Below are 144,179 nucleotides of genomic sequence, written 5' to 3' on the forward strand. Positions count from 1 at the left end.
CAAATATATCTATAACAAGTAACAAATATATTTCTACACCAAATAACAAATATATCTATAACAAATAACAAATATATTTCTACACCAAATAACAATTATATTATGCTAGTAAATACCAACATATAACATAACAAAATATCACATAAATCATGTAAATCATACCAATCATATAAATATATTCTAAAACTAATTAAAATAATTAAATAAAAAGGAGGGCGTTACATAACTCATATTCCAAACCAAGTCCGTTGTACGACCTGACAAAAATGGCAGTGAAACAACCGAACTGTGTTAGTCAAACTGCATTCTTTTGATATCATTTGCTAATTGAATTTATAGTGAACTGTAAATATGCTTTTATGAATTGTAAATTGTAAACAGCGGCGAAGCTAGCGATAATTCTATGAGGTGGCCACATATAATTTTTTTTTAAACTAATCTAATGCAGTAGGCAAAAAAAATTCACAATAACTATTACTTATATAAAATGTTCTTAATAAAATATACACTTGATTCAACAAGAACGGATTATACCAAAAAATGCGGCAATAAACTATTTTGTACCAAAAAAGCCACATTAGAATAGCGGATTGTACCAAAAAAGCTACAACAAAAGAAATAAAGACAAATAGTAGCTATTTATGAAAATTGAACTCGACGGCCCTTCAAAGACTCAAATTCATCCATAATTGCATCTGAGATAAACTGACTTGCAATGTCCTTTTCAATGTAGATAACCAAGCTATTTGAAATAAAATCATCACTCAAATATCACAACAACAAAAAAAAAAACATAAGAACCGGAAGTAAAATTATACAGTATAACACAAATTGTTTTAACCTAATTTGTTTTTCCTAACCTAAAACTCATTTTTTTTATAAATTTGCTAAACTAAAACATAAAAAGGTATAAAAAACTAACTATAGAAACATAGTAACCATAAAAACTAACTAAATTTTAGCGGTTTGTGTTGCTATCGCTAAATTCCAAAGCAAAACATAAGAAATTGATTTCAAACTAAATGAGATTATTGTGAAATGTGAATTGAGATCATACCTGGTAACCTGGGTGAATTGAGAATCTAATTAATGTTGCTTGTTGTTAACCAGTTACTTTTAGGTCACCATGGCACCGCACGGATTGTTTGTTTGTCTCTCTCGTGTGTACTGTGTAATTGTGTTGCGTGGGGATCCCATGTTGTGTGTTGTGTTGTGATCTGAAGAGTTAAAAAGCCACTTTACCTTGTTTTTTTTTATTAATAATAATTGTGTGGTGGGCTGTGGGTACGTGGCTGTGCCCACTTTTGTATTATTTTACTATTAGATAAACTATAAAGATTATTATTATTTATCTCTTTTGGGTGTTAATCTTCCGGTTCCTATACGACACGATTAAATAATTTGAAGTTCAACCGGAAGTTAAATAAAGATAGAAAAAATTGGTTCACTTAAAATAAAACTTGGGGTAGCTAAATATATATTATTAGGGGTAGCTAAATATAAAAATATACCTACTCACTCAAAAAAATATTTTTTTTTGGGGTAGCAAGGGCCACCCCTCCCTTATACTACCATTCGCCCCTGATTGTAAATACGTATTAAAGGTAATAGAATTGACGGTTGTTGAAATTAATGTGATGGTTTTCTGTTCTTCTAATGTTTGATTTTGGCACATGTAGGAACTGAAGGAATTGAAAGATCTTGAGGAGCAAATGAAACCTAAGGTTTGAATTATTTTCATCTTTTGATTGTGGTTAAACTTTCCTTCCCGATTCTCTCAAGGCACAAAACTCCTATTGGTATACATGTTATTTAAAATATAATGAAGTGGTGGATTCAATTGTGCATGCACACGAATCTTCTATAACAAAGATGAACTAGAAATTTTAAAGAGGTTATCGTTCTCTTACTCCAAAATAAGTTAAGGAGCATTGCACGTGTCTCGTATAAAAATTAAGCTAAGCCGGCATATTAACATCCAGTCCTTGAATTTTGTAGAGAACAAAAATAATATCCGATTTGCTGATATCAGTTTCAAAGGCTGAGAGACAAGAAGCAAGACTAAAAGTACGACAGGACTCATTGAGACTCGGAAATGTTGGTGTAATCAGGTATAGGTAGAGCATTGTGACAAATACCTTTTTATAATATTTTTATTTAGGTTTTCTTATTGGTTTATTATATGAATTTTAGAGCTGGAACTGTCTTAACTGAGACCTGGGAAGATGGTCAGGCGTTAAAGGATCTGAATGCCCAACTTGTATGTCTAACATCTTTCTTTCCCTTCATATTTATTTATTGAATTTATTATGCACCAATGGTATTTTGAATTTATTATGCACCAATGGTATTTCTAAGTATGATCGTAGATGTCTTACCCTCTTTGGGACAATTTCTTCATAACATATTGGGATTCAAGATGAGATTCCTATTCAAAATGGTTAAACACTAGAGATTTGTATCAATGTACATTAGCCAATGCTTGACATATGCATTTTAATTTTATTGCTCGAATATTTGTACACTATAAAAACAAATTGATTGTTTCTGATGTAACACGTTATCGTTAAATTGAACTGTCTCTAAATATATTTACGTGTTTCATTTTGGTAACAATGGTTTATGGGCCTCTCAATTAGGACCATGGATTCTAAATATTATCAAACTAGGGCCTTTTTGCTTTTGTTGGATTGATGACTAAATACAATTTTAAGGATGGTGCCTTCGAACTTCCACTCGTTTTCCTTTTCAGTACTATTGGGCATTAGCTCTTGGTATATTTTGTGAATGGTTCTATAACTTTTGTGTGGTGGTTTTTTGTATTTGCAATTGGATCCATTGCATATATCAGTAGTTTGCATTAGTAATAAGATAATTACTTTATCTCTTGATTTTTACAGAAACAACTACTAGAAACAAAGGAGGCAATTGAGCGCCAGCGCAAGTTATTCAAGAAAAAACAATCTGGTACCACTCGGTTTCCTTTTTTCTGTTAACACTTGTCTTCCTGAACTTGGGGAAGAGGGGTTAAGTGGACTGAACGAGTGACTGTCCTTTTCCACTTTTCTTTTCCCTTCATTCGTAGTTTGTACCAATTGTCATTATAACTAACATATACCTTGGATCATAATAAACCAGAACACTATGTAATTTGTTTGCATCATACTTTTAATAGCCTCCACTATTTACTTATTTATACGATATTATTATAAATCATGAATATGCTCCTTAAGATGGCTAATCGATACAATAAATATCTGTTTCAGGCTATGAGATACTGCTGTGCTATCTTGTATCACATTATTCTGCTCACTTTCTAATGGTTTGAATTTTGTTTTTCTTGGCCCTTTTCCATGCCTGAAGATAAGGGTGATGGAATAGATGCAGAGGCTGGATTGCTGGAAGATATTCTCATTCACGAGGAAATCTATAAGTCTCGACTAGCCAGCATTAAACGGGTAAGTTGCTACTTCTCCGCTTATTCTATTTCCTCTTTATACTTCTACTGACTGAACAATTTTCAGGAAGAAGAAATTGTTTTGCGAGAGAGGGACCGCTACGAACTAGAGAAGGGAAGACTAATTCGTGAAATGAAACACATTCGAGATGAAGATGGTTCACGGTTCAACAATTTTCAGATTCTAAACCATCGTTACGCCCTTCTAAACCTTCTTGGAAAGGGAGGATTCAGCGAGGTGTACAAGGTCTAAACTTTACTGTACAATATTAATCATTTTATCGTATTTATATTAATTTAGCGAATATTATACAAGGTTGAGTTACTAAAACCAGAATCCTAGAGAGTTCCTTTGCCTTTTATTGGCAAATGTAAATAAATACCTTTTTGCAGTGATTTGAAGTAAAAAATTTCCAGCAGGCTTTTGATTTGGTGGAGCAGAGATATGTTGCATGCAAGCTTCATGGTTTAAATGCTCAATGGAGTGAAGAGAAGAAGCAAAGTTACATAAGGCATGCAATTCGGGAGTATAATATTCACAAGACCTTGGTCCATCGTCATATTGTTCGTTTATGGGACATCTTTGAGATTGATCCAAATACATTCTGCACTGTTCTAGAGTATTGCAGCGGTATATACACCTCATCTGTTTTATGAAGATAATTAATTATTTTGTTGACTTTTGTGATAGACTATGGGTCTGTTTGGATTGAGTTATTTGAGCTTGCACTTTGTGAGACTGTTTGAGAGAGCTTATGAATAGAACCTATGACATGTTAATAAGCTGTTTTCAGCTTATTTCCATAAGCTCTCCAGAATAACTTACGAAAACAACTTATAGCTTATATGAAAACTTTTTGATTTGATTTTATCTTTTATTATAGAAATAACTTTTACATAGCACTTAAATGATAAACACGTCTATAAGTGCTTGATGAAGTTGTTTATCCAAACGTGCTTATAAATATTGTATGTTTGATTTCTTGTTTTGTCTACTGCTCCTTCATTTGATCCTCCTCTGTTCTACCAGGGAAAGATCTTGATGCTGTTCTTAAAGCAACACCTATATTGCCTGAGAAGGAGGCTAGAGTCATTTTAGTTCAGATTTTCCAAGGCCTTATTTACATGAATAAAAGAGCACTGAAGATTATCCATTATGATTTAAAGCCTGGAAATGTTTTGTTTGATGAGCTCGGTATTGCCAAAGTGACTGGTTTTGGTCTTAGCAAGATTGTGGAGAATGATGTGGGATCCCAGGGTATGGAACTTACATCCCAGGGGGCTGGAACGTATTGGTAAGTGATGAAGATCAATGTTGTAGGATTTCAAATTTTGAAGTGATCCAAACTTGTTGGTTTTAAACTTCTTTCAACATTTGCTTTAATAAACCTCTTTTTGCCTTTCTTTCATTTTTGATTTGCAGGTATTTGCCTCCTGAATGCTTTGAGCTCAGCAAGACGCCTCTTATATCATCCAAAGGTCATTAATTTTTTTTTTAAGTCGTGAATGCATGGATCATTTTTTTGTGTTATGAATCTCAATTTGTCAGTCATTTTGGTCAATGGATATTTCGTTTTAACATAAGTTTCGTTATGTCGGTATTGTGCAAACAACTAAGTGTTGGATAATTATCTTACTTGATATTCACATAGCATTTGACTTGTGGAAAACAGGTTGATGTCTGGTCTGCTGGTATTTTGTTTTATCAAATGCTCTTCGGCAGACGTCCTTTCGGACATGACCAAACACGAGAGAATACTTCGTGAAGACACAATTATTAAGGCACGCAAGGTTGAATTTCCCTCAAGACCTACTGTTTCTAATGAGGCAAAGGTAGGTTGAGACCTTTTATGATAAGTACTACCCGTAGCTAATTGTTCTTTGGCCATCGTTCATTTATTTATATTATTCTATTATTCAGTGGACACAATCTTCACCTGTTTTAGTTTATATTATTGCACGAAAATCCGACTTTATTCTATGTGCAGGCGCAATTAGCCTTGACAATTTATCTGAATGTGCAAATTCTCTCCTCGGTATCACAATGGCCATTAAAATGTTAATGGTTTGATAGTTGTTGAAAGTAATTTGCAGCAATGAGAAAGTATTGGTAGTGCAAGATATTTTTTCATTTAAAAATTTATACTTCTAATTATCATCAGCACTCAACAGAACCATAATAATATTTCTTAGGCATTGTATTATTCTCTAAGTAACAAACTATAAAGTAGTTAAAAGTAGTTATAATCTCAACTGTTGAAGAAGGAAACAGACTATGAAGTAGTTAAAAGTCTCACTGTTGATTTACCAATCAAAATTATAATTCCACACCGTTTTCTCTGAATAACACTCCTCACAGTTTAGAGGAACCAAATCCAAAATACCTATACTTAATTTTTATAAATATCACTGAAACCTGACGATATCTCTATTTCATGTACAAATTTGCCAGGAATTTATACGGCGGTGTCTAACATATAACCAGGCTGAGAGACCAGATGTATTGACCATTGCCCAAGATCCATATCTCACATACGTGAAGAAGTAGTGATGTTCATTGACATGGCTTTGTTACCCTTTCCCCACCAAAAAAGCATATGGGGATCTCATCTTCTAACTTAAGTCACTAAATATCTGTCAGAATTTGTATAGGCTGTTAAGGTTTTCTTATCTCAAATGAGTGAGGGAAAGGATTTTTCCCATTCTAAAAGGAATTCTTGTTTTCTTCATGCATTTATCATTTGGTTCAAAATACCGGAGTAGCAAAAAGCTAGTTGAGTTGACTTGACCTTGAAAGGGTCAATGATGTATAGGTAGGTAAGAAGTTATTTTTTTTGATTTTTTTATTATTCTTGCCACCAAATTATTGGATTATAATGCATATTGATCCGCTGCATTTTCTTTTCATTTGTGGAGAGTTGTTTAAAGACATTTTATTGAAGAGTTTGCTTATCTTACAATTGTATAATATAGATGGTTTAGCCTAGTATGCGGTGCTTGGGGCAAAAGTAGTTTTCAACCATCATATCTGATGTATTTCAATCAAACTGGCAATGATACAGCAATGAAAAACAACTTGTTATTTGCAACTTGGCCTCCGATTCTTCTTAGTTCAACTTTGGCGAGCCAACTTTTGAAACCCAGGGTTTCGTAATTCCCTCAAGTTTAGGGCTTGCAGTGCTTCAATCATCAATAAATAATGGTGGCAACTGTCCCCAACATCAATTCTCAAAGACGAACTTGCACATGCACAGCAAGTAGAAGGAAGGTATTTGGCACGCTACCATTGTGGTGGCGTGGGTGTGGTGACTGCAATCTGCGGTAGCCCACAAGGGCCTGGACGTGAAAAGCTCTATTCTTCGCCTCCTTCTATAGGTCATCCTCACCAAGAGTGTGCTTCTTGAGCTCTCTGAGTCTTAGAACTTGGTTATCGACAATGACACAACCAAATTGCTTGAGCTTGCCTCAGAACGTCTCCAAATCTCTCTACATTTTGTTTATTTCCTGTGCAAGGTCTTCCTTAAGGCCACTGATGTCTTCATTGCCATAGTTCATCAGCCTAAACTTAGTGTTGGAATTATCAAACTCCCCACCAACCATTTTGTTCATTGCCATATTCGTAAATATTTGATATTCTTTATCGATCATATGCAACCGTCCTTCTTCAAAAGGTTTGACATATTATGAGAGGTACACCAAGTATCTGCAACAAGGAGGTAAACAAGAATAAATATACACATACACATAAGTATATTTACAGCGAGTACCTGCAGCATACTTTAGACACATAATTTCATTGGCACAGGTCACACTATTTTCGTTAACAACAAGTTTCATGTTAACAAAGAGACACCAATATATCTAATTGTTACAATTAACATTAACAAATTATTCAAGCCTCTTCCAATTTCTTCCATAGGTCCTTGCCTTGATGGCAAAAAAAGAACTGATCTGAATTATTTTCTCTAACAACCTCAATGGTTTATGCATCTTCTGTCAAACATTTATCATACTTACATCTCCAAATTGAAGTTTAGATTTAAATAAATAACCATCTCGATGATAATACTTGTGCTCAAATATATCAATAGCTAAATGAAAAACATCAATGATCTTTTTCAGTCTAGTGCACTAATAAAATATTAGATATTGGATGTACCAAAAAAAATAAATATTAGATATTGGTGATTAATATTGCACATATTGTGGTCTGATGGTATTGACTCAGAACTTGAGAGTGATTTTCACTAATATAGTTTCACTAACCAACCTATTCCACTATAAAAAAAGAACATACTCCACTATATCAAACTGCATAACATATAACTAATTGAATAAAACATAAATTATTTATAAAAGTTAGATATTTGTTATAATTAGTGGAATTCCATATTTGAAATAAATATCTCTTTTAAATTACTTTTTTTTGTCAATTTTTCTTGTGAATTCTTAAAACTAACCATTACACGGTTATTTACATATACCTTCTTTTTCTACTCAACGTATAGGTAACTAGGTACCATTTTCATAATCAGTTTTAAATATAAGTAAAAGTCAATCGTAACTAGCTCATTCGACTATTGTGTGGGCGTTGTCTTTGATTTTTGGTATTGGTTTTGGTTTTGGTGGTTAGTTTGTATTCATTTTTGTGGTAGCTTGGGTGGTGATTTTATTGTTGTTTTTGTATGTCTGAGATGTATGAGTTTTATTTTGGGTGTTCTGCCTATATAAAACATCTTTTACTAATAAATTTTACTGTTAAAAAAAACAGTCCAAATTAAGACAAAGTATTTTGATTTTTTCTTATATTTAAGATAAAAATAGTAAATGTCCAAATCAAAAGGAGTGTCAATTACTAGTATTTTGACTTACTTGAATAAATGACAACACTCATAATCATTGACAAGATAAGCTTGGCAATCAATTATTATTTTTTTTTAAATGAAAAGAGAGATCATACCGAGAAGGATTTGGAAATGGAATGTAGATGGCTCTTCTAATCTAAAGGCAAATCGGGTCCAGCTGGTATAGTTGGAGTACTTCCAAAGGACAAAGGTACAATCATGGGAAGCTTTATGACATCGATAGGTGTTCGGGATTCCAATGAGGAAGAGTTTTTAGCAATTGTGTCCGCATATCATTTAAGAAAATCTGGTTAAAAGATGATGAGATTATAGCAGAATCGGACACCAAAAATACACTTATGTGGATTCAGAACAAATAAGATTGTCCGTGGAATCTCCGCTTTTATTCTACTAAGGTAAGTAACCTAATGATGGTGCTAAAAAAGATGGAAACTAAATAGCAGATTCGTTAGCCAAAGCAGAAGCATGCATGGAGGGGAGGCTGATACATTGCAGGGACATTTTGAAGAAGGAATGCTAATAATTTTTTGAATGGCTGCCATGTCTGATTCTTTGATATCCTGGTTCAAACTCTTGGTTTTGTGGCTGCTGTTTTGAGCATGACATTGCTGAATTGCTTTCTTTATAGCAGAGTTGCTATTTTATGGTTGCGTCTCGGTGCCTGGTTTCATGTCAGATGGTGCTCTAGTGTGAAGTCTGATTGGTGTGTTATTTTTTGTGCACATAATGTATGTTTTGCAGTTTTTGGGGGTGATGTTTGATTCAGCAGTATGCAACATATACTAGATTTACCCAATTGTGGGCTACCTACCAACCAGGAGACATTGAGATAAAAAAAGAAAGTTCAAAAGTTGAAGCAATTAAGTCTTGATCATTTATTCAACAACAAAATCTTGAAAGTAACATAAAAGCAATTGATCACTATAAATTTCTTATTTGTTCAACAACTTACAATATATAACACATTGGTATTAAAAGTTCTATATAATACTACATCCCTTAAACTGAGAAATTCAGATTAATTACAAACACTTGTATCTACATATTTGAAAAGACCCTCATCCAATTAATTCATTCTTCTGCGATTTGCGATGGCACTGCTGTTTGTTCTTTTCAGTCTTATGTTAAACATATGTTCAACATGTCTTGCAAGGCATTGGGGTTTTCCAGTGAAGAAGAATACATTATATCCCAACAGCAACCCACATATTACCCCACATGCATATCCGATTGCGACAGCTTTCCAGCCAAATCCTGATACTTCTTCATCTTCAAATGTTGAATGTGGTGGCAGATCTTCCTCATTTTTGCATGATTTAGACAATGGGAATCCACATAACATTGTATTTCCTTCAAAGGAATCATTTCCAAATGTAGCAAATTGTTGACCTGTAGGTATGACTCCCTCAAGGTGGTTTTTTGAAAGGTTTAAGATAGAGAGGAAATTCAAATTTGTCAAAGCCTCGGGAATCTCACCCGTCAATTTGTTGCATGAGAGGTCCAACCACTCCAAATTTCTCAAATGACTCAAAGATTGTGGAATGCTACTTGTGATTCCATTGTTTGAAAGGTTAAGTCCTTTGAGAGAATTTAATTCTCCAATGACTTGTGGAATTTCTCCTTCAAACATGTTATTTGATAAATCAATAGTAGTGAAAGTGGTCAATATCCTTATTAGCTCCCTAAAAAAAACCTTTCACTACGAGCACCACAGAATCATTATAGTAATTGACTTTGCCCATGTATTGCAAACCAATCTGGCTATCATTCACATTCATCATTCCTTGAAAGTTCTTGATGCATGATGTTGGCAAGGGGCCACTAAAATTGTTGTTAGAGACATAAAAAATTCTCAACTTAGGAAATGAATGGTTGGTGCGAGAACAAGTGATTGCACCATGAAGATTATTTGATCGTAAACTTAGCACCTGTAACTCTTGTAAAGTTTCTAGCCAATTGGGAAACGTATCCTCTATGTTGTTGTCACCAAGGTCCAAAACTTCAAGATATGAACAGTGAGACAAAGACTGTGGTACTGGTCCTTCCAATTGGCTGCCATTCAACTTTATAGTCTCAAATGCATTTCCTTTGGAAAAGGTTCTAGGAATGCTTCCATAGAAGTTGTTCATTTGCATATCTAAAATAGAGAGATGAGGAAATGTTCCCAGGCATTGTGGAATCATACCTGTTAAATTATTGCGAGCCAAGTTGAGAATGTTAAGGGAACTTGCATTGCAGAATGTTGAAGCAATATCTCCTGTGAAGTTGTTGTTTGAGAGTAAAAAGTATTCAATGCCATCAGGTGGAATTGGAAGATCTTCTTGCAACTTGTTGAAACTAAGATCAATGTACTGAATGTCATTCCATGTGTTTAAGAGCTTATGAAACCATTTGGGAATTTTCCCATGAATGTTGTTATTGGAGAGATCTAAACTTTGCAGATTTCGTGCTTGGAATTTAGGAAAACTATTAATATTAGCAGAAGATAAATCTAATGACTCAAGGTTGGGTAAGATGGAATCAACACTGCTATCAATGTTGATAGAAAGAAAACTATTGTGTGAAAGATAGAGATACTGTAGTTTGTTTAATTTTGAAAATTGGTGAAAATCCACAACACCACTCAAGTTTGTTGATGACATATCTAAGATGGTAAGATTTTGGAGTTCAAATATTGAATTTGGAAAATGACCTTGTAGGTTGTTATTAGAGAGAAGCAAAGATTGCAAAGAATATGTTGAGAACTCACCAATGAACCCTGTGAGATGGTTGTCGTTGAGGCTCAACTCTAACAACGAAGGGAAAGAATAACACCAATGTGGAATTGTTCCATTTAACATGTTATAACCTGATAGAGCAGAGCCAATAACACAGAAGAAATCAATAGAAACTAGAGAATAGTGGTGAATATTATTAAGTAGATGGAATAAAGAAAAGGGTTACAAGTTCCAGAGCAAAGCTCCTCAGCAAAGTCTCTTGCTGCCGGCCCTAAAAGGGTACTAACAAATAATATGATTGCTTGTCTAGAACTCCCTCTACAGATTTACTTATATAGAATACTACCAAGGATATATTATCAAATAATATCTTTACTAAGATTTATTTGAATAATATCTTTATTATATATTTCTAATATAATATCTTTACTACGATTTATTTGAATAATATCTTTATTATATATTTCTAATATAATATCTTTACTACGATTTATTTGGATAATATCTTATTATATATTTCTAATATAAATCTTTACTAAAGATTTATTTAGAGAATATCTTCTTACTAACTCTATTGGCCTAAGGCCCATATCTAATTTCCTATCATCACCGACCGCTAGAAAAACAACCTTGTCCTCAAGGTTGGATATAGTTTCTATAGCCATTTTTTGCTACTGGGAGAGCCTTCAATTTGCCTGAGAAACAAATAGGAATGGAGTCGTTGAAGACAGTGATGTTGGATATCAATTGCACCCAAATGCTTGAGGACCAAAACTTCCCTCTATCATATACCAAATTAAGCCGCATCCAAATGCTTGAAGAGCAAAACTTCCCTTTGTCATATACAAGTTTCAAAAAATAGTAGATCGGGGAAAAGTTTATCCCATGTAGTCCATAAGCAACCCCTACCATAAAAAAGTTGCATTTTCCGGGATCCCATGGTGTTACCAAAACTGGTGAATACAATAACTGCATTGCAACATTGGCTAACTCAAACAACTCCTCCAAGTTACAAGCATTGAAATTCCACGTTAACATCAAGATAAATGATGGGGGTTTGTCCCCGAAGCTGGAAACGTTAATCTGAAACTTGTGCTTGTCATTGGCATGGTCAACCCTTTTCTCAAATTTAGAGATTAACGATTTTTCCCTTATGTTCTTCCTTAACCGAATCGCATGTACTTCCTGCAATGACTTTGCCAACCCCCACCCCATGGCTGTCGCGAGGTCTGGCGGCACGCAACACCTCATCTTCAGCATTGAAATTTGATTCCATGGTGATTTTGTTGTCTTCTCCGTACTTGTTGTCTCGTACCCTCTTTCTTTCTCCTTTGTTCCCTTCGATTCATCATCACAATCGAACAACAGCTTTGCATCCAAATCAAGCAGTTTGGGTAGTCGTGCTCGTCGCGGAAGGACCATAACAGGGTGGCCAGAGTCCGGCGGTTCTGGCTCAGGGGGAACCGTTTCTGATGGAGCGGCGACTAGAAGCAACAAAGATTGCAGTTTGAGCGATCTGTGTTCAACTTGACTCTCCTCCATCGTGTTGGGTTCTATCCTCTTCTTATGCGATGTCTCTGTTACATGAATTGATGCCTCCCTCGTGCGTCCCCGTTGTTCTTACACTTGCTGCACCTTGCCGAATTTTCCATGGCTATCCGTTCCCTCTTTTTTTGTGACGTCCATATGAAAAGTTTGTTGTTGTTCTTGCATCTTGTTGGACTGCTTTACACTGCCATCACCAATACCTCTGAACCTTCTGATGAGCGCATGGGAAAAAGAGTCCCAATCTGCATCAATATGCTCTTGTGTCCATGAATAAAACCATAACAGTGCTTCTTCATCCTCCATGCTCATAAAAGCCCACTGCATCTTATCACCAGAGTGAATTGCATTCTTCTCAAAGAACCTTTCTGCTCTTACGATCCACGCAGTCGGATCTGTTCCGGTGAAATCTGCAAGTTCTTTCTTCATAGCCCAAACATCCTCCATCTCTGACGGTAACACTGGTTCGAATCCGGCAGGTCGGACCAATTGATAGAGCAGAGCCAATAACACAGAAGAAATCAATAGAAACTAGAGAATAGTGGTGAATATTATTAAGTAGATGGAATAAAGAAAAGGGTTACAAGTTCCAGAGCAAAGCTCCTCAGCAAAGTCTCTTGCTGCCGGCCCTAAAAGGGTACTAACAAATAATATGATTGCTTGTCTAGAACTCCCTCTACAGATTTACTTATATAGAATACTACCAAGGATATATTATCAAATAATATCTTTACTAAGATTTATTTGAATAATATCTTTATTATATATTTCTAATATAATATCTTTACTACGATTTATTTGAATAATATCTTTATTATATATTTCTAATATAATATCTTTACTACGATTTATTTGGATAATATCTTATTATATATTTCTAATATAAATCTTTACTAAAGATTTATTTAGAGAATATCTTCTTACTAACTCTATTGGCCTAAGGCCCATATCTAATTTCCTATCATCACCGACCGCTAGAAAAACAACCTTGTCCTCAAGGTTGGATATAGTTTCTATAGCCATTTTTTGCTACTGGGAGAGCCTTCAATTTGCCTGAGAAACAAATAGGAATGGAGTCGTTGAAGACAGTGATGTTGGATATCAATTGCACCCAAATGCTTGAGGACCAAAACTTCCCTCTATCATATACCAAATTAAGCCGCATCCAAATGCTTGAAGAGCAAAACTTCCCTTTGTCATATACAAGTTTCAAAAAATAGTAGATCGGGGAAAAGTTTATCCCATGTAGTCCATAAGCAACCCCTACCATAAAATAGTTGCATTTTCCGGGATCCCATGGTGTTACCAAAACTGGTGAATACAATAACTGCATTGCAACATTGGCTAACTCAAACAACTCCTCCAAGTTACAAGCATTGAAATTCCACGTTAACATCAAGATAAATGATGGGGGTTTGTCCCCGAAGCTGGAAACGTTAATCTGAAACTTGTGCTTGTCATTGGCATGGTCAACCCTTTTCTCAAATTTAGAGATTAACGATTTTTCCCTTATGTTCTTCCTTAACCGAATCGCATGTACTTCCTGCAATGACTTTGCCAACCCCCACCCCATGGCTGTCGCGAGGTCTGGCGGCACGCAACACCTCATCTTCAGCATTGAAATTTGATTCCATGGTGATTTTGTTGTCTTCTCCGTACTTGTTGTCTCGTACCCTCTTTCTTTCTCCTTTGTTCCCTTCGATTCATCATCACACTCGAACAACAGCTTTGCATCCAAATCAAGCAGTTTGGGTAGTCGTGCTCGTCGTGGAAGGACCATAACAGGGTGGCCAGAGTCCGGCGGTTCTGGCTCAGGGGGAACCGTTTCTGATGGAGCGGCGACTAGAAGCAACAAAGATTGCAGTTTGAGCGATCTGTGTTCAACTTGACTCTCCTCCATCGTGTTGGGTTCTATCCTCTTCTTATGCGATGTCTCTGTTACATGAATTGATGCCTCCCTCGTGCGTCCCCGTTGTTCTTACACTTGCTGCACCTTGCCGAATTTTCCATGGCTATCCGTTCCCTCTTTTTTTGTGACGTCCATATGAAAAGTTTGTTGTTGTTCTTGCATCTTGTTGGACTGCTTTACACTGCCATCACCAATACCTCTGAACCTTCTGATGAGCGCATGGGAAAAAGAGTCCCAATCTGCATCAATATGCTCTTGTGTCCATGAATAAAACCATAACAGTGCTTCTTCATCCTCCATGCTCATAAAAGCCCACTGCATCTTATCACCAGAGTGAATTGCATTCTTCTCAAAGAACCTTTCTGCTCTTACGATCCACGCAGTCGGATCTGTTCCGGTGAAATCTGCAAGTTCTTTCTTCATAGCCCAAACATCCTCCATCTCTAACGGTAACACTGGTTCGAATCCGGCAGGTCGGACCAATTGATAGAGCAGAGCCAATAACACAGAAGAAATCAATAGAAACTAGAGAATAGTGGTGAATATTATTAAGTAGATGGAATAAAGAAAAGGGTTACAAGTTCCAGAGCAAAGCTCCTCAGCAAAGTCTCTTGCTGCCGGCCCTAAAAGGGTACTAACAAATAATATGATTGCTTGTCTAGAACTCCCTCTACAGATTTACTTATATAGAATACTACCAAGGATATATTATCAAATAATATCTTTACTAAGATTTATTTGAATAAATATCTTTATTATATATTTCTAATATAATATCTTTACTACGATTTATTTGAATAATATCTTTATTATATATTTCTAATATAATATCTTTACTACGATTTATTTGGATAATATCTTATTATATATTTCTAATATAAATCTTTACTAAAGATTTATTTAGAGAATATCTTCTTACTAACTCTATTGGCCTAAGGCCCATATCTAATTTCCTATCATAACCCAAACCCACATAGCTCAGTTTAATATCAAATGTGGGCCTCGGTGCCTGGTTTCATTTCAGATGGTGCTCTAGTGTGAAGTATGATGGGTGTGTTATTTTTTGTGCAAATAATGTAGGTTATACAGTTTTTGGGGGTGGTGTTTGATACCCAAATGTGGGCTACCTACCAACCAGGAGACATTGAGATAAAAAACAAAAAAAAATCTTGAAAGTAACAGAAAAGCAATTGATCACTATAAATTTCTTATTTGTTCAACTACTTACAATATATAACACATTGGTATTAAAAGATATATATAATACTACATCCCTTAAACTGGGAAATTCTGATTAATTACAATATATAACACATTGGTATCTACATATTTGAAAAGACCCTCATCCAATTAATTCATTCTTCTGCGATTTGCGCTGGCTCTGGTGTTTGTTCTTTTCAATCTTATGTTAAACACACGTTCAACATGTCTTGCAAGGCATTGGGGTTTTCCAGTGAAGAAGAATACATTATAACCCAAGAGCAACCCGAATATTGCCCCACATGCATATCCAATTGCTACAGCTTTCCAGCCAAATCCCGATTCTTCTTCATCTTCAGATGTTGAATGTGGTGGCAGATCTTCCTCATTTTTGCATGATTTAGACAATGGGAATCCACACAACATTGTATTCCCTTCGTAGGAATCATTTCCAAATGTATCAAACTGTTGACCTTTAGGTATGATTCCCTCAAGGTGGTTTTGTGAAAGGTTTAAGACACAGAGGAAGTTCAAATTTGTCAAAGCCTCAGGAATCTCACCCGTCAATTGGTTGCGTGAGAGGTCCAACCACTCCAAATTTCTCAAATGACTCAAAGATTGTGGAATGCTACCCGTGATTCCATTGTTTGAAAGGTTAAGTCCTTTGAGAGAGGTTAATTCTCCAATGACTTGTGGAATTACACCTTCAAACATGTTATTTGATAAATCAATAGTTGTGAAAGTAGTCAATATCCTTGTTAGCTCCATAGAAAAACCTTTCATTGTGACCACCACAGAATCAATATAGTAGTAATTGGACTTACCCATGTATTGCAAACCAATCTGGCTATCATTCACATTCATCATTCCTTGAAAGTTCTTGATGCATGATGTTGGCAAGGGACCACCAAAATTGTTGTTAGAGACATCGAATATTCTCAACTTGGGAAATGTATGCTTGGTGCTAGAACAGGTGATTGCACCATGAAGATTATTTGATTGTAATCTTAGCACCTGTAACTCTTGTAGAGTTTCTAGCCAATTGGGAAATGTATCCTCTATGTTGTTGCCACCAAGGTCCAAAACTTCAAGATATGAACAGTTAGCCAAAGACTGCGGTAATGGTCCTTCCAATTGGTTGCCATTCAGCTTTATAGTCTCAATTTGATTTTCTTTGGAAAAAGTTCTAGGAATGCTTCCGTAGAGGTTGTTCATTTGTAAATCCAATACAAAAAGAGAAGGAAGTGTTCCCAAACATTCTGGGATCATTCCTGTTAATTTATTGTCTGCCAAATTGAGTACAGTCAAGCCCCATGTATTGCAGAATGTTGAAGAAATGTCTCCTGTGAAGTTGTTGTGTGAGAGTAAAAAGTATTGAATGCCATAAGGTGGAATCGGAAGATCTCCTTGCAACTTGTTGAAACTCAGGTCAATGTGCCTAATGTCCTTCCATGAGTTTAAGAGCTTCTTATGAAACCATTTGGGAATTTTCCCATGAATGTTGTTATTGGAGAGATCTAATGTTTGCAGATTTTGTGCTTGGAATTTAGGAAAACTATTAATATTACTTGAAGATAAATCTAATGACTCAAGGTTGGGTAAGATGGAGTCAGCACTGCTATCAGTGATGATAGAAAGAAAACTATTGTGTGAAAGATCAAGATATTGTAGTTTGTTTAATTTTGAAAATTGGTGAAAATCCACAGCACCACTCAAGTTTGTTGATGACAAAGCTAACATAGTAAGATTTAGGAGTTGAAATATTGAATTTGGAAAATGACCATGTAGGTTGTTATTAGAGAGAGACAAATATTCCAAAGAATATGTTGAGAACTCACCAATGAACCCTGTGAGGTGGTTGTTGCTGAGATCCAACCCTAATAATGAAGGCAAAGAATAACACCAATGTGGAATTGTTCCATTTAACATGTTATTACCCAAACTCACAATGCTCAATTTTGAAGTTTTTGTGATTTCAATTGGAATTGGGCCAACTAGTTTGTTATCTGCTAAATCTAAATGAGAAAGGTGAGGTAGATGAAAAAGTGATGATGGAACTTGGCCTGCTAGGTTGTTGAAGGAAAGTATTAAATATTCCAATTTGTTTAAATTGCCATAAACATTTGGGATGCTACCACTAAAGTTATTATATGAAAGGTCCAAGTATGTTAGTTGAGTGAGGTTCCACAAAGATAGAGGAACCATCCCATCAAAATTGCACTGTGAAAGGCGTAAATGAGAAAGAGATTTCAATTGACCTATGGAATAAGGAATTTCACCTGAGAAAGTGATGTCAGAGAGGTCCAAGTACCTTAGAGGAGTGCTCCAGTTGGATTTTGGAAGTTGACCACTAAGGTCATAATTACCTGACAAATCTAGTTTTTGAATATTAGGTAAAGAGAGGATTTCACTTGACAAATTTCCTTGCAACCCAGTGTCTACTAGACTAAGAGAAACCAAAGAGGATGACAAATTCTTTAGCATAGACAAAGAGCTCTCTCTGATGGAAGACATATTCACGTCATTCAGATGAAGCTCACTTAAATTAGTAGCATTATGAATGAGTTTCTTCCATGTGAATGAATTTAGCTTCAATCCCATTCCCATGTACCAGTTTCTGCTAAGATCAAGTGATACTAATTTTGCCAAATGAGAGATTGTGGAGGGAATATTACCATTGAGGTAACAATATGATATATTTAGATGTGTGAGTTTCACTAAATCGCCAATACCAATAGGCATTGAAGACCCATAAAAATTATTAGAAGCGAGGTTGAGTTTTTGAAGGTGGTTAAGCTGAAAGATGGTGCTATTGGGATGTAATTCACCATTCAGATTGTTGCAACTGAGGTCCAGACCTATCACGTGACCTGACATGGTGTCGCATGTGACACCATCCCACTTGCAACAATCTGTACTGTTTTTCCAAGATTCTGTCTTGAAAGAAAAAGAGGAACACCAACCATAGTATTTAGATGAAGTGTTGACAGAAAAAGAGTTTTTGAATTGTAACAAAGCAGAGGTGTCATGTTGGTTGCACAGTGAGAAAGTATAGGAAGTAAAATGAGTAAGCAACAACAAGAAAAAGTGAAAGGTAAAATAAGGCAATAGAATAAAAAAGGATCCCATTTAGAGAAACTTACACTTAATACTCTCTTCTCAGTATTCTTTCCTTTTTTCCTTATGATATGATTTTGGATGTACTAATTGAAAACATAACCCCCAAACAAACTAAAGCATTGATATAAGATGGCTTGTTTTGTAGCAAGTGCCGGTGCTTATCTTCAACCGTATGAGGCACTCCAGTTAGAAGATTGATTTTTTGTGGTTGCAATTTTAGTGATGGAGTATTTTGAGTACATTATACTGATTGACGATAACGTTAATTCATTAGTATATTCCAAAAAACATTAATTCATCAGTATCCATACAAACATTTGGTGTATAATTAAGTGGTACGTAATTAAGATTGGTAGGGCTCAATCAATCATGGATTGGTCTAAGTGGTAAAGGACCTTAACCTTGTGGTTATTGATTCAATTTTCGGCTCATGTGTATGGAAAAAAATTTGTTGGAAAGGGAGAACCCGCCTTATATACCCTACAGATTCTCCGACAAAGATTAGTCAATGTTAAACAGTAGTGAAAACTTCATATCAGTATCATCGTAACCCAAACAAAAAAGATGAATAGGGATCGAAGAAAATGAAAACATGCATTTGCTAACATCTTGAAACCTTAACATGTTAATATACCAAAAATAAAAATGATGTATTGAAAATTAAGTCAATTTATTTTTAAAAAGTTAAAAATTAATTTTTCTTAATAACATTTGATATTTGTAGAAACCTTAATGTGCGTCTTTAAGGTCACATGTTTGGATGACCCTTGAGTTAAGTATCATCTTCTACAAGGGAAGATCGAGAATTTTGAACCATATGTAGCACTATTTACGACATTAATTATAAGTAATTTAGACAAAAATTGACGGATTAAATCATGAAAATAACAACATATCTTTTGTCAAAAAAAAACATAGCTATCAATTGCCTTTTTCTTGGTCAAATAGTTTAGTGGTTAGAAATTCAACTTTTAATTAAGGTGAACAAATAGGATATCCGATGTTCGAATCCCGACACTTATATATAATATGCAATGACTCTACCAACTGAGCTAAACTCTTGGGACAACAGTCGATTGTTAAAATTAGACGTTTTACAATTCTTCAAAAAGTTTGGAGTAAGATCCGAGAAAAAAATTAGACCTATTTTGCCCTTAAAATATGAAACATATTAATTTGGTCTTTAATAATGTTAATTGTCAAAGTGCTTAAAAAATATTAATTGTCAATCAAATTAGTCTCTTTTTTTTTGGTAGTAAATCAAATTAGTCTCTAATAAGACTAAAGTATACATGCAATTTATTTTCTTAAAACAATGATTTGATTTAAATTTTATACTTTTAAGGAATAAATAGTATTCTGTAAAAAAAATAAAAGAATAAATTAGTATATTTTGTACTTTTTAGAAAACAGATGAATTTGTGGACAAACCTGGTATGGGTATAGCATATAATAATTAATTAATCTCCTAAAACATAACACACTAAGGTTCAACTCATCCTTTCAAGAAAAGGTTCAACCCATACTTAGAGTGTGATTGTATCTCGAACATGATTACCATCCAAGAAGGTAAGCTATGAGCCTATGACAAGAGATTGTGACCTATTTTTGATAACCAATTTAAATATTGAATGATTGTTTAAGAATTAAACAATACGAGTTAAAATCACAACAAAAAAGGCACAATAAAAGTTTAAAAAAATCAAAAAGTGTTTTGCTTACTAATAAAAACTCAAATTCACAAATAATATTGTATTTATATTATTATATTAACATATGCGAAAATTGCACATTTTACTTGCAACAAAATAATAAAACAAACTGAAGTATCGGACAAGCATCAAACGCGTACCATATACATATACGATACGCTTACTTCACTATTTTAGAAGCACACTTCATAGGATATCAATGTTAATGAATTAGAGTTTGGTCAAAAAAAAATGTTAATGAATTAGAGATGTTGTACAAAGGGATATTTTCCACTTATTTTTAATCTTGCGTAAAAAAATTCAAAATTAAACATATTTAACTTTAAACATCAGTTTTACACTAGGTCACTTATAACTACAAAATCAATTTCAACCGTCATAAATTTACATCAGTGTTGCGTCTAAACAAATGTAAAAGGTACCTTTTATTTAAGTTTTTTCTCTATACATCCTACGTCGAAATTGGCATCAAATTGTGTAATGTCTAATTATATAAAACAACATTATTTAAATAAAATTTTATATAATAATGTATTTGACAGTTATTTGACAATAAAACCCACTTTTCATGTATTTATTTGTAGTTTCTTTCTACCAATGTCCACAAGCACATTGAGAATCAGATCATCAAAATTAATGGTAAATTTCAATTATGAACTTTCAAAAATAAAGAAATATATATATATATATATATATATATATATATATATATTTGCAGTTGATAATATCAAACATATTTACATTCTTCTTATTTTTAAAAATAAAAATATAAGCAATTCTATTGATACTTCCAACGAATTGATTCTATTGAAATGATGAATGACTATCAATTCAATTAATTGTTTAAATCTAGTTTTTAAAACATTGGTCCAAACCACTTGCCCCATAAACTAAATTTGGTTATGCAATTGTTAGAATTTATTTTGAGTAAAGTAAATTTTTTTTTTTTGAAAAAATTAGTTTAACAAATTAATTCTAAAGTTGAATGAAGAGTTACCTTTAATTTAAAAGAAATTAAGAAAATAAATTGAGCCAATGAATGAAGTTATTTTGCGTAGAAAACCGAGTAAACGTTTTAGAAATTGAGTCTTGCGATGCTCTTGTTTGGTAGTAGCTAGGGGATGTCTTCTTCAACCGTATGGAGCACTCCAGTGGAAATATTTTTTGTGGTTGCAATTTTAGTGATACGATAATTAATTCATTAGCATCCATAGAAATATTTGGTGTATATTACAAGACTTGACTTTAGCCAAATGAGCCAAGTCCATGAAGAAAAATGATATTGGAACACATATATGTGACATCAAACAAGAGATGTCTGTCCTCGTGAGTTTAACTCAGTTAGTTTAGACAATACATAATATATGCAAGGTCTGGGGTTCAAACCCTGACCACAAAAAAAAAAAAAAAAGAGATGTCTACACAAGTCCTTTTTTTTTATTTAAAAAAGAACTTTTTTAAAATGGAGGAGAATTATTGTAGCACAAAAATTAAGTTGTGATATAATCAATCTCGTAATTTTAGCTAGGGGATGTTTTCTTCGGCCGCATAGAGCACTCCCGTGGAAATATTTTTTGTGGTTGCAATTTTAGGTTATGTTTGGATTGATGGGATGGGGTGGGATGAGATGGAATAAAATGGTAAGTAATTAGATTCTATTGTTTGGATTTGCATAAAATGAATGGAATGGAACACAATGGAACACATTCCATCACATTCCATCCAATCCTTCAATTTTCTTTCCCCCTAATTTAGGGTATGCAATGGAATGAAGATTTATATCTTAAATATTACTTTTTTACCCTATCTCTATTCTGTGTTTCCTCTTCCTCTCAAGTACTTTATTTCACGTTTCTTCTTTTGCAAAATGTGTGTCTCCTTTTCTTCTGCGTGATTTTTTTTTTCTTGTTTGTGTATGACTATTTCTTGCTCTGACGCATGTGTTATTTCAATTGTTGCGCATGCGTGAGTTTCTCATATTGTAATTTGTAGTTTCCTTGTTCTCCGTGAGTGTTTCTTGGCCTATGATATTCATAGATGCAAATATAGGAAATAGTAGTATTAGTGGAAAGGAAAATGCTAGATATCAAGAATGATTTTATCAAGAAAGATTCAAGAATGAAATGGCAGAATAATCACTTTTAGATTTCAGTCCCACGACCCCATGATTTCCGTACCACCCCATGATTTCCGGTCAGACTGAGATTTTATTGACTAACATTAATTTCAGGAAAATTTCTTGATAAAATCTAAGGGTGATTATTCTGCCATGTCATTCTTGAATCTTTCTTGATAAAATCTTTCTTGATATATAGCATTGCTCTAGTGAAAATGTTTCTTCCTTTTTCCAACCTTTCCTGTTTATAGTATTAGAAAAACATTTCCATGTATGGATTTTGGCAACGATAGCTAGTACACAAGTTTTTCTGCTCATATGTTTAATTTTGAAGAAGATAAGATTTTAGTAAAACTAGATTTTACATAATGATAGTTTTTTTTGGTCACTTTGTCTAATGGCTAGAATTCACCTTAGAAGGTGAATAAGTAGGGTGTCCGGAGATCGAACCCCGACCCCTGCATATAATAATGCATTATCCTACCAACTGAGCTAGGGTAAAAATGGAATAAAAAAGTTATAATTTGTTCCATTCCATCCATTTTCCAAACAATGGAGTGCAAACATTAATTTGTCATGTCATAAAATATCTAAATAATGGAATGGAATCACTATTCCACTCTATTCCATTCCACTCCATTAAGTTCCATTCCCCTCCACTCCGTTATGTTCCATCAATCCAAATACGATAATTGATAAAAACATTAATTTATTATAATCCATAGATATGTTTCATGTTTGGTGTATATCACAATTGACTTTAACCAAATGATATTGGAACACATATATATTTTTTAGTTACAGTATTGGAACTATTGGAACATATATATGTGACATCAAAGTTCAAACAAGAGACATCTACAGAAGTCCTTTGCGGTGCTCTTGTTTGTAGTAGCTAGGGGATGTCTTCTTCAACCGTATCGAGCACTCTAGTGGAAATATTTTTTGTGGTTGCAATTTTAGTGATAAAAACATTAACTCATTAGCCTCCATAGAAATATTTGGTGTATATTACAAGACTTGACTTTAGCCAAATGAGACAAGTCCATGAAGAAAAATGATATTGGAACACATATATATGACATCAATTAAGAGACGTCTACACACGTCCTTTTTTTTTTTTTTTTTAAAAAAAAGAACTTTTTTAAAATGGAGGAGAATTATTGTAACACAAAAATTAAGTTGTGATATTAATCAATCTCGTAATTTTAGCTAGGGGATGTTTTCTTCGACCGCATGGAGCACTCCCGTGAAAATATTTTTTGTCGTTGCAATTTTAGGTTATGTTTGGATTGATGGGATGAGGTGGGATTAGATGAAATAAAATGGTAAGTAATTTTTTGAGGGAAAATGGTAAGTAATTAGATTCCATTGTTTGGATTTGCATAAAATGAATGGAATGGAATGGAACACATACCATCACATTCCATCCGATCCTTCAATTTTCTTTCCCCCTAATTTAGGGTGTATGCAATGGAATGAAGATTTATATCTTAAAGGGTGCATTTAGTTTGGACCGGTTGAAGTATTGGTCCAACTTGGACCACTTTTTTTCACCATTAGATTAAAGCAGTACACCAAGCTTATCATATTTTGTCAACACCAAATCACTCTCAATTTCTTTTCTCTCTCTCAAAGAATCACAGGCCAATGTTCACTTTTGTTGTTGTTTCATTTTCATGTTGTGGGTTTCTTCTTCCCTTTCATTCCTTTTTTTATTGCAACCACACAAACAATATAAATAAAAACAAAATTGAAGAACACTCAATATGTAAATTTGTTTATCTAACCTTACCTTTGTGTTTCGTAAATGAAAATAAAAGAAAAATCGAATAGAGAAATTCTGGATATTCTTGAGAGATTTAAAGGATAGAAAAACTCATACAAACTGGAAAACCACAAAATAGTAAAAATGAAATAAATTAGTTTTTCTTAATTAATTTAACTGTTTGAACAAAATATTAAAAATAAAATAAATCAGTTTTTCTTAATTAATTTAACTGTTTGAAATGAGAAGTGGATATTCAATCTTATTGCTAAACTACTACTTGGGCATCCAATTTCAAAATAAAAACACGATTTTGGGAAATTAAAAAAAAACTGTTCCTTTATAATATTAGATATTGGTGATTAATATTACACATATTGTGGTCAGATGGTATTGACTCAGAACCTGAGAGTGATTTTCACTAATATAGTTTCACTTACCAACCTATTCCACTATATCTTGTATAAAAAAAGAACATACTCCACTATATCAAACTGCATAACATATAACTAATTGAATAAAACATAAATCTATAACTAATATGAAAATAAATGTCCGTTGAATTTACCATTTTACCCCTAGGAGGGCATTTTGGTAAATTAATTATTAGAAGGTTTTTTTTTAGGGTTGGCATTTGAATTTCCATTTTTGCCCCTAACCAATTTTTTTAATTATTTTCTCATTTTTAAATTTTTAATAACTTTTAATTATTTTCCAATTTTTATATTTTTAACTATTTTTCAATTTTTCCTCCCAAATTCAGTTGCTTCTACATTGCCGTTGTGGGAGATTAAGGTATCGTTTGACCCGACTTTTTTCAAACTTCTCTACATTTTTAAGGAGAAGTTAGACCGAATACAATATCAATTAAGTACTTACCAAAAAAAGTACTTTTTTTGAACGCATAAAATTGAATGGAATGAGCTTTGACCAGAAGCTGTTGAATGTTACTTTAAAAAACTACTTCTCGACAATTTATTTCACAAGCACCTCTTTTCAACTCACGCTGGGAACCTTTTCTTTATTTTTTAATATTATATTTCAATATGTTTTTTTCTTCCATTTAACTTTATTTTTTTTAACCGTTCCATTAATTTTTTAAGGAGGTTCCATTTAATTTTATTACCTTTTTTTCAAAGGAATTTTATTATCTTTTTATCACTTATATATTTAATTTCAATATCGTTTAATCATCACAATCTCACAAATATTTTTATTCACGCTGTCATTTAATGATCCCAAATATTTTTATCTCCTTTCTTCAACCTCGCGAATATATACACACATTAACGTTTAGAGTAATATTTTATGTCCGTCTGTTTGTTTTTTTGTTACGCTAATGCATATAATTTTTTTAGTGTTGCTTGGTTGAGTGCTACCTCACCAATTTTTTTTTAACTATTTTCCAATTTTTATATTTTTTAAAAACTTTTAACTATTTTACAATTTTTTATTTTTAACTATTTAAAACTAAGTTGATGGTTCATGGTTTTTAAGGTTTATATTTTGACATATTACAATGATTCACAATTATCCGTCATTTTACCATCTATCCTTTCAATGTAATCTTCCAGACTGAATATTACTAAGCATATGTGAAGAGACTGAATATTACTCAGCTGATATTACTTTTTTGACGTCAAAGAGATTTTTTATTTTTTAACGGTCAAATTATTAATAACCAAGTTCCTACACAAGACGCTAAAGAGTTTAATGTGTTTCTTTCGTTCATTTTGTGTCATGTAAATATTGGTGTTAATCCCTTTTTAGTAACTCTATGACAGTAGCGCTCACTTTTATAATTTTAACTAATATGTAATTTATGATGTTTTCCTGCTCTTGATAAAGCTTTAATAAATATTTTGATAAAGATTTATAATTTTTGTGCAATATTCATTAATTTGTTCATTTTTCCTTCGGAACAATTTTTTTACAAAATACGTTACTGAACCCCATGCCTTAGACTATGCATCACAAATATTTGGATTATGCGACCTTCATTCTCAAATTTACGAAGAATGGTAATATTCCGTAATTTGAACATCTATTCTTTAAAATAAGTTTTTTAAAAGTGCCTATAATTCACATGAAAGGACTCGATACTAAATTGCAGTTAATATCTGCCTTTGCTGTAGATCATGTGAAATGATTTATATACGTTGAAACTGAAAGGCAAAATGATAAAAATCAAGTAGAGAGGCATTCAACTATCTATCTGATTCAGAAGTTTGTTCACCTGAAAGGGTTGAATACTAAATTGCAGTTAATATCTACCTTTGCTGTAGATCATGTGAAAGGAGTTATATACGTGGTACTAAATTGCAGTTAATATCTGCCTTTGCTAGGGGTGGCAAAAATACCCATGCCCATGGGTACCCGCGGGTAAAATCCGTCACTGGTATGGAGCGGGTAGCTAAACAGGTATCCACGGGTATAATAAATGGGTATTTGACTACCCATTATTATATGGACACAGACACGGATTGGATTGTATCCATACCCACGGGTACCCATACCCGATAATAAATTAAGTAAATTACTAATATATCTTTATATATCATATCTAATTACTTAAAGTTGGTACCTTATTGAAGAAAATTTTACCGCCCACCTAAAAATCCTCAATAATAACCTATTTTTATTTTAAATTTTTTTAATTCATCTTATTAAGTTCACCGTTTCAACTTCATTCACATCATAAAACATATAGATTATATAAGAATCATGAATTTTCTATGAATTATGTATGATTTATGAAATTTTGAGTGGATTATGTATGGATGTTTAAAAGTTGAAGTTTTTTGGTAATTAAAAAAAGTTATTATTTGTACCAAAAAATAAATAAATTCAAAACTCCATGGGTACCCATGGATACCTCAATACCCACGGGTACCCGTATAGTGGGTACCCACGAGGATACGGGGCGGGCACGAGTATCCTATTTATCCAACGGGGCGGGGACAAATATCATATCCGTACCCATGGGTATCAATTGACATTTGCTGTAGATCATGTGAAAAGATTTATATACGTTGAAGCTAAAACACAAAATGATATAAAGTAGGTAGAGAGGCTTTCAGCTATCTGTCTGATGCAGAAGTTTGTTCACCTGAAAGAACTGGATACTAAATTGCAGTTAATACCTGCCTTTGTTGTAGATCATGTGAAAGGATTTATATATGTTGAAGCTGAAAGTCAAAATGATATAATCAGGTAGCTTTGGTAATAGGGGTTTCATTGGTTTATAGATAGATATCAATTATTACTGGAAAAATGTTTCTACCGCTGACTAAATATGTTTTCATTTGTTACTCGTGATCAAGCCATTTTGAAGATTTAATTTTGTAATCCGTAATGCAAGAGTACTCTAAATATTATATTATGGTTTATAATTATCTGTCATTTCGCAATCTATCCTTCCAATATAATATTTTGTCAAATACGTTACTGAACCCCCGTGCGAAGCACGGGTTTGTAACTAGTTATTTATAAAAGTTTGATATTTGATATAATTAGTGGAATTCCATATTTGAAATAAATATCTCTTTTAAATTACTTTTTTTTGTCAATTTTTCTTGTGAATTCTTAAAACTAACCATTACACGGTTATTTACATATACCTTCTTTTTTTACTCAACGTATAGGTAACTAGGTACCATTTTCATAATCAGTTTTAAATATAAGTAAAAGTCAATCGTAACTAGCTCATTCGACTATTGTGTGGGGGTTGTCTTTGATTTTTGGTATTGGTTTTGGTTTTGGTGGTTAGTTTGTACTGATTTTTGTGGTAGCCCTTTGGTTGGGTGGTGATTTTATTGTTGTTTTTGTATGTCTGAGATGTATGAGTTTTATTTTGGGTGTTCTGCCTATATAAAACATCTTTTACTAATAAATTTTACTGTTAAAAAAAACAGTCCAAATTAAGACAAAGTATTTTGATTTTTTCTTATATTTAAGATAAAAATAGTAAATGTCCAAATCAAAAGGAGTGTCAATTACTAGTATTTTGACTTACTTGAATAAATGACAACACTCATAATCATTGACAAGATAAGCTTGGCAATCAATTATTATTTTTTTTTAAATGAAAAGAGAGATCATACCGAGAAGGATTTGGAAATGGAATGTAGATGGCTCTTCTAATCTAAAGGCAAATCGGGTCCAGCTGGTATAGTTGGAGTACTTCCAAAGGACAAAGGTACAATCATGGGAAGCTTTATGACATCGATAGGTGTTCGGGATTCCAATGAGGAAGAGTTTTTAGCAATTGTGTCCGCATATCATTTAAGAAAATCTGGTTAAAAGATGATGAGATTATAGCAGAATCGGACACCAAAAATACACTTATGTGGATTCAGAACAAATAAGATTGTCTGTGGAATCTCCGCTTTTATTCTACTAAGGTAAGTAACCTAATGATGGTGCTAAAAAAGATGGAAACTAAATAGCAGATTCGTTAGCCAAAGCAGAAGCATGCATGGAGGGGAGGCTGATACATTGCAGGGACATTTTGAAGAAGGAATGCTAATAATTTTTTGAATGGCTGCCATGTCTGATTCTTTGATATCCTGGTTCAAACTCTTGGTTTTGTGGCTGCTGTTTTGAGCATGACATTGCCGAATTGCTTTCTTTATAGCAGAGTTGCTATTTTATGGTTGCGTCTCGGTGCCTGGTTTCATGTCAGATGGTGCTCTAGTGTGAAGTCTGATTGGTGTGTTATTTTTTGTGCACATAATGTATGTTATGCAGTTTTTGGGGGTGATGTTTGATTCAGCAGTATGCAACATATACTAGATTTACCCAATTGTGGGCTACCTACCAACCAGGAGACATTGAGATAAAAAAAGAAAGTTCAAAAGTTGAAGCAATTAAGTCTTGATCATTTATTCAACAACAAAATCTTGATAGTAACATAAAAGCAATTGATCACTATAAATTTCTTATTTGTTCAACAACTTACAATATATAACACATTGGTATTAAAAGTTCTATATAATACTACATCCCTTAAACTGAGAAATTCAGATTAATTACAAACACTTGTATCTACATATTTGAAAAGACCCTCATCCAATTAATTCATTCTTCTGCGATTTGCGATGGCACTGCTGTTTGTTCTTTTCAGTCTTATGTTAAACATATGTTCAACATGTCTTGCAAGGCATTGGGGTTTTCCAGTGAAGAAGAATACATTATATCCCAACAGCAACCCACATATTACCCCACATGCATATCCGATTGCGACAGCTTTCCAGCCAAATCCTGATTCTTCTTCATCTTCAAATGTTGAATGTGGTGGCAGATCTTCCTCATTTTTGCATGATTTAGACAATGGGAATCCACATAACATCGTATTTCCTTCAAAGGAATCATTTCCAAATGTAGCAAATTGTTGACCTGTAGGTATGACTCCCTCAAGGTGGTTTTTTGAAAGGTTTAAGATAGAGAGGAAATTCAAATTTGTCAAAGCCTCGGGAATCTCACCCGTCAATTTGTTGCATGAGAGGTCCAACCACTCCAAATTTCTCAAATGACTCAAAGATTGTGGAATGCTACTTGTGATTCCATTGTTTGAAAGGTTAAGTCCTTTGAGAGAATTTAATTCTCCAATGACTTGTGGAATTTCTCCTTCAAACATGTTATTTGATAAATCAATAGTAGTGAAAGTGGTCAATATCCTTGTTAGCTCCCTAAAAAAACCTTTCACTACGAGCACCACAGAATCATTATAGTAATTGACTTTGCCCATGTATTGCAAACCAATCTGGCTATCATTCACATTCATCATTCCTTGAAAGTTCTTGATGCATGATGTTGGCAAGGGGCCACTAAAATTGTTGTTAGAGACATCAAAAATTCTCAACTTAGGAAATGAATGGTCGGTGCGAGAACAAGTGATTGCACCATGAAGATTATTTGATCGTAAACTTAGCACCTGTAACTCTTGTAAAGTTTCTAGCCAATTGGGAAACGTATCCTCTATGTTGTCACCATGCCAATCGTAAACTTAGGAGTTACATAGTGTTCTGTAAGCTTCCCACGCATTTTATCGATGACTTCTCTTCCATTGTCGGGCATGAGTGATTTTGTTGCCGAATTGGTAGTTTTTTTTTGGAATAATTACTAGTCAAAAATATCTTTTCATGATGAAAATACTATCATAACTAGTTTTAGTAGGTTTTTTAATCCCTACAAAAAAAAAATTACTTCTAATTTTAGTCCCTGCTAAAACAAAGTTTGTTTAATTATCCTTAAAGTCTTAAATTTTTGAACTATTTTTTTTAGACAAGTTTAGAACACTATGAAAGGTTCAATTACTAAAATTTAGAATTTTTAACATGAAACGAATTAAATATGAATTTTTGAAAACGATAAAAGTTAAAGATAAAAGTAATAAAATCTGGACATATAAATCAAATTTTGCGATAATTTTTTGCGGAGGAACTTTTAGTAATGTTCTTAACACGTCTACAAAAAATTGTTAAAAAACTTAAGAGTTTAAGCATAAATTAAACAAATTTGAATTGAGCAGGGACTAATACTGAGTGCATAGTATTTTTGTAAGGACTAAAATAACTATTAATATTAAGTAAGGACTAAACTTAAAATGCCTCAATTTTATAGGGACTAAAAACATAGTTAACCCAACAAAAAAAAGTCAGATGTGGCATCCACATGTGCTTCACCGTTTGCTCAATCAGCAACAATTAACAGCGATGACCTATATTGCTAACGGAAAAAAATGTTAGGGACCAAAAATTTAATAAAATTTAAGTAGGGACTAATGTTGGAAACACGCCTATTTATAGGGACCTAAAACATAATTAACCCAAAACTCAAATACACAAATAATATTATATTAACATATGCAAAAATTGCACATTTAACTTCTAACATCAGTTTTACACTAGGTCACTTACCTACAAAATTGATTTCAACTGTCATAAGTTTACATCAGTGTTGCGCCTAAACCAATTTAAAAAGTACCTCTTATTTAAGTTTTATCTATACATCCTACGTTTTATCTATACATCCTACGTTTTTTTGTAGTGGCCGGGGTTTGAACCCCGGACCTTGCATATTTTTATGCATTGTCCAACCAACTGAACAAAGCTCACGAGGACAATTTTTGTAATGTCTAATTATATAAAACAATACTAATTTAAATAAAATTTTATACAATAATGTATTTGACAATCTGTGTTGCATGGGTACGGGTGCGAGTACGGGATACGACATTTCTCAAAAAACAAAGGTACGGGTACGTTAGGATAAAAAAAAAATTAAAATAACATAGCATGAGGAAATTATATTGCTCAACCCACGGATTCAAACTTGTAGTTCCAGTAGGAAAAGGAACTTGTACTGGATTTACTTTTTCATTAGCAATTCTGTCAAGTTCTTTCATCTCAGCAAGATATTCATTCGTCACTTTTGGACAAATAGCTATCCCTTTTTCTTTTCTCGGAGCAAATGAAATCTTATTCTAAAATAAGAACCCTTGTATGATATATTGCAATAGTTGGAGTTCCAGGTTGCATTATTTCCATTTCCTTCACATTTAATTTTAAATGAAAAACCTCATTTTCTCAAGAAAAAAAACGATTATGCGTACCCTGAGAGTACCACTGTCGTACCGTAACCGTACCAAGGTTTAAAAACAAAACAAAAAATTGGTACATCATGGGTGCGTACAGTACCAGTACCAGTACCCGGTACGGGTACGTTTTGCAAATTGGAGTACCCATGCTTCAGAGTTGACAATAAAACCCACTTTTCATGTATCTGTTTGTAGTTTCTTTCTACCAATGTCCACAAGCACATTGAGAATCAGATCATCAAAATTAATGGTAAATTTCAGTTATGAACTTTCAAAAATGAAGAAAAATATAGTATATATTTGCAGTTGATAATATTCAACATATTTACATTCTTCTTATTTTTAAAAATAAAAAATATAAGCAATTCTATTGATACTTCCAACGAATTGATTCTATTGAACCGATGAATGACTATCAGTTCAATTAATTGGTTAAATCTAGTTTTTTCTTTTTGGTACAAATTAAATCTAGTATTTAAACTTGACCAAAAAAAAAAATCTAGTATTTAAAACATTTGTCCAAACCACTTGCCCTATAAACTAAATTTGGTTATGCAATTGTTAGAATTTATTTTGAGTAAAGTAATATTTTTTTTTTGAAACAATTACTTTACAAATTAATTCTAAAGTTGAATGAAGAGTTACCTTTAATTTAAAAGAAATTAAGAAAATAAATTAAGCCAATGAATGAAAGTTATTTTGCGTAGAAAACCGAGTAAACGTTTTAGAAATTGAGTCTTGCGGTGCTCTTGTTTGGTAGTAGCTAGGAGATGTCTTCTTCAACCGTATGGAGCACTTCAGTGGAAATATTTTTTGTGGTTGCAAGACTTGACTTTAGCCAAATGAGACAAGTCCATGAAGAAAAATGATATTGGAACATGTATATGTGACATCAAACAAGAGACATCTACACAAGTCCTTTTTTTTTTTAACGTTTTTTTTTAAAAAGAACTTTTTTTAATATGGAGGAGAATTATTGTAACACAAAAATTAAGTTGTGATTTTAATCAATCTCGTAATTTTAGCTGGGGGATGTTTTCTTCGACCGCATGGAGCACTCCCGTGAAAATATTTTTTGTGGTTGCAATTTTAGGTTATGTTTGAATTGATGGGATCGAGTGGGATGAGGAATAAAATGGTAAGTAATTAGATTTCATTGTTTGGATTTGCATAAAATGAATGGAATGGAATTGAACACATTCCATCCAATCCTTCAATTTTCTTTCCCCCTCATTTAGGGTGTATGCAATGGAATGAAGATTTATATCTTAAATATTACATTTTTACCCTATCTCTTTTCTATGTTTCCTCTTCCTCTCAAATACCTTATTTCACGTTTCTTCTTTTGCAAAATGTGTGTCTCTTTTTCTTGTGCGTGTTTTTTATTTATTTCTTGCTATGTGCATGTGTTATTTCTTGCTATGTGCATGTGTTATTTCGATTGTTGCGCATGCGTGAGTTACTCGTATTGTAATTTGTAGTTTCCTTGCTCTCCGTGAGTGTTTCTTGGCCTATGATAGATGCAAATCATACTTATCATACTTATATCTAATCCTTCTTAACATTGCTAATGACTTTGCAAACCCTAAACCTAAATGGTTTTGGCTCCAAAACGATGCTGACCGTTGGATCTCATCATTTGGCTCAGCATGCATCTCATCCTTTGATCTAATTTGACTTCAAACTTTCATTTCCCCATGCCTGATACATTAAATATTAAATGCTCTTAGTTATGGCTTTCCACCTTACATTAAATGTTGTTATTGTTTCCCAAAATCCTCCTTCTCACGTTTTCAACTTCTTATGTTTCCAAAACTGAACCCCTCCCTCCCTCAGAGAAAAAAAAAACAACGAACTCATCCATTCTCCCCCTCATTTTTAGTTTCTCTTTCAGTTTCATTCCTTCTTCATATTCGCCACAGAATAACAAAAACAATGTACGTTAAATTCAAACCAAAATCATAACATTCATCTTCTTCATTCTTTCTCTCTCCAATCGATTCAATTTTTCACAATGAACCAGAGAGTTCCTTCATCTCGAACTGTTCGAATAGGCCGAGTCAAGCCTCAAGCTCCTGGTAATCGCACCATTTTCTGTGATGATCATCAATCTAATCATCATCTTCGATTCAAGGTTCGCTCCATCCATTTCGTCTCATTGCACTTTTCCGATTTTGTTGCCAACGAAATTTTCGTAACTGTATAATCTTGATATTTTGGGCATTGCATTTTTTTTTTAGGATTTTAATTTCTGGATAGCTTTCTAAAGTAAATTGGTGATATTTCATTTGGAATTCAGTGAAATTGTAATTATTGGAGATTCGGAGTGTAAGGATTGGAGTACGATGGTTCAGATGGAATAATTTGCATCAGTTTTAGGTACTCCCTCTCTCACTATTTTTCTCTAATTTGTATCAATTTGTTAAGGTTTAGAAATCTCTACCACCACTTTATCTTTGCAAAACATTTTCTTTTTCCGTCAATTGAATCTTCAATACCTCTTCTATTAGGTCAGAATTTATCTTACTTGATGGTTCTATCAAAATGGATTCTAAGTTTGTAGAAGAAAGTTATGAACTTTTTAACTTAAAATAGTTGGTTTCTCTATTCATTTGTGACATTTTGAACTATATCGTTTGTTAGATTGGTTGTTTCTTAATTTTTGTTTTGAAAAGTTTCTAGCTTTAGTTAAAAATAGTTGAAGAACTAAATGGGGTTGTGAGTTTCTGTTTAATAGAATTTCTATTTTGAGATGACGCCTTATTTGTGTGCTTGCTCATGATGTTTTGCTTGCTTTGTATTTTACTTTGTTTTTGTTACTTATGACAATTATTTTGGATTTGTTTTAATAATGGAGACCATGAAACATGAGCTTTATAAACAAGTGTTTGATAAAAGATATCTTTATAGCGGAGATGGCGTACTTGATGCTACTGTGTTTGTCGCTATGTTACATGACTTTGGATGAAAATGGATTTTTTAGATAGTTTTCTTCTTTCTTTCTACAGCCTTTTTAATGGTTTCTGGTAAGCAAAAAAACTATAACCAACTATGAAGAGCTTATTTTATTTAGCCCATATCTAACTAAATTCCCACGAGTTCGACACAAAAATTAAATGTGCAGTTTTTAAAATTAGTCATTTAATTGACATCTGATTTATAGGAATGAATATGAAGTGTTTTTGTTTCTCTTGCAAAAATTTCATTCTATACTGATACATCTGCTAACATGGTTGTTTTGGACAAATTTTCTAATTTTTTTGCCATTCTATAACATGATATACTTGATTACAATGAGTTTTACTTCTCTATTTAATAACTTGGGCATATTCATCGTTTCTTACTTGCTTTGGTATAGATTTATCAAGACATAAATGCATGGAGAGGATTGGTTAAATTCAACTGGTCAAATTGGATTTGTGATGTCACAACTCATAGTCTGATTAGTTTTAAACTACCTATACATGCTGTGATTAGTTTTAAAGAATGCTATAATAGACATTAAGTTATAATAGTTTAATCTTTGTTTGTTTATCATCTTCTACAAGTTTCATATATGGAAATAATACAAAGTGATGAGGGTAGAACCTTGAAAGAAAAATGATTGCTATGGAAATATGATAATGTTCCTGGTATGAGTTAAAGTATTTTTTTTTTATTAAGAATGGGATAAAAGAGGCTATCACTTATACTATTGAACTGGGTATTTTAATAAGAAACTAAGACTTCATTACATATATCATATTTCACTTAAAGGAAGAATGTGGGAAATAAATAGGATTTTGAAACTTCTTATGAAGACTTTCTGTGTGCCTGATAAAAGAAGCATGCTGGAATTTAATTTGACAGTAGTACACATGAGAGTTGTGTGGATGAGTGCCTAACCTGTCATCTTTACTTAACATGTTAATTACCTAATTTTTCTTAATCTCATCTAAATGAGTGCTTTGTGTCAAGGTTTATGTTTGTTTTGAACTTTTAAAGCAATACAAGCACCTCATGTATTTCAGGATTGTGAATTTTCTCAGAGAACAGTAGATATGTACCATACAATAAGGCTCTTTTTGAGACCGTGATATAATATCTTATACTTAACAGGAAGCAAGATGCGCTCCAAATTTTTCCAGATGGTTCTAATTAGTATCAAATCAAAATTTATATGGTTCTAACTCCAAAATTTGTGTGCTCTAATTGTTGTGATACAATGTAAGTCTTATTAATTTATCTCTTAGGATTGGTTTTAACTGATTGCATTTTTTGTTTTCAGTCTGTCGGCATATTTTGCTGCTGCCAAATCTCATGATCATAAGGTGCTGCAAGGGTCAAATTAGATCCACATGTTATGCAAGACGACTTTCATTCAGTTTGGGTTGAAAGTGAAACAAGGACAGCCACATGTGTCTCTAATTAAAACAGAAAATGACGAGGCTCTAATGAGGACAACCACATGGTATGCAAGAGAAACTTTCATTCAATTAGAGGAGTATTAAGTTTGAGATTAGTATCTAGATTGTCTAACTTATTCTTTATATTAAACTAACTCAAACAATTTGAAGCTTTATTTTTAGAATACTTCCCATTGCAACTAAGGTCTTCATATAAAAAAAGTTTGGTTCCACATTGTTTTAAGTTTTGTAGTTTCCGTTTAAACATTATTTTTTTAACATGAATCTTTTTATAGTTAAGATCATTCTAACATGAATCTTTCAAATAGTAATAATACAAAGACTGGGAAATGATGAACCTGATTTTAATTTGGAATTAGTAATCCTCAATAAGAATTTTAGAGAAAATGAAGACTCTTATTTATAATGAACGAGAACATGTTTTTGTAAACACTGCATGTGGTGCATTTTCATTCAACAATCATCTATTTTTGGGTGAACATTTAACAACCATCTTTATTCTTAGTGTTATATGAATTGAATTGTTTGTTTTAGGTACATTTTTGCTCTGATGTATTTATTCTAAACATCCCTCACCCTTTGATGTTGTAACTGAGGCACTCGAGTTCAAAGTGAAACACATCAACATTGGGTTGAATGCCTTCATGTCAAGTTTAGAGACTTAAAATCAAAGGATGAATTTGTTATTTGATCTGTGATGGCTCATAATGGGTGCTCCTCCACCACTCAAGAGTATCAGCTATCTACTACTTAATGTTGAAAGCAAAACTGCAAAAAAGTTTAATTCACAAATTTTAGTTTGTTAATAGTTTTGCTTCATCCAAGTTCAAGGTTTAGGGAAATTGAGTATTTGTTTTCATTTTTGTTTTAATAGACTGCAGGTTGGGTTTGTACTTACAAGGTTAGTAATATGTTTTCCAAACTGGTGTTTTTTCTTGGATAATATTTTTGTAGTATAACCTGAAGAGGATTCTTGATACTCTTATTAATGTTGTTCTTTTTTTTATTGGCTGTTAACAAAAGAATAGATCTCTCTGTTACTATTCTTAACTTGATGCTAAACCTTGCAACTTTTGGTTCTTCTAGGGTAGGCCATTGGTTCACAACTTTGTGGCAATGGGATGGGATGAATTATGAGGTTGTGACTAGCACATTTTGGCTAATGAGTATGTTCGATTGATGTCAACCATGACACTAAAACAGAAAAGAATATACGACACAATCATGACAAGAATTAATGTGAATAAAAAAAAAAAGTGATCTTTTAGTTAAAAAATTGATTTTTTTTCAAAAAAATCCAAAACAAACGGGGTCCCATATTGCAACATATTAGCTTCTCCATTGTTTATGACCCGGGCGGTAGCACGGGTAAAAGTTCTAGTATAGGAAATAGTAGTATCAGTGGAAATGTTTCTTCCTTTTCCAACCTTTCCTGTTTATAGTATTAAAAAAACATTTTAAAGTATAGATTTTGGCAACGATCGTTAGTACACAAGTTTTTCTGCTCATATGTTTAATTTTGAAGAAGATAAGATTTCAGTAAAACTAGATTTTACATAATAATAGTTTTTTAAATTAAAGGTAAAAATGAAATAAAAAAATTATAATTTGTTCCTTTCCATCCATTTTCCAAACAATGGAGTGGAAACATTAATATGTCACGTCATAAAATAGCCAAATAATGGAATGAAATCACTATTCCATTCCATTCCGTTCCGTTCCATTCCATTGAGTTTCATTCCCTCCACTGAGTTATGTTTGAAGGTGAGAAAAACACAAGAAGGGAGGGGGGGGGGGGGGGGGGGGGGGGGGGGGGGGGGGTTGATTTGTGTTTTGGAAAATTCTTCTTTTCTCCTAAAAACTGAACACACTGGTCAGAAGCTAATTGAGACAGCTTCTGAAGTGATACTCAGAATCTAAATGCAGCGGAATAAAACAGAGAGAGAGAAGAAGAACGACACAAAGCAATTATACTGGTTCCTTCCACAATCCGGAAGTAGTCCAGTCCCCCTTGCACTTCCAAGGAGATTTCACTATGAGTAATATCTGATTACAATTGCTCAAGCACACAAGCAAGAGACTTCCTTTGCTCAAGCACACTCTGCAAGAGTCTTCCTATGCTCAAGAACACAATCAAGAGACTTCTATGCTCAAGCACAACTGCAAGAGACTTCCTTTGCTCAAGCACAACTGCAAGAGACTTCTAAACAAAATTACACAGAAAATTGTTTACGGTTGAACACTTGATATACAATTAGAGGTGCTCACAATACAAATCAGATACAGACTCAATGGACTTAAGAATTTCTAAGATATGACTTTGAGACACAGAAATTCTAAGTGAATGCAGAACAATTTCAGCAGAGGTTTGGCACTTGTAAAAATGTTGAGAGTCTGTTGTTCAGCATTACCAAAACTCTAAGTCTTCACTCCTTTATATAGAGGTGTGAAAGAGACGTTGTGAAATTGTCAGCACACCAAAGAGTCGTTGTTTGAAGCTTGATCTTTCACCAATGATCTTTTGCCTGATTTGGTTGTTGTCCTATGAAGAACCAATTTGAAACCCATTCCTTATCCAAAGGAACATTTATGCAGGCGAAGCCGTATTCTGGAGTTGTTTTCTTGTCTTGTAGCGTGGACACAAAACAGAGTAGTGGAGTGATAGGGCCAAACCGCAAGTGCACGGCCTATCGAAGTAATAGTAGTAAGTAGAGTTATCGTTCCGCTAGGGAGTTGTTCAACTTAATTAACTTTTAGTGAATGATTAGAGGAGAGAAAGTTAATAAAAGAGAGTTTGATTGCTGAAGGTAAAAACAATAATAATAAAGGGCCTTAGGATCATTGGTTCATCATAATAACTAATCCTTCACTAGACAAAACCTAAACATCTAATTTCATGATTTACACACTAATTTCTAAAGACCGGTTTCCCTTAGCCCCTCACCTTTCCGGTGAAAGTCCGGTGAGAGTTTACTTCTAGTAACCAAGCCTATTTCGCTGACATGATTACTAGAAGATGCATAGCGGATTGAAACTACTCTTTGTCTCAATAATTGCAAAGACTATTTCACTGTTTTGCAATTATTGTCTAGGTTCACTTGTTCCAACATCAAGACTCCGCTCTCGCTTTATGAATTGATGTTTGGGATGATGGATTAACGATTATAAAACCCTCCGCTTTCGCTTCCACAGTTTGATAATTGTTAATCCACGTTAAGACGGTGAATCTAGATTAGAAATTAGGGTTACATAGAAATTAGGGTTTAGACATGTTTTGTTTAGGATTGAGTCATTAGACTCCCCAACAATCCCAAGACGAAGAAGTCTACTCACTCATGTTCATCGTAGACATGGGGGAAGAAGAGAGAAAATAACAGTAAAGTAAATTGCGAAGAAAGTAAAAGGGAAAATAAAGACTTTTATTAAAATAGCAATTGAAATAAACAAAGTAAAGGATGATTGTTTATGGTGGAGAGCTACTCTATTTATAGCTTTACATCTGACTTAGAAACTAAGCAACTAAAAGGATAAAACGGTAAAGCTGCAACAGGGTAACTTGGGCTTGAAGAAAAGCAGCAAAACAGGTCCTGGAGACGGGCACGGCCGTGCCACATGTTGGCACGGGCCGTGCCAAGCTTCTGACTTTGGGGGAACATATTTTTGTCCCGTATCTTCGTATTCTTGCGCTGTATTTGTTCCAGTCCTCTTTCTTTTGCTCCAAGGCACCTTCCACCATATATTTATTCCTAAAATAAAATAAAACACAATTTGAAGTAAAATATTCTAAACTAAAATAAAATGTAATAAAATAAAATCAAATCTAAAATAAAACTAAACTAAATAAGGCAATAAATAAGACTATCTATGACTCATCAAACTCCCCCACACTTGAATCTTTGCTTGTCCTCAAGCAAAAGGCAGCAAACATAGCAGCAACAAAAGATTTGATTATGGCAATATTAAGAACAAATGTCTCAAAAGAAAGGCTTTGCTTCAAGTACACTAATTACAATTCCAAATACTTCTCATGAACCTATTCTACCCAACATCAAGTCTCAAGTGAGTGTTGTTTTATCTTGGTTTTTGGGTGTCAAACATTGATTACGTTCGAGCCTTTTAAACCGGTGATATCTTATTTTTTCTTGGGAAGGGAAAAAGTAAGCAAAACCCTTGAGAATCGAGGTCCGGGAGTTGTTTTCGCTACGGGAAGGTGTTAGGCACCCATAACGACTATAGTATCCTATAGGAACCGTCTTTAATTTCTACGCGCGCGCTTTATTTTTAAATGCTATTTTGAAAGATGATATTAAACCTAAGAATTTTCTAAGTGAAGAATTGGAGGGAGAAGAATGTTTTTGGATTTTTATTTTAGTTGAATTGAAGGAATTTTGATTCCTTGCCTACTTACCCGTTTAAGGGATCAAATCCACCGTAGTTCTCTCTCAAAAAGTGTTTTTTGTTTTTGTTGGTTGATTTTAGGTTTGAAAATGGGATTTTGAAGAATAGAAAGAGGCCTCAAGGGCATAAGGTTGTGAAATTGTGAGGTTGAATTAGTCATTTGCAAAAGAAAGTCAAAGTATGATTAAAGTTCATTGAAATTTGATTAAGAAAATAAAAGGGAAAAATTACAATGGGATTTTGATCCCAAGGTTTATTTAGAAAATGGTTTGAGTGATGTTGTTCACATTTTTTTTGGAAAATGATTTTTTCTAAGTATAAATCCTAGGCATTCATCTAAACATACAATCCTAAACATACATCTAAACATGCATATTCTAGCTATATACCTAAAGTGAAGTGTGTGCATGTGTCGGTGTTTGTGTCGGTGTACATCATTAGAGTCCATTGTCCTTATTACATCATTGGCCTAGATACATTCTATGGTCTTGCAAGAATTTAAATGACATGAAAGTAAAATATTACAAGGACTCCTAATTATTACATTCTAATTTTTGCATGAAATTGAAACTTAAAGTGCAAGAGATAAGATGGAGAGGAAGATGAAGCGTGGAATGCTTATGAATGAATGAAACATGAGATGAAAGTGTTAGTGAAGGTGAGGCATAATAGGGTAATAACTATAAGTAAGCAAGATAGCACTTAACAAAATGACACAAAAACTTAACAAAACAAGTATCTAAATATGCTTAAAAGTTCATCACAATAACAAGGCAAACATATGACCCATAACCTTCCTATTTTGACACTCCACAAAGTATTTCAATTCAGTCCTAACACAAGAATTATGAAACAATGCCATGCCAAGCCTCATAGTACACTTTAAGCACATTTTATACTTTATTTTCACAAGAAAACCCCCCATTACTTGCAAGACAAGAAATTGACAAATTCTACTCACGAACAGTAAATGCAAAGATGCAAATTGGTTACCAACACATCACAAGATCACACAATAAGCATATGCATCAATTGGACAGAGAAATCACACCAAAACATAGTAAAAACTTGCAAGGATTGAATAAGAGGACAAACTATCTACAAGACACATCACATATAATTTTTTACCAATTTTAACATGTAAAACACTCATAAAAGTATCAAGAAACACATTAAAATACTCAAGAAATTTTTAGATGTTTTTACAAAAGATTTTGAGTTGAAAGGGGTGCAAGAAGCAAGAACCACGCATGAAATAGCAAAAAAAACAAACCAGAGAACAATCTGCGCAGAAGTCAAGCCCAGGCCCAAGGGAATATGGATCCTGGACTATCCAAACGTGCCAGGGACGTTAGATTGATCCAGGATCCACAAACCCTAGATCCAACGCTCGTAAACACGCAGCACACCGTAATAACACGCAGGCGCACATCAACAAGACATCATAGCCGTACACGTCCTCACCAGACAAAACGAATGGTCCAGATTGAAAGGAAGAACTGAACCAAGTGAACCAGCAAGGTTTGGGTGAACCGGCCGGTTCAAATACGTTTATAAAGGGAGATTGAGGCCGGTTCACCTCATTCCTTCCTTTTCACTCTCTCTCTAACTTAAACGCTCTCTTCTCTCTCTCTAAAACCTCTGCAACCTAACCCTGGCCGGAAACTGGGAAGGACGGCGGAGGAACGGCGGAGGAAGATGAATATTCATCTTCTCCGATGATCTGAAAGAGTTTTTTTACATGGAAACGTCCGTCTTCCTTCCCTCTTTATGAATCCAAGGTTATTTTTGTGAAATCATGGAGAAAACGAAGTAGATCGGACTTTTTTATTCTTCGTTTTTAGGGTTTCAAACTTTTTCAAAATTTCTTGAAACTAAACCCTGATCTAGCTTGTTTTCTTCGCTGATTACGAATTTGGACTTTGTTTCGTGAAACAAACGGTGAATCCCTGAGATTTTATGCTCTAGGGTTTCGTTTCAAAATTTTTGGAATCTTTTCGAAACCTTTTCTTTGATTCACCGTTTACTTTCACATTCAAACCTTCGATGATGATTATATGAAAAAACGAGAAGGCTTTGTGGACTTACTTGAGCTTGATTGGAGATTTGAACTGGATTCTTCGGAAAACTTGGATTCTGAATCTTCTTTTGATGTTTGTGGTAAGTTTTACGCAGAAACTGAAAATAAATCAGTTCTTCATCTTCTTCTTCTTCGCTGGTTCAGATTCCCTTTGATCTTTCTTCTCCTCTTCTTCGAACTCTCTGTGATCACGTTGTTTCGTCCTTTGGACGATTCGGCGTTGGAATTGCAGAGCCTTCTTCGTTCGATGATGAAGATTCGTTGCGAATCTCTGAGAACTCTTCGAAACAAACACTTCAATTCGAATTGTTCTTGTTGTCAAATTTTGGATTTTAATTTTCTGTGATGAAGCTCTTATGAATTTGTGATGAATTGGTTCGAATTTGCGAAAAATTGTTGTGATTTGGTGTTTGTTACGGTGGTTCAATTCGGTTACGGTGGTTTTTTGTGGTGGTGATTGATTCTGTTGCGGTGGTTAGGGTTTAGAAGAGAGAGAATCTGTTAGAGTTTGATGATGATGTGGCTTCTTTGGAATGGTGATTCTTTTTTGTGTAATGATGAGTTGGCCCTCATTTATAGGTGCCAAGTGTAATGACTGGACCAATATCTCACTGACAGCTGTTCTGGACCTTGTTTGGCTCGACCTTGGGCCAGTTTGGGCCTGAGGACCTTTTTGCAAATTTGAAGACCTTGGGGACCAATCTGCAATAAAAAGGACTGGACTAATATGCAAATTTAAGACTTAAGTGGACTGTAATTTGACCAAAAAGACTCAAGAAGTTTTGACCTTAAAAAACGAATCATAAAAAGGACCTAAAAGAAAATAAAATGACTCAAGGGACTAAAGTGCAATTTTTGGAACCTTAGGACTAAAATAAAAATAAAAAAAAGTTAATAAAATTGAATAAAAAACGTAATTTGGAATAAACGTAAAGTGAAACCAATAAAAAACACAAAACGGACTAAAACGAACCAATGGCTTAAATGAGGTACTTTAAAGTAACCTCTCTCTGCCGAAATTTCGTGTGAAATGACCAAAATGCCCCTGAGGCTAAAACGACTAAAAACGACTCAGATGCAAATTTTAAAATGGATTTTTAACAGGGATTTGAAACAAAAGTTTATTTAAACCAATTTGAAGGACTCAGAGACAATTTTTAAGATTTAAACAGGGCTTTAACACATGAAAAGACTAAAATGCCCCTAGGGGCAAAACTGACTCAAAATGACTTCAAATGCAACTTTTGAACTGGATTCTGACATAGAATTGAAATAAGGACTTATACAAACCAATTGAAAAGACTCAAACAATTTTCAAAGACTAAAATGAGTTGAATGCAGGAAATGACTAAAATACCCTTCTGTGTGAATTTTGCAAATAACATTGAAATAAAATGCAGAGAAAGATGCAATTGATCAGAGACAGTTCAAATGACCTATAATGCAAGAAAAGAAAAATTGAATAAGTATTTTTAGGTCCAAAATTAGGGTATAACAAGTGTGTGTGTGCAGTCCAACCCTTTTCTTGCTCCTGTATAAGACAGATATTATGAGGAATAGGTTCTATCCTTAGTGCTAAAGTAACCGAGAAAAGTCCTTTCTTCATTTCATATAAGAGTGATGGGAATTTAAGTTAAGATTGAATTAAATTTAAGAATTAAGCACAAGGGGCTGCAGATGCTTAGGGGCTATCTATCCTCGTAGGAAGTCTTCTCGGATGTAATTGTCCTTTCCCCCTAGATTCAAAATCACCCTAAGCAGTGCTGCAAAATTATTATTTGTTTCATCTCCACGTAGGAAGTCTTTTTGGATGTAATTGTCCTTTCCCCCTAGCATTGATGAATTTGTTTCACTTTAAGTTCAAATTAGGGAGTCACCACCACAATTAGGAAGTTAGGGATTGTCCTTTCCCCCACATGTTGGTGCCATTCTCCCGCCCCATTTAACATTAACAAATTAAAAAGAATATAACAATTAAGAACAATTTGATTAATTTTCCCACACAAACTTATACTACTTTTACTCTTAAGACTTTAAAGGGTCTAAGTTAACACTAAAGATAGAACGTGTTCCTTAAAATACCTATTCATACATTTGCTCAAGGATTGCAACCGGGTGCTTTTCTCATTGGAGATTTTCACAATAAAACAAGACATGAGTATAGCAAGAACATAAGAAACACAAGAAACTACTTTCATGTACAAGAAGCAACCTAAAGAAGAGACAAAACAAAAAAAATTTCATGCCATATTTACATTAAAAACAAGCTACTAGTCATGCCTTTCACTATAAAAACAAAACAAAAGAATAAAGTTCAAGGGAGTTTGGGAACACTACGACTCTAGACACTTTATTAGGCCCCCCCCCCCCCCCACACTTAGGGGAAACATTGTCCTCAATGATTCAAAAGAAAAAGAAGTTAAAAGAAAGGAAGAAGAAGTAGAAGAAGAAGAAGGAGTGAAAAAGAAGAATTAAGGAGAGAAGAAGAAGAAGAAGGGAAGAGAGGAAGAGGAAAGCTCACATGTTCTCATTGAGGTCCATAAGGAGGACCTTGGAGATTGAATTGGTGCATCATCCTTCGGAGCATTGCATTGTTTTCTTCCGACAAGCGGTTGCCCCTTTGGACATCATTTCTCAGCCCCAAAAGTTCGACACCTTGCCTTTGTTGCTCGGTGCTTATCCTTTCGACCTCGGTTCGCATCCATGCCCATCTTTCATCATTATTGAGTTCTCCGGCATTATGGTCATGGTGCTCCTCCTCATGGTGCAAGTTAGCACCTTCTCCTTCATCATGTTGCTCATGTACCTGTTCATTATCAACATACAACCAATTTTCCTCCACCTCGGTGTTAGTCCGAGATGGGTTAGGAAGCAAAAACAGAATAGGCACATTGAGTTTAAGGGCATATTGCATGGGTGGATGATGTGTAATGAATTTAATAGAGATTAGAGTCTCTATGTTAAGCCTATTGTTGCCATGAATTTCATGTATCCCTTCCTCCTCGCTCACTCCAAACTTACTAGCAATGAATGTGATAACACCCCCCACTACTATGTCGGCTACAAGATTAGGCTTAGTTCCTATTGAGGCAAGGTAGTCAAGCATGTAAAAACAAGTATTCACGGGGTAATTATGAAGCATAGCCCAAAGCATAAAGATTTCATCCGTCCTACATGTTCCTACTTCCTTCCTACCCCAAATGGTACAAGCCATTGCCCTTTGAATGTACCTAAGAACTGGGTTGTGGATGTTACTAGCCTTGTTTGAACGTGAAACGTATTGATCTAGACCAGTTATGCGTGTCCAAAAGCTAGCAGGGTTATAGTCTTCCGGCTTTAAAGCTTGATTCCAAGAGTCATGGATGAACCCCGCATTTGCGAAGCCCATTTCAGTGCAAAAGTTTTCAAGGGACATCTCGTAATCAATATTCAAAAGCCGGAAGGAGACTCTATGATCGGGGTCATCTAAATTCAACTTATCTTTCTTGAATTGGATAGAACTTAAAAACTCATAAGTAAAATTTTCATACCCCCTCATAGGACTAAGCATCTCACCCCATCCTAATCTATTCAGCAATTCAAAAGCATTGTCCCTAATCCCTAAGGTATTCATAGTATGAAAATGAGGGTACCTACAAGGATGCAAAGGTTTAGTGATAAGGACTTTATACCTTTCTTTTTGGTTGTTATCCTTGAAGGTGATGCCATGATTCTTTGCCGGTGCCCTTTTCTTTGATGGAGGTCCTCCGGAAGATGTTGTCGGTTCCTTGCCACTTCTTCTTGAAGCCATTAGACCTTTGACCTTGGGTTGATTATGGAATTTTGGTGAAGGTTAGGGTTTATGAAGAATTTTGTAGAAAAGGGTGGTTGAGGGTTGGGGTTGATGTTCTAGTGAGGTTTATGTGTTTAGATGTGGAGATTGGTTAAGATTTTGTGGTTTTTGGGTTAGGGTTTATGGTGATAAGGGTTTGGTGAATTATGGGTTTGAGTGGATGAAAGATGTTTTTGATGGGTGGTTTGTGTTTGGAATGAAGTTTGTGATTGATTGGTGAAAGAAATGAGTGAATTGGTGAAGTTTTAAGGGAGATATGAAGGTTTGAAGGTTTGAAGGTTATGGAGGTTTAGAGAGAAGTTTGAAAGATGAAAGAGGGTTGTGGTTTGTGAATGAGGAAGAAGGAAGAAAAATTTATGTTATATGGTGTGTAGAGGTCGGGCACGGCCGTGCCACCCTTGGCACGGGCCGTGCTAACTTACTGACTTCATGCTCCAAATTTGCCTTAAAAACCTGGCACGGCCGTGCCAGCCTTAGCACGGGCCGTGCCAACCTTCTGGTCCTGGGGGCTTCAAAAATTTTCACTTTTCTTGAATCATACTTGGACAATTACCTACAAAACACTTAAAACAACCAAAAACAAACAAAACAAAAGCAATTAAATGCATGGGTTGCCTCCCACGGAGCGCTTGTTTAGAGTCACTAGCTTGACGGTTAGAAAGTGGTTTTAACTATCCTATACCCAATCTCTCACTAAGGGATAATGGCAACAAACTAACATTCTCTCCCAAATCACACATGGCTTTCTCAAATGTTTTATATCCTATGACACAAGGTATGGAAAATCTCTCTGGATCCTTAAGTTTAGGTGGCAATTTGTTTGGAAGTATTTCAATAAAATTTCTAAACTGCTCATCTAACTTGGATTTAGCAAACTCTTGTGTTAAAGGAATTTTAGGCTCATGAGATGGTGAAACAAATGGCTTGTCATTCTCTCTTATAGCTTTCTCACTTTGAGGCTTATCACTTCCTATGTCTCCTTCATTGTTCTGAATTTTCACAACGGGGTCCTCTAATTGGTTACCATCCCTAAAAATAATAGCACGTATATTGATAGACGTTTGGCAAGTGTACCAATAACTATCGAAGTAGTAAAAATATCGTTCCCACGAGGACTGTTTTTAACTTCAATAATTCAATTGCGTTATATAATTAGGATGTATAAAAGTTTATTTTGTTTTGCCACTAGGCAGTAGATTTGGTTTGATTTTAAGAAATCAAATAAAAAAGTAGAGATTTGATTAAGAAAATATGGGAGAGATGAGATCAGATCCGTCGAATCCTCTAAGTTCCCCTAATTGGTCTACTGCACCTATTTGTTATGAACCCTCTTCTAGTTTACGATGATTAACAAAATAGCTGATAGAGCCAAACCGCAAGCGCACGGCCTATCGAAGTAATAGTAGTAAGTAGAGTATCGTTCCGCTAGGGAGTTGTGAATTCAATTAGCTTTTAGAGAATGATTAGAAGAGAAGAAGGATTATGAAATAGGGGGTTAATTGCTGAAGATAAATAACAATAATAATAAAAGAGCCTTGGGATTATTGGTTTTTCATAATAACAAACCCTTCACTAGACAAGACTCAAACATCTAATTTCATGGTTTACACCTTAATTTCTAAAGACCGGTTTCCCTTAGCCCCTCACCTTTCCGATGAAAGTCCGGTGAGAGTTTACTTCTAGTAACCAAGCCTATTTCGCTGACTTGATTACTAGAAGATGCATAGAGGATTGAAACTACTCTTTGTCTCAATAATTGCAAAGACTATTTCACTGTTTTGCAATTATTGTCTAGATTCACTTGTTCCAACATCAAAGCTCCGCTCTCGCTTTATGAATTGATGTTTGGGATGATGGATTAACGATTATCAAACCCTCCGCTTTCGCTTCCACAGTTTGATAATTGTTAATCCACGTTAAGACGGTGAATCTAGATTAGAAATTAGGGTTACATAGAAATTAGGGTTTAAGCTTGGTTTGTTTAGGATTATGTCATTAGACTTACCAACAATCCCAAGACAAAGAAGTGTCTACTCACTAACGTTCATTGTAGACATGGGGGAAGAAGAGAAAAAGCAATAAAGTAAAAGAACAATAATATAAAAGTGAACTTTTATTCCAAGAACAAAAGATGAATGTTTATGATGGAGTGCTACTCTATTTATAGCTTTACAATTGACTTAGAAACTAAGCTACTATAAGGGCAAAACAGTAAAGCTGCAACGGAGTAACTTGGGCTTGAAGAAAAGCAGCAAAAGTGGTCCTGGAGGGTGGCACGGCCGTGCCACATGTTGGCACGGGCCGTGCCAAGCTTCTGACTTGGTAGAGACATATTTTTGTCTCGTATCTTCGTATTCTTGTACTGTATTTGCTCCAGTCCTCTTTCTTTTGCTCCAAGACACCTTCCACCATATATTCGTTCCTAAAATATAATAAAAGACAATTTAAAGTAAAATATTCTAAAAGGAAATAAAATGCAATAAAATCAAATCAAATCTTAAATAAAACTAAACTAAATAAAGCAATAAAATAGACTATCTATGACTCATCAAACTCCCCCACACTTGAATCTTTGCTTGTCCTCAAGCAAAAGGCAACAGACATAGCAGCAACAAAAGATTTGATTATGGCAATATTAAGTACAAATGTCTCAAAAGAAAGGCTTTGCTTCAAGTACACTAATTACAACTTCAAACACTTATCATGAACCTATTCTACCCAACATCAAGTCTCAAGTGAGTGTGTGTGTGCAGTCCAACCCTTTTCTTGCTCCTGTATAAGACAGATATTATGAGGAATAGGTTCTATCCTTAGTGCTAAAGTAACCGAGAAAAGTCCTTTCTTCATTTCATAAAAGAGTGATGGGAATTTGAGTTAAAAATTAAATTAGATATAACAATTAAGCACAAGGGGCTGCAGATGCTTAGGGGCTATCTATCCTCATAGGAAGTCTTCTCGGATGTAATTGTCCTTTCCCCCTAGATTCAAAATCACCCTAAGCAGTGCTGCAAAATTGTTTGTTTCATCTCCGCGTAGGAAGTCTTTTTGGATGTAATTGTCCTTTCCCCCTAGCATTGATGAATTAGTTTCACTTTAGGTTCAAATTAAGGAGTCACCACCGCAATTAGGAAGTTAGGATGTAATTGTCCTTTCCCCCACATGTTGGTGCCATTCTCCCGCCCCATTTAACATTAACAAATTAAGAAGAATATAACGATTAAGAACAATTTGATTAATTTTCCCACACAAACTTATACTACTTTTACTCTGAAGACTTTAAAGGGTCTAAGTTAACACTAAAGATAGAACATGCTCCTTAAAATACCTATTCATACACTTGCTCAAAGATTGCAACTGGGTGCTTTTCTCATTGGAGATTTTCACAATAAAACAAGATGTGGGTATAGCAAGAACATAAGAAACACAAGAAACTACTTTCATGTACAAGAAACAACCTTTAAAGAAGAGACAAAACAAAAAATTTTATGCCATATTTTACATTAAAAACAAGCTACTAATCATGCCTCTTGCTAAAAAAACAAAACAAAAGAATAAAGTTCAAGGGAGTTTGGGAACACTACGACTCTAGACACTTTATTAGGCCCCCCCACACTTAGGAGAAGCATTGTCCTCAATGATTCAAAAAGAAAAAATAAAAGAAGAAGAAGAAGAGGAAGGAGAAGAAGAAGAAGAAGAAGGAGTAGAAGTAGAAGAAGAGGAGGAAGAAGAAAGAGTAAAGGAAGAGGAAAGCTCACAATTTTATTGAAGTTCATAAAGTAGACCTTTGGAGGTGAAGGTGTTGTATCATGTTTCAGAGCATTTGATTGTTTTCTTCATTTATTCGATTGCTCCTTTGGACATTGGTTCTTTTAACACCTTGTCTTTGTTGCTCGGTGCTTTATTCTTTGAACTTTGGTTTGCATCCATGCCCGCCGTTCATCATTATAGCTTCCACCGGCTTCTTGTTCATGGTGCAAGTTTGCACCTACCTCTTCTTCATTACCATCATCATCACGATCATTATGTACCTGTGGGTTAGTACCAACATAAAGCAAATTTTCCGCCACCTCCGGTTTAGTTATATCCGGATTAGGTAGAATAATCAAACAATAAGCTCTAATAATTCTCCATTCATATTGGTAATTGTGAGTAGGTTCATGGGTTCTGAGGACAAAGTAGTGATAGTATATAAGTCTAGACAAAAGTTTCCCTCTATCCTCTTGATCCCTTGATTCACACTCACCCCAAACTTCCTAGCAAGAAAAGTGATGATTCCACCTACCATTATATCACTCTTATCATCCAGTTTCTTTTTAACAATTGAAACAAGTTAATCAAGCAAATAATAGCAAATGTTATATGATGGTTATAAAGCATAGCCCACAACAGCTCATTAATCATCATCATTCCTACCTCTTTATTATGCATCCATGCCCATCTTTTGTTTTCATTAAACTCACCGGCTTCATGGCCATGATATTCTTCCTTTTGGTGCAAGTTAGCACCTTCTCCCACATCATAGTGCAAGTTAGCATCGTCTCCTTCATCATCATTTTGCTCACTAAGAACCTGCACATCATCAACATACAACAAATTTGCTTCCACCTCGGTGGTAGTCCGAGATGGGTTAGGAAGTAAAAACATAATAGGCACATTAAGCTTTGAGTTGGTGATGGAGTGGTGGATGAGGTTTGATGAAATTTATAGCAATGAGGGTGTCCATGTGAAGTCTATTGTTTCCCTCAATTTGTTTTGATCCCCTCATCCTCACCAATGCAAAAATGCCTAGCTATGTATGGAATGATGCCACCCACTATTATATCTCCTTTACCGGTCGGTCTAGTACCGACAAAGTCTAGGTTATTAATCAGATAAAAGCAAGTGTTGACCGGGTGGTTGTAGAGCATTGCCCATAACATGAACTTCTCATCGGTTCTAGTGTTCCCAAAAGGCAGCTGGTTGGTAGTTATCCGGTTTTAGGCTAGGGTCCCAAGAATCATGAATATACCCCTCGTTTGCAAAACCTAAGGTATCACAAAAGTGCTGTAGAGACATATCATAATTAACATTTATTAACCAGAAAGAAACTCTATGCTTAGGGTTATCAAAATCCAACTTATTTTTAGTAGAAATAATTGAGTTGAGAAATTCATAAGTGAAATTTTCATAAACCCGCATAGGTTTCAACAAAATCAGTCCAACCTAGCCTTCCTATAAGCCTATAAACATCAGCACTAAGCTCTAGCATATTCAAAGTATGAGAATCGGGATATCGAGAAGGATGCAAGGGTTTAGAGATTAGAATTTGATACCTGTCCCGTTGCTTGTTATCTCGAAATTGGATTCCATGATTCTTTGCTTGTGCTTGCTTCTTTGAGGGAGGACCTCCGAAAGAGCTTGCTGGTTTCTTACCACTTCTTCTGGAAGCCATATGACCTTTGGTGTGGATTGGTTTTGAAGGTTTAGGGTTTGGGAAGATATTTGGTGGAAAGGATTGGTTTAGGGTTGGAGTTTATGTTTTAGTAAGGTTGATGGGTTTGGTTATGGAAATTAGGTTTAATGGAGAATAAGGTTTTGGTGAATTATAGGTTTAGGTGGATGAAAGTTGTTCTTGATGGGAGGGTTTGGTTTAGGATGAAGTTTTGGTGAAATAATTGAGTGGATTGGTGAAGATTTGATGGAGATATGAAGGTTTGAGGTTTGAAGGTTATGGAGGTTTAGAGAGAGATTTAAGAGATGAAAGAGGTTTGTGTTAGAGGATGAATGGAGAAGAAGAAAAATTGGGTTTATAGAAGGCTAGAGGTCGGGCACGGCCGTGCCACCCTTGGCACGGGCCGTGCCAACTTTCTGTGGGTCTTGGCCAATTTTTCTTCAAAAACACTGGCACGGCCGTGCCAACCTTAGCACGGGCCGTGCCAACCTTCTGGTCAGGGGGCTTCAAAATTTTCAGTTTTTCTTGAATCATACTTGGACAATTACCTACAAAACAACTTAAAACAAAGAAAAACAAACAAAACAAAAGCAATTAAATGCGTGGGTTGCCTCCCACGAAGCGCTCGTTTAAAGTCATTAGCTTGACGATCAAAAGGTTTCTCTATCCGATACCTAATCTCTCACTAAGGGACAATGGCATCAAACTAATATTCTCCCCCAAATCACATGTTGTTCTTTCTCTAGTCTTGGATCCTATGTCACATGGTATGGAAAAACTCTCGGGATCCTTAAGTTTAGATGACAATTTGCTTTGAATGATTGCAATAGATTTCCTAAACTGCTCATCTAACTTGGACTCATCAAACCCTTGTGGGAAATGAATTTTTAGCTCATATGGTGGTGATATGTGAGGCTTTCCACTTTCTACTACAACTTTCTCACTTTGTGGCTTTTCACTCTCTACCTCAACCTCAATTTTCCTGGTTTCCACAATGGGGTCTTCTAATTGCTTACCATCCCTAGGTGTAATAGCATTTATTGGGCTTTTGGGGTTGGTTTCAGTTTGACTCGGGAAGACTTCGGAGGGTTGTGGGGAAGAGGTTACTTGTTGGGCTACTTGAGGGATTTGAGCCTCAAGCATTTTGTTGTGAGTAAAAAGAGAATCCACTCTATTGAGAGAGTCATTCAAAATTCCAGCTTTGACTTTAAACTCTTGGTTATGCCTGATGTTATCTAATTCAAAATTTTCTATCAAAAGTTCCAAGTCGGATTTTTGAGAGACTCTTTGGTTGTTTGCAAAACCGGGTGGTGATATTTGTTGTCCAAAAAGATTTTGAGGGGTTTGAGAAAAAATTTGATCATTCCTAAACCCATAGTTTACCTGCTCGGGACTTCTAACAACACTACCTAGTTGACATTCAACACCAGTGTGACCAAAAATTTCATAAGCTTTACAAGGTGGTGAAAGGGGAGAAAAGGTCCATTGATAAAGGTTTTGAGCCATGCCTGAAATCAAAACAGTTAGAGATAGAATAGAAAAAGAGAAAGAGAGAGAGAGATATTATTTTTTTTTTTTTTTTTTATAAATATATATATATATTTGAAACAAATATAAAACGAAAATAGAATAAAATAGAATAAAGTAAAGATTTTATTTTTTTTTTTCTTGAAAGAAATATAAAAACAATAAAATAAAACAACGAAAAAGATTTTTTTTTTTTTTTTGTCTAATCACTATTAAAAAGTTAATCAAATTACAACAACTCCCCGGCAACGGCGCCAAAAACTTGATAGAGCCAAACCGCAAGCGCACGGCCTATCGAAGTAATAGTAGTAAGTAGAGTATCGTTCCGCTAGGGAGTTGTGAATTCAATTAGCTTTTAGAGAATGATTAGAAGAGAAGAAGGATTATGAAATAGGGGGTTAATTGCTGAAGATAAATAACAATAATAATAAAAGAGCCTTGGGATTATTGGTTTATCACAATAACAAACCCTTCACTAGACAAGACTCAAACATCTAATTTCATGGTTTACACCTTAATTTCTAAAGACCGGTTTCCCTTAGCCCCTCACCTTTCCGATGAAAGTCCGGTGAGAGTTTACTTCTAGTAACCAAGCCTATTTCGCTGACTTGATTACTAGAAGATGCATAGAGGATTGAAACTACTCTTTGTCTCAATAATTGCAAAGACTATTTCACTGTTTTGCAATTATTGTCTAGATTCACTTGTTCCAACATCAAAGCTCCGCTCTCGCTTTATGAATTGATGTTTGGGATGATGGATTAACGATTATCAAACCCTCCGCTTTCGCTTCCACAGTTTGATAATTGTTAATCCACGTTAAGACGGTGAATCTAGATTAGAAATTAGGGTTACATAGAAATTAGGGTTTAAGCTTGGTTTGTTTAGGATTATGTCATTAGACTTACCAACAATCCCAAGACAAAGAAGTGTCTACTCACTAACGTTCATTGTAGACATGGGGGAAGAAGAGAAAAAGCAATAAAGTAAAAGAACGATAATATAAAAGTGAACTTTTATTCCAAGAACAAAAGATGAATGTTTATGATGGAGTGCTACTCTATTTATAGCTTTACAATTGACTTAGAAACTAAGCTACTATAAGGGCAAAACAGTAAAGCTGCAACGGAGTAACTTGGGCTTGAAGAAAAACAGCAAAAGTGGTCCTGGAGGGTGGCACGGCCGTGCCACATGTTGGCACGGGCCGTGCCAAGCTTCTGACTTGGTAGAGACATATTTTTGTCTCGTATCTTCATATTCTTGTACTGTATTTGCTCCAGTCCTCTTTCTTTTGCTCCAAGACACCTTCCACCATATATTCGTTCCTAAAATATAATAAAAGACAATTTAAAGTAAAATATTCTAAAAGGAAATAAAATGCAATAAAATCAAATCAAATCTTAAATAAAACTAAACTAAATAAAGCAATAAAATAGACTATCTATGACTCATCAATAGCCCTAATCAATCCCTTGAGTTAGGACCCTCTTTTTAAACTACAGCCCCTAATTCCTTAGGTGGTCTAATAATTCTTGAAGGTTTTACCGAACGTTAACCTATTATCACTAACAAACGATTCTCTATTCCTAGACTAACCCTGTTTATTAGAACAATTCAATTAGGTCTAAGTCGAAAGCCATGGTCAGTGGTCATTCGTTCTCACGAAATCAAGTTATATGTGATCAAGATATAAAAAGCATTAAGAACAATTGAATTGAATAAACTAGAATTGAATTCATAAACAAAATAGAGTTTCACAGCAACATGTGTCAATTAGGGTTACAAAGATTCATCTCGGATCTAATCTCTAAGAGATTTAGCTACTCATAATCGAGTTTACAAATAGCATAATCAATGAAATAATTAAAACATACATGAATTGGTAAAAGGTTGAAGAAATCGCCCTTCTAGCCGTCTCCGATGTCTCAAAATCGCACTTTGCTCTCCAAAATCGTCCCCTTGTTCTTCAGATTGAGTGCAGTATTTATAGAAGTCATGGGCCTGACCCGTCAAAATCGCGCCGCGCCATGTATATTGGCGTGCCGCGATTTCCCTCAAACAGGGAGTATGTAATTTTGCTTCAAAAATCGCAGCACGGCTTGAAATTGGCGTGGCGCGATTTCCTTCGAACAGACTTCAACATTTAAGCTTTTTGCACTCCAGAACAGTAGAAATTGCATAAGAACTCTATCAAAATGTCACAATAAGTCCCTAATATTACGTAATGACAGAATGTCATCACAACCCCAAACTTAAACCATTCCTTGTCCTCAAGGAATTTGCTTGCAACAGTGACAAACGACAGTAAAATAACAGTTACCTGACAAAATGATAGTACCCAAAAGTTCATTCTCCTTCTAGCTAAAGATGAGCTAGTTTGACTTGTTCGCATCCACCAATTCACAACTCCACGCAACAATATGAAATAGGGTTCTACCAGTCGACATGCAGGTCTACATATTACCATACGCTTGAAAAGTTTCTAAACATCAATCAAAGTCAATATCATTACACACTTTTGAGGTCTTAGGGTTGTAACGGGGCTTAGGTGAAAGGTGGGATATTTTTGGATAAGTAGGCTACACAAAATTTGAGTTAGGCATTCCTACGGAAATTATAGCACAAAATTCAATCCTTCGATCATTCACCTTGTGGAAATACAATCAATGCAAAGGTACTAGAGAATATTTTTAACATTTAGGGACAATCGAGTTTGAAGTTACTCGGATTTTCAATGTTTTGTCCCTTTTTCATCATTCAATTTCTTTTTTTTTTTTTGATACACCATTTTTATGTGTATATTTTGCATGACAATCTCATATTTCTTTCATTTTTGTTCTCTTATTCTCTAGTACCCCCACCCCAAACTTAGTTGGTTGCAAATTCCAATAGCAACCCCAAACTTAATCTTTAGCAACATTCTACAATGCCTTAACTCAGAAATTCATTAAGGGACAAGTCCTAAAAGTCTCTAGGCTTGTAATGTAGTTTGTCACCGAACAAAAAGTTCTAATCCTACCGGCTCACAATTGGTTAAGAAAGGATAAATTCAACAAATTAAAACAGGGTAGGCTTCAAAAAGGCTCACAGGACCAAGCACTTTTGCCTCAGTGTGTAATTGACAAAGACCAATCAATAATAGAGAAACAATGCAAGTTCTAGAAATGTAGTTGCATGGAAAACTAATCTAAATATAAGTAAATTGAAAAACAAGATTTGGCAATGAACCTTATGGCTGAGATTTCTGGGAGTATGTGACTACCTAGCAACGCCGTACACTTCGCCTTTGAATCAAGTCACCCCTCCTTTAGAACTTTTGGAATACCGTTTCATCAAACAAATGTTACTAAACTGGAATAGGTCACATGAAACAAAACAAATTAATTAATAAAACAAGTGCAGGAGCAATTACAATAGGGAAATAAGTTCAATGGACTTCGACATTAAAAGGAAAATAAAGAAAATACATCAAAAGAAAAATAACTGAAAATAAAATACAAAGCAGAAAATGCTAATCCATCAGTAGATCAGCCCATGTTAATATCATCATCCGAGTGTCCAGCCCCAGGTGTCCTCAATCCTTCGAAGATGCCATCCCCTTGATCTTGCTCGGTGGTATTGAAATCGTCAGTGATTTCCCTCCTCAGTTTCTCAACCCAACACGGCGGTTGAACATTCAGCAATGCATTAAGGGCTTCAGGGCTGAAATCAATGATCTTGCCCCAAACAAAAGATTGAAAGGGTGTATCGGAAACCCGTGCATTTGCAAAGAATTTGACGATCACGGTTTTGTTGTTCGCTTCATCGATCATCTCATTCAACTTCGTCCACCCTCTCCTTCGTAACTCAGCCTCAAAGAACGGATAATTCACAAGCTTTGTGAATTCAAACTTCCTCTCCCCCACAACTTCAAAACTTTTCATGGCTTTGTGGAACTCTTGGGCTTGGTCATTGATAAAATGAATGGCGTTTTCGGGTGGTTCGGATGCGGTACGAGGGCGTTTGGCTTTGCTTGTGGATGGCTTGGGGTTGGTGGCTTTCTTTGAGTGGGTGTTTCGTGGATTGGAGGCCATTTGTGGTTAAGGAAGATGGTGAAAAGGAAGTTTTGTGAAGTTTGGGAAAATTATGATGGGTTGTGATGGATTGTTAATGATAATGGTTTGGATTGATGAATTTGTGATTGGATTGTGGTTTGATGATGTTTAGGAAGTGATAAGGTAGATTAAGATGGGAAAAATTCGTGAATGGGAAGTCTAGGGAAATTTTTGGTAGAGAAAAGTAGGAAGAATGGAATGGGAAAAATGGTGGAAAAGCTGGGTTTTTATAGACTGGTAGGCAAAATCGCGGCACGCCATATAACAAGGCGCGGCGCAATTTTGATCAAACAGGGAGCATGCTTTGCTTCCTCAGGCCAAAAATTTTGTTTTCTTGAAAAATTTCTGAGTTCCTTGAATTTTTGAAAAACTTTTGAGGAAAGAATCATGCAAGACATCAGTACCTTGCATGATTTTCTTTGCAGGAGGTATACTTGAACAAATTTTTTTAAAACTTTCCTGCCTCGTATTAAAAAGAAAAGAAAAATATTTTTGTATTTTTGTATTTGAAAGCAATAAAATCATACCTGAAAAATAAATAGTGGGTTGCCTCCCACTCAGCGCTTCTTTACCATCACTAGCTTGACTGATGACTATCCCTAAGGATCAGTTGATGTGGCTCCCTCTTCATTGTTTGGGAGTCCTCCTTCACGGTACCGTTTCAGCTTTTGTTCCTTACCCTTGAATGTTCCTTGTGCACCAGACTTCTTTAGGTCCACAGCTTCATCAACAGGCTTGTTTCTTGCCAACCCTTCGTCACAGTACCTCCTAATTCTTTCTAAAGTATCAGAGAGAGTTGAAAGCATACACCATTGAAAAGCAGCCGGCCCATTACGCATCCCACAGGGAATCCTTCTATAAGCCAATTTACCACCTGGACCAGTGGTAGTAGTCTTTATTTCATTGTTACCAGTTGTCAATCCCCCATACTTATTGTCACGGATGTCTCCTGATGATTGTTGTTGCATCTGTCCTTTGCTTACTTCCAGTTGCTTAACACCCTCTATCTTTCCAAGATCTTCAATCACTTCTTGTCTAACTATAGATTCCACACTTTCCATCTCCGTAGATTGAATAGATTGAGATTCAAGGGATTTATCTTCGACTGTTTTTTCCACAACGTCAATCCGGTAACACTTGGGATTCTCATCTTGGTGCTTCATTGCCTCAAAGATATTGAAGACTACCTGCTCCTTATGAAAACTCAACATTAGCTCTCCACGTTCAACATCAATCAAAGCACGACCAGTTGCAAGGAAAGGTCTTCCTAGAATGAGTGGCATGTCTTCATCTTCAGCCATGTCTAGGACCACAAAATCTGCTGGGAACACCAAGTCATTAACCTTGACTAGCACATCTTCAAGTATACCGAAAGGATAAGAGATTGACCGATCAGCTAAAGTAATGGTCATTCTTGTTGGTTTTGGTTCCCCACACTTAAGCTTCTTCATCATTGAAAGAGGCATCAGATTTATACTTGCTCCCAAGTCACATAAAGCTCTTCCAATGTCTACCGGTCCAATTGAACAAGGGATAGTAAAAGCACCAGGATCCTTCAGCTTAGGTGGCAGCTTCTTTTGAAGAATAGCACTACAATTCTCAGAAAGTGCTATGTTCTCATCATCCTTAGGCTTCCTTCGTTTAGTCAACAAGTCTTTCATGAACTTAGCATACAACGGCATTTGATCGAGAGCTTCGCCGAAAGGAATATTCACCTGAAGTTGTGAGAAAAGTTGCATGAATTTCTTGAATTGGCCTTCATCCTTTTCTTTCTTCTTTGAAAGGTGAGGGTATGGAAGCTTCACATATGATGGAATAACCTGTGGTTTGTCTCCATCTTTCAAAATTTGACTCTTCGACTTCCTCAAGATTGAATCTTCATCAATTAACTTCTCACTTTTTTCTCCCTCTATTTTTTTCTTCCTTTCGTTTTCAACTACTCCATGATCATTTTCTTTTTCAACTACACCCTCATCATTTTTTTCAACTACATCATCCTCCTCTACCTCAACTACATCATCAACCTTCTTTGGAGCTTTTGGAACTAAAGGTGTCAAAACCTTTTTGCTCCTCAATTCAATAGCATTACAAGACTCATTCTTAGGGTTATCTTTAGTGTTACCTGAGAATCCGCCTTTACTTTGTTCAGCCAATTGCTTAGCTAATTGCCCCAGTTGAGTTTGAAGCATCTTCCTAGAAGCTTCATTGTTCTTTCTTTCAGCTTCTTGACTCTTCTTCATCTCTTCAAAGTTGCCTTGAGTCATCTTCATGAAGTTCATCATAGTTTCCTCAAGAGCTGATGGCTTCCTTTGCTGTTGTTGAGGAGGAGTGAGCATCTGAGAGTTCAAAGCATTGTTATTTGAGTAGCTTAGATTGGGATGCTTGTTGATGCCTGAATTGTAGTATTGATTCTGCCTTTGATAACCTCCCATGAAGTTAGCTTCTTCATTTGACCCTTCTGGAACACATTCACCGTTGGGATGTTCTTCACCACATAAGTCACACTTGATTGCAGCTACTTGTTGTTGCTTATGAGCCAAAGTGAAGCCTTGAAACTCCTTAGTTAGAGCTTCGATCTGTTTGTTCATCGCTGCTTGGTTAGCAAGGATAGCAGTTTGTTCACTCACCCCAAACACTCCTCTTTCCTTCTTCTTAGCTTCAGCACGATACTCGTTTCCAGCCATGTTTTCTATCAAAGCTTGGACTTCATGATCAGTTTTGCTCTTGAGACTACCTCCCGCGGAAGCATCTAAGAACATTCGAGTGTTTGGTGTTACCCCCTCAGTGAAGATTTGGAGGTATTGCTTCTCGGTGAACTCATGATTAGGGCATCTCTTGAGAAGCAAATTGAATCGCTCCCAAGCATCATACAATGATTCACCTTCTCCTTGCTTGAAGTTAGAGATCTCCATCTTCTTGTCCCAATACTTAGACATAGGGAAGTATTTCTCCAAGAACTTCAGCTCTAACTCTTCCCATGTTTGGACAGTCCCGTTTGGAATTGTTAGCAACCAATCTTTTGCTCTTCCCGTCAAGGTGAAAGGAAATAGCCTTAGCTTCTTTTGTGCTTCAGTCACGGTGGCTGGTTGCACACAAAACTCGCAGGTTTCAGCAAAACGGCTCAAGTGTTCATGAGGACTCATAGCTTCAGTCCCATCGAATTGCTTGTCCCTTAAACCGTTGAGGACAGTTGTCTTGATGTCGAATGCTACGGGTTTAGCTGGTTGAAAAGTGTGGGTCAGTTGACCGCGATGAGTGGCTAACCCGTAGTCTCCAAGCTTAGGTCTTGGTGGTACAACTCCTTCTCCTTCCATAGTTGCAGATTTAGGAGAAGAGATTGTTTCAGATTCACTTGAGAGTTGCTCCGGTACTTGTTCTCGAACACCCGGTGGAACGGATTGAGCTAACCTTTGCGATCGGACAGCTTTCCGAAGTGCTCTAGCAGTTCTTTCAATTTCCGGATCGTACTCTAAGTCGTCCGAGCTCTGTTTACCTCGCATAAACAGCAAAATACCTTAGTAGCACTGCACAACGCAAAGTAATCAAGTGAATATGAAAACGGAAAAATAAAAAATTAAAAACAGAAAAATTAAATTGCAAAAACCCTAAATTATAACGTAATTGCCTTGTTGAAATAATTCAACAGTCCCCGACAACGGCGCCAAAAACTTGATAGACGTTTGGCAAGTGTACCAATAACTATCGAAGTAGTAAAAATATCGTTCCCACGAGGACTGTTTTTAACTTCAATAATTCAATTGCGTTATATAATTAGGATGTATAAAAGTTTATTTTGTTTTGCCACTAGGCAGTAGATTTGGTTTGATTTTAAGAAATCAAATAAAAAAGTAGAGATTTGATTAAGAAAATATGGGAGAGATGAGATCAGATCCGTCGAATCCTCTAAGTTCCCCTAATTGGTCTACTGCACCTATTTGTTATGAACCCTCTTCTAGTTTACGATGATTAACAAAATAGCCCTAATCAATCCCTTGAGTTAGGACCCTCTTTTTAAACTACAGCCCCTAATTCCTTAGGTGGTCTAATAATTCTTGAAGGTTTTACCGAACGTTAACCTATTATCACTAACAAACGATTCTCTATTCCTAGACTAACCCTGTTTATTAGAACAATTCAATTAGGTCTAAGTCGAAAGCCATGGTCAGTGGTCATTCGTTCTCACGAAATCAAGTTATATGTGATCAAGATATAAAAAGCATTAAGAACAATTGAATTGAATAAACTAGAATTGAATTCATAAACAAAATAGAGTTTCACAGCAACATGTGTCAATTAGGGTTACAAAGATTCATCTCGGATCTAATCTCTAAGAGATTTAGCTACTCATAATCGAGTTTACAAATAGCATAATCAATGAAATAATTAAAACATACATGAATTGGTAAAAGGTTGAAGAAATCGCCCTTCTAGCCGTCTCCGATGTCTCAAAATCGCACTTTGCTCTCCAAAATCGTCCCCTTGTTCTTCAGATTGAGTGCAGTATTTATAGAAGTCATGGGCCTGACCCGTCAAAATCGCGCCGCGCCATGTATATAGGCGTGCCGCGATTTCCCTCAAACAAGGAGTATGTAATTTTGCTTCAAAAATCGCAGCACGGCTTGAAATTGGCGTGGCGCGATTTCCTTCGAACAGACTTCAACATTTAAGCTTTTTGCACTCCAGAACAGTAGAAATTGCATAAGAACTCTATCAAAATGTCACAATAAGTCCCTAATATTACGTAATGACAGAATGTCATCATATATGGTCTTTGGGGTTGGTTTTGGTTTGGCCTAGAAGGACTTCGGAGGTTTGAGAGGGAGTAGCCACCTGTTGGGGTACTTGAGAAGTCAGAGTCTCTATCACCTTACTGTGAGTAACTATGGAGTCTACGTTCGATGTATGTTTGGCAAGAGAGTCCTTCAAAAATTCAGTTTGATTTTTAAGCTCTTAGAGCTGCTTCGATTGATCAATAACACATTTTTCTAGTAAAATTTCCAAGCTGGATTTTTGAGGAACTCCTTGGTTGTTTGCATAACCGGGTGGTGTTGTTTGTTGTCCGAAAAGATTTTGAGGGGTTTGAAAAAAAAATTGATTGTTTTTAAACCCTTGATTATATTGAGCATAGTTTACTTGCTCAGGACTTCTAACAACACTACCTAGTTGGCAATCAATGCCAATATGGCCAAATACACCACAAACTTCACAAAGAGGTGATACAGGGGCAGGTGTGACAGCACTAGTATTTATTTTATCAAATTTTTGTGTGAGTGTGTCAACCTTAGCAGCTAGATGATCAAGGGAAGAATTTTCATACATACCTACCTCTCTCTGAGAGGGTGAAGGAGCAACATTAGTGGTGTCCCTTCCGTAGGTCCACTGGAAGTGGTTTTGTGCCATGTCCTCGATCAAAGCATATGCTTCTTGTTTTATCTTGGTTTTCGGGTGTCAAACATTGATTACGTTTGAACCTTTTTAACCGGTGATATCTTATTTTTTCTTGGGAAGGGAAAAAGTAAGCAAAACCCTTGAGAATCGAGGTCCGGGAGTTGTTTTCGCTACGGGAAGGTGTTAGGCACCCATAACGACTATAGTATCCTATAGGAAACGTCTTTAATTTCTACGCGCGCGCTTTATTTTTAAATGCTATTTGAAATGATATTTACACCTAAAGTTTGCTAAGTGAAGAATTGGAGGGAGAAGAATGTTTTTGGATTTTTATTTTAGTTGAATTGAAGGAATTTTGTTCCCTGCCTACGTACCCGTTTAAAGGATCAAATCCACCGTAGTTCTCTTCCAAAAAGGTTTTTGTTTTTGTTGGTTGATTTTAAGTTTGAAAATGGGAATTTTGAAGAATGAGAGAAAGAGGCCTCAAGGGCATGAGATTTATGAATTTGTGAGGTTGGATTAGTGATTTGCAAAATATGGTCAAAGTGTGATTATTTTTCATTGAAATTTGATTAAGAAAATAAAAGGGAAAATGCAATGGGATTTTGATCCCAAGGTTTATTTTGAAAGTGGTTTGAGTGAAGTTTGTTCATGCTTTTTGGAAAATTGATTTTTTCTAAGTATGAATCCTAAACATTCATTTAAACATACAATCCTAAGCATACATCTAAACATGCATATTCTAGCTATATTATAGTGATGTGTGTGCATGTGTCGGTGCTTGTGTCGGTGTACATTATTAGAGTCCATTGTCCTTTACATCATACCCTAGATACATTCTATGGCCTCTTTGCCAAGAAATTAAGATTGCATAAAAGCAAAGTACAAAAAGTCCTAAGTGTTACATTCTAATTTTGGTGAAGCTTAAAGTGCAAGAAGTCAAATGAATATGGGATGAAGTGGTAATGCTTATGAAAAAAATATGAGGCATGAAATAGGATGGTTAGTTAAAACAAGGCATAATAGAGTAGTAATTATAAGCAAGAAGATAGCACTAACTAAATGACAAAAACTTAGCCAAAACAAGTATCAAAACATGCCTAAAAGTTCACCACAATAGCAAAGCAAACACATGACCTATAATCCTAACATTTTGACACTTTACAAAGTATTTAGTTCAGCTCTAACACAAGAATTAAGAGGAAATGCCATGCCAAACTTTATAGCACACTTTTAAGCATATTTTACACTTTATTTTTACAAGAGATTTCTCATTACTTGCAAGACAAGAAACTCATACTTGGACACACAAAACAAGCACATGTTCAGAGATAAACACATCACAAAGTCACATATCTTGTATCAATACTACATAACAAAATATCATGGTCAAATCATAGCAATATTCCACAAAAAAATGCCAAGAAAAGGCAAACAAGTAACAAGAATTAATACACCTATTTTTTGTCCACTTCTATCATACAAAACTATCATAAAAAACACTAAAGAAAACACCAAAGACTCTTGGAAATTTATTTGGAATTTTGTAAAAAAAATAAGGCAAGGCAGGGGTCCCAGTAGCAAGAAAAATGGTGTATATAGCAAAAAGCAGCACAAAAACGAAAGGGAGGAATCCAGGCCCAAGGGAATATGGATCCTGGACTATCCAAACGTACCAGGGACGTTGGATTGATCCAGGATCTGCCAACCCTAGATCAAACGGTTACGAACAAGCAGCGCACCATAAGGCATATCAAGCATACAGGAACAACAGATCTACACCATACACGTTTTTGAGGGACAGATCAAACGGTCAGGGTGAAGGTTCAGGGATGAACCAGACTGGTTCAGGTGAACCGGTCTGGTTCAATCCCTCTATATATTCTAAGAGGCCGGTCCAAGCCTCATTCGTCCCTTCTACTTCTCTCTCTAACCTTCAGACTCTCTCTTCTCTCTCTAACTCTCCACCGTCTTCTCCGGCGGAAATAGCCACCGCCGGTGACGATGAAACCCTAAACTCAACAAAACTTAACGATCTAAAACTTTTTACCGTTCATTTTTTAGCCTAAACACGAATCAAGCATCACAAATGGCAAATAAGACCTGAATCTATGTAGATCGAAACTCAAACTTTACGGTTTTCAGATTTTTCAAAACTCTTCACACTTTTTGAAACGAGGCTTTAATCTATGTTGTTTTCTCTGCTGATGATGAATTTGGACTTGATTTTGTAAAAAACGAACGGTGAATTTTGCAGATCTGTATTTTAGGGTTTCATTTCGAATCTTTTGAAAGTTTTTTGAATATGATGAGACGAAACCCTAAACTGAAGTATTTTATTTACTTATGATGATTTCAAGCCTCGTTTCAAGGAATAAACGGTGAATCTTTGAAGGTTCACATCTTTTAGGGTTTTACTTCAAAATCCTTCGAATTTTTCGAAGCTTTTCTTCAATTCACCGTTTATTTGTGTTCGTTGAGCTTCGTTGAGCTTCTTGCAATGAAAAACGAAGGAGTTTGGGTGATTACCTGAGTTTGATTCGGAGATTCGAACAAAAAAGATCCACGCAATCGTTGATGCTTCTGGTAAGCTTCGAAACCGAAAATAAATCGGTGTTTTGATCTCCTTCTTCTTCGAACTGTGATCTTGCTTCAATTCTTCTTCTTCTTGCTCCTCTCAAACCCTCTGTGATCGTACCAAATGATTTGGTGCTGGAATTGCAGGGGTCGTAGTTCAGTGATGAAGATTCGTCCTTGAATCCCTGAGAACTACGAAGCAATTGCTTCAATTTTGACTTGATTCTGATTCTGGAAAACTAGGGTTTCGTTGAGTTCTTCATTGTTCTTGGTAGTTTCTGAATTTTGATCTAACTGCCAAGAGAGAGAAAATTTTGATTCTGTTTCTGTGGTTTGATGAGTTGGCGCGTGATCATTGATTCTGGCACTGCATTGGGTGATGTGGCCTATTTATAGGCTGCCAAGTGTGATGTTGGACCAATGAACTGCTGACATGTGGATTTAGGCTTAGTTGGCTTCGGCCTTGCTGTATTTTGGACTCAAGGACCATCCTGCAATTTTGAGAATTAAAGGGACTGACCTGCAAAAAATAAAAACTAAAAAAGATGACCTGGACAAAAAAAGACTATCTTGCAATATTTGGAACTTTGGGGACTAAAGTGTAATTGATCAAAAAGGACTTAAACGAAATTTGACCTAAAAATAAAAAAAATCTTAAAACAAAATAACATAAAGGGCCAAAATGCAATTTTAGAAACTTTAGGATTTAGAATGAAATTTAAAATAAAATTGGATTAAAATTGGTAAAATGGAAAATAACGTAAAGTGAGACGATTAAAATTGACAAAACGGAATAAAACGAACCAATGGCTTAAATGAGGTACTTTAAAGTAACCTCTCTCTGCCGAAATTTCGTGTGAAATGACCAAAATGCCCCTGGGGCCAAAACGACTAAAAAAGACTCAGATGCAATTTTAAGATGGATTTTTAACAGGGAATTGAAACAAAAATTCATTTAAACCAATTTGAAGGACTCAGAGACAATTTTTAAGATTTAACCAGGGCTTTAACACATGAAAAGACTAAAATGCCCCTAGGGGCAAAACTGACTCAAAATGACTTCAAATGCAATTTTTGAACTGGATTTTGACATAGAATTGAAATAAGGACTTATACAAACCAATTGAAAAGACTCAAACAATTTTCAAAGACTAAAATGAGTTGAATGCAGGAAATGACTAAAATACCCTTCTATGTGAATTTTGCAAATAACATTGGAATAAAATGCAGAGGAAGATGCAACTGATCAAAGACATATCAAATGACTTGAAATGCAAGAAAGGAAGAATTGAGCAAGTATTTTTAGGTCCAAAATTAGGGTATAACAGCTGCCCCTATTTAAGTTTCTTTGTCCGGAGAGTCAAGAGGCGAAGTCTTAGAGTTGACGGGACGAAGATACTTAAATATTAACATTTACACTGCTTTTGGACATAAAAATACGCTTTCAGAGTTTCAAAGATATGAATGCCATGCAATACTTTGATTATGAATGCAAGACAAACAAATGGAGTCCATGGAACATGTCATGTCACTGGGGGTTCAGATGGACATTGACAGGGTGGACAAACCAGGGGATAGGAAAAGGGTACAAGTTGTTCTTTGGATCGAACTAGTCACTTGACCAAGGAACACAAGACAAGAGATAGGTACAAGCTGTTCTTGGGATCGAACTTGGCACCTGACCGGAAACATAGACATATAGGCAGATACAAGCTGTTCTTTGGATCGAACTCGACACTTGATTGAAGATACAAACAGATAGACAGACACAAACCGTTCTTTGGATCGAACTGGCTGTTTGGCTGGAGGTATAGACAAAAGGGTTGATACAAGTTGTTCTTTGGATCGAACTTGCTTGTTGGATTATCACCACGTCATGTGGGAGGGTGCAAACTGTTCTTTTAGATTGAACTTGCCGTTTGACCGATAACAAAGCATAAGCTGGGTACAAACTGTTCTTTGGGTTGAACTTGTCGTTTGTCCGGAAGCATAGGCATATAAGCAGGTACAAGTGGTTCTTCTTTGGATCGAACCTGGCACTTGACCAGTAACGAGATACAAATTGAAAGTCTGGTTTAACAAGATACCAATTGAGGGTAAATTGTCATTGACTTGATTTGAAGGTAGGCATGACCATTTTGGTTGGCCCAAGAGTAAATTGAGAGTGAATTGACATTGATTTGGATTGAATTGAAAGTTGAAATTGAAAGAGAGATTGAGAGTTGAGATTGAGCAGAGACATAGGCATAGACATTGGATTGAGAGTTGAAATTGAAAGAGACATTGGAAATTGGAATTGAATTGAGACATAGACATTGACATTGGATTGGAGAGTTGCATTTGACATTGAGATTGGATTGGAATTGAATTGAAAGTTGAAATTGACATTGACATTGGATATTGACATTGACATTGACATTGAGATTGGATATTGACATTGACATTGAGATTGGGTTGAAATTGGAGATTGACATTGAAATTGAAATTGAGATTGGAAATTGCTTCGAATTGACACTGAATTGAAATTGAGATTGCTTCGAATTTGTCATTGAATTGAAATTGAGATTGCTTCGAATTTGACAGTTGACATGATTTGAAATTGAGATTGGAGAGCTGGGATTGCATCGAATTTGACAGTTGACATGATTTGAAATTGAGATTGGAGAGTTGAGATTGCATCGAATTTGGCAGTTGAAATTGAATTGAATTTGACAGTTGGAATTGAAATTGAAATTGACATTGAATTTGACAGTTGGAATTGAAATTGAAATTGACATTGAATTTGACAGTTGAAAGTTGGATATGCAACATGTATGTATGGTATAGCAAGATTATTGGATGTATGAGCACATAAAATGCATGATTATGCATGTATGAATGCTTGAAATGCATGATTGGTTGGCAGTTTGACAAAGAAGTTTCACAAAGGCAGACAAGACATTGGAAGATTGGGCACGTAGTGGCTCGTGCTGCTACATATTCACAGGGGAAAAACCTCTTAGGAGAGACCGTCGTGGAGAGACGTATCAAAACCATGGCTGAGGGCAATAAAACTTGTAAAGGAGGGACCCTTGGAAAGTTCTTGGATACAGATCGCCGTTGCTAGGCGTGTCAGTGCTGGGTAAACATTCATTGGATGTTCGCATCTGTGGTCAATGCTTTTTCAACATTTCATTCTTTTTATTTTTCATTTTCAAGCCCCATTTTTGCCTGAACCGCCCTTTCGGGTTTTCGATTCACCGGGGAATAGATTCTTTCCATTGCCCCATTTTTGCCTGAATTGCCTTCACAGGTTGTCAATCAGCGGGGTGCTCATTTTTGCCTAAGCCGCCCTTTCGGGTTTTCAGCTTAGCGAGCTCTTTATTTGCATTTTTCACTTTTCATTCTGTTTTTTCATTCTTGCCATTGACCACAGATCATCCTAGGGAGTAACCTGCTTGTAACATGTATTGAAATAGATATTGACACTCATTTATTCATGCATGTTTCATTGAAATGTACCCTGTTGCTCAGGCTTGCTTTCAAAATAGACAGAAAAAGATTTTCTTTAATTTTCAAAGATGTTTGTTTCAGACATTGACATTATCAAATAGAAAGAAAATATTTTGTATATGGTATTGAAAATGGAAAGAAAAATAGAGTTTCAAACAATAGCACATGCTCAGATTGATGTAGAAGAGTGAGAGTCAACCAAAGGCATGACTTCACGGATTTACAAAGCTTGGAAAATGGTAATCTTATTGGTTGGTGAAACATTGAACACGATGACCGCTACATTTCATAGAAATTTTGAATTCACAAGTACAGAGGCCTCTGATGAAGACGACTGTTGACAGTTGCAGATGCCCCAAGGGGTGATGGTGATTTGCCAGATATATTTACTTGTCTTTACTTGACCAAATTTTTGCATGAACCGCCCTTTCGGGTTTTCGGCTCATCGAGGCGCTCATTCTTGCCTGAGTTGCGTACAATCTCAGCGAGCTTTTTCATATTCATTTTTTTTCCCTAACTTTTGCCTGGATCGCCCTTTCGGGTTTTCGATCCACCGGGAAGCGCATTTTTGCCTAAGCCGCCCTTTCGGGTTTTCGACCTACCACGCTGTTCTTTTCTTTTTAGACAAAGTATTTCTTGACTATATCGGCATTAACAGGATTTGGGAGTTCAACACCATCCATGTGTGTAAGAATCAAAGCACCACCAGAGAAAGCCTTCTTGACAACATAAGGACCTTCGTAGTTAGGTGTCCACTTGCCCCTTGGGTCGGGTTGCTGACTTATCCTTCTTTTCAATACAAGTTCGCCTTCCTTGAATTCTCGAGGTCGGACTTTCTTGTCAAAAGCATTCTTCATCCGCACTTGATACAACTGTCCATGAGCCATAGCATCCATACGTTTCTCTTCAATCAGATTCAATTGATCGTACCGACTTTGACACCATTCAGCCTCAGTTAGTTTTGCTTCCATGATCACTCGAAGAGATGGAATCTCCACTTCCAGTGGGAGAACTGCTTCCATATGGAATCTCCCTTCATTGATCAGTGGTTCTTCACAGTCTTTTGCTTTCAGATACATGATCTCTTCATCAGGGAAATCAAACTTAATCGGCTGGTAATCATCAAGAGGTTGACAAGCAAGATGCTCAGCAAGGATGCTTCCTTTGATTGCTTTCTGAGCTTTGTACACAATATCATATTCAGACAACAACATTTGCCAACGTGCAATCCTTCCAGTAACAGCAGGCTTTTCAAAGATGTACTTGATTGGATCCATTCGGGATATCAACCAAGTCGTATGATTCACCATATAATGACGCAGGCGTTTGGCAGCCCAAGCTAAAGCACAACAGGTCTTTTCAAGCATCGTATACCGAGTCTCACAGTCGGTGAACTTCTTGCTCAGATAGTAGATAGCATGCTCTTTCTTACCAGTCTCATCTTGTTGACCGAGAACACAACCCACTGAATCATCTAACACTGACAAATACATGATCAAAGGCCTTCCTTCCACTGGTGGGACAAGGATAGGTGGCTCCAACAGGTATTCTTTAATGCTATCAAAAGCTTCCTGACATTCATCGTTCCATACAACAGGCTGATTCTTTCTGAGCAATTTGAAAATTGGTCCACAAGTAGTAGTCATGTGAGATATGAATCTTGAAATGTAATTCAGACGTCCGAGGAAACCTCTGACTTGCTTCTCAGTTTGAGGGGCCGACATCTCTCTGATGGCTCGGACTTTGTCAGGATCAACTTCAATGCCTCTCTGGCTGACAATGAAGCCTAGAAATTTTCCAGATCTTACACCAAATGTGCACTTGTTAGGATTCAACCGCAGCTTGTACTTTCTCAATCTTTCAAACATCTTTTTCAAATACACAACATGCTGCTCTTCATCACTTGACTTCACAATCATATCATCAACATATACTTCAATCTCTTTGTGAATCATATCATGAAACAGAGTGGTCATACCTCTTTGATAGGTAGCACCAGCATTTATCAAGCCAAACGGCATCACTTTATAACAGAACGTTCCCCACGGAGTGATAAAAGATGTCTTTTCTCTATCTTCAGGAGACATTCGTATCTGGTTATACCCAGAGAAACCATCCATAAAGGAGAACACTTTGGATTGAGCAGTACTGTCAACAAGCACATCAATATGAGGCAATGGGAAGTTGTCTTTCGGACTAGCTTTATTCAAATCTCTGTAATCAACGCACATTCGAACTTTCCCATCTTTCTTTAGCACTGGTACAATGTTGGCAATCCACTCAGGGTGTTCAGCTGTCATGAGGAAACCCGCATCAATTTGCTTTTGTACTTCAGCCTTGATCTTAAGAGCCATGTCTGGACGAGACCTTCTCAATTTCTGTTTGACGGGAGGACATTCAGGTCTTGTCGGTATCCGATGTTCCACAATCTTGGGGTCTAGACCCGGCATATCTTCATAGGACCATGCAAAGACATCTGGATAATCATGGAGAAGCTGAGTAATCTTCCTTTTCACTTCCGGCTCAAGTGCGGCACCAATCTTGATCTCTCGCTTGTTTTCTTCAGTACCCAGGTTGATGAGTTCAATCTCTTCCTGGTGAGGCTGAATGGCTCTTCTTTCTTGCTCAAGCAGTCGAGTGATCTCATGCGGTATCTCTTCATCATCATCCTCATCTTCGGCTTCATATACAGGGAATTCAAAATTTGGAGGAACCATAGGGTCACTGTGTTCAACGGGTTTATTGTGGTTCAATCTGCATAATATGATTGGGATGATTTTAGAAAAATGTTTTCTATGCAGATTTTTGAAATTAATAAGAAAACACAGATGTTTTGGTTTTTTCTGGCATTACCATTATTTCCAAGAAAAAGGCACTAAAAAGTATAAAACAAAGAGTCGTGAGAAAGACGACAACTTTTATTGATAACGACAATGCCGAAACAAACACGCCCTTACAATGATATCACTTTCTCCTTGGGCAGAGCGAAAGGATTGTTATTTTGAAAACAAAAAACATGAGCAACAAGACACATTACATGGAAGCATGCATGACTAAGGGAACATCAATGGCCTCCCAATTTCTCACAGTGCCTCCTGGTATAACAAATGTAGGCACATGACTACTTCCAGCAGCATCTTCAGCAATAGCATTGATGAACCCAGCACTATAGAAAGTTCCTGTTGAGACACCAGATGTTGGGGAGAATCCAAGGCCCTCTTTACGCTTGTTTTCCAAGATCTGAATCACTTTGCCCCAGCCAGCAGCTTGTCCTTCCTGAACAGCCTTCTGGGCATCTTTCAACGAAGCCATAGCAGTACCAGCCCTCCGGGGTTCTGCACCCTCAACAGCCAAGCCTTGAAACGGCGTCCCTTCAGCGGACCCTGCTTCAACACAAGAGAAAGATGACACTTGTCTAACCAGATATGCTTCCTCACCATGCACAGTGACAATTTTACCGTTCCTCACGAACTTGAGCTTCTGATGCAAAGTAGAAGTTACCGCTCCAGCGTCGTGGATCCACGGTCTTCCGAGGAGACAACTGTAAGAAGCATTGATGTCCATGACTTGGAAAGTAATCTGAAATGTCTCGGGACCAATGGTAATTGGCAAGTCTACCTCCCCGAGAACATCCTTGCGGGATCCGTCGAAAGCTTTAACCAGATAGCTGCTACCCCTCAGAGAAATTCCATGATGACTCAATTGCCTTAGTGTGGACTCAGGCATTACATTCAACGATGATCCAGTGTCCACCAACATGTTGGATATCATATCAGACTTGCAGTGCACCGAGATATGTAGAGCCAAGTTATGGTGTTTCCCTGCTTCGGGGAGCTCGTCGTCACCGAATCCCAAGCTATTGCAAGCGGTAATATTACCCACTATTCCATTGAATTGCTCCACAGAGACTTCATGATCAACATAGGCCTGCTCCAGTATCTTCATCAACACCTTCCTGTGAGCTTCCGAGCTCATGAGCAGAGACAAGACGGATATCTTTGATGGGGTTTGTAGCAGCTGGTCAACAATCTTATAGTCACTTTTCTTGATAAGCCTCAGAATTTCATCCAGATTAGACTCTTCGATAGATTGGCCTGATGGGCCGGTGTTCTTATCAACAGGAGGAACAACTGGCGGAGTTATTGTGGCAATAGGTGTCACCACCTTCTTTTGAAACAAGGGTGGACGGACTTTCCCACTTCTCAGAGTTGTAATTTCACCGGCAACATTGTCAACTGTAGCTGGGGATATCAGAGGCACCTCCACTCCATTCTCAATCATGGTTGCACTGTATTTGTAAGGAATTGCTTTGGTAGAGGTATAAGATACCGGACCAGGTAACCTGATCACCAATGGCTCAACATTCTTTGTCTGAGATACACTTTCAACAGGAGAATCATGGAACACTGGCACAATCACACATACATCACTGGCAATCAAGTGCTTGTCATCCATCAGACTCTGGATATCACTTTGCACCACACAACAGCCCATAGGATTCTGAAGACATCCTAAACAGGAAGCATGATCATGATTGAACAAAGAAGCCTGGCAGAGCTTGACATGTAGCGGTACCAAGGGAGTAACAACATTGCGGACATCCAACATGGGATCCTCTTGAGGAACGGGAACTTTTTCGAAAGCCTCAACCATATTAACAGCAGCATGGTTTGGGAGCGGATTGTCAAGAACATGAGGAACACTATTCTCAAAAGTCAACCGTCCTTTTTCTATCAGGTCTTTCACAATATATTTCAGAGCAAAGCAACCTTCAACATCATGGCCTTGAGCACCCTGATGGAATTCACATGTTAGGTCCTGTCGGAACCTGGGAGGCAATGGATTAGGTGGAGGCTTGCCTGGTCTGGTGACACAGTGTCCCTTGGCCAGTAGAGTTGGGAGCAGCTCACCATACCGCATTGGTATTGGTGGAAAAGAAGGCTTGGGTCGGGGACCCTGTTGTTGCTGCCGTTGCTGTTGGGCAGGAGGTTGTTGTTGTACTTGCTGAGCGATGGCATTGACGGGCACTGGTGGTTGACCCGGTGGCAGAGGATATTGCTGGTAGAACGGTGGGAAGAAAGGATGCTGAGAGTACTGCATGTAGTGATAGGGCAGAGGTAATTGTGTAGCAGCTGCAGACGGGTTACCAGATACCATCCCTACGTCAGATTCTTTCCTCTTATGGTGGCCATTACCATACTTCTTTGGTGCACTGGCTGAAGGTTCACCTTTCTCAAGGACAATAATACCCTCTCGGACAGCCTCCTCTAGTCGAGTTCCCATAGTAACCATATCAGAGAAGTTGTTTGGAGCAGAGACAATCATTCTCTCCTTATATTCCTTCTTCAGAGTCTTCAGGAATGTCTGTGTCAATTCTTCCTCATCAAGTCGAGGAGAAACACGGGCAGCTGCCCCTCTCCACCTCTGAGCATATTCATGGAAGGTTTCATCTGATTTCTGAGACAAGGATTTAAGAGAGTCCCTGTTTGGCTTCAGACGGGTATTGAATTCATATTGACCTTCAAAAGCAGCAGCGAGTTCCTCAAAAGTATGAATGTTGTCTTTGCTCAAGCTAGTGTACCAATCTGCTGCATCATCTGTCAAGCTACTCTGGAAGCAGTGGATCATCAGTGCATCATTATCTGCGTAGTTAGCCATCTTTCGGACATACCGGATAACATGGTTGTGTGGACAAGAAGTTCCGTTGTATTTGTCAAATTCTGGCTCTTTGAATTTCTTAGGAACCTCAAATCGGGATACCAAGCATAGATCACGAGCTTTAGCAGGAGCACCATTATTTCCTCGGCTAGCCTTGACCTCACGGAGTTCTCCAGCCAACTCCCTTAATTGTCTCTTCATAGCTTCCATTGCGGGGTCTTGCCCACGCGGAGTGTCAACATCAATCACCTGTTGCACAGTGTGTACAATAGGGTCGGTAACAACAGTAGTCACCTGAGGCATAGCAGTGGACACAGGAATCTCAGCAGTAACTGGAACAGAAGTGGCTGGTTGTTCTTGTGCAGCCATCATAGTGGACATAGCGTCATGAGCCTTAGCCAGATCTTCTTTCATAGCAGCCAATTCAGCACGGAGCTGAGCATTTTCTTCTTCAAAGTTAGTCATCATCCTTCTCTTGTGAAATCTTGTTTGATGAACTCTATCTGGTTGGTATACTTTGCGAGTACGAGCCACTTTTCAGACTGCGGCGGACAAAACCAGGAGGCAATGAGCACGAGAGAAGTTTTTTGTGACCAATGAATGCATATGATGCATGAAATGTGTTAATGCATATGCCAAAAAGACTCTTTTTTGTGTTATCGAAGGGTTTTAGACAAATTAGAAACTTGTAAACATTACTAAACAACAATTTACATGAACGGGAAACAAACAACCAACATATAGTTTTACAAGACAATTTCAACATAGACAAATGGAAATAACAACAGGAAATGGAAATCCTCAAGCATAGGAAGTGGAAGCGTCATCCTCAGACTCAGACTCATCGCTGCAGTATCGTGCATAGAAGTTACGGGCACCTCTGGCCCTCTTGGAGTCCCTCATAAGCAACATATCCTTCTCTTCAATCTCTCTCTTAGCCTTAGCTAACTCTTTCTTCAGTGTCAAGACCTCATGGGTTTGCTGCTCATCCTTTCCATCCAAAGTCATGATCAAGTTCTCAGCCTCATAGTATCTAGCTCTCCACTGACGCTTCTCCCGACTCTCCATAGCTAGATGCTCCTGATACATCTCCTGGGTAGGTGGGAGTAGAGGCAAAGGCATGGTAGGAGCAGATGCAGACACATATCTCATAGAGGGGTAAGGCATACCAATCTCCTCAGCTTGGTTTATCACCCACTATGTATAGGCCTCATGAGCAACACCAGACCTTACACCCATATGCTTCACCTCTTTCTTTCGAAGCTTAGACCAATCTTCCATGAAATCCTCTCTTATGCCGGTGGGAGCATTAGAGTAGTGAAAGAAGTAAGGAGCCGTAGCAAGATTGATGGGCTTATCTTTCATTGGGAAACCAAATTGTCGCAAGGCGAGCTCCGGGTTATAGTTGATTCCACCCCGGGTACCAAGAAGAGGTACATTAAGAAACTTTCCACCACCAAAGATGATTTCCTTAACCCCAGAAGCGGGAGTGAGCCAAACCACTTCATTAGGTGTGAGGGCCATGATCCTCTGTGAAATAGACCAATTCTCCGGATTGTCGTGGAAAGACTTCGGAAGGTGCGAAATAAACCACCTATAGAGGAGAGGCACACAACAAAGAACGTATCCACGACCCTTGCCGGAACGATCGTGAATAGCATGGTATGTGTCGGCTAGCAAGGTAGGAACCGGATTCTTGGAGTGGAAGATCATAATAGCATTCATGTCCACGAAGTCATCAAGATTCGGAAAGAGAATAAGCCCATAGATGAGGAGTGCAAGAATAGCCTCAAGAGTGTCTTGACAAGTGGTATTGAGGTGAGCTTTCCCAAGAAGATACTCTGAAGTGAACCCTCGGATGCGAGCCTTAGTGACAAGATTCTTGGAGACATCGGAGGTTGTAAGATGGAGATCCTTAGCAATAACCAGAGAAGTAGGAGGATTCTCAAGTCCCACAAAGGGTACCCCCTTAGCAATAGATAGACCCATCAAGTGAGAATAAGCCTCTAGAGTAGGCACCAACTGAAAGTTTGGAAAAGTAAAGCACCGATTCTTCGGATCATAGAATTGCACTAGAGTGTGCACAAGCTTCTCATCCACATTAGTATAAAGAATAGGAAGTAAAGCCCCGTAACGATGTCGGAAACCAGTCGGATCCTCAATCTTGAGTGCCAAATCTCTCAAACTAGCCAAATCCACTTCCTTGAACTTGTAGGACTTAGTTTTCTTCATTCCTACAATGTTTACAAATTCAATTTGTCTAAGCCCTTCGATAACAATGCATGGAAAATGGTTTATGCATGTATGCATGTATGCATGAATGCATGATTATGTTCAAGTTCGGAGAAAACATGGTGGGTTGAAGTTCAAAGTCGAGGAGTCATGGGTGGACACGGTGTCCGGTGAAACTAGGGCTTTAGGAAATAGTAACCGGGTTCTAAAAAGGTTCCCAAGTTGCAACCTCTCCGACGTATATCACGGTGTCACGAGACAACACTCGCTCCATGATTATCCGTGGAAGGTCTAACTTGAGTGTAGTATCGCGTGACGACTAAAACTCGAGACAACACTCGGTTTAGCCTCCGCACTACATCCTAGAAAATGGCCATGGATGGGTTTGGTTATCTACGGTTCATAGCGTCATAGAACAATTGGAAATAAAGTGCCTAAACGCGACAACACGCGCCGACAACATCACCCCCAAAATGCCTCAGCTATGTGGGATTGATCGCATAATCCAAAACACGAGGCAACCCCCGGAATGAATTGTCGATTATATCCCTCCTAAATCCTAAGTTCACTCAGCCCGGGTGCAGGACTTTTGATATTCTCACCCCACACGTTTGCAAGAAATTAAACATTTATTCACATAGGAAAGCAAGTAAAAGAAACAAGTAAAAAGAGCGCAAGCGTGGAAATAAAGACTAGGCGTAACTCTCGAATGTCCCCAGTGAAGTCGCCAGCTGTTTTATCTTGGTTTTCGGGTGTCAAACATTGATTACGTTTGAACCTTTTTAACCGGTGATATCTTATTTTTTCTTGGGAAGGGAAAAAGTAAGCAAAACCCTTGAGAATCGAGGTCCGGGAGTTGTTTTCGCTACGGGAAGGTGTTAGGCACCCATAACGACTATAGTATCCTATAGGAACCGTCTTTAATTTCTACACGCGCGCTTTATTTTTAAATGCTATTTGAAATGATATTTACACCTAAAGTTTGCTAAGTGAAGAATTGGAGGGAGAAGAATGTTTTTGGATTTTTATTTTAGTTGAATTGAAGGAATTTTGTTCCCTGCCTACGTACCCGTTTAAGGGATCAAATCCACCGTAGTTCTCTTCCAAAAAGGTTTTTGTTTTTGTTGGTTGATTTTAAGTTTGAAAATGGGAATTTTGAAGAATGAGAGAAAGAGGCCTCAAGGGCATGAGATTTATGAATTTGTGAGGTTGGATTAGTGATTTGCAAAATATGGTCAAAGTGTGATTATTTTTCATTGAAATTTGATTAAGAAAATAAAAGGGAAAATGCAATGGGATTTTGATCCCAAGGTTTATTTTGAAAGTGGTTTGAGTGAAGTTTGTTCATGCTTTTTGGAAAATTGATTTTTTCTAAGTATGAATCCTAAACATTCATCTAAACATACAATCCTAAGCATACATCTAAACATGCATATTCTAGCTATATTATAGTGATGTGTGTGCATGTGTCGGTGCTTGTGTCGGTGTACATTATTAGAGTCCATTGTCCTTTACATCATACCCTAGATACATTCTATGGCCTCTTTGCCAAGAAATTAAGATTGCATAAAAGCAAAGTACAAAAAGTCCTAAGTGTTACATTCTAATTTTGGTGAAGCTTAAAGTGCAAGAAGTCAAATGAATATGGGATGAAGTGGTAATGCTTATGAAAAAATATGAGGCATGAAATAGGATGGTTAGTGAAAACAAGGCATAATAGAGTAGTAATTATAAGCAAGAAGATAGCACTAACTAAATGACAAAAACTTAGCCAAATCAAGTATCAAAACATGCCTAAAAGTTCACCACAATAGCAAAGCAAACACATGACCTATAATCCTCACATTTTGACACTTTACAAAGTATTTAGTTCAGCTCTAACACAAGAATTAAGAGGAAATGCCATGCCAAACTTTATAGCACACTTTTAAGCATATTTTACACTTTATTTTTACAAGAGATTTCTCATTACTTGCAAGACAAGAAACTCATACTTGGACACACAAAACAAGCACATGTTCAGAGATAAACACATCACAAAGTCACATATCTTGTATCAATACTACATAACAAAATATCATGGTCAAATCATAGCAATATTCCACAAAAAAATGCCAAGAAAAGGCAAACAAGTAACAAGAATTAATACACCTATTTTTTGTCCACTTCTATCATACAAAACTATCATAAAAAACACTAAAGAAAACACCAAAGACTCTTGGAAATTTATTTGGAATTTTGTAAAAAAAATAAGGCAAGGCAGGGGTCCCAGTAGCAAGAAAAATGGTGTATATAGCAAAAAGCAGCACAAAAACGAAAGGGAGGAATCCAGGCCCAAGGGAATATGGATCCTGGACTATCCAAACGTACCAGGGACGTTGGATTGATCCAGGATCTGCCAACCCTAGATCAAACGGTTACGAACAAGCAGCGCACCATAAGGCATATCAAGCATACAGGAACAACAGATCTACACCATACACGTTTTTGAGGGACAGATCAAACGGTCAGGGTGAAGGTTCAGGGATGAACCAGACTGGTTCAGGTGAACCGGTCTGGTTCAATCCCTCTATATATTCTAAGAGGCCGGTCCAAGCCTCATTCGTCCCTTCTACTTCTCTCTCTAACCTTCAGACTCTCTCTTCTCTCTCTAACTCTCCACCGTCTTCTCCGGCGGAAATAGCCACCGCCGGTGACGATGAAACCCTAAACTCAACAAAACTTAACGATCTAAAACTTTTTACCGTTCATTTTTTAGCCTAAACACAAATCAAGCATCACAAATGGCAAATAAGACCTGAATCTATGTAGATCGAAACTCAAACTTTACGGTTTTCAGATTTTTCAAAACTCTTCACACTTTTTGAAACGAGGCTTTAATCTATGTTGTTTTCTCTGCTGATGATGAATTTGGACTTGATTTTGTAAAAAACGAACGGTGAATTTTGCAGATCTGTATTTTAGGGTTTCATTTCGAATCTTTTGAAAGTTTTTTGAATATGATGAGACGAAACCCTAAACTGAAGTATTTTATTTACTTATGATGATTTCAAGCCTCGTTTCAAGGAATAAACGGTGAATCTTTGAAGGTTCACATCTTTTAGGGTTTTACTTCAAAATCCTTCGAATTTTTCGAAGCTTTTCTTCAATTCACCGTTTATTTGTGTTCGTTGAGCTTCGTTGAGCTTCTTGCAATGAAAAACGAAGGAGTTTGGGTGATTACCTGAGTTTGATTCGGAGATTCGAACAAAAAAGATCCACGCAATCGTTGATGCTTCTGGTAAGCTTCGAAACCGAAAATAAATCGGTGTTTTGATCTCCTTCTTCTTCGAACTGTGATCTTGCTTCAATTCTTCTTCTTCTTGCTCCTCTCAAACCCTCTGTGATCGTACCAAATGATTTGGTGCTGGAATTGCAGGGGTCGTAGTTCAGTGATGAAGATTCGTCCTCGAATCCCTGAGAACTACGAAGCAATTGCTTCAATTTTGACTTGATTCTGATTCTGGAAAACTAGGGTTTCGTTGAGTTCTTCATTGTTCTTGGTAGTTTCTGAATTTTGATCTAACTGCCAAGAGAGAGAAAATTTTGATTCTGTTTCTGTGGTTTGATGAGTTGGTGCGTGATCATTGATTCTGGCACTGCATTGGGTGATGTGGCCTATTTATAGGCTGCCAAGTGTGATGTTGGACCAATGAACTGCTGGCATGTGGATTTAGGCTTAGTTGGCTTCGGCCTTGCTGTATTTTGGACTCAAGGACCATCCTGCAATTTTGAGAATTAAAGGGACTGACCTGCAAAAAATAAAAACTAAAAAAGATGATCTGGACAAAAAAAGACTATCTTGCAATATTTGGAACTTTGGGGACTAAAGTGTAATTGATCAAAAAGGACTTAAACGAAATTTGACCTAAAAATAAAAAAAATCTTAAAACAAAATAACATAAAGGGCCAAAATGCAATTTTAGAAACTTTAGGATTTAGAATGAAATTTAAAATAAAATTGGATTAAAATTGGTAAAATGGAAAATAACGTAAAGTGAGACGATTAAAATTGACAAAACGGAATAAAACGAACCAATGGCTTAAATGAGGTACTTTAAAGTAACCTCTCTCTGCCGAAATTTCGTGTGAAATGACCAAAATGCCCCTGGGGCCAAAACGACTAAAAAAGACTCAGATGCAATTTTAAGATGGATTTTTAACAGGGAATTGAAACAAAAATTCATTTAAACCAATTTGAAGGACTCAGAGACAATTTTTAAGATTTAACCAGGGCTTTAACACATGAAAAGACTAAAATGCCCCTAGGGGCAAAACTGACTCAAAATGACTTCAAATGCAATTTTTGAACTGGATTTTGACATAGAATTGAAATAAGGACTTATACAAACCAATTGAAAAGACTCAAACAATTTTCAAAGACTAAAATGAGTTGAATGCAGGAAATGACTAAAATACCCTTCTATGTGAATTTTGCAAATAACATTGGAATAAAATGCAGAGGAAGATGTAACTGATCAAAGACATATCAAATGACTTGAAATGCAAGAAAGGAAGAATTGAGCAAGTATTTTTAGGTCCAAAATTAGGGTATAACACTTCTGTGTATGTTTTGTTCATCAGAGCTCCACCTGCAGCTGCATCAACATGAATTTTTGTGGGATACAAAAGACCATTATAAAAAGTGTGAATAATAAGCCAGTTCTTTAAACCATGATGGGGACAAAGTCTAAGCATTTCTTTGAAACGCTCCCACACATCGTAAAGAGATTCTCCATCTTTTTGAGTGAATTGTGTGATTTGATTCCTTAATTGAATTGTTTTAGAATAGGGGAAGAATCAAGCGAGAAAAGTTTGCTTCATTTGATGCCATGAAGTGATAGAACCATTTTCCAATGAATTAAACCAAGTACTAGCTCTACCCCCCAGGGAAAAAGGAAAGTAGTGCAGCCTTACGACCTCTTGGTTTGCATTCACGGTTCCACTGAGTCTTAAAAAAAGTTGAAATATGAAAATTCGGATCCTCAGTGGGTGATCCAAAAAATTGATTTTGCTGCACTAACTCGATAAGTGCGGGTTCTATTTCAAAATTGTCGTCAACCGTTGGGTACACAATAGCATCGTATGACTCATTTGAAGATGGGATTGCACACTCTATGAGAGTGCATTCCTTAGTCATATCGTTATTATCTTCCCAAGAAGTTAAAGGCAAAAGAAGAAATAGAAAAAGAAAGAAATAAAACAAGATAAAATAGAGGAAAAGATTTTTTTTTTTGGAAAGAAATATAAATATAAAATAAAATATAATAAAACAAAAGATTTTTTTTTAAGAAATATAAAAAGAAATAAAATAAGGAAAAATATTTTTTTCTCTAATCACTATTAAAAAGTTAATCAAATTACAACAACTCCCCGGCAACGGCGCCAAAAACTTGATAGGGCCAAACCGCAAGTGCACGGCCTATCGAAGTAATAGTAGTAAGTAGAGTTATCGTTCCGCTAGGGAGTTGTTCAACTTAATTAACTTTTAGTGAATGATTAGAGGAGAGAAAGTTAATAAAAGAGAGTTTGATTGCTGAAGGTAAAAACAATAATAATAAAGGGCCTTAGGATCATTGGTTCATCATAATAACTAATCCTTCACTAGACAAAACCTAAACATCTAATTTCATGATTTACACACTAATTTCTAAAGACCGGTTTCCCTTAGCCCCTCAACTTTTCGGTGAAAGTCCGGTGAGAGTTTACTAGAAGATGCATAGCGGATTGAAACTACTCTTTGTCTCAATAATTGCAAAGACTATTTCACTGTTTTGCAATTATTGTCTAGGTTCACTTGTTCCAACATCAAGACTCCGCTCTCGCTTTATGAATTGATGTTTGGGATGATGGATTAACGATTATCAAACCCTCCGCTTTCGCTTCCACAGTTTGATAATTGTTAATCCACGTTAAGACGGTGAATCTAGATTAGAAATTAGGGTTACATAGAAATTAGGGTTTAGACATGTTTTGTTTAGGATTGAGTCATTAGACTCCCCAACAATCCCAAGACGAAGAAGTCTACTCACTCATGTTCATCGTAGACATGGGGGAAGAAAAGAGAAAATAACAGTAAAGTAAATTGCAAAGAAAGTAAAAGGGAAAATAAAGACTTTTATTAAAATAGCAATTGAAATAAACAAAGTAAAGGATGATTGTTTATGGTGGAGAGCTACTCTATTTATAGCTTTACATCTGACTTAAAAACTAAGCAGCTAAAAGGATAAAACGGTAAAGCTGCAACAGGGTAACTTGGGCTTGAAGAAAAGCAGCAAAACAGGTCCTGGAGACGGGCACGGCCATGCCACATGTTGGCACGGGCCGTGCCAAGCTTCTGACTTTGGGGGAACATATTTTTGTCCCGTATCTTCGTATTCTTGCGCTGTATTTGTTTCAGTCCTCTTTCTTTTGCTCCAAGGCACCTTCCACCATATATTTATTTCTAAAATAAAATAAAACACAATTTGAAGTAAAATATTCTAAACTAAAATAAAATGTAATAAAATAAAATCAAATCTAAATTAAAACTAAACTAAATAAGGCAATAAATAAGACTATCTATGACTCATCATGGAGAAGGTGGTTGTACAGTTCGTACAATAGTACAATGTCAACGCTTTCGTCCAAATTGCAAGCACATGTCTTCAAACACCTTTGAAATGACCGTTGCAATGTTCCACTAATTTTCTGCTATGTTTTCGAATCCAATAGACAGCTTTTGCAGTGTAGATTCTTCAATCTTTGAATCTTTTGCAAATCCAGTTGATCTTCAGCTTCTGGTGAAATGACTTCTGATGAGGCAGCTTCTGATGATGCATCTTCTGCAGCTTCTGATGGTGTAGCTTCTTCAGCTTCTGATGATGTAGCTTCTTCGGCTTCTGATGATGCAGCTTCTGATGATGTGGCTTCTGGACCTCTTGTCTTCAGGAGCACTATTCTTCAGGAGCACTTTTACTATCTTCAGGAGCATCTTGACTTCAGGAGCGCTTTCCACTTTCAGGAGCGTATTGCCTTCAGAATCGTCTAAGCTTCATTTTCTTTTGCTCTTTATTTGCTCATTCAGAACCAATTAATGATGTAACTTTTTTAACTGTGGTCCTGTACACTTGAACAAATATTAGCTAGTCCAATTTACAATTTTTAATACCTTGTTATCATCAAAACTCTTTGAGGTTCACTGTTAAACACATTTTGTTCCAACAATCTCCCCCTTTTTGATGATGACAAACAATAGTATTTAAAATTGATCAATTGTTGTTAATCTAATTAACTAGTTGACTTTGGGGTTTCTGAGGTTTGTAAGCTCAGAGTCTGAGGTTTGTAAGCTCTAACTCCCCCGAGTTTGATAGTCTTTAAGGTGAGGTTTGTAAGCCCCCCCTATGTTCTATCCAGGTTAATTAAATTCATTTTTCGCACAATAATATCAGAGCTTAAAAAAATTGAAAGAATTGACTTATAGATAAGAAGAATGGTTTAATTAATTTTTATTTGAAATTTGATACTCCCCCTTTTTGATACACCGTTTTAAGGTAAAAACAAAAAGGATAGAAATTTTCGAAATTTTCAAATATTAATTAATGGGGCTCAGAGCCTTTAAATACTATCACATATACTCCCCCTTTTGTCATTAGCAAAAAGACATAAACAAAAAGAAGAGATGAGAAAAACGTAAGATTAAAGGTTCGGAGCATAATTCAAATAAGTTTAAAGCATTTTAACCATCTTCAAAAATTAAATAAACAAAGCATAGCAAGCAGTATAATCAGAGCAAATACTAACACACATGATATCAACAGTTAATGATATTCAGAAGCAAGAAGAATTCAGAAGCATATAATATCAGAAGCGAAAGACTAAATCAGAAGCAGAAATGAACATAGAATATCAAAAGCCTAAAAAGACAGAAAAATAAGCTAAAAGTGTGCAATTATGGGTTTGGCTTATTTCTCTAAAATCTTCTTCAGAAGCTCTTGAACATCGGCATACTTCTGATCCATCTCTTTCCTGTAGTTGTCTTCTCTGATTTTGGCTTCTTGCATGTCAGCTTCCAACTTTGATATCTTCAGCTTCTGCTCTAATAGCTCTGTTTCAAGTCTTTCATTTTCTTCTTTGAGCACCTTGTTCTCCTGAGCTAGAGCCAGGTTGGGTGCATCATTCTTCTCCAGGATCTCAGAAGGAATAATCAGATGCAGCTCCTTAGGCAGGAATTCATCAGGTTTTCTGCCTCTGATACTGAGTGGATTCTTCACCCAAGTACCAAGAACTTCAACATCTCCAGTATTCTCTTCTATTCCATTCAACCAGTCTTCCAGCTTCTGCTTGGCTTGCTCTTGAGCCTCGATGCAGGAATCATGCAAAGCTGAAATCAGGTTGACGACCCTTTCTTTTATCCTCTTCCATTGCTTCTGATAGCTTATTGTATGACCCAAGTCATTTCTTCCTGCTATCAGTCTGAGAGCTTCAGAAGCAATATCTTCCCACACATCTTTTAGTACTTGAGAATCCAGGAAAATGGTGGGAGGGGAAGGTTGTTTAGAGGGTTTTGGAGGGGCTAAGTGTACAATGGGTAGGTTTGATGATGATTGGTCATTTGTAGTTAAGGATTGGCTAGTTGATGGTTGGTCAGGAGTGGGCTCAACTACCATATCAGAGGCATGATCATCTTGATCATCCTCAGAGTCTGTGTCCATATCACATACACCAGCATGGTGAGTGATCTTGATGACTTGCACTGGTGAAGAGGATATGGAAGCATGAGTTGGCTCAGGAACAATGTGTTCAGGAGCAGCAGTTTCAGATGCAGGTTCTGGTATGGATTCAGGTTCAGGAGTGGGTTTAGAAACTGGTTGTTCAGGAACAGTTGGGGGTGATGAAGTTGTAGGGGGTGAAAAGGCTTTTTCTAGTGAAAGTTTTTGTTGTGGGGGGTCTTCTGAAACAACTTTATCAGAAGCAGCTGCTTCTGGAGTTGTCTCAGAGGCTTTTTCTAAGGTTGAGTCAACATATTTTGTTACAATCATGTTGAGAGGTTGAATGTTAAGAGGTTGAGGGTTAAGGCGAAATATATTATTAATGACTCTATCTCTCTGCTCAGCCAATTCAGTCAACTTTTCATTTATTATATGACCAACTGGTTCATATGTGCTTGACTGAGATGGCTTTGTGTTGGTATTGGTTAATGTTGACTGGCGATTTACTGGTTTTTGAAACAGTTGAGCTATGGGTATATCATCATCAGAATCTGAAGATGATGATGAGGATTTTGAAGAAGGTGAAGGAGAGTCACTGGATATCTCATGTACTACTGGTTCTGAGTGTGTGAAAATATTAATAGTTGTAGAAGGTTTTGAACAATCAGCTGACTTCATTTGATCATCTTCAGCAATGCCAGAAATTGTAAGAAGTTGTGATGCTTCTGTCATTACCCTCTCTTGAAGTTCAGAAGCAATCTCCATAGCTTTTCCAATAGCTTCTGACACATTAGTAGTAGCTTCACCCTTCTCAGAAACATGAGGAAAGTTCTTGGTCCTCCTTACTGCTGGCTTTCTCTTCTTTTTTGGTACTACAGGTTGATCACCTGCAATGCCAACATCCATGATCAACCTAGAATCCATGTCTTCAAAAGCTTCTTCAATTAATGGTACTGATGAACCACCAATCTTGAGCTTGTCAGAAGCAACTCTTGCCTTCTTAACAGTCTTTTCAACCTCCAGATATTCTTCTGCAGTCATTTTTCTCTTTGATTTTCTACCTCTGGCACGTGGTAGTATGCCACCAAACATCTCCTCAGGTACATCTTCCAACCTGATTATTTCATTTGTTGTCTCAAAGTGATCCTTGATGTACCTCATCTGCACTTCAATAGGATCCTGTTTGCAGATGGGTGGAAAATCTCTCATAAGATCAGATACAACCTGAGATTCACTTAGATCAGTTCTAAGTTTGGTGACCTTGGTGATCAGCTTCATATTCTTGAGAGTTTGAGCATTTATGAATGCTCCAGTCTTTGTATCCAGCAGCTGATCTGTGTAGCCTTGAGCTCTGCTTAAACAGTCCAAGACACCTCCTTGATAGAAAATCTCTGATAAGAGTCTTCCATAAGGAACCCAGGGTTTATCCAGTAGCTGACTCTGTTTCAGACACTCTATGAGGTACTTGAACATATATTTGGGCACGTTCACCTTTTCCTTCTTGATGAAGTGTTGGAGAAGGACCTTCTGAGCTAAATTTGGTTTCACACTGTCACCACATGGAAACAGGTTCTCATTCTGAATCTTCAGAAGCATCTTAGTTTCCATGCTCAATTCAGCATATTTCTTCTCCTTCTCAGAATTGTATATCACCAAGTTAGCTGGCTTTTTCCAAATGCGTTTTTCAGCAGCACTTGAAAGATCAATTCCAGAGTAGTATCCAGAAGCTTCAACCTTAAGAACAGACTTTATGTGCCATTGTGCAATTCTCACTGGAATACCACAGATGCTAGACCTGATTTCATCTTCAACAAATGGAGCAAGACCCATTTCTTCTCTTGATTTCCCTTCCAGTTCTGGATAGAGCAGAACCATATGACTTTCTTCAGCTATGGATGCAGCTCTGTTATAAACTTTTGCTCTAACCCAGAAGTGCCTGACCAATGCTTCGTATGTTGGTCCATTCAACATTTTGAAATATTGCATGAGTCCTTGCTCTTCATAGTAACTTCTGATCCAACAACGGTGAAAAGCCAGAGAATCAAAATCCACTGGATTCTCTATCTGAACTTGTAAATCCCATTCTTCCAATTTCATGCTTCTTCCTTTGTAGTCATATTCAGGGACCATCCGTGAAGTAGATACTGAAACTTCTTGTTGCGAGCTTGATGATGCCATTTGATGATGATTGAAGAAGATTTAGAGAATTTAGGGTTCTAAGGTTTTTGCGCTTACTTCGCAAGAGGTTTGAGAGAAAATGTGTTTGTTGTGAGTGAGTAGTGTGTGAATTGACAAAGTGTTAAAAGTAAAAATGATTGCAATTCAAAGAAGACAAACAAACATAACATTAATGACAAATTGGGGGCGCGTGAAAAGTACTTTCAAAGCTATTAAATCATCATTGCCCTTTTTAGTTATACATCAATACATACAGGCCACGTCAGAAGTTTATAGAGTAACTACCAAGTTAGTGGGCCAGGAGTTACTTTAAAAAGTAACTCCCAACGTTTCCACTAATTCAACTATTCAGAAGCAAACAATCCAGCTTCTGGACTTCAGATGCTGACGTCATCATCAGAAGCGAGTTTTCCTCAGAACCTCAATAAAGAGCTTCTGATGGATTACTGCTTCTGAACTAACTTCAGAACCTAAAATCCTATCAGGAGCAAGCAAACATCTAATCAGACACGTAGTGCATGTTCAAATTTTTCTTTATAAAATCAAATCTTTCAACAGTTAAAGGCTTAGTAAATATATCAGCCCATTGATTTTCAGTATCAATGAATTGTATATCTAAAATTCCTTTTTGAACATAATCTCTGATAAAATGGTGTTTGATCTCAATGTGCTTAGCTCTTGAATGCAAAATTGGATTTTTAGACAAACAAATAGCAGCAGTATTATCACAATAAATGGGAATACTGTTAGCAGTTATCTGATAATCTTCCAACTGATGTTTCATCCAAAGTAGTTGTGTACAACAACTTGCAGCTGAAATGTATTCTGCTTCTGCTGTAGACATAGCAATAGTTGTTTGTCTTTTGCTAGCCCAGGATATAAGATTATCACCCAGAAATTGACAATTGCCACTGGTTGACTTTCTTTCAATCCTATCACCAGCATAATCAGCATCACAGAATCCAATTAGCTTATAATCTAAAGATTTCCTATAAAGGAGTCCAAGATTAGTTGTTCCTTTCAAATACCTGAAGATTCTCTTGACAGCAGTCATATGAGATTCTCTAGGATCTGATTGGAATCTTGCACACAAGCATACACTGAATAAAATATATGGCCTAGATGCAGTAAGGTATAACAAAGAACCAATCATACCTCTATACAGCTTCTGCTCTACTTTAGCTCCTTCATCTTCTTTGCTTAAAGTGCACGTAGGGTGCATTGGAGTGTTCATCACTTTACAATCTTCAAGTTTGAACTTCTTCAGAAGCTCCTTTGTGTACTTTGATTGATGAACATAGACTCCATCTTTGCATTGATTGATTTGAATGCCAAGGAAGAACTTCAGCTCTCCCATCATGCTCATTTCAAATTCATCCTGCATCAACTTAGAGAATTCCTTGCAAAGAGATGCATTAGTAGAACCAAATATTATATCATCAACATATATTTGCACAACAAGAATATCTTTTCCAAGGGTCCTTCTGAAGAGTGTAGTATCAACCTGTCCTCTTTTAAAATCATTCTTGATTAAGAAATTACTTAGTCTATCATACCAAGCTCTGGGAGCTTGTTTCATGCCATATAGTGATTTCTTCAGTTTAAAAACATGGTCAGGATATTGAATATCCTCAAATCCAGGAGGTTGCTTGACATACACTTCTTCTTCTATGACACCATTGAGAAATGCACTCTTGACATCCATCTGATATAATATTATGCCATGATTAACTGCATAGGAAAGAAGTAACCTGATTGCTTCCAATCTTGCAACTGGAGCAAACGTTTCAGTGTAATCAATGCCTTCTTGTTGACTATACCCTTGTGCAACAAGTCTGGCTTTGTTTCTTGTTACTTCTCCTTGCTCATTTAACTTGTTTCTGAATACCCATTTTGTTCCAATAATGTTCTTGTGCTGAGGTTTGGGTACCAGATCCCACACATCATTTCTTTGAAATTGATTCAACTCATCTTGCATAGCTAAGATCCATCCATCATCTGAAAGTGCTTCATCAACTGTTGTAGGTTCAATCATTGAGATTAGTCCAATCATTGACTCTTCTTGTCTGAAATGTGATCTTGTTCTTCTTGGACTATCTTTGTTTCCAATGATTAGCTCCTCAGGATGTGAAGACTTGTGCTTGAATGTGTTTCTGGGAGGATCTGCTTGATGTGAGCCATCTTGTGCTTCATCAGAAGCAGCTTCATCTTGCGCTTCTGATGTGGGTTCAGCTTCTGGACTATCTTCAGATTCAGCTATCTGATCAGGTTCTGGAGTAACTTCAGGAACCTGTATCTCTGCAAAACTTTCACCTTGCTTTGAAGTTTTATCTTCAAGCTCTTTGTCATCAAATCTAACGTGCATAGATTCTTCAACACAGAGTGTTTCTGAATTATACACTCTGTATGCCTTTGACCTTTCAGAGTAACCTAAGAAGATTCCTCTTTGTTGTTCAGAATGTAACATGTACATCCAAATTGATGAAAGTAAGAGATATTGGGTTTTCTTCCTTTAAAGAGTTCATATGCTGTTTTCTCCAAAATAGGTCTGATATAGATCCTGTTTTGAACATAGCATGCTGTATTCACTGCTTCTGCCCAAAAATGTTTAGCCAAATTGTTTTCATGAATCATGGTTCTGGCCATTTCTTGTAAAGTTCTATTCTTTCTCTCTACAACCCCATTTTGTTGTGGAGTTCTAGGAGAAGAGAATTCATGGACAATTCCATGTTTTTCACAAAAAGCTTCAAATGACTCATTTTCAAATTCTCCACCATGATCACTTCTGACTTTCAAAATTTTTGATTCTTTTTCAGATTGAATTTGAGTGCAGAAGCTACTGAATACATCACACGCAACATCTTTACTCTTTATGAATTTCACCCAAGTCCATCTGCTGTAATCATCAACAATGACTAATCCATATTTACTTCCATATAAGGATGCAGTACTCACTGGTCCAAATAAATCAATATGGAGTAATTCTAAGGGTCTGGAGGTTGAAACAATGTCTTTGGTTTTAAAAGATGATTTCACAATTTTTCCTCTCTGACATGCACCACAGAGTGCATCTGAATGATAGTCAATGTCTGGTAGGCCTTTGACAAGTTGTAACTTACTAAGCTTAGAGATTAATCTCCAGTTAGCATGCCCCAACCTTCTGTGCCACATCCATTTCTTATCATTCACTGATAGGAGGCAAATCACATTCTGATCAGCCAGTTCAGAAAAATTGATTTTATAGACATTGTCAACTCTCTTTCCCTTGAACACAATGGATTTGTCTTCCTTGTTGATTACTGTACAGTTGGTTTTCTCAAAAAGCACATCATAACCATTATCACAAAATTGACTAATGCTCAAAAGGTTATGTTCAAGACCATCTACCAACCATACATTATTAATTGAGGTAGAGGAATTACCAATAGTTCCTGTACCTATGATCTTGCCTGACTGGTTGCCTCCAAACTTCACATTTCCTCCCTCTTTCATTGTTAGGCTGAGGAACATGGACTTCTCTCCTGTCATGTGCCTTGAGCAACCGCTGTTTAGGTACCAAGATCTTTGTTTTGGAACTGCTCTTAGACATACCTGCATTATTGACATTTTTAGATTTAGGTACCCATTGTCCTATGGGTCCTGGAAGGTTAGTGCTTAAGGCTTTACTCTTCACTTCTTGTACCTTGTGCTGTGAGTTGGGTTGCTTCTGATTTACCATCACCTTAGGTTTTGGTACTTCAGAAGCAGTAACTGTCTTCTTCTGAAGCTTAGACTTCAGAACCTCAGGTTTTGGTTTCACCAGACTCTGAGGAATAGGTTCTGATCTTTTTAGGATCCTAACCTTTGAAGTCTTGGAATCAAATTTGATCATAGCCTTTGACTTATAGTTCTTTGGCCTTGAAGTAATCTTAGCCTTAGAACCAGAAGCTTCAGGTTCTGATTGAACAACAGTTTCCAACTCAGCACCTTCTGGTACGAAGAAGGTTTTCAGACCTTCCTTGATGCATTCACAACAAGATTTTAGATTGGTTTTCTCAAGTTTCACTTCTGGAAAACCAATTCCTCTGCCATTGTTCTTGTAAATGCTATAAATCATAGAAGCCACTCTGCTTCTGTCAATGCCAGATATAATAAAATCTTCAAGAGCAATTTCATGGTTACTTAAAGGTTTTTCATTACACTTTTCTTGTAGCTTCTGACATAAGAACCTGAGCTGATCTTCATATGTTTTACACATGAAGTCAAAGCCCCTAAGTCCTTGTTCAGAAGCTTTCAGATCCAATAGAGTTGATTTTTGCTGTTGTACTAAATCAGCATATTTTTCTTTTAAATCCTTCAACTCATTGGTTCTTACTTCAAAATGTGTAAGAAGTTCTTTAAGTGACTCAACAAGTTCATTTCTGGGAATTTTGGAATATACCTCGTTTTCATCTTTTGAGTCTGAATCTGATCCAGCTTCTGAAGTTGCTGTTGCTACCAACCCAACGGCTGCCTTTGCATCTTCATCAGCTTTCTCTTTATCGGATCCAGATTCACTTTCCAAATCATCCCATGTTGCCATTAAACTCTGCTTAATCTGCTTCTTGTATTTGCTTGGTTTGAACGTTGATTTCTTTGACTTGTCCTTTGATTTCTCTTTCTGAAGATCAGGGCATTCAACAATGAAGTGTCCAGGCTTCTTACAGTTGAAGCATCCCTTCTGATCTTCTTTCCTAGAGCTTCTGGAGTTTCCCCTTATGGCTTGAAACTTTCTGTTCTTCTTGGCCAGATACTGAAGTCTGCTTGAGAGCATAGCCATCTCAGCAGGATCTGGTTCAGAATCTGAACTTGATTGTTCTTCTTCTTCAGATTCAACCACTTTGAGAGCTTTTGATGACTTGCCTTTGGATGGAAGAGCTATTGATTTACTCTTCTTAGTAGACTCATGTTCATTAAGACTTAACTCATGAACTTTGAGAGAACTAACAAGATCTTCGACACTTAAAGTGTTTAAATCTTTAGCTTCCTCAATGGCAGTCACCTTTGGTCTCCATCTTGCAGGCAAGCTTTTGAGTATCTTGCTCACATGGTCAGAAGCAACATAGCTCTTCTTCAGAATTTGTAGCCCAGAGACTAAGGTTTGAAACCTTGAGTACATCTCCTCAATAGTTTCATCATCCTTCATCTTGAATAACTCGTACTGATGTACAAGCATGAGAGCTTTAGCTTCTTTGACCTTCTTGCTGCCTTCGTAGTTTGAACAGAGAGAAGCAAACATAGCTTTAGCAGTGGATTTGTCACTCATCTTCATGTACTCTGCTTTAGGAATAGCAGTGACAAGAGCTCCTCTGATAATATGATGCTTCTTGTAAAGTTTCTTCAGCTCAGGAGTATGTTTCTTTCTATCCACAGCAGCTCCTTCTTCATCAAGGACTAAGTCACCAACACCATCTTCTAGTATATCCCATAGTTCTTCATCTAAGCTCATGATATAACTATAGAAGTTGGTTTTCCACCAAGAAAATTCTTCAGCATCTCCATTGAACTTTGGAACTTTTCCAACACTGGATCTTTTACTATCACTATAATCATGAGAGACATTTTTATAGCTAGTATCACCAATAGGAGGAGGAGTAGCCATGTTTTTCTCAGATCTTTGACTGTTGCACGGTTAAGTGTTACACAACAGACCAAGTCTCTAGATACCAATTGAAGGTGAGAAAAACACAAGAAGGGGGGGTTGAATTGTGTTTTGGAAAATTCTTCTTTTCTCCTAAAAACTGAACACACTGGTCAGAAGCTAATTGAGACAGCTTCTGAAGTGATACTCAAAATCTAAATGCAGCGGAATAAAACAGAGAGAGAGAAGAAGAACGACACAAAGCAATTATACTGGTTCCTTCCACAATCCGGAAGTAGTCCAGTCCCCCTTGCACTTCCAAGGAGATTTCACTATGAGTAATATCTGATTACAATTGCTCAAGCACACAAGCAAGAGACTTCCTTTGCTCAAGCACACTCTGCAAGAGTCTTCCTATGCTCAAGAACACAATCAAGAGACTTCTATGCTCAAGCACAACTGCAAGAGACTTCCTTTGCTCAAGCACAACTGCAAGAGACTTCTAAACAAAATTACACAGAAAATTGTTTACGGTTGAACACTTGATATACAATCAGAGGTGCTCACAATACAAATCAGATACAGACTCAATGGACTTAAGAATTTCTAAGATATGACTTTGAGACACAGAAATTCTAAGTGAATGCAGAACAATTTCAGCAGAGGTTTGACACTTGTAAAAATGTTGAGAGTCTGTTGTTCAGCATTACCAAAACTCTAAGTCTTCACTCCTTTATATAGAGGTGTGAAAGAGACGTTGTGAAATTTCCAGCACACCAAAGAGTCGTTGTTTGAAGCTTGATCTTTCACCAATGATCTTTTGCCTGATTTGGTTGTTGTCCTATGAAGAACCAATTTGAAATCCATTCCTTATCCAAAGGAACATCTATGCAGGCGAAGCCGTATTCTGGAGCTGTTTTCTTGTCTTGTAGCGTGGACACAAAACAGAGTAGTGGAGAAGGTGGTTGTACAGTTCGTACAATAGTACAATGTCAACGCTTTCGTCCAAATTGCAAGCACATGTCTTCAAACACCTTTGAAATGACCGTTGCAATGTTCCACTAATTTTCTGCTATGTTTTCGAATCCAATAGACAGCTTTTGCAGTGTAGATTCTTCAATCTTTGAATCTTTTGCAAATCCAGTTGATCTTCAGCTTCTGGTGAAATGACTTCTGATGAGGCAGCTTCTGATGATGCAGCTTCTGCAGCTTCTGATGGTGTAGCTTCTTCAGCTTCTGATGATGTAGCTTCTTCAACTTCTGATGATGCAGCTTCTGATGATGTGGCTTCTGGACCTCTTGTCTTCAGGAGCACTATTCTTCAGGAGCACTTTTACTATCTTCAGGAGCAGCTTGACTTCAGGAGCGCTTTCCACTTTCAGGAGCGTATTGCCTTCAGAATCGTCTAAGCTTCATTTTCTTTTGCTCTTTATTTGCTCATTCAGAACCAATTAATGATGTAACTTTTTTAACTGTGGTCTTGTACACTTGAACAAATATTAGCTAGTCCAATTTACAATTTTTAATACCTTGTTATCATCAAAACTCTTTGAGGTTCATTGTTAAACACATTTTGTTTCAACAATGTTCCATCAATCTAAATACGATAATTGATAAAAACATTAATTTATTATCATCCATAGAAATGTCTCATGTTACAAGACTTGATTTTAACCAACTGATATTGGAACACATATATATTTTTTGGTGACAGTATTGGAACATATATATGTGACATCAAACAAGAGACATCTACAGAAGTCCTTTTTTTTTTACTAAATAACTTTTTTTAATATGGTGGAGAATTATTGTAACACAAAAATTAAGTTGTGATATTAATCAATTTAATTTGCAACTTCGTTAACCACAAAAATGTATGTTATTAACCATTTTTAACATGCATTTCATTAACACTTTAATTACTTTATTAAACACAAAAATGCAAGTCATTAATTACTTATTTAACATAGTTTCAAAACAATGATAGTACATTCCCTAAAAAAACAATGATAGTACATAGATTTATGTAAAATAAGTGTTTAATGTCTTTCACTTTTGTGCTTAATGAGGTAGTTAAAATTGTCAATGAAATATATATTAAAAAAATGGTTAAGAACATTGAGATATAAGCCATCATATTTTTCCAAAAAATGACCAAACCTTTTTTATTTCCCTTGAAATATTGTGTAACCCGTTTTCACTATTTTGAAGCATCAAATATATAATCATATATATACAATAAATGAGAATATCTAAGAATAAGATAGTAGTTTAGGAAAAATATTAAGGTGTTACATTTAAAGAAAGAGATACTATATCATGTTTATGAATACCCGTTTTCTCTATTGTATGGTTTGGATTAGGTTGAAGGAATTTCAAATTATTGAAACTGCAACCCAACCCGAGGGACGTGGGTTAACTAAAATAAATACCAAGTTTATATGACTATCCAACCAAACCCGCTATTTATGGACCGGGTTGGTTGGGTCGAGCAGTTTAACAATTTCACCTAAACCATATGCACCCTTAAACGAGTCTTCCAGATGTTGCGTGGTTAGTTCAACGGGAAGGAAAAGTCACAATGAAAACATGGATGGTAAAAGGAAATTTCATTAATGTTCATAAGAAGATAGCCACAAGGCCGACTATCTGGCCGATTTTTTACAACAAAAGGAAAAAAATGGAGATCGGCTAAATATCTTTCTCAAAAAAACCCACAAAGATGAATATCTTCTGATGGCACCATCCTTCCAAAGAAGGTCGAATGGGATGAGAGGTTAGAGTTAGAGGTTGGTGTTTTCTCACAAGAGGTATCTCAACAAGATTTTCCCAAGTCCAGATCGTGTCATTCTTCTACAAACACTGTATACTCTACATGAGAGGGCTCTCGTTCTTAACCTAGAATAGGAAAGCAAAATATTTTAGATAAGAAGGATAAACTTACTGGAATAACAATTTTAGCTTGACTTTGGTAAAATGAAACAACATTCTTGCTTCACAATGAAGTGACTGAAAGAACACACGACCTAATGGAAAATAACTTCTAATAGTAGGAGGTTTGTCAATCTTGATACAGAGCTTAAAGTGAGAAATAGTAGCAAGACATAAGTTCAAACCAGAGGAAATAAAGGTACCAATCACGCGCGTGGAGTCAACGACTGATTTATGTACGATGGTCAAGCTTATAATTCTTTAAGGAAGAAAGGCAAATGAAAGATGTGGTTGGGAAGATAAATCAACAAATTTAAAGATCAAATAATGATGAGAGTTTTTTGAATGATGCATGGTTACGGAAGACGGTTCATTTCATATTTTACAGCATAATGATGACACTTTTCACGCACGACTTCAATATTTACATCACATCATCTCACCTCTCAATGATCAAATGATAATAAAACGTATGAGACCTTTGTTTATACCTAAAAATAATTATCAAGTTGGCTAATATTGGAAAATATGCGAATAATTATTAAGAGAGGAAGCCTCCAAACCAATGGAAGGTTAGGGGATGTTGAAGTAGCAGATCGAGGGGAGTTGATTCTTTCTCAAGGTCACTAACTCAATATGTGGATCGTAGGAAGGACCGTGTCAACATATCATGTTGTTAAAAGGGAGTCTAGAGACAAATGTGGGATGATATGATCTCATGAGCAAGGACGTTTTCACGTACAACCCGACATTTTTTCCAAGAAAGGGTCGTCACCGTAGACCACATTGTGTGGCTAATAGACATAATTTTCGCTAAATACTTAGTTTATACCTTGTAGTTAACACATCCAATCAATCAAAGAAGCTTATTTTACATTTTATCACTTTATATTTATTTATTATGCATTTCTTAATTAGTGTAGCTAAAACATCCTAAATACAATCGTACCTAACGCTCTACTCTAGAGGTTAGGGAACCCACAGTCGAGGTATATTGTTTCTCCCTCACTATCAAATGCTTGAATTAAAGGGAGTCACATTTAATGACATTCAGCCAAATCTCGGCTAAATTCTTGCTCCATCAACCATTTCTAAAGAGGATACTAAGAAACAAAAATTGAAGCACTACTATTCTCGTTCACACCCTCAAATCACACCACCATCATCTAAGATCTAACCACTATCATCGCCATCTCTTGTTGTCCTCTCGAAGAGGGATAAATCATGCTAAGGAGAGAGAAGGAGTATAGAGATAAAAGAGAGTAGAGAGAACAGAGATAAGGTTTGAGGGGAGGGATAGATCGAGTTGAGGGGTTAAAAAAAGGCACGTGAAATCTCAATTTTACCCCTTGCTTTTTAACAAAATTAAAGAACTGTCATCCACACGGGCCCGTATATAATGAGGGTCTGTTGAAAAAATGGGTTCAAGAATAATTTCCCATTTTTTAAATTGATTGTACTTTCTTATATTAATTTATAAAATAAATTGAATTTTTTGTTGAATATTGTATTTTTTATCCAACATAATAAATATTTTTTAGAAAACTGACAATAAAAATAATTAAAAATAATCACTCTTTAAATAATGTATACTATAGATAAAGAAAATAGAATATTTTGGGTTGACTTTTTTATTATTCCAATTATACCTTCAAATAATTTTTTATAATCATGTTATATTGATGTTATTAAAAAAGATAAAAAATTATATTGTATTTGTTATATTTTGGCATCATTGAAAAAGATAAAATGATTTGTTGGATTTGTTACAATTTAAAAATCATAAAATATCTATACTTAAAATTTTAATCAAAATTTCACATAAAGTTTCGTTTATAAGTTACCCACGTTAGCGCAATTAAAAGCGAAAACAAACACGTCATGTTAATAAATAAATTAAAATAAAGTAAAACGGTTTCGCATTCGATATTAAATCGTGAAGGAATGCAAATTGTTGTGTAACCATCTTCAAAACCCTAAATCCTTTAAAAAAAAAAATCTTCAAAACCCTAAATCGATTTTTGATAAACTTGAATTTATTGTTTGGCTACCCGTAACTTTGATTGTCTTCACAGCTGAAAAATAATCATGGAAGCAAGGATGGATGACATTGAACGCAGACTCAAAGCTATGGAAGCTAACAACTTTGAAAATTTCAAGAAATTGTTCGCGTTGCTGTCCGCAAAAGTCTCCCAGTCGGAGAACAAGATAACTTCCGACTCCGGTGAGGGAGGATCCAACTTTTGCTTGTCTGTGGGCAAGTTCTCCAGTGAAGACCAAGTCGGTTGGATAACTAGAGCGGAAGTGTATTTCTGTGTTCATCATACTCTACCCGAACTCAAAGTCGACTTGGCTAAACTATGTATAGATGGCGACATTTTCAAGGCGTTGATTGAAGAGGAAGGCGAAGTTATAACTTGGGAGGGGCTGAAGAATTGGTTGTTTAAACGCTACGGCGGGAGAAGTGAGTGATAGGAATGTCTTAACTAATTATTAGGGTGTTGTGGCTAAGTTAAGTAGATTATTATTAGGATTTAGGGGTTGAAAGGCCCATTAGGATTGATACTCTCTGTGCTTTGGGAGTTGTTAGAGAAACCCTTTACTACTGTTATCCTTTTTTCTATTAATAATAATACACCCTGTTTCCTAATTGCATCCGTTTGTTGCATTTCTCCTTGTTGATTATTTTCAGCTTTTTACTGCATAGTAATTGTCGTTAAACTTTCTTTCTTGATTCTATAAATACACGACCCTCTATATTATTTAGAATATAATGAAGTAGTGGATTCACTCGTACACACGATACACTAAATCTGCTTACATGAAACTTCCACAACAAAAATAAACTAGAAATTTTGAATTCGGCCTGTTCTCGTACTCCAAAATAAGTTAAGGAGCATTCCATGTGTCATGCATAAAAATATTCACATTTCATCCGGTCCTTGTATTTTGCAGAGAATATAAGTAATATATGATTTGCTGATATCAGTTTCAAAGACTGAGACAAAAAGAAAGGCTAAAAGTACGACATGATTCGTTGAGACTTGGAAATGTTGGTTTAGTCAGGTATAGGTGGAGCACTGTGACGGATGCTTTTTCATAATAATTTTATTTTGGTTTTCTTAGTGGGTTGATTATTAATTTTAGAGCTGGAACTGTCTTAACTGAGACCTGGGAAGATGACTTGGTGTTAAAGGATCTTCATATGAATGTCTAGCTTGTATGTCTAACCTCTTTCTTCCTCTTGTAATTATTTTGCCCCAATGGTACTTGCAAGTATGATCATATAGATCGTGAATCAGAAATTGATTTACCTCCTTAATTATATTTATTAGTTTGTTCCTAGAAAAGGCGACTCTGATTTTTGTTCTCAATATATATGACACACACACACACACACACAAGGAATAACAATGAGAAAAGCATTAAGCCAGAATTTGTGACATGGTACGAGCAAGTTCGATCAAATCTGTGAGATCCTAGTTCATCTGGGCTTTATTCGGCGACACCCCATTGGGTCACTCTTGTCCCCGATGATATCAAACCCATGGCTACAAATGAGTGTATTATGTGAAATGAATTCGGATGGGTCCCTTAGCCGTTACAAGGCTTGATTGGTTGCCTTAGGAAACAAGCTGGAATATGGAGCTTATTATGATTAGACATTTACACTGGTTGCCAAAATGACAATTGTTCGCATGGTGCTACTTCTAATGGGTGGTCTATCAAATGGATTTGAAGAATGTTTTTCTTCGTGGTGACTTGACGTGTTCTTACATCCCAAGGTGCTGGAACATATTGGTAAGTGGTGAAGATTATTGTTGTAGGATTTCAAATTTCAAACTGTTCCGAACTTGTTGGTTTTAAGCTTTAGTCTCTTTCATTATACTTTAACTTTGATGCTCCTTTCAAAATTTGCTTTAATAAAACCTCCTTTTGCCTTTTCTTTATCGATTTCCAGGTAATTGCCTCCTGAATGCTTTGAGCGCAGCAAGCACCTCTCATATCATCCAAGGTCAATAACTTTTTAAGTCGTGAATACACATATAGCTGCAATATAAGTGTCATAATTGTAACCATCTTACATGATAATCAATAATAATTTTACATTTCCGACTTGTGGAAAACAGGTTGATGTCTGGTCTGCTAGTATTTTGATAGAAGATTTGTTAGCCAAAGCAGAAGCATGCATAGAGGGGAGGCTGATACATTGCAGGGACATTTTGAAGAAGGAATGCTATTACTTTTTTGAATGGCTACTAGGTCTGATTCTTTGATAGCCTGCTTCAAACTCTTGGTTTTGTGGCTGCTGTTTTGAGCTTGACATTGCTGAATTGCTTTTTTTATAGCAGAGTTGCTATTTTATGGTTGCGTCTCGGTGCTTGGTTTCATGTCAGATGATGCTCTAGTGTGAAGTCAGATGGGTGTGTTATTTTTTTGCAAATAATGTATGTTATGCAGTTTTTGAGGGTGGTGTTTGATTTTGCAGTATGCCACATATACTAGATTTACCCAAATGTGGGCTACCTACCAACCAGGAGACATTGAGATAAAAAAAAAAATCTTGAAAGTAACAAAAAAGCAATTGATCACTATAAATTTCTTATTTGTTCAACAACTTACAATATATAACACATTGGTATTAAAAGATATATATATATATAATAGTACATCCCTTAGACTGGGAAATTCAGATTAATTACAAACAGTTGTATCTACATATTTGAAAATAACCTCATCCAATTAATTAATTCTTCTGCAATTTGCGCTAGCTTTGTTTGTTCTTTTCAATCTTATGTTAAATGTATGCTCAACAAGTCTAAGAAGCCATTCGGGTTTACCAGTGAAGAAGAATACATTATATCCAAAGAGCAACCCAAATATTGCCCCACATGCATATCCGATTGCTACAGCTTTCCAGCCAAATCCTGATTCTTCTTCATCTTCAGATGTTGAATGTGGTGGCAGATCTTCCTCATTTTTGCATGATTTAGACAATGGGAATCCACACAACATTGTATTCCCTTTGTAAGAATCATTTCCAAATGTATCAAACTGTTGACCTGTAGGTATGATTCCCTCAAGATGGTTTTGTGAAAGATTTAAGAATGAGAGGAAATTCAAATTTGTCAAAGCCTCGGGAATCTCTCCCTTCAACTGGTTACTTGAGAGGTCCAACCACTCCAAATTTCTCAAATGACTCAAAGATTGTGGAATGGTACCCGTGATTCCATTATTTGAAAGGTTAAGGCCTTTGAGAGAATTTAATTCTCCAATGACTTGTGGAATATCTCCATCAAACATGTTATTTGATAAATCAACAGTTGTGAAAGTAGTCAATATCCTCGTTAGCTCTATGGAAAAACCTTTCATTATGACCACCAAAGAATCATTGTAGTAATCGGCTTTACCCATGTATTGCAAACCAATCAGGCTGTCATTCACATTCATCATTCCTTGAAAGTTCTTGAAGCATGATGTTGGCATGGGCCCACTAAAATTGTTGCCAGAGACATCATAAATTCTTAACTTAGGAAATGAATTCTTGGTGTGCTAGAATAAGTGATTGTACCATGAAGATGATTTGATCGTAAACTTAGCACCCGTAACTCTGGTAGAGTTTCTAGCCAATTGGGAAATGTATCCTCTATGTTGTTGTCACCAAGGTCCAAAACTTCAAGATTTGAATAGTGAGCCAATGACTGTGGTAGTGGTCCTTCCAATTGGTTGCCATTCAACTTTATGGTCGCAAATGCATTTCCTTTGGAAAAGGTTCTAGGCATGCTTCCATATAGGTTGTTCATTTGCATATCCAAAATAGAGAGATGAGGAAATGTTCCTAGGCATTGTGGAATCATACCTGTCAAATTGTTGTGAGCCAAATTGAGAATTAAAAGGGAACTTGCATTGCAGAATGTTGAAGAAATATCTCCTGTGAAGTTGTTGTTTGAGAGTAAAAAGTATTGAATGCCATCAGGTGGAATTGGAAGATCTCCTTGCAACTTGTTGAAACTAAGATCAATGTATCCAATGTTTTCCCATGAGTTTAAAAGTTTCTTATGAAACCAATTGGGAATTTTCCGATGAATGTTGTTATTGGAGAGATCTAACCAATGCAGATTTGGCAGTTGTGCCAGGAATTTAGGAAAGCTATTAATATTTGCAGAAGATAAATCTAAGTCAACAAGGTTGGGTAAGATGGAGTCAGCACTGCTATCAACGTTGATAGAAAGAAAACTATTGTGTGAAAGAACGAGGGAATTTAGTTTGTTTAATTTAGAAAATTGGTGAAAATCCACAACACCACTTAAGTTTGTTGATGACAAATCTAAGTCGGTAAGATTTTGCAGTTCAAATATTGAATTTGGAAAATGACCTTGTAGGTTGTTATTAGAGAGATCCAAAGATTGCAAAGAATATGTTGAGAACTCACCAATGAACCCTGTGAGATGGTTATTGTTGAGTTGCAACTCTAACAATGACGGCAAAGAATAACACCAATGTGGAATTGTTCCATTTAACATATTATTCAATTCCACATAGCTCAATTTTGAACGTTTTGTGATTTCAATTGGAATTGGGCCAACTAGTTTGTTAAATGATAAATATAAAATAGAAAGTTGAGGTAGATGAAAAAGTGATGATGGAACTTGGCAGTTAGGTTGTTAGAGTAAAGTGATAAAAAATTAAATTTGGTTAAATTTCCAAAAACATTTGGGATGTTACCGCTAAGTTCATTAGATGACAAATCTAGTATTTGAAGATTAGGTAAAGAGAGGATGTCACTTGACAAATTTCCATGCACTCTAGTGAATGGTAGACTAAGAGAAACCAAAGAAGATGACAAATTCGTTAACAACGACAAAGAGGTCTCTCTGATTGAAGACATGTTCACTCCATTCAGATAAAGCTCCCTTAAATTAGTAGCATTATGAATGAGTTTCTTCCATGTGAATGAATCAAGTTCCACAATGTTAAAGCTAAGATTAAGTGATACTAATTTTTCCAAATGAGAGATTGTGGAGGGAATATCACCATTGAGGTCACAATATGATAGATTTAGATGCGTTAGATTCACTAAATCTCCAATACCAATAGGCATTGAAGACCCAGAAAAATTATTAAAAGCCAGGTTGAGTTGTTGAAGGTGTCTAAGTTGAAAGACAGTGCTATTGGGATGTAATTCACCTTTCAGATTGTTGCAACTGAGGTCCAGATCAATCACGTGACCTGACACAGTATCGCACGTGACACCATCCCACTCGCAACAATCTGTATTGTTTTTCCAAGATTCTGTCTTGAAAGAAAAAGAAGAACACGAAAAATAGAGTTGAGATGAAGTGTTGACAGAAAATGAGTTTTTGAATTTTAACAATGCAGAGCTGTCATGATGGTTGCACAGTGAGGAAGAATAGGAAATAAAATGAGTAAGCAACAAGAACAAGAAAAAGTGAAAGGTAAAAGAAGAGAATAGAATAAAAAAGGACCCCATTTAGAGAAACTTACACTATACTCTCTTCTCAGTATTCTTTCCTTTTTCCTTTATGATATGATTTAATTTTGAATGTACTAATTGATTTCCCTCTATTTAGTTATTTATATTAAAAACATAACCCCGAAACTAAAGCATTGATGTAAGATGGGCTTGTTTTGTAGTAAGTGCCGGTGCTTATCTTCAACCGTATGAGACACTCCGGTTAGTAGATTGATTTTTTGTGGTTGCAATTTTAGTAATAGAGTATTTTGAGTCCATTATACTAATTGACGATAACATTAATTCATTATTTGTCAAAAAAAAAACATTAATTCATTAGTATCTTCCAAAAAACATTAATTCATCAGTATCCATACAAATATTTGGTGTATAATTAAGATCGGTAGGGTCAACCAATCATGGATTGGTCTAAGTGGTAAATGACATGTGGTTAGAGATTTGATTTCTGGCTCATGTGTATGGAAAAAAATTTGGTTAAAAGGGGAGAACCCGCCTTATATATCCCACGGGTTCTCCAACAAAGATTAGCCATTGCTAAGCAGTGGTGGAAACTTAATATCAGTATCATCGTAACTCAAACAAAAAAGATGATTAGGGATCGAAGAAAATGAAAACATGCATTTTGCTAACATGTTAATATACCAAAAATAAAAATGATGTATTGAAAATTTTGTCAATTTATTTTTTAAAATAGTTGAAAGTTAATTTTTCTTAACAATATTTGATATTTGTAGAAACCTTAACGTGCGTCTTTACGGTTACATGTTTGGATGACCCTTGAGTTAATTAAGTATCATCTTGTACAAGGGATGACCGAGAATTTTGAACCATATGTAGCACTATTTACGACATTAATTATAATTAATTTATGGGCTTTTGCCCTCTTTTGTACCAAAAAAAAATTAATTTATACAAAAATTGACGGATTAAATCATGAAAGTAACAACATAGCGAGATTTTTTTTTTGTCAAGTAGTTTATTGGTTAGAAATTCAACTTTTTAATTAAGGTGAACAAATGGGGTGTCCGGTGTTCGAACCCCGACCCCGTATATAATATGCAATGTCACTACCAACTAAGCTAAATTCTTGGGACAACAATCAATAGTTAAAATTAGACATTTTACAATTTGGAGTAAATATTGAACCAAGTCTTCGAGGAAGAAAAAATTAGAGCTATTTTGCCATTAAAATATGAAACATATTAATTTGGTCTTTAATAATATTAATTGTCAAAGTCCTTAAAAAAATATTAATTGTCAATCAAATTAGTCATTTTTTTTTTGGAATAAAATTAGTCTCTAATAAGATTAAACTTTAAGGAATAAAATTATGTCAAATTAGTTTCAAAAAGTACACGTACAATTTATTTTCTTAAAACAATGATTTGATTTAAATTTTAGACTTTTAAGGAATAAATAGTATTCTGTAAAAAAATAAAAGAATGAATTTGTGGACAAACCAGGTTTGGGTATAGCAGATGATAATCAATCTCCTAAAACATAACATACTAAGGTTCACCTCATCCCTTCAAAAGAAGGTTCAACTATGACAAGAGATTATGAACTATTTGTGATAACCAATTTCAATATGGAATGATCGTTGAAGAATTATGGGTGTCCAACTATATATAACGCTAGTAAACAACATGAGTTAAATTCACAACAAAAAAGGTGCAATAAAAGTTTAAAAATTCAAAAAGTGTTTTGCTTACTAAAAATACTCAAATACACAAATAATATGATATTATTATATTAAAATGATATTATTATATTAAAATATGCGAAAATTACACATTTTACTTGCAATAAAATAATGAGACAAATTGGAGTATCGAACAAGTATCATACGCGTACCATACTCCCTCCGTTCCTTTTTAAGTGTCTTTTTAGAAAATTAACACCAAAATAGCGATGTGTATTTTTGTACATGTTCTTCCTATTATACCTGTTGAGACAAAATCCCTAATTAATTTTAAAGATAATAAACTTTAATGATTAAGGATTAAATGAACTTTGATTAATTCCTTGGTATTTAACTTGTGCTCTTGTGTGTTTTACTAAGACAAGAACAATGTTTAAATCATACCAAGATACAAGAAATCAAAGGACATTGAATTCATGAACTAACTCTGAAGTTCAGAAAGTTAGTTCAGAATGTTGATCAGTGAGTTGATGAGAACGTTCTGATGGAAGTTCAGAAGGGTGTTCATAAGCAAACCCAGATTCATCAAGAACGTGAAGAACATGCAAGTACACATGACATGAATAAAAGGTCCACACAAATTGCAAAGATAACTTTCTTCTTTCCCCTCGTCAGTTTGATTCTCAAACATTCAAACTCCACACAAATTGCAAAGCATACAAGAAAAACAACTTAAGGTTGTTTTGAAGCTCTAGCATATGAATTGATCATCACTGAAGATTCTTTATATCTTCTTGTAGTGTAAATCAATTCTTTCTGTTATCTCTTTAAAGATAACTTTTCCTTCCTTTCTTCTCTTGATTTCAATCATTCAAGCTCCAAACATCTTGTAAAGTCTCATCTAGCTTTAGGGGTACTAAAGTGTTAGTTTGAGTTAAAGGTGCAAAAGTCTAAGTGGGTAACTTAGCAAGAAGTAAAGAAAGTCTCATCTAACTTTAGGGATACTAAAGTGTTAGTTTGAGTAGAAGGAGTAAAAGTCTAAGTGGGTAACTTAGCAAGAAGGTGCAAGCCTGCTGAGGCTTAGAGAATACAGTTGATGTAATTGTTCAGGTGAACAAGATTGTAAAGTGCAAGATTTGAGAGGTTATCTCAAACATCATAGTGGAAACTCTCACAAGATTGTGAGGAGTGGACTAACCCACATTGGGTGAACCACTATAAATTTCTGTGTGTTCTTTCTTTTCCCTTTACTCTTTTAAATTTAGTATACACTATACACACACAACACAGTTACTTGATTAAATCAGTTTCTGCATAATCTGCACAAGAATGTCAGAACGTTCTGAAGCAAGTTCACTAACTTAACTTTTCCAAGTAAACCACTTGAGAATTAATTTTAAGTTGCAGGTTAATTTTTAAAGGGTCACAATTCAAACCCCCTTCCTTGTGACTATTTTATCTACTTCAATACCCTCATTTTAATCCACAAATAAATTCCTATTTCTTTGCACACACTTTATCTTTCCAATAAATTTAATATGTTATCTTTCTCTCATAACAACCAATTGTCTGGTATTATCTTTTCCTCGAACAAATTCTTATTTTTTTGCGCACTCTCTCTCATAACAAACAATTGTCAATTTTTTAAATATTGTGCACATTTTTTTAATTATTTTAAGTCAATATAAAAATTATTCCAACTTCACATTAATCTTCCTTTTAAGGAACCAACTTCACATTAATCAAAAATTAAGAAAAAATTAACTTTCTTCTATCTCCTTTAATTAAAGTTAAGGCTTCAACTATGACTTCAACCAATGCCTAGAGTCACACTTAAAATTTTTAACAATTGCTACTCATCTTATTTATGAATTTTAACTCTTATTGGAACCATTGTTTGCTAAAAAAATTTGTTTAAATTTGAAGATAACAAGAAACAAACTTTGTTTTAAAAAAACAAACAAAATTTGTTTAAAAAAACAAACTTTGATTTTTTAAATAGATAGCATTAATTAGTTTTATTGAAAAAGATAAAAGTAATTGACAAAGGGTATAATTGACAAATCGTATCCTTAAAATACCAAAATGACGGTTAAATAGGAACGAATAATTCACCCTAAAAAGACACCTAAAAAGGAATATTTACTGTTTTACAAGCATCAATACTTCATAGATACCAATGTTAATGCATTAGAGATGTCGTACAGAGGAATATTTTCCACCTATTTTTAATCATGTGTAAAAAATCCAAAATTAAACAGATTTCACTTCTAACATCAGTTTTACACTAGGTCACTTATCTACAAAATCAATTTCAACCGTCATAAATTTACATCAGTGTTGCGCCTACCTTTTAGTTAAGTTTTCTACGTCCTATGTCGAAAATTGGTACCAAATTGTGTAATGTCTAATTATATAAAACAATATTATTTAAACAAAATTTTATATAATAATGTATTTGATAATAAAACCCACTATTCATGTATTTATTTGTAGTTTCTTTCTACCAATGCCCACAAGCACATTGAGAATCAGATCATCAAAATTAATGGTAAATTTCAATTATGAACTTTCAAAAATAAAGAAAAATATAATATATTTGCAGTTGATAATATCAAACATATTTACATTCTTCTTATTTTTAAAAATAAAAAAAATAAGCAATTCTATTGATACTTCCAACGAATTGATTCTATTGAACTGATGAATGACTATCAATTCAATTAATTGGTTAACTCTAGTTTTTAAAATATTGGTCCAAATCACTTGTCCCATAAACTATGCAATTGTCAGAATTGATTTTGAGTTAAGTACTATTATTTTTTTGAAAAAGTAAAATACTTTGACAAATTAATTCTAAAGTTGAATGAAGAGTCACCTTTAATTTAAAAGAAATTAAGAAAATAAATTGAGCTGAAAGTTATTTTGCGTAGAAAACCGAGTAAACGTTTTAGAAATTGAGTCTTGCGGTGCTCTTGTTTTGTAGTAGCTAGGGGATGTTTTCTTTAAACGTAACTCCAGTGGAAATATTTTTTGTGGTTGCAATTTTAGTGATACGATAATTAATTCATTAGCATCCATAGAAATATTTGGTGTATATTACAAGACTTGACTTTAGCCAAATGAGACAAGTCCATGAAGAAAAATGATATTGGAACACATATGTGACATCAAACAAGGGACGTCCAAACATCATGCTATTAACATGGATGTTGTGAGCCTGTTCACAGATTCATCCTTTTTGTTTTTAGCGAATTTGCATTATATCAATGTACTCTTTCAATTTGAATGAATGAATATCTTCTATTTTGTCAAAAAAAAAAAAAAAGAAATGAAAACACACTCTATCATAATATTCTCAATACAAACTCTTATTTTTTTTTTATCTTTTTTATGTGAGATGGAGAGAGGGGGAAGTGAGGAAAGAGAGAGAGAGAGCAGAGAGGAGAGAGAGAGAGTAAAATTTTAAAAGAAAACCAATCTCAAGAAATCTCATGTCTTCATGAAAGACCTTTTATTGCTAAAATTTCACTAGAAAATCCTACAAAATCCTTCAAAATACAATTTATTAAACAATCCTTCGAAATTTGAATGATTTTGAATACCACAAGACTTTTTTTAAGTGATGAGAAATCTTGATTGAATACCTCAAGACTTTTTTAAAATGACAAAAAGTTTTGATTGAATACCAAAGACTTTTTTTAAGTTGCAAAGAGTCTTGATTGAATACCACAAGACTTTTTCATAATTAAAAAGTCTTTTAAAATCTCTTAGAATCCTAATCCAATACATCCCCCGAAGTTGTGATATTAACTTTTTTCACGCGCAACCCGTAAAATTTTCCGAGGAAAGGCTCGTCACCCTAGACCACATTGCGTGGCTAATAGACATCTCATACATGGAACCATGATGATCTTGAGATTTTTGAGTAAATGATGTGCACCCACGCCGGAGGTTGACAGACAAGTCTGTTGTACCATAAACTCGACCACGGGTACGACCCCCTGCAGACTCGGTCCACAACCTAAGTTTTATTCCTCCATCAACCTCTTGCACACCATCTACATTTGTGTCATCAATCTGGGCTTGTACTCTACTCAAAACGAACGAACTATGAAGTAGTTAAATTATAGTCTTAACCATTGATTTCAATTCAATAGTTATAATTCTGCATCATATTCTCTGAGGAGCACTCATCGTTTTAGAGGAGCCATATCCAAAAATAGTACATATGATCAGGTGGAGGACCTGATGTATTAACAATTTGCTCAAGATTTGTATCTCACTTTCTCAAAGGAATAGTGATCTCATCTTCTAACTTCTTCACTCACTAAATATCTGTCAGAATTTTTAATGCATATTAATGGCTACTTTTTCTTTTAATTTGTGGAGTATTATTTAAAGACATTTGATTGAAGAGTTTATGTTACATTGGTAAAATAGGTGGTACAAAAGTACTAGTTTTCATTGCCATATTCGTAAGGATGTGGCATTCTTTATCGATCTACACCAAATATGAGAGATACACCAAGTATATGCAACAAGCAAGTATAGCCGAATAATTTTTGAAATGTTTTTCTTTCTTTTAAAATGGGATGGGGAGGGATTTATATAAACAGGGGAGGGATAAAGAAACCAGCAAAGTAGAGTGTTGATTTTGAGTAGATAGGATATCTTGGTTGTACAATAACTTGTTATCTAACTTAGTTATTTTGGGAATGTAGTTAAGCTTATTTTCATATAGTACTAATTTGTTTCATTAGCCGTCATTGGAAGCTAGTAGAAATAAGCTATAAATAGCTTATGGGCATCATGACAAGTTATAAATCCTCCTTAATACTTAAATGATCACTTATGTCATAGGGTAAACCTAAATAAACTGTAAACTATATATGGTTTTCACAGTGTAGTTCCTAGTTTCATCATTATTGGTGTATTGGATTACAGTTGGATGTGGTCAATTTGGTTCTGTATGGACTTAATGCTATCTAAAGTAAATTAGCCTAATCTAGTAATTTATTTGTTAAATAAGTGCACTCTGATATGTTGTGTTGTCATGATATGCTATGCCTATTTCATAGGGGCAGGAACGTATTGGTAAGTGATGAAGATCATTGTTGTAGGATTTCAAATTTTGAAGTGTTCCGAACTTGTTGGTTTTAAACTTCTTTCAACATTTGCTTTAATAAACCTCTTTTTGCCTTTCTTTCATTTTTGATTTGCAGGTATTTGCCTCCTGAATGCTTTGAGCTCAGCAAGACGCCTCTTATATCATCCAAGGTCATTAATTTTTTTTTTTAAGTCGTGAATACATGGATCATTTTTTGTGTTATGAATCTCAATTTGTCAGTCATTTTTGGTCAATGGATATTTCGTTTTAACATAAGTTTCGTGATGTCGGTATTGTGCAAACAACTAAGTGTTGGATAATTATCTTACTTGATATTCACATAACATTTCTGACTTGTGTAAAACAGGTTGATGTCTGGTCTGCTGGTATTTTGTTTTATCAAATGCTCTTCGGCAGACGTCCTTTCGGACATGACCAAACACAAGAGAGAATACTTCGTGAAGACACAATTATTAAGGCACGCAAGGTTGAATTTCCCGCAAGACCTACTGTTTCTAATGAGGCAGAGGTAGGTTGAGACCTTTTATGTTAAGTACTACCCGTAGCTAATTGTTCTTTGGCCATCGTTCATTTATTTATATTATTCTATTATTCAGTGGACACAATCTTCACCTGTTTTAGGTTATATGATTGCACGAAAATCCGACTTTATTCTATGTGCAGGCGCAATTAGCGTTGACAATTTATCTGAATGTGCAAATTCTCTCCTCGGTATCACAATGCCCATTAAAATGTTAATGGTTTGATAGCTGTTGAAAGTAATTTGCAGCCATGAGAAAGTATTGGTAGTGCAAGATATTTTTTCATTTAAAAATTTATACTTCTAATTATCATCAGCACTCAGCAGAACCATAATAATATTTCTTAGGCATTGTATTATTCTCTAAGTAACAAACTATAAAGTAGTTAAAAGTAGTTATAATCTCAACTGTTGAAGAAGGAAACAGACTATGAAGTAGTTAAAAGTCTCACTGCTGATTTACCAATCAATAATTATAATTCTGCACCGTTTTCTCTGAATAACACTCCTCACAGTTTAGAGGAACCAAATCCAAAATACCTATACTTACTTTTTATATATATCACTGAAACCTGACAATATCTCTATTTAATGTACAAATTTGCCAGGAATTTATACGGCGGTGTCTAACATATAACCAGGCTGAGAGACCAGATGTATTGACCATTGCCCAAGATCCATATCTCACATACGTGAAGAAGTAGTGATGTTCATTGACATGGCTTTGTTACCCTTTCCCCACCAAAAAAGCATATGGGGATCTCATCTTCTAACTTAAGTCACTAAATATCTGTCAGAATTTGTATAGGCTGTTAAGGTTTTCTTATCTCAAATGAGTGAGGGAAAGGATTTTTCCCATTCTAAAAGGAATTCTTGTTTTCTTCATGCATTTATCATTTGGTTCAAAATACCGGAGTAGCAAAAAGCTAGTTGAGTTGACTTGACCTTCAAAGGGTCAATGATGTATAGGTAGGCAAGAAGTTATTTTTTTGATTTTTTTATTATTCTTCCTGCCACCAAATTATTGGATTATAATGCATATTGATCCGCTGCATTTTCTTTTCATTTGTGGAGAGTTGTTTAAAGACATTTTATTGATGAATTTGCTTATCTTACAATTGTATAATATAGATGGTTTAGCCTAGTATGCGGTGCTTGGGGCAAAAGTAGTTTTCAACCATCATATGTGATGTATTTCAATCAAACTGGCAATGATACAGCAATGAAAAACAACTTGTTATTTGCAACTTGGCCTCCGATTCTTCTTAGTTCAACTTTGGCGAGCCAACTTTTGAAACCCAGGGTTTCGTAATTCCCTTAAGTTTAGGGCTGGTAGTGCTTCAATCATCAATAAATAATGGTGGCAACTGTCCCCAACATCAATTCTCAAAGACGAACTTGCACATGCACAACAAGTAGAAGGAAGGCATTTGGCACGCTACCATTGTGGTGGCATGGGTGTGGTGACTGCAATCTGCGTTAGCCCACAAGGGCCTGGACGTGAAAAGTGAAAAGCTCTATTCTTCGCCTCCTTCTATACGCCATCCTCACCAAGAGTGTGTGCATCTTGAGCTCTCAGAGTCTTAGAACTTGGTTATCGACAATGACACAACCAAATTATTGCAATTGCTTGAGCTTGCCTCAGAACGTCTCTTCAAATCTCTCTACATTTTGTTTATTTCCTGTGCAAGGTCTTCCTTAAGGCCACTGATGTCTTCATTGCCATAGTTCATCAGCCTAAACTTAGTGTTGGAATTATCAAACTCCCCACCAACCAACCAATCTGTTCATTGCCATATTCGTAAATATTTGATATTCTTTATCGATCATATGCAACCGTCCTTCTTCAAAAAGGTTTGACATATTATGAGAGGTACACCAAGTATCTGCAACAAGCAGGTAAACAAGAATAAAATATACACATACACATAAGTATATTTACAGCGAGTACAGTTCTACACACCTGCAGCATACTTTAGACACATAAGTTCATCGGCACAGGTCACACTATTTTCGTTAACAACAAGTTTCATGTTAACAAAGAGACACCAATATATCTAATTGTTACAATTAACATTAACAAATTATTCAAGCCTCTTCCAATTTCTTCCATAGGTCCTTGCCTTGATCGCAAAAAAAGAACTGATCTGAATTATTTTCTGTAACAACCTCAATGGTTTATGCATCTTCTGTCAAACATTTATCATACTTACATCTCCAAATTGAAGTTTAGATTTAAATAAATAACCATCTCGATGATAATACTTGTGCTCAAATAGATCAATAGCTAAATGAAAAACATCAATGATCTTTTTCAGTCTAGTGCACTAATAAAATATTAGATATTGGTGATTAATATTACACATATTGTGGTCAGATGGTATTGACTCAGAACCTGAGAGTGATTTTCACTAATATAGTTTCACTAACCAACCTATTCCACTATATCTTGTATAAAAAAAGAACCTACTCCACTATATCAAACTGCATAACATATAACTAATTGAATAAAACATAAATTACGTGTTTTAGGAAAAGAGAGGAGCATCTCATCACTTACAAGAGTGGGGCCTCATGTTCTCAGATCAATTTCTTTCTCATTAGGAAAACAGATAGGAAGATCTGTTTAGACTGTAAAGTCATACCTGGAGAGGGCTTAACTACCCAACACAGAGTAATGGTGATGGATGTAAGGGTTAAGAGGAGGGCAAAGAGAAGAGATCGTAGCGGGGCTCCGTGAATCAAGTGGTGGCATTTAAAGGGTGACAAACAAAGGATATTCTAACACAAGATATTAGAGGGAGGTTTCAGGCAACCACATGGAAGCGCTAATGATATGTGGGAGAGGATGGCTCATGAGATTAAGAAGGTGGCAAAAGCGACGTTGGGAGAATTTAGAGGTTTTGGACCTAGGGGTAAAGAATTTTGGTGGTGGAATGACAGTGTTCAGAGTAAAGTTCGGATCAAGAGAGTTTGTTTTAAAGATTGGTCTAAGTGTAAAAATGCCGAAACTTGGGATAAATATAAAATAGCTAGGAAAGAGGCTAAGAAGGCAGGGAGCGAAGCGAGAACTCAAGCATTTGAAGGATTATACCAATCTTTAGGTACGAAGGAGGGGGAGAAATCTATATACAAGCTTGCGAAGGGACGAGAACGAAAGACAAGAGACCTGGACCAAGTGAAATGTATTAAGGATGAAGATGGTAGAGTTTTGGTGCAAGAAAGAGATATTAAGGATAGATGGAAGAAGTATTTCCACAACTTATTTAATGAAGGATATGAGATCTTACTAGACTCTAACAGGTTAAACATCAGGGAGGAGGACCGGAACTATAACTATTATCATCGGATTCAGGAGCACGAGGTGAAAGAAGCGTTGAAAAGGATGAGTAATGGCAAGGCAGTTGGGCCGGACAACATACCTATCGAAGTGTGGAAAAGTCTTGGCGATTGAGGAATTGTGTGGCTCACAAAACTTTTCAACGAGATTATGAGGACGAAGAAAATGCCAGACGAGTGGAGAAGAAGCACCTTAATTCCAATCTATAAGAACAAGGGGGATATACAACATTGCGCGACTAAGAAATTATGGGAAAGGGTAATTGAGCGCAGACTAAGAAAAGAGACTCACGTTACGGATAACCAATTTGGTTTTATGCCTGGGAGGTCGACTATGGAAGCGATCTACTTACTTTGACGCGTGATGGAGCGATACTGGACGGATAAAAAAGACTTACACTTAGTTTTCATTGATTTGGAGAAGGCGTATGATAGAGTACCTAGAGAGATTTTGTGGAAATCCCTGGAGAAGAAAGGGGTGAGGATTGCCTATATTAGAGCTATCCAGGATATGTATGAGGGGGCTTCGACTAGTGTGAGGAAGCAGGATGGGGATACCGTAGATTTTCCCATAACAATAGGACTGCACCAAGGGTCAACCCTAAGTCCTTATCTTTTTACTTTAGTTTTGGATGTGCTGACGGAACACATCCAAGAGTTAGCACCGAGATGTATGCTTTTTGCAGATGATGTAGTCTTGCTTGGTGAGTCGAGGGAGGAGTTAAACGGGAAGCTAGAGACTTGGAGGCAAGCCTTAGAAGCGTATGGCTTCCGCCTGAGTAGAAGCAAGACGGAGTACATGGAATGTAACTTCTGTTATACCCTAATTTTGGACCTAAAAATACCAACTCAATTCTTCTTTTCTTGCATTTTAAGTCATTTGATATGTCTCTGATCAATGGCATCTTTCTCTGCATTTTATTTCAAGGTTATTTGCAAAATTTACATGCAAGGGTATTTTAGTCATTTCCTATGTCAAGTGTCTCTCAGTCTTTCAAAATTTTGTTTGAAGTCCTTTTAAATAGTTTGAATAAGTCTTCATTTCATTCTATGGCAAAATCCATTTTAAAAATTGCCTTTGAAGTCATTTTGAGTCAGTTTTGCCCCTAGGGGCATTTTAGTCTTTTCAAGTGTCAAAGCTCTGTTTAAACTCTTAAAATTGTCTCTGAGTCTTTCAAGTTGGTTTAAATAAACTGTTGTTTCATTTCTCTGTTGAAAATCCATTTCAAATTCGTATCTGAGTCATTTACAGTCGTTTTAGCCCCAGGGGCATTTTGGTCATTTCACACGAAATTTCGGCAGAGAGAGGTTACTTTAAAGTACCTCATTTAAGCCATTGGTTCGTTTTAGTCCATTTTGTCAAATTTTAATCGTTTCGCTTTACGTTTAGTCAAATTACCATTTTTATTCCAATTTTATTTTTAGTTTTTTTTCTAAGTCCAAGGTGTCCGAAATTACATTCAAGTCCTTTTTAATTTTCTTTTTAGGCCTTTTAATTTTTTTATTTTGCAATTTAGTCCTCTTTTGTCCAAATCATCTATTCTGTACACGTGTCAGAGTCTTAGTGGTCCACAGAAGTTTGTTACAAGGGTATGCCACATGTCAAAATCCCATTGGTCCAGTCCATACATGTGTCAGCTATAAAAGCCAACTCACCAGTCAAAGTCAGCAACCACCATTCATTTCTGTACACATCATCAAAAACAGAAATTCCATTTCTCTCTCCACCACAGAAAGATCAAAACGCAGAAAAACTCAAGAACATGATGAACAAACTCATCATCTTCAAACCCTAACCGTTTCTCAACAACACAATCCACACAAATTCGCATAGAATTCCTCATCAATTACACCATTCAACAACAAATTTCACCAAAAACGAATCAAACAGTCTCAAATTCACAATCAATTGCAACAAGATTCAACAAATTCAACAAAATTCGAAGAGGTTCTCAGAGATTCGTCGGAATCATCATCATTGAACCATAACCTCTGCAATTCTAGCACAAGTTCACCGTTTGAAACGATGAATCACGCGATCACAGAGAAGAAGTGAGAAGAAGAGGGATCGAAGTGAATCAGTACCAGTTCGAGCAAATTCACAGAGACGAAGCGAGAGAAGAAGAATACGAAGCTTTTCACCGATTTATTTTCGGTGAAAATACGAAGATCCTGAAACTCACCGATTCAAAGAAGATTTCAAGATCTCCGACGTGTTTCTTGTTCCAAATCTCCGATTAAAACTGAGGTATCATTGTTCTCCTCTCTCCCTTTCTTTTGAAAAAGTTTTCACCGATTTTAAAAAGTGTAGATCTAGGTTTTATTCGAGAGTTCTTGAGAAAAAGAGTTACATATTCTAAGAGAGGAGGGAGAGACGAAGAGAACGATGTAAAAAAATGCAAGATCGGTTAAGTTTTGAAACTCCGGTGACGGAAACCGTCGCCCGCAACCGTACCGGAGAAATCTTTCTCGTCGGAGAAGAAGAGAAGAATTGCAGAGCTTCTCTCTCTAAGAGAGGTTTAGTGAGAGAAAGAGTGGTGAGTTGTGATGTTTGGACCGGTCTCTAGTATATATAAGAGGTGAACCGGACCGGTTCACATAAACCAGTCTGGTTCACCCTTGGTTCAACCTTTCCTTTGATCTTAACCGTTTGATTTGCTAGATGATGACGTGTGTGGCCTAGATTCGTCCTTGTTGTGTGCCTGATCTGTGTTACTATGCGCCTTGCAATTTCAGCCTTCAGATCTAGGGTTTTGATAGACTTGGATCAATCCAACGCCTCTGAGGCAGTTGGATAGTCCAAGATCCATCTGTAGCCTTGGGCCTGGGTTGAATTTTTGTGCAGATTCTTTTCTTTCATGATTTCTTGCTATTTCTGTACTGCCTTTTGCTATTTGAACCTTTTACGTGTCCAAAACTCTCCATAAAAATCCCAAATAATTTTCCATAGGTTTTTGATGATTTTCTTGATGTTTTTATGACTTTTTTACATAATAAATTTTGATAAAAAATATATATAGCTTTTTTCTTGTTTTTGTTAGAATTAGTAATTTTCTTGCACTTTTAGTCCAAAAACTCTTCAAAAATTCCAAAAAAATTCATATAGGTTTCTTGATAGTTTGGTAGCATTTTGTGATAATTTTTACATATTAAAATTGGTTAAAAAATAAGGTGTTAATTTTCCTACTATTTTGTGATATTTTGTGCCAAAAATGAATGAAACTTTGCTTGATTTTAATCCAAATTGCTTGATGAATATTGGTGACCTATACCACTTGATTTCATAGGGTTTTAGCTACTGTTTGTGTTTAATATTGTTGCATAATTGTGAATCTTAGTAGGTTGCTTAGCTTACAAGTTAGTTGTGTAGTTAAATAATGTAAATGTGCTTAAAGTTTGTTTTAAAATGCTAAGTAAATCATGTTGCCTTAATTCCCATTCCAAAATTTGATTCCAAAACCTTTAAAAATGTATTGGGATGTGAGAATTATAGGTCATATGTTTCTTGCATTCTATGAACAAATTTTAATCATATTTGCACTCATTTTGCCTTTATCTTGGTTTGTCTTCCATCCTTTATGTTATAGTGTCTTTCTTGCTTTATTTCTTTTGATATTGCCTTATACTACTAACCTTTTCATTTCATGTTTCATATTCATCATAAGCATCTCCATTTCATCCCATGTTCATCTCTATTTTTCTTGCAATTTAATTTGTACTAAAATTAGAATGTAACCCTTAGGAGTTTTGTAATATTCCTATGCTTTTGATTTCTTGGCAAAGAGGCCATAGAATGTATCTAGGCCAATGATGTAAAGGACAATGGACTCTAATAATGTACACCGACACAAGCACCGACACACGCACACACACCACTTTAGGTATATAGCTAGAATATGCATGTTTAGATGTATGTTTAGGATTGTATGTTTAGATGAATGTTTAGGGTTTATACTTAGAAAAATCAATTTTCCAAAAAAAATGTGAACAAACATCATTCAAACCATTTTCTAAATAAACCTTGGGATCAAAATCCCATTGTATTTTCCTTTTTTCATTTTCTTAATCAAATTTCAATGAAAATAATCATGTTTAGACCATATTTTGCAAATGACTAATTCAACCTCACAATTTCTTAATGCTCATGCCTTTAAGGCCTCTCAATCTCCATTCTTCAAAATCCATTTTCAAACTTAAAATCAACCAACAAAAACAAAAAACATTTTTGGAAGAGAACTACGGTGGATTTGATCCCTTAAACGGGTACGTAGGCAAGGAATCAAAATTCCTTCAATTCAACTAAAATAAAAATCCAAAAAACATTCTTCTCCCGCCAATTCTTCATTTAGTAACTCTTAGGTGTAAATAACATTTCCAAATAGCATTTAAAAATAAAGCGCGCGCGTAGAAATTAAAGACGGTTCCTATAGGATACTATAGTCGTTATGGGTGCCTAACACCTTCCCGTAGCGAAAACAACTCCCGGACCTCGATTCTCAAGGGTTTTGCTTACTTTTTCCCTTCCCAAGAAAAAATAAGATATCACCGGTTAGAAAGGTTCAAACGTAATCAATGTTTGACACCCGAAAACCAAGATAAAACAGCTGGCGACTTCACTGGGGAGATTCGAGAGTTACGCCTAGTCTTTATTTCCACGCTTGCGCTTGTATTTTTACTTGTTTCTTTTACTTGCTTTCCTATGTGAATAAATGTTTAATTTCTTGCAAACGTGTGGGGTGAGAATATCAAAAGTCCTGCACCCGGGCTGAGTGAACTTAGGATTTAGGGGGGATATAATCGACAATTCATTCCAGGGGTTACCTCGTGTTTTGGATTATGCGATCAATCCCACATAGCTGAGGCATTTTGGGGGTGATGTTGTCGGCGCGTGTTGTCGCGTTTAGGCACTTTACTTCTAATTGTTCTATGACGCTATGAACCGTAGATAACCAAACCCATCCTTGGCCATTTTCTAGGATGTAGTGCGGAGGCTAAACCGAGTGTTGTCTCGAGTTTTAGTCGTCACGCGATACTACACTCAAGTTAGACCTTCCACGGATAATCATGGAGCGAGTGTTGTCTCGTGACACCATGATATACGTCGGAGAGGTTGCAACTTGGGAACCTTTTTAGAACCCGGTTACTATTTCCTAAAGCCCTAGTTTCACCGGACGCCGTGTCCACCCATGACTCCTCGACTTTGAACTTCAACCCACCATGTTTTCTCCGAACTTGAACATAATCATGCATACATGCATAAAACTTTTTCCCATGCATTTATCAGAGGACTTAGACAAGTCATCTTTTGAACATCACGGATGTGAACACCAAGTGATACCATCTCAACTAAACTTCTAGTTTTGCTCAAGATCTTCAAATAAAACCGTGTTTCTCCGTGATGTTCACAACCACTTTGACAAGTCTTCTGACAAAAAAAGAGTCTTTTCGCATTTGCATATCATGCATCATATGCATCATTCATCGGTCACAAATGGCTTCCCGTGCTCATTGTCTACCTGGTTTTTCCGCCGCAGTCTGAAAGGTGGCTCGTGCTCGCAAGATTCACCAACCAGATAGAGTTTATCAGACAAGATTGTACAAGAGAAGAAACATGGCTAACCTTGAGGAAGAGAATGCCAGCCCCTCGGGCCAGCCCATCGAAGAGTCTAATCTGGACGAGATTTTGAGGCTCATCAAGAAGAGCGATTATAAAATTGTTGACCAGCTGCTGCAGACTCCATCAAAGATATCCATCTGGTCTCTGCTCCTGAGCTTAGAAACTCACAGGAAAGTGCTGATGAAAGTACTGGAACAGGCCTATGTTGATCATGAAGTCTCTGTGGATCAGTTTGATGGGATAGTGGGTAACATCACTGCTCGCAACAACTTGGGGTTTGGTGATGATGAGCTCCCCGAAGCAGGGAAACACCACAACTTGGCTCTGCATATCTCCGTGCATTGCAGATCTGACATGATATCCAACGTGCTGGTGGACACTGGATCATCGTTGAATGTAATGCCTGAGTCCACACTAAGGCAATTGAGTCATCATGGAATTTCCCTGAGGGGTAGTAGCTATCTGGTTAAAGCTTTTGATGGATCCCGCAAAGATGTTCTCGGGGAAGTAGACTTGCCAATTACCATTGGTCCCGAGACATTCCAGATTACTTTCCAAGTCATGGACATCAATGCTTCTTACAGTTGTCTCCTCGGAAGACCATGGATCCACGCCGCTGGAGCAGTAACTTCTACCTTGCATCAGAAGCTCAAGTTCATGAGGAATGGTAAGATTGTCACTGTGCATGGTGAGGAAGCATATCTAGTTAGCCAAGTGTCATCTTTCTCTTGTGTTGAAGCAGGGTCCGCTGAAGGGACGTCGTTTCAAGGCTTGACTGTTGAGGGTGCAGAGCCCCGGAGGGCTGGTACTAGCATGGCTTCATTGAAGGATGCCCAGAAGGCTGTTCGGGAAGGACAAGCTGCTGGCTGGGGCAAGGTGATTCAGATCTTGGAAAACAAGCGTAAAGAGGGCCTTGGATTCTCCCCGACATCTGCTGTTTCAAAGGGAACTTTCTATAGTGCTGGGTACATCAATGCTATTACTGAAGATGCTGCTGGGAGTAGTTATGTGCCCACATTTGTTATACCAGGAGGCACTGTGAGAAATTGGGAGACCATTGAGGTTCCTTTAGTCATGCATGCTTCCATGTAATGTGTTTTGTTGCTCATGTCTTTTGTTTTCAAAATAACAATCCTTTCGCTCTGCCCAAGGCGAAAGTGATATCATTGTAAGGGCGTGTTTGTTTCGGCATTGCCGTTAATCAATAAAAAGTTGTCGTCTTTCTCATGACTCTTTGTTTTTTACTTTTTAGTGCCTTTTTCTTGGAAATAATGGTAATGCCAGAAAAAACCAAAACATCTATATTTTCTTATTAATTTCAAAAATCTGCATAAAAACGTTTTTTCTAAAATCATCCCAATCATATTATGCAGATTGAACCATAATAAACCCGTTGAACACAGTGACCCTATGGTTCCTCCAAATTTTGAATTCCCTGTATATGAAGCTGAAGATGAGGATGATGATGTTGAAGAGATACCATATGAGATCACTCGACTGCTTGAGCAAGAAAGAAGAGCCATTCAGCCTCACCAGGAAGAGATTGAGCTTATCAACCTGGGTACTGAAGAGAACAAGCGAGAGATCAAGATTGGTGCTGCACTTGAGCCAGAAGTAAAAAAGAAGATCATTCAGCTTCTTCACGATTATCCGGATGTCTTTGCATGGTCCTATGAAGATATGCCGGGTTTAGATCCAAGATTGTGGAACATCGGATACCGACAAGACCTGAATGTCCTCCTGTCAAGCAGAAATTGAGAAGGTCTCGTCCAGACATGGCTCTTAAGATCAAGGCTGAAGTGCAAAAGCAAATTGATGCGGGTTTCCTCATGACAGCTGAATATCCTGAGTGGATTGCCAACATTGTACCAGTACCAAAGAAAGATGGGAAAGTCCGAATGTGTGTTGATTACAGAGATCTGAACAAAGCCAGTCCGAAAGATAACTTCCCATTGCCTCATATTGATGTGCTTGTTGACAGTACTGCTCAATCCAAAGTGTTCTCCTTCATGGATGGTTTCTCTGGTTATAATCAGATACGGATGTCTCCTGAAGATAGAGAAAAGACATCTTTCATTACTCCATGGGGAACGTTCTGTTATAAAGTGATGCCGTTTGGCTTGATAAATGCCGGTGCTACCTATCAAAGAGGTATGACCACTCTGTTTCATGATATGATTCACAAAGAAATTGAAGTATATGTTGATGATATGATTGTGAAGTCAAGTGATGAAGAGCAGCATGTTGTGTATTTGAAAAAGATGTTTGAAAGATTGAGGAAGTACAAGCTGCGGTTGAATCCTAACAAGTGCACATTTGGTGTAAGATCTGGAAAGTTGCTAGGCTTCATTGTCAGCCAGAGAGGCATTGAGGTTGATCCTGACAAAGTCCGAGCCATCAGAGAGATGCCGGCCCCTCGAACTGAAAAGCAAGTCAGAGGTTTCCTCGGACGTCTGAACTATATTTCAAGTTTCATATCTCACATGACCACTACTTGTGGACCAATTTTCAAATTGCTCAGAAAGAATCAGCCTGTTGTATGGAATGATGAATGTCAGGAAGCTTTTGATAACATTAAAGAATACCTGTTGGAACCACCTATCCTTGTCCCGCCAGTGGAGGGAAGGCCTTTGATTATGTATCTGTCAGTGTTAGATGATTCAGTGGGTTGTGTTCTCGGTCAACAAGACGAGACTGGTAAGAAAGAGCATGCTATCTACTATCTGAGCAAGAAGTTCACCGACTGTGAGACTCGGTATACGATGCTTGAAAAGACTTGCTGTGCTTTAGCTTGGGTTGATATCCCGAATGGATCCAATCAAGTACATCTTTGAAAAGCCTGCTGTTACTGGAAAGACTGCACGTTGGCAAATGTTGTTGTCTGAATATGATATTGTGTACAAAGCTCAGAAAGCAATCAAAGGAAGTGTCCTTGCTGAGCATCTTGCTTGTCAACCTCTTGATGATTACCAGCCAATCAAGTTTGATTTCCCTGACGAAGAGATTATGTATCTGAAAGCAAAAGACTGTGAAGAGCCACTGATCAATGAAGGGCCAGACCCCAATAGCAAATGGGGATTGGTGTTTGATGGTGCTGTTAATGCTTATGGTAAAGGAATGGGGGCCATCATTGTAACTCCGCAGGGGCACCACATTCCTTTCACTGCTCGAATAACTTTTGAATGTACAAACAACATAGCTGAATATGAAGCATGCATCTTGGGCATTGAAGAAGCCCTTGACCTGAGAATCAAACACCTTGACATCTATGGAGATTCTGCACTTGTTATTAATCAGATAAAGGGTGAATGGGAGACTCATCATGAGAAGCTAATCCCTTACCGTGACTATGCAAGACGTCTGTTGACATACTCTACCAAGGTTAAGCTACACCACATCCCTCGGGATGAAAATCAGATGGCTGACGCTCTTGCTACTTTGTCTTCCATGTTTCGTGTCAATCATTGGAATGATGTGCCCGTAATCAAAGTGCAGCGTCTTGATAGGCCCGCTCATGTGTTTACTATTGAAAATATGCCAGATCAAGCTGACGAAGATGTGAATGATAAAAAGCCTTGGTATTACAACATCAAGCAATTCTTGCAGAATCATGAATATCCACCTGGTGCTTCTAACAGGGATAAAAAGACTTTGAGACGATGGGCTAGTAAATTCCTTCTGGACGGAGAAATCCTATACAAGAGGAACTACGACATGGTCTTGTTGAGATGTGTTGACAAACAAGAAGCTGAGAAATTGATGCATGATGTACATGACGGTACCTTTGGTACCCATTCTTCGGGTCACACCATGTCAAGAAAACTGTTAAGAGCCGGCTATTACTGGATAACCATGGAGCGTGACTGCCACAAACATGCTAAGAGATGCCACAAGTGTCAAATTTACGCTGACAAGATTCATGTGCCTCCGCACGCTCTCAATGTTATATCTTCCCCATGGCCTTTCTCTATGTGGGGCATCGACATGATCGGAAGAATTGAACCGAAAGCCTCCAATGGACATCGTTTCATTCTAGTGGCAATTGACTACTTCACCAAGTGGGTTGAGGCTGCTTCCTATGCAAATGTGACCAAGCAAGTGGTTGTCAAGTTTATCAAGAATAATATCATCTGTCGATATGGTGTTCCCAACAAGATCATCACTGACAATGGTTCCAATCTGAACAATAACATGGTGCAAGCTTGATGTGAAGAATTCAAAATCGAACATCACAACTCTTCTCCTTACAGGCCTCAGATGAATGGTGCAGTTGAGGCCGCTAACAAGAACATCAAGAAGATTGTTCAGAAGATGGTCACTACCTACAAAGACTGGCATGAAATGCTGCCGTTTGCCTTGCATGGTTACCGTACTACGGTGCGCAGTTCAACCGGGGCAACTCCTTTCTCTTTGGTGTATGGTATGGAAGCAGTTCTCCCTCTGGAAGTGGAGATTCCATCTCTTCGAGTAATCATGGAAGCAAAGTTAACCGAGGCTGAATGGTGTCAAAGTCGGTATGACCAATTGAATCTGATTGAAGAGAAACGTATGAATGCTATGACTCATGGACAGTTGTATCAAGTGCGAATGAAGAATGCTTTTGACAAGAAAGTCCGACCTCGAGAATTCAAGGAAGGCGAACTTGTATTGAAAAGAAGGATAAGTCAGCAACCCGACCCAAGGGGCAAGTGGACACCTAACTATGAAGGTCCTTATGTTGTCAAGAAGGCTTTCTCTGGTGGTGCTTTGATTCTTACACACATGGATGGTGTTGAACTCCCAAATCCTGTTAATGCCGATATAGTCAAGAAATACTTTGTCTAGAAAGAAAAGAACAGCGTGGTAGGTCGAAAACCCGAAAGGGCGGCCTAGGCAAAAATGCGCTTCCCGGTGGATCGAAAACCCGAAAGGGCGATCCAGGCAAAAGTTAGGGACAAAAAAAATGAATATGAAAGAGCTCGCTGAGATTGTACGCAACTCAGGCAAGAATGAGCGCCTCAATGAGCCGAAAACCCGAAAGGGCGGTTCATGCAAAAATGAGGTTGACAATAAAAGACAAGTAACTATATCTGGCAAATCACCATCACCCCTTGGGGCATCTGCAACTGTCAATGGTCGTCTTCATCAGAGGCTCCTGTACCTGTGAATTCAAAATTTCTATGAAATGTAGCGGTCATCGTGTTCAATGTATCACCAACCAATAAAATTACCATTTTCCAAGCTTTGCAAATCCGTGAAGTCACGCCTTTGGCTAACTTTCACTCTTCTACATCAATTTGAGCCTGTTCTACTGTTTGAAACTCTATTTTTCTTTCTACTTTCAATGCTTTATACAAAACAATTTCTTTCTATTTGTTAATATCAATGTCTGAAACAAACATTTTTGAAAATTGAAAAATCTTTTTCTGTCTATTTTGAAAGCAAACCTGAGCAACAGGGTACATTTCAATGAAACATGCATGAATGAATGAGTGTCAATGTCTCTTTCAATACATGTTACAAGCAGGTTACTCCCCAGGATGATCTGTGGTCAATGGCAAGAATGAAAAAACAGAATGAAAAAATGAAAATGAAAAGCTCGCTAAGTTGAAAACCCGAAAGGGCGGCTTAGGCAAAAATGAGCACCCCGCTGATTGACAACCTATGAAGGTAATTCAGGCAAGAATGGGGCAATGAAAAGAATCGTTATTCCCCGGTGAATCGAAAACCCGAAAGGGCGGTTCAGGCAAAAATGGGGTTTGAAAGATGAAAAATGAAAGAATGAAATATTGAAAAAAGCATTGACCACAGATGCGAACATCCAATGTTTACCCAGCACTGACACGCCTAGCAGCGGCGACCTGTATCCAAGGACTTTCCAAGGGTCCTCCTTTACAAGTTTTATTACCCTCAGCCATGGTTTCGATACGTCTCAACGAAGGTCTCTCCAAAGAGGTTTTTCCCCTGTGAATATGTTGCAGCACGAGCCACTACGTGCCCAATCTTCCAATGTTTCGTCTGCCTTTGTGAAACTCCTTTGTCAAATTACAAACCAATCATGCATTTCCAGCATTCATACATGCATAATCATGCATTTTATGTGCTCATACATCCAATAACCTTGTTATGCCATACATACATGTTGCATATCCAACTCTCAACTGTCAAATTCAATCTAAAATTCAACTGTCAAGCTCAATTTCAATCTCAATGTCAATTCCAACTGTCAAATTCGAAGCAATTTCCAATCTCAATTTCAATTTCAACTGTCAAATTCGAAGCAATCTCAATTTCAATTTCAACTGTCAAATTCGAAGCAATCTCAATTTCAATTTCAATGTCAATGTCAATGTCAATATCCAATGACAATGTCAATGTCAATCTCCAATTTCAATTCCAATTTCAATTCCAATGTCAATGTCAATGTCAATGTCAATGTCAAATTCCAATTTCATTCCAATTTCAATTCCAATGTCAATGTCAATGTCAATGTCAATCTCCAATTTCAATCCAATCTCAATGTCAATTGCAACTCTCCAATTCAATGTCTATGTCTCAATCCAATTCCAATTTCCAATGTCTCTTTCAATTTCAACTCTCAATTCAATGTCCATGTATATGCCCAATCTCAACCTTCAATCCCTCTGCCAATGTCAACTTTCAATCCAATCCAAATCAATGTCAATTTACTCTTGGGCCAACAAAAATGGTCATGTCTATCCTCAAATCAAGTCAATGACAATTTACCCTCAATTGGTATCTTGTTAAGCCAGACTTTCAATTTGTATCTTGTTACTGGTCAAGTGCCAGGTTCGATCCAAAAAAGAACCACTTGTACCTGCTATATATACCCATGCTTCCGGACAAACAGCAAGTTCGATTTGAAGAACAGTTTGTACCCAGCTTATGCTTTGTTATCGGTCAAACGACAAGTTCGATTTGAAGAACAGTTTGTACCCAGCTTATGCTTTGTTATCGGTCAAACGACAAGTTCGATTTGAAGAACAGTTTGTACCCAGCTTATGCTTTGTTATCGGTCAAACGACAAGTTCGATTTGAAGAACAGTTTGTACCCAGCTTATGCTTTGTTATTGGTCAAACGGCAAGTTCGATCTAAAAAGAACAGTTTGCACCTTCCCACATGACGTGGTGATAATCCAACAAGCAAGTTCGATCCAAAGAACAGCTTGTATCAACCCTTTTGTCTATGTCTCCAGCCAAACGGCCAGTTCAATCCCAAAAGAACAGTTTGTGCCTGCCTATCTGTTTGTATCTTCAATCAAGTGTCAAGTTCGATCCAAAGAACCGCTTGCATCTGCCTATATGTCTATGTTTCCGGTCAAGTGCCAAGTTCAATCCCAAGAACAGCTTGCACCTATCTCTTGTTTTGTATTCCTCGGTCAAGTGGCTAGTTCGACCCAAAGAACAACTTGCACCTTATTTTTTACTCCCTGGTTTGTCTACCCTGTCAATGTCCACCTGAATCCCCAGTGACATGACAGGTTCCATAGACTCCAGTCGTTTGTCTTGCATTCATAATCAAATATTGCATAGCATTCATAATTTGGAAAATCTGAAAGCGCATTTTTACGTCCAAAAACAGTGCAAATGTTAATATTTAAGTATCTTCGTCCCGTCAACTCTAAGACTTCGTCTCTTGACTCTCCGGACAAAGAAACTTAAATAGGGGCAGCTGTTATACCCTAATTTTGGACCTAAAAATACTAACTCAATTCCTCTTTTCTTGCATTATAAGTCATTTGAACTGTCTCTGATCAATTGCATCTCTCTCTGCATTTTATTTCAATGTTATTTGCAAAATTTACATAAAAGGGTATTTTAGTCATTTCCTATGTCAAATTTCTCTCAGTCCTTCAAAATTTTGTTTGAGTCCTTTCAAGTAGTGTGAATAAGTCTCTGTTTCATTCTATGTCAAAATCCATTTCAAAAATTGCATTTGACGTCATTTTGAGTCAGTCTTGCCCCTAGGGGCATTTTAGTCTTTTCATGTGTCAAAGTCCTGTTTAAGTTCTAAAAATTGTCTCTGAGTCTTTTAATTCACTTGTATAAGTTCTTGCCTTAATTTCCTGTTAAAAATCCATTTTAAAACTTCATCTGAGTCATTTTCAGTCGTTTTAGCCCCAGGGGCATTTTGGTCATTTCACACGAAATTTCGGCAGAGAGAGGTTACTTTAAAGTACCTCATTTAGGCCATTGGTTCGTTTTAGTCCGTTTTGTCAATTTTAATCGTTTCACTTTACGTTATTTTCCGGTTACCAATTTTAATTCAATTTTAATTTTCATTTTAGTCCTAAAGTTTCTAATAATTGCAGTTTGGTCCTTTAAGTATAGTTAATTACATATTAGTCCTTTTTGTCCAAGTCTTAAGTCCAGGCACAGGTGGCGCTCTCTTATTGGTCAGGGTCCACATGGCAGTTTGTTACAGGTCTAGCAGTCACATGTGTCAGCTATAAATAGCCAACTCATCAGTCAAAGTCAAGGATCACCAATCATTTTCTGCACAATCAGCAAAAACGTTTTCATTTTTTCTCTCTCCAACTTTTCAGATCAAACTCCACAAAAATTCCAGAAACTGAGATGAATGCTCAAGAACATTCATCCCCTTTCTGAACCCTAACCACCTCAAACCACCATAACCGAATCTGTAACAGCACAAAACCACCACAACAGAATTATACCACCACCGCAACAGTCACAAAGCCATCACAACAACACAAATTCGAAGCAAAAGTTTCGCCAGAATTCGCGAACAACACACAGCTATCACAACCGAACCAAAAAATTCACAAATCCATCGTCACAACCGAATCAAGAGTGTGGATTACGAACTCCAGCGAATCAAATCCACTGAAGCCGAATCCAGCACAACGAACAACAACACCGAATCACAAATTGACAACCGAATTCAGTAGCAACAGAAAGCAAGGATCCAAAACCGAATTCGAAAGAAAGAAAGAAAAAGGAGTTCGTCGAAGATAAAGTGTCCAGATCTAAACGATCCAGAGAGGTAACCTCTCTCTTTTCTTTCTCAGTGATTGTTCGTCCTTCATAGTCGAAACTTTTTCGAAAACTTTGATGCTAGATCTAGTCCAAACTAGGTTCGTTTTCAAAATTTTAACGGTGGATTCGAGAAGAAGAAGGAAATGGATATTCAAAACTGTAAAAAAATTTTAAATCGGAGCATTTTTTATAACTCCGGCGGCGGCGCCGCCACCCTAGGGTGGCCGGCCACCGCGCCGGAGCTCCTTTCCTCCTTCTTCTCCGTTCGGCCTGGTTTTAGTGAGGGAAGAGAGCTTTCATGTTAAGAGAGAGAAGTATGTATGGGAAATGAGGGTTTGAACCGGTTCTTAGGGTTTTATACCACCTTTGAACCGGTTCGACCCATACCATTTCATACCCGACCCATTCCATTTGGTTTTGAGCCCAATAACTGTTGTATGCCATGCCTATATGCTGATTGCTGCTTGCACCCCCTATTTCTTGCATGTTCTACTGATTTCCTTGCTATGTACACCCCTGGACTTTGCTTCCTGCACCTCCTGTGTGTCAAAATCTTTTTTGCAAAAAATTCCAAACCATTTTTCCATGTTTCTTGATATTTTCTTGGTGTTTCTCTAATACTTTTGCACTGGAATTTTTGATAAAAAATATATAGGCAATTTTAGTGTTATTTCTTGAAGTTTATGTTAAAAATTGATGAAAATTGGTTCAACTTTGTTTCTTGTCTTTGGTGCACACTTGTGATACATGATATGTGTTCCTCTAACTTCTTAATCACTGTTTGAACATGATTTTGATACTTGTGTGTGAAATTTAGTTAGTTGCTTAGCTTACAAGTTAGTTGTGTAGTTGAATAATGCAAATATGCTTAAAGTTTGTTTTAAAATGCCAAGTAAATCATGTGGTCTTAATTCCCATTCCAAGACTTTATTCTAAACCTTTGAAAATGTATTGGAATGTGAGAATTATAGGTCATATGGTCCTTGCATTCTATGAACAAATTTTAGCCATGTTTGCATTCATTTTGCCTTTATTTTCTATCTTTTATGTCCTAATGTTTCTCTTGCTTTATTTCCTTTGGTATTGCCTTATGCTACTAATCTTTTCATTTCATGTTTCATATTCTCCATAAGCATTCCCATTTCATTCCATATTTCATCTCTTTCTCCACTTTTATTTCTTGCATTTTAAGTTTCAATTTCATGCAAAAAATTAGAATGTAAAGACTTAGGAATTTTGTAATATTTTACTTCATGTCATTTTAATTTCTTGGCAAAGAGGCCATAGAATGTATCTAGGGTGTGATGTAATAAGGACAATGGACTCTAATGATGTACACCGACACAAGCACCGACACATGCACACACTCCACTTTAGATAAATAGCTAGAATATGCATGTTTAGATGTATGTTTAGGATTGTATGTTTAGATGAATGCCTAGGATTTATACTTAGAAAAACCAATTTTCCAAACAAATATGAACAACATCACTCAAACTATTTTCTAAATAAACCTTGGGATCAAAATCCCATTGTATTTTCCTTTTTCATTTTCTTAATCAAATTTCAATGAAAATAATCATATTTGACTTCTTTTGCAAATCACTAATCCAACCTCACAATTTCTTAACTCTCATGCCTTTAAGGCCTCTCAATCTCCATTCTTCAAAATTCATTTTCAAACATTAAAATCAACCAACAAAAACAAAAACCTTTTTTGAGAGAGAACTACGGTGGATTTGATCCCTTAATCGGGTACGTAGGCAAGGAATCAAAATTCCTTCAATTCAACTAAAATAAAAATCCAAAAACATTCTTCTCCCTCCAAATTCTTCACTTAGAACATTCTTAGGTTTAAACAAACACTTTCAAATAGCATTTAAAAATAGAGCGCGCACGTAGAAATTAAAGACGGTTCCTATAGGATACTATAGTCGTTATGGGTGCCTAACACCTTCCCGTAGCGAAAACAACTCCCGGACCTCGATTCTCAAGGGTTTTGCTTACTTTTTTCCCTTCCCAAGAAAAAATAAGATATCACCGGTTTAAAAGGTTCAAACGTAATCAATGTTTGACACCCGAAAACCAAGATAAAACAACTTCAGCAAAAGGAGAGGTGGGTTGATGAGTCAATATTTAGTCTATTTTTATGCATTATTTAGTTTCGTTTTAATTAGATTTAGTTTTATTTTATTTAAATATTGTTTCCTTTTTGAGCTTGTTTACTATAATTGCATATTTTATATTTCAGGAACGAATATATGGTGGAAGGAGCCTTGGAGCACAAGAAAGGAGTCTGGAGCTGATTTGGAGCGAAAATACGAAGATTCGGAGACAAAAATAAGTCTCCCCCAAGTCAGAAGCTTGGCACGGCCCGTGCTAAGGTTGGCACAGCCGTGCCACCTCCCAGGATTGCTTTTGCTGCTTTTGCTTCAAGGCCAAGTTACTCTGTTTTAGTTTTACCGAAAAGCCCTTGTAATAGCTTAGATTTTAAGTCGATTGTAAAGCTATAAATAGAGTAGCTGTCCACCACAAATATTCATCTTTATTCTTGGAATCAATAGTGACAATTGTTTTCTAAATAAAGTTCATCTTTTATTTCTTTATTATTTTATGCCTTCTCTCTTCTCCCCCATGTCTACGATAAACGTTAGTGAGTAGATGTTATACCCTAATTTTGGACCTAAAAATACTTGCTCAATTCTTCCTTTCTTGCATTTCAAGTCATTTGATATGTCTTTGATCAGTTACATCTTCCTCTGCATTTTATTCCAATGTTATTTGCAAAATTCACATAGAAGGGTATTTTAGTCATTTCCTGCATTCAACTCGTTTTAGTCTTTGAAAATTGTTTGAGTCTTTTCAATTGGTTTGTATAAGTCCTTATTTCAATTCTATGTCAAAATCCAGTTCAAAAATTGCATTTGAAGTCATTTTGAGTCAGTTTTGCCCCTAAGGGCATTTTAGTCTTTTCATGTGTTAAAGCCCTGGTTAAATCTTAAAAATTGTCTCTGAGTCCTTCAAATTGGTTTAAATGAATTTTTGTTTCAATTCCCTGTTAAAAATCCATCTTAAAATTGCATCTGAGTCTTTTTTAGTCGTTTTGGCCCCAGGGGCATTTTGGTCATTTCACACGAAATTTCGGCAGAGAGAGGTTACTTTAAAGTACCTCATTTAAGCCATTGGTTCGTTTTAGTCCGTTTTGTCAATTTTAATCGTCTCACTTTACGTTATTTTCCATTTTACCAATTTTAATCCAATTTTATTTTAAATTTCATTCTAAATCCTAAAGTTTCTAAAATTGCATTTTGGCCCTTTATGTTATTTTGTTTTAAGATTTTTTTTATTTTTAGGTCAAATTTCGTTTAAGTCCTTTTTGATCAATTACACTTTAGTCCCCAAAGTTCCAAATATTGCAAGATAGTCTTTTTTTTGTCCAGGTCATCTTTTTTAGTTTTTTTATTTTTTGCAGGTCAGTCCCTTTAATTCTCAAAATTGCAGGATGGTCCCTGAGTCCAAAATACAGCAAGGCCGAAGCCAACTAAGCCTAAATCCACATGTCAGCAGTTCATTGATCCAACATCACACTTGGCAGACTATAAATAGGCCACATCACCCAATGCAGTGCCAGAATCAATGATCACGCGCCAACTCATCAAACCACAGAAACAGAATCAAAATTTTCTCTCTCTTGGCAGTTAGATCAAAATTCAGAAACTACCAAGAACAATGAAGAACTCAGCGAAACCCTAGTTTTCCAGAATCAGAATCAAGTCAAAATTGAAGCAATTGCTTCGTAGTTCTCAGGGATTCGAGGACGAATCTTCATCACTGAACTACGACCCCTGCAATTCCAGCACCAAATCATTTGGTACGATCACAGAGGGTTTGAGAGGAGCAAGAAGAAGAAGAATTGAAGCAAGATCACAGTTCGAAGAAGAAGGAGATCAAAACACCGATTTATTTTCGGTTTCGAAGCTTACCAGAAGCATCAACGATTGCGTGGATCTTTTTTGTTCGAATCTCCGAATCAAACTCAGGTAATCACCCAAACTCCTTCGTTTTTCATTGCAAGAAGCTCAACGAAGCTCAACGAACACAAATAAACGGTGAATTGAAGAAAAGCTTCGAAAAATTTGAAGGATTTTGAAGTAAAACCCTAAAAGATGTGAACCTTCAAAGATTCACCGTTTATTCCTTGAAACGAGGCTTGAAATCATCATAAGTAAATAAAATACTTCAGTTTAGGGTTTCGTCTCATCATATTCAAAAAACTTTCAAAAGATTCGAAATGAAACCCTAAAATACAGATCTGCAAAATTCACCGTTCGTTTTTTACAAAATCAAGTCCAAATTCATCATCAGCAGAGAAAACAACATAGATTAAAGCCTCGTTTCAAAAAGTGTGAAGAGTTTTGAAAAATCTGAAAACCGTAAAGTTTGAGTTTCGATCTACATAGATCCAGGTCTTATTTGCCATTTGTGATGCTTGATTCGTGTTTAGGCTAAAAAATGAACGGTAAAAAGTTTTAGATCGTTAAGTTTTGTTGAGTTTAGGGTTTCATCGTCACCGGCGGTGGCTATTTCCGCCGGAGAAGACGGTGGAGAGTTAGAGAGAGAAGAGAGAGTCTGAAGGTTAGAGAGAGAAGTAGAAGGGACGAATGAGGCTTGGACCGGCCTCTTAGAATATATAGAGGGATTGAACCAGACCGGTTCACCTGAACCAGTCTGGTTCATCCCTGAACCTTCACCCTGACCGTTTGATCTGTCCCTCAAAAACGTGTATGGTGTAGATCTGTTGTTCCTGTATGCTTGATATGCCTTATGGTGCGCTGCTTGTTCGTAACCGTTTGATCTAGGGTTGGCAGATCCTGGATCAATCCAACGTCCCTGGTACGTTTGGATAGTCCAGGATCCATATTCCCTTGGGCCTGGATTCCTCCCTTTCGTTTTTGTGCTGCTTTTTGCTATATACACCATTTTTCTTGCTACTGGGACCCCTGCCTTGCCTTATTTTTTTTACAAAATTCCAAATAAATTTCCAAGAGTCTTTGGTGTTTTCTTTAGTGTTTTTTATGATAGTTTTGTATGATAGAAGTGGACAAAAAATAGGTGTATTAATTCTTGTTACTTGTTTGCCTTTTCTTGGCATTTTTTTGTGGAATATTGCTATGATTTGACCATGATATTTTGTTATGTAGTATTGATACAAGATATGTGACTTTGTGATGTGTTTATCTCTGAACATGTGCTTGTTTTGTGTGTCCAAGTATGAGTTTCTTGTCTTGCAAGTAATGAGAAATCTCTTGTAAAAATAAAATGTAAAATATGCTTAAAAGTGTGCTATAAAGTTTGGCATGGCATTTCCTCTTAATTCTTGTGTTAGAGCTGAACTAAATACTTTGCAAAGTGTCAAAATGTGAGGATTATAGGTCATGTGTTTGCTTTGCTATTGTGGTGAACTTTTAGGCATGTTTTGATACTTGTTTTGGCTAAGTTTTTGTCATTTAGTTAGTGCTATCTTCTTGCTTATAATTACTACTCTATTATGCCTTGTTTTCACTAACCATCCTATTTCATGCCTCATATTTTTTCATAAGCATTACCACTTCATCCCATATTCATTTGACTTCTTGCACTTTAAGCTTCACCAAAATTAGAATGTAACACTTAGGACTTTTTGTACTTTGCTTTTATGCAATCTTAATTTCTTGGCAAAGAGGCCATAGAATGTATCTAGGGTATGATGTAAAGGACAATGGACTCTAATAATGTACACCGACACAAGCACCGACACATGCACACACATCACTATAATATAGCTAGAATATGCATGTTTAGATGTATGCTTAGGATTGTATGTTTAGATGAATGTTTAGGATTCATACTTAGAAAAAATCAATTTTCCAAAAAGCATGAACAAACTTCACTCAAACCACTTTCAAAATAAACCTTGGGATCAAAATCCCATTGCATTTTCCCTTTTATTTTCTTAATCAAATTTCAATGAAAAATAATCACACTTTGACCATATTTTGCAAATCACTAATCCAACCTCACAAATTCATAAATCTCATGCCCTTGAGGCCTCTTTCTCTCATTCTTCAAAATTCCCATTTTCAAACTTAAAATCAACCAACAAAAACAAAAACCTTTTTGGAAGAGAACTACGGTGGATTTGATCCCTTAAACGGGGGCAAGGAACAAAATTCCTTCAATTCAATTAATACAAAAAATCCAAACACATTCTTCTCCCTCCAATTCTTCACTTAGAATACCTTTAGGCCTAATAATTACTTTCAAAATAGCATTTAAAAATAAAGCGCGCGCGTAGAAATTAGAGACGGTTCCTATAGGATACTATAGTCGTTATGGGTGCCTAACACCTTCCCGTAGCGAAAACAACTCCCGGACCTCGATTCTCAAGGGTTTTGCTTACTTTTTCCCTTCCCAAGAAAAAATAAGATATCACCGGTTTAAAAGGTTCAAACGTAATCAATGTTTGACACCCGAAAACCAAGATAAAACAGCTGGCGACTTCACTGGGGAGATTCGAGAGTTACGCCTAGTCTTTATTTCCACGCTTGCGCTTGTATTTTTACTTGTCTCTTTTACTTGCTTTCCAATGTGAATAAATGTTTAATTTCTTGCAAACGTGTGGGGTGAGAATATCAAAAGTCCTGCACCCGGGCTGAGTGAACTTAGGATTTAGGAGGGATATAATCGACAATTCATTCCGGGGGTTGCCTCGTGTTTTGGATTATGCGATCAATCCCACATAGCTGAGGCATTTTGGGGGTGATGTTGTCGGCGCGTGTTGTCGCGTTTAGGCACTTTATTTCCAATTGTTCTATGACGCTATGAACCGTAGATAACCAAACCCATCCATGGCCATTTTCTAGGATGTAGTGCGGAGGCTAAACCGAGTGTTGTCTCGAGTTTTAGTCGTCACGCGATACTACACTCAAGTTAGACCTTCCACGGATAATCATGGAGCGAGTGTTGTCTCGTGACACCGTGATATACATCGGAGAGGTTGCAACTTGGGAACCTTTTTAGAACCCGGTTACTATTTCCTAAAGCCCTAGTTTCACCGGACACCGTGTCCACCCATGACTCCTCGACTTTGAACTTCAACCCACCATGTTTTCTCCGAACTTGAACATAATCATGCATTCATGCATACATGCATACATGCATAAACCATTTTCCATGCATTGTTATCGAAGGGCTTAGACAAATTGAATTTGTAAACATTGTAGGAATGAAGAAAACTAAGTCCTACAAGTTCAAGGAAGTGAATTTGGCTAGTTTGAGAGATTTGGCACTCAAGATTGAGGATCCGACTGGTTTCCGACATCGTTACGGGGCTTTACTTCCTATTCTTTATACTAATGTGGATGAGAAGCTTGTGCACACTCTAGTGCAATTCTATGATCCGAAGAATCGGTGCTTTACTTTTCCAGACTTTCAGTTGGTGCCTACTCTAGAGGCTTATTCTCACTTGATGGGTCTATCTATTGCTAAGGGGGTACCCTTTGCGGGACTTGAGAATCCTCCTACTTCTCTGGTTATTGCTAAGGATCTCCATCTTACAACCTCCGATGTCTCCAAGAATCTTGTCACTAAGGCTCGCATCCGAGGGTTCACTTCAGAGTATCTTCTTGGGAAAGCTCACCTCAATACCACTTGTCAAGACACTCTTGAGGCTATTCTTGCACTCCTCATCTATGGGCTTATTCTCTTTCCGAATCTTGATGACTTCGTGGACATGAATGCTATTATGATCTTCCACTCCAAGAATCTGGTTCCTACCTTGCTAGCCGACACATACCATGCTATTCACGATCGTTCCGGCAAGGGTCGTGGATACGTTCTTTGTTGTGTGCCTCTCCTCTATAGGTGGTTTATTTCGCACCTTCTGAAGTCTTTCCACGACAATCCGGAGAATTGGTCTATTTCACAGAGGATCATGGCCCTCACACCTAATGAAGTGGTTTGGCTCACTCCCGCTTCTGGGGTTAAGGAAATCATCTTTGGTGGTGGAAAGTTTCTTAATGTACCTCTTCTTGGTACCCGGGGTGGAATCAATTATAACCCGGAGCTCGCCTTGCGACAATTTGGTTTCCCAATGAAAGATAAGCCCATCAATCTTGCTACGGCTCCTTACTTCTTTCACTACTCTAATGCTCCCACCGGCATAAGAGAGGATTTCATGGAAGATTGGTCTAAGCTTCGAAAGAAAGAGGTGAAGCATATGGGTGTAAGGTCTGGTGTTGCTCATGAGGCCTATACACAGTGGGTGATAAACCAAGCTGAGGAGATTGGTATGCCTTACCCCTCTATGAGATATGTGTCTGCATCTGCTCCTACCATGCCTTTGCCTCTACTCCCACCTACCCAGGAGATGTATCAGGAGCATCTAGCTATGGAGAGTCGGGAGAAGCGTCAGTGGAGAGCTAGATACTATGAGGCTGAGAACTTGATCATGACTTTGGATGGAAAGGATGAGCAGCAAACCCATGAGGTCTTGACACTGAAGAAAGAGTTAGCTAAGGCTAAGAGAGAGATTGAAGAGAAGGATATGTTGCTTATGAGGGACTCCAAGAGGGCCAGAGGTGCCCGTAACTTCTATGCACGATACTGCAGCTATGAGTCTGAGTCTGAGGATGACGCTTCCACTTCCTATGCTTGAGGATTTCCATTTCCTGTTGTTATTTCCATTTGTCTATGTTGAAATTGTCTTGTAAAACTATATGTTGGTTGTTTGTTTCCCGTTCATGTAAATTGTTGTTTAGTAATGTTTACAAGTTTCTAATTTGTCTAAAACCCTTCGATAACACAAAAAAGAGTCTTTTTGGCATATGCATTAACACATTTCATGCATCATATGCATTCATTGGTCACAAAAAACTTCTCTCGTGCTCATTGCCTCCTGGTTTTGTCCGCCGCAGTCTGAAAAGTGGCTCGTACTCGCAAAGTCTACCAACCAGATAGAGTTCATCAAACAAGATTTCACAAGAGAAGGATGATGACTAACTTTGAAGAAGAAAATGCTCAGCTCCGTGCTGAATTGGCTGCTATGAAAGAAGATCTGGCTAAGGCTCATGACGCTATGTCCACTATGATGGCTGCACAAGAACAACCAGTCACTTCTGTTCCAGTTACTGCTGAGGTGATTCCCTCTATCCCACTGTCTACTATGGCTACTGATGCTCGGTTTGTTATGCCCAATGGGCGTCCCTATGGACTCCCACCTTTCTATTCTCCTAATACTGCTGCTGGTATCTCTGGTTTTGCTGGTCAAGGAAAGATTCCTGTGTCCACTGCTATGCCTCAGGTGACTACTGTTGTTACCGACCCTATTGTACACACTGTGCAACAGGTGATTGATGTTGACACTCCGCGTGGGCAAGACCCCGCAATGGAAGCTATGAAGAGACAATTAAGGGAGTTGGCTGGAGAACTCCGTGAGGTCAAGGCTAGCCGAGGAAATAATGGTGCTCCTGCTAAAGCTCGTGATCTATGCTTGGTATCCCGATTTGAGGTTCCTAAGAAATTCAAAGAGCCAGAATTTGACAAATACAACGGAACTTCTTGTCCACACAACCATGTTATCCGGTATGTCCGAAAGATGGCTAACTACGCAGATAATGATGCACTGATGATCCACTGCTTCCAGAGTAGCTTGACAGATGATGCAGCAGATTGGTACACTAGCTTGAGCAAGGACAACATCCATACTTTTGAGGAACTCGCTGCTGCCTTTGAAGGTCATTATGAATTCAATACCCGTCTGAAGCCGAATAGGGACTCTCTTAAGGCTCTGTCTCAGAAATCAGATGAAACCTTCCGTGAATATGCTCAGAGGTGGAGAGGGGCAGCTGCCCGTGTTTCTCCTCGACTCGACGAGGAAGAATTAACACAGACATTCCTGAAGACTCTGAAGAAGGAATATAAGGAGAGAATGATAGTCTCTGCTCCAAACAACTTCTCTGATATGGTTACAATGGGAACTCGTCTAGAGGAGGCTGTCCGAGAGGGTATTATTGTTCTCGAGAAAGGTGAATCTTCAACCAGTGCACCAAAGAAGTACGGTAATGGCCACCATAAGAGGAAAGAATCTGACGTAGGGATGGTATCTGGTAACCCATCTGCAGCTGCTGCACAATTACCTTTGCCCTATCACTACATGCAGTACTCTCAACACCCTTTCTTCCCGCCATTCTACCAGCAATACCCTCTGCCACCGGGTCAACCACCAGTGCCCGTCAACGCCATTGCTCAACAAGTACAACAACAGCCCCCTGCTCAACAGCAACGGCAGCAACAACAGGGTCCCCGACCCAAGCCTTCTTTTCCACCAATACCAATGCGGTATGGTGAGCTGCTCCCAACTCTACTGGTTAAGGGACACTGCGTCACTAGACCAGGCAAGCCTCCGCCTAATCCATTGCCTACCAGGTTCCGACAGGACCTAACATGTGAATTCCATCAGGGTGCTCAAGGCCACGATGTTGAAGGTTGCTTTGCTCTGAAGTATATTGTGAAAGACCTGATAGAAAAAGGACGGTTGACTTTTGAGAATAGTGTTCCGCATGTTCTTGACAATCCACTTCCGAACCATGCTACTGTTAACATGATTGAGGCTTTTGAAAGAATCCCCTTGGCTCAAGAGGAACCCATGTTGGATGTCCGCAATGTTGTTACTCCCTTGGTACCGTTACATGTCAAACTTTGCCAGGCTTCTTTGTTCAATCATGATCATGCTTCCTGTTTAGGATGTCTTCAGAACCCTATGGGCTGTTGTATGGTGCAAGGTGATATCCAGAGTCTGATGGATGACAAGCACTTGATTGCCAGTGACGTATGTGTGATTGTGCCAGTGTTTCATGACTCTCCTGTTGGAAGTGTATCTCAGACAAGGAATGTTGAGCCCTTGGTGATCAGGTTACCTGGCCCGATATCTTATGCCTCTACCAAAGCAATTCCCTACAAGTACAATGCAACCATGATTGAGAACGGAGTGGAGGTGCCTCTGGTATCCCCAGCTACAGTTGACAATGTTGCCAGTGAAATTACAACTCTGAGAAGTGGAAAAGTCCGTCCACCCTTGTTTCAAAAGAAGGTGGTGACACCTATTGCCACAATAATTCCACCCGTTGCTCCTCCTATTGACAAGAACACCGGCCCATCAAGCCAATCTATTGACGAGTCTAACCTGGATGAAATTCTGAGACTTATTAAGAAGAGCGACAATAAGATTGTTGACCAGCTGCTGCAAACTCCGTCAAAGATATCCATCTTGTCTCTGCTCATGAGCTCAGAAGCTCACAGGAAGGTGTTGATGAAGATATTGGAGCAGGCCTATGTTGATCATGAAGTCTCTGTGGAGCAATTCAATGGAATAGTGGGTAATATTACCGCTTGCAATAGCTTGGGATTCGGTGACGACGAACTCCCCGAAGCAGGGAAACATCACAACTTGGCTCTGCATATCTCAGTACACTGCAAGTCTGACATGATATCCAATGTGTTGGTGGACACTGGATCATCGTTGAATGTAATGCCTGAGTCCACACTAAGGCAATTGAGTCATCATGGAATTTCTCTGAGGGGTAGCAGCTATCTGGTTAAAGCTTTCGACGGATCCCGCAAGGATGTTCTCGGGGAGGTAGACTTGCCAATTACCATTGGTCCCGAGACATTTCAAATTACTTTCCAAGTCATGGACATCAATGCTTCTTACAGTTGTCTCCTCGGAAGACCGTGGATCCACGACGCTGGAGCGGTAACTTCTACTTTGCATCAGAAGCTCAAGTTTATGAGGAATGGTAAGATTGTCACTGTACATGGTGAAGAAGCATATCAGGTTAGCCAAGTGTCATCTTTCTCTTGTGTTGAAGCAGGGTCTGCTGAAGGGACGTCATTTCAAGGCTTGACTGTTGAGGGAGCAGAACCCCGGAGGGCTGGTACTAGCATGGCTTCATTGAAAGATGTCCAGAAGGCTGTTCAAGAAGGGCAGGCTGCTGGCTGGGGCAAAGTGATTCAGATCTTGGAAAACAAGCGTAAAGAGGGCCTTGGATTTTCCCCAACCTCTGGTGTTTCAACAGGAACTTTCTACAGTGCTGGGTTCATTAATGCTATTACTGAAGATGCTGCTGGAAGTAGTTATGTGCCCACATTTGTTATACCAGGAGGCACTGTGAGAAATTGGGAGGCCATTGATGTTCCCTTAGTCATGCATGCTTCCATGTAATGTGTTTTGTTGCTCATGTCTTTTGTTTTCAAAATAACAATCCTTTCGCTCTGCCCAAGGCGAAAGTGATATCATTGTAAGGGCGTGTTTGTTTCGGCATTGCCGTTATCAATAAAAGTTGTCGTCTTTCTCACGACTTTTTGTTTTATACTTTTTAGTGCCTTTTTCTTGGAAATAATGGTAATGCCAGAAAAAACCAAAACATCTGTGTTTTCTTATTAATTTCAAAAATCTGCATAGAAAACATTTTTCTAAAATCATCCCAATCATATTATGCAGATTGAACCACAATAAACCCGTTGAACACAGTGACCCTATGGTTCCTCCAAATTTTGAATTCCCTGTATATGAAGCCGAAGATGAGGATGATGATGAAGAGATACCGTATGAGATCACTCGACTGCTTGAGCAAGAAAGAAGAGCCATTCAGCCTCACCAGGAAGAGATTGAACTCATCAACCTGGGTACTGAAGAAAACAAGCGAGAGATCAAGATTGGTGCCGCACTTGAGCCGGAAGTGAAAAGGAAGATTACTCAGCTTCTCCATGATTATCCAGATGTCTTTGCATGGTCCTATGAAGATATGCCGGGTCTAGACCCCAAGATTGTGGAACATCGGATACCGACAAGACCTGAATCTCCTCCCGTCAAACAGAAATTGAGAAGGTCTCGTCCAGACATGGCTCTTAAGATCAAGGCTGAAGTACAAAAGCAAATTGATGCGGGTTTCCTCATGACAGCTGAATACCCTGAGTGGATTGCCAACATTGTACCAGTGCCAAAGAAAGATGGGAAAGTTCGAATGTGCGTTGATTACAGAGATTTGAATAAAGCTAGTCCGAAAGACAACTTCCCATTGCCTCATATTGATGTGCTTGTTGACAGTACTGCTCAATCCAAAGTGTTCTCCTTTATGGATGGTTTCTCTGGGTATAACCAGATACGAATGTCTCCTGAAGATAGAGAAAAGACATCTTTTATCACTCCGTGGGGAACGTTCTGTTATAAAGTGATGCCGTTTGGCTTGATAAATGCTGGTGCTACCTATCAAAGAGGTATGACCACTCTGTTTCATGATATGATTCACAAAGAGATTGAAGTATATGTTGATGATATGATTGTGAAGTCAAGTGATGAAGAGCAGCATGTTGTGTATTTGAAAAAGATGTTTGAAAGATTGAGAAAGTACAAGCTGCGGTTGAATCCTAACAAGTGCACATTTGGTGTAAGATCTGGAAAATTGCTAGGCTTCATTGTCAGCCAGAGAGGCATTGAAGTTGATCCTGACAAAGTCCAAGCCATCAGAGAGATGCCGGCCCCTCAAACTGAGAAGCAAGTCAGAGGTTTCCTCGGACGTCTGAATTACATTTCAAGATTCATATCTCACATGACTACTACTTGTGGACCAATTTTCAAATTGCTCAGAAAGAATCAGCCTATTGTATGGAACGATGAATGTCAGGAAGCTTTTGATAGCATTAAAGAATACCTGTTGGAGCCACCTATCCTTGTCCCACCAGTGGAAGGAAGGCCTTTGATCATGTATTTGTCAGTGTTAGATGATTCAGTGGGTTGTGTTCTCGGTCAACAAGATGAGACTGGTAAGAAAGAGCATGCTATCTACTATCTGAGCAAGAAGTTCACCGACTGTGAGAACTCGGTATACGATGCTTGAAAAGACCTGTTGTGCTTTAGCTTGGGCTGCCAAACGCCTGCGTCATTATATGGTGAATCATACAACTTGGTTGATATCCCGAATGGATCCAATCAAGTACATCTTTGAAAAGCCTGCTGTTACTGGAAGGATTGCACGTTGGCAAATGTTGTTGTCTGAATATGATATTGTGTACAAAGCTCAGAAAGCAATCAAAGGAAGCATCCTTGCTGAGCATCTTGCTTGTCAACCTCTTGATGATTACCAGCCGATTAAGTTTGATTTCCCTGATGAAGAGATCATGTATCTGAAAGCAAAAGACTGTGAAGAACCACTGATCAATGAAGGGCCGGACCCCAATAGCAAATGGGGATTGGTGTTTGATGGTGCTGTTAATGCTTATGGTAAAGGAATTGGAGCCATCATTGTCACTCCACAGGGGCACCACATTCCTTTCACTGCTCGAATAACTTTTGAATGCACAAACAACATAGCTGAATATGAAGCATGCATCTTGGGCATTGAAGAAGCCCTCGATCTGAGAATTAAGCACCTGGACATCTATGGAGATTCTGCACTTGTTATTAATCAGATAAAGGGTGAATGGGAGACTCATCATGAGAAGCTGATCCCATACCGTGACTATGCAAGACGTCTGTTGACATACTTTACCAAGGTTGAGCTGCACCACATCCCTCGGGATGAAAACCAAATGGCTGATGCTCTTGCTACTTTGTCTTCCATGTTTCGTGTCAATCACTGGAATGATGTGCCTGTAATCAAAGTGCAGCGTCTTGATAGACCCGCTCATGTGTTTACTATTGAAAATATGCCAGATCAAGCTGACGAAGACGCGAATGATAAAAAGCCTTGGTATTACAACATCAAGCAATTCTTGCAGAGTCAGGAATATCCACCTGGTGCTTCCAACAGGGATAAAAAGACCTTGAGACGATGGGCT

At 36.7% G+C, this 144,179-nt stretch overlaps 4 protein-coding genes, 3 long non-coding RNA genes, 2 other non-coding genes and 2 pseudogenes across 9 annotated transcripts; 6 read left to right on the plus strand and 5 right to left on the minus strand.

Annotated features, from left to right (window-relative positions):
* Nucleotides 1-556: 556 nt before the first annotated feature.
* Nucleotides 557-1,151, minus strand: LOC146924472 (uncharacterized). Its single transcript, XR_015010185.1, has 2 exons — nucleotides 1,058-1,151; nucleotides 557-742 (listed from the first exon to the last, which is right to left on the minus strand). It is a non-coding gene; the product is annotated as an uncharacterized LOC146924472 (long non-coding RNA).
* A 462-nt stretch (nucleotides 1,152-1,613) lies between these two features.
* On the plus strand, nucleotides 1,614-4,997 carry LOC146924473 (serine/threonine-protein kinase TOUSLED-like). The gene is made up of 9 exons (XM_085709505.1): nucleotides 1,614-1,724; nucleotides 1,999-2,111; nucleotides 2,194-2,260; nucleotides 2,901-2,967; nucleotides 3,364-3,458; nucleotides 3,525-3,704; nucleotides 3,878-4,088; nucleotides 4,488-4,752; nucleotides 4,881-4,997. The coding sequence occupies exons 1-9, from the start codon at nucleotides 1,713-1,715 to the stop codon at nucleotides 4,942-4,944; spliced, it is 1,074 nt and encodes a 357-aa protein (XP_085565631.1). The 5' UTR covers nucleotides 1,614-1,712; the 3' UTR covers nucleotides 4,945-4,997.
* Nucleotides 4,998-9,236: 4,239 nt separating this feature from the next.
* Nucleotides 9,237-11,165, minus strand: LOC146924474 (receptor like protein 22-like; annotated as a pseudogene).
* A 4,504-nt stretch (nucleotides 11,166-15,669) lies between these two features.
* LOC146924475 (receptor-like protein 7) lies at nucleotides 15,670-18,867 on the minus strand. The gene has a single exon (XM_085709506.1). It carries the CDS (start codon nucleotides 18,820-18,822, stop codon nucleotides 15,844-15,846), a length of 2,979 nt encoding a protein of 992 aa, XP_085565632.1. The 5' UTR covers nucleotides 18,823-18,867; the 3' UTR covers nucleotides 15,670-15,843.
* A 10,464-nt stretch (nucleotides 18,868-29,331) lies between these two features.
* LOC146924476 (receptor-like protein 33) lies at nucleotides 29,332-31,817 on the minus strand. Its single transcript, XM_085711859.1, has 2 exons — nucleotides 31,745-31,817; nucleotides 29,332-30,415 (listed from the first exon to the last, which is right to left on the minus strand). Exons 1-2 carry the CDS (start codon nucleotides 31,815-31,817, stop codon nucleotides 29,484-29,486), a joined length of 1,005 nt encoding a protein of 334 aa, XP_085567985.1. The 3' UTR covers nucleotides 29,332-29,483.
* A 1,969-nt stretch (nucleotides 31,818-33,786) lies between these two features.
* LOC146924477 (uncharacterized) lies at nucleotides 33,787-37,404 on the plus strand. Its single transcript, XR_015010187.1, has 4 exons — nucleotides 33,787-34,143; nucleotides 34,250-34,388; nucleotides 36,277-36,459; nucleotides 36,950-37,404. It is a non-coding gene; the product is annotated as an uncharacterized LOC146924477 (long non-coding RNA).
* Nucleotides 37,405-60,591: 23,187 nt separating this feature from the next.
* On the plus strand, nucleotides 60,592-60,698 carry LOC146924478 (small nucleolar RNA R71). Its single transcript, XR_015013027.1, has one exon. It is a non-coding gene; the product is annotated as a small nucleolar RNA R71 (small nucleolar RNA).
* Nucleotides 60,699-81,832: 21,134 nt separating this feature from the next.
* Nucleotides 81,833-81,939, plus strand: LOC146924479 (small nucleolar RNA R71). The gene has a single exon (XR_015012984.1). It is a non-coding gene; the product is annotated as a small nucleolar RNA R71 (small nucleolar RNA).
* An 18,394-nt stretch (nucleotides 81,940-100,333) lies between these two features.
* LOC146924480 (uncharacterized) lies at nucleotides 100,334-112,596 on the plus strand. The gene is made up of 4 exons (XR_015010186.1): nucleotides 100,334-100,362; nucleotides 110,924-110,978; nucleotides 111,176-111,337; nucleotides 111,958-112,596. It is a non-coding gene; the product is annotated as an uncharacterized LOC146924480 (long non-coding RNA).
* On the minus strand, nucleotides 101,147-104,053 carry LOC146924481 (receptor-like protein 49; annotated as a pseudogene).
* A 1,601-nt stretch (nucleotides 112,597-114,197) lies between the features above and the next one.
* On the plus strand, nucleotides 114,198-114,803 carry LOC146924482 (uncharacterized). Its single transcript, XM_085711860.1, has one exon. The coding sequence runs from the start codon at nucleotides 114,198-114,200 to the stop codon at nucleotides 114,801-114,803; it is 606 nt and encodes a 201-aa protein (XP_085567986.1).
* The last annotated feature ends 29,376 nt before the right edge of the window (nucleotides 114,804-144,179 follow it).

Source organism: Medicago sativa, chromosome 5, assembly GCF_051527215.1.
Source record: "Medicago sativa cultivar Bolivia chromosome 5, Bolivia_mono, whole genome shotgun sequence".
Taxonomy (NCBI): Eukaryota; Viridiplantae; Streptophyta; class Magnoliopsida; order Fabales; family Fabaceae; genus Medicago; species Medicago sativa.

Coding starts and splice junctions, on each gene's coding strand:
- LOC146924473 (XM_085709505.1), top strand. Junction 2,112..2,193: donor GGAAATGTTGGTGTAATCAG/GTATAGGTAGAG, acceptor TATGAATTTTAG/AGCTGGAACTGTCTTAACTG. Junction 3,705..3,877: donor GATTCAGCGAGGTGTACAAG/GTCTAAACTTTA, acceptor AATTTCCAGCAG/GCTTTTGATTTGGTGGAGCA.
- LOC146924475 (XM_085709506.1), bottom strand. CDS start 18,822: ATGGGATCCTTTTTTATTCTATTGCCTTATTTTACCTTTCACTTTTTC.
- LOC146924476 (XM_085711859.1), bottom strand. CDS start 31,817: ATGAAAGAACTTGACAGAATTGCTAATGAAAAAGTAAATCCAGTACAA. Junction 30,416..31,744: donor TTTTCCTACTGGAACTACAA/GTTTGAATCCGT, acceptor GTAACTCCTAAG/TTTACGATTGGCATGGTGAC.
- LOC146924482 (XM_085711860.1), top strand. CDS start 114,198: ATGGCTCATGAGATTAAGAAGGTGGCAAAAGCGACGTTGGGAGAATTT.